Source organism: Notolabrus celidotus, chromosome 22, assembly GCF_009762535.1.
Source record: "Notolabrus celidotus isolate fNotCel1 chromosome 22, fNotCel1.pri, whole genome shotgun sequence".
NCBI classification, from domain to species: domain Eukaryota; kingdom Metazoa; phylum Chordata; class Actinopteri; order Labriformes; family Labridae; genus Notolabrus; species Notolabrus celidotus.
The window spans coordinates 16,670,166-16,808,461 of record NC_048293.1 but is presented as its reverse complement, the minus strand read 5'-3'; the positions used below and the strand labels follow the sequence as shown (position 1 = coordinate 16,808,461).

Below are 138,296 nucleotides of genomic sequence, written 5' to 3'. Positions count from 1 at the left end.
TTGTCAAAAGGGGGCCCCAAAATTGACACAAACAGGAGCTTTAAGTAGTCTCATGGAGATTGAAAGTGACTGTGGTGGTGAACAATGACTTGAAACTGACTTCATTACAGTTAACTGGTTAAAAAAAAATAGATATGTGAATATTTACAATCCCATGTCTGCTGGGGTTACATTTCCATCTCTACCAGACAATATATATGGTTTGAAATCCTGTCCAAGGATCATTTCAGTTCAGTTTTTTTCCAGGAAAACCAAAAAAATGTAATAATATTGATTCATCTTTGAGTAGGTTAAAGAAGCCATCAGTTTGTTTATTTCTGTGATGTGTGAGATGGAAAATGATGAAAATTAAACATCCATTATCATAATGGTGAAAAAAAAAAGATAAATTAAAGTTGTATAAAATGTAAGTGAACTTTTCTTGTCATTTCCTGGAGAGGTTGTCTTCCTTCTTCCCTGATAGCAATATCTCTGAGACTGGATCTCTCTCTGTCTATGTGGTGTTACCAAGGATCAGATGTAGATCCTCTCTAGTTTCATTTGCACAGAAATGGGAAGTAGAGGGGTTTTGTCTTCTCAAGTGAAACAAGTTATGATTTATCTATTGTATATTGCACATATCCTTATCATGACCTTGGAGGTCTGAAAAGTAGACAACTATTATAATAACAGAGGATTATATCCCATAAATTCCCCATTAGATTCAGCTCTAAAATCTCAGCAGTTAAACCCTCATTGAAATGCTTTTACTCTCCATGATAATGGAGTTCTGTTTCTTTATTTTAGCATTCAGGTGACTTCATAAAGAAAAACTCCCATCTGTGTCACTTTAGATCAGGTGACGACACACAGACAGTTGTTTACGTTCTCCTGGAGGACAGATTATCATCAGCCTGCACAGCTACAGGTGAGAATCAGGCAAATGAGTCCTGAAACCTCCAGAAAACATCAGTCGTGTGCAAATACAATGATTGGGGGGGGTGGGGTGGGGGGGCTTTAACGGTCAACATCCTACAGCGTTCTGCAGAAAGCGGCAAAAAAAAAATGGTTTTAATGACTTTGGATAGGTTTGCATAAATGTGGAGTTTCTTCTATGGTACAGGACAAAAATAGTGGCATCAACCTCTCCATCTATCACATATTCCAGCTGCTTTACCACATGGTATTTGCATTGCCGCTACTTTTCATAAACCATCAAGATTAGCTGCGGGTGAATTGTGTGAAAAAGATCAAAATAAAGGTGAGATAAAATCCTCAAAATGCAAGAGAACAATATGAAAAGAAACACTGGGTGAAAACAAACAGCTCAGTAAGAGACAAAGGGGGCTTAAAAGATGCTATCAGCCATATACAAAGTTTCTCCTTCAACACACAGAAACTAACTGTAATCCCCCTCCCCCCCTCACTCACTCCCTCTCACACACATTCACACACACACAACCTCCTGCTCCTGGATCCTGGTTTATTGTTTATTTATCCCAGTGGAAGGACACCTGCTTCTCCTAGAGCTTGTTTGTGTTTGCACTGAGGACATGGGATAATACAGTCAGGGAGGGATACGAGGATGTGTGTGTGTGTGTGGTTTCATGTAACTGTGTGACTGTTTGTGAGGGGAGGCTGGGAATATCTGCCACCGCTGCTGATGGTTGGTCTGACTAGATGCTGACTTGTCTAAAAGAAGAAAGGATAAACCATGGGAGGAAAACAGACAAAATAAAGAGAGTGCAGATCAAAGCATGGGATTAAAAACAAGTGATGTAACAGATATGAGTAAAAATACTTTGACAACAACACAAAATACTTACAAACTTTTAATAGACCTGAATTCAACATTACACCAAGGTCAAAGTTCAAATTTAGAAGGCACATGCTCTGGTTTGAAATGAAAGTACTCATTGTGTATTTAATTTCCTCCGTTAGTAATTTGTTGTAGTAACTTTATGAAGCAAGGCTAGCTTTATTCTACTTTACATAGTCTGACCCCTCCAAAGGGCCACAAGATTAATCTCAGGGGTCATGAGAATATTAAAGGGAGAGGAAAAAAAGCACTGTTTGATTGATTGTGCCTCTTTACTTTTAATCACCGATAGTGTCACTTTCTGTTCTTTATTTAGTTTCCGTCATAAAGTCAGTTGTAGGAACTGTTGCTTAGATGAACCCAATCCGGATGTGAGTTCAAATTAAGTCTCAAATGATTCATTCCCACAGATGATGCAGAAAAGTTTGATTCATCCCTGTATCCCTTGATACTGTAAATCAGTGTTTTACTTCAGGTACTTCAGGGTGGGTCAGTATCTCTGGGTTGGCCCTGGAGTGGTTTCTACTGCTCTGCAGATTTGCATTCTTTATCTCCATCTGTGTGCTGTGGTGTACCCCAAGGATCCGTTCTTGATCCTACCTTACTTAATTTTAGGGTTTTTTTTAAAATATATTTTTGCCTTAAGGAGGTAGGATAGCTGTCGAGAGACATGAAATATGGGAGCAGAGAGTGGGAGGTGGCCAAAAGTCCTGGAAAAAGCTGGAAGACCTTTTAAAAATCCTCGACTTAAAGGAGGTTCTTGATTTCTACTTTTGTTTGGTAGGAAAATAAGAACAAATTTTAAAGCTTTTCCACTTTAATTAATTGAAGTCATTTTCTCCAAAAGGAACCCACACCCAGACTGGGCTTGCTGTTGTTACTGGTGTTAAACAGCCCGAGGCTGAGAGATGATCTCATGACTGTTTGGAGTGACACAATCGTGCAGTGAGAAATTAAGTTGCTGTAAACCACAGACAAATGCAACATCTGCAGTTTCCAATGTGCCCCCTAAAAGGAGGCAATCCCAACAGTTTCCAACGACTCAAACCCTGCAGGACTTTTCATGTCATTTTGATCAGTTTACTCTGAGGGACAACTCTGCTTTCATCTCCTACATCCCTTTTTTTTCCTCCTCCCTCCTCCTAGAAGACAGTTAGTTTTTAACGCCACTCCAGGCACCAAACCGGGATGGAAATAAGATGCAAATCCGTCCCCACTTTTTCTAGCATGCTAGCACTCGTCTGGGCTGAACTGTAACCGTGCTGAGGTCTGTCTGAATCACTCTGTACCGTGGTCAGAATTGGGTACTGAAGATTTTGGAGCTCGTGGTGGAGTTGCTGTTTTTGGGTAAACAGGGGGAGAGTCTGTAGGAACAATGAAACAGTGTTGTTAGGTGTTTGGAGATCATTATCATGTTGTCGCTTGCTGTCTGTCTGAATGTTAACAGACACTGAGGAGGTTTGAATCGATGAGAGCTGTGTTGGATTACCTCTAACATTCACTCAACCCTGCCAGGATGACAGACAAGTCTGATCCACAAATATCATTTTATTGACATTGTGGGATCGTCATCGCTTCTATGTAACTGATTATTTGTGGTTTTCTTTATGTTGTTACAGCTACCATCAGTTGGGGCTTGATTACTTTGTTATTCTTGGAAGAATTCTTGATTTGAACGTTAAGTTTCAGGATATTTCAGTGTTTTGAAGTTGAGTTATAGCAACTGGAACGTCATGATGTTTTCCTCTGTTTTGCTGAGGCTGGGGTTAGATGGTATCACACTGATGACAGTAAAAACAGACACAGACTGAGGGCACGGCAGACCCGCATGCTGCTCCCCAACTCCTTAAACACTTGTGCTAGTGCACAAACACACACACACACACACACACACACACACACACACACACACACACACACACACACACACACACACACACACACACACACACACACACACACACACGTACACACTGAGCAGGAAACAGGTCAGGACTTTCTCCAGGTGTTATGGGATCCTGGGATTCTTGATGGAGTGTTTTGAGTGTGTGTGTGTGTTTTGCTTCACAACACTGCTGATGTTCTAGCCCTGAGCTGTGGATATAACTGACCATCCAGCCTGATTAAAGGGACCGTTATTATAAACAGAAGAGCAGACGGGGCTGAAACACTGAAATGATTTGTGACCAAGACAAAACTTTTCCCTGTGAGGATTTCTTGTTTCTCTTTTTCCCCAAAAACTGTAATATTAATATACAGTTCTCACTTTTTGTTATTTTAACAAAACCCTTACAGGAAAAATGTATCTTGGACCATATGTAGCAGTACTTTAGATATCCAAAAGGATGATTACATGTTAAAAACCCTGATTAGCATCACAGTTTAAAGCTCTGGTGAGGAACTCTTATTTTGCGTTTATCTTGGCTCCCCCCGTGGACAAAGTCTCTCCTAACCCCTTACTGATTTTTTCGTGTATATTGGAAAGCTATGTTTATATCTTATTTCTTTTGAAATTAAAATGTATCACTCATTGAGAATCGTTGGAGTGTGTTTTTGCAGCATACAATGTCACTTCATCATACACCAACTAAGTAGCAGCAGTAACAGACATTAAAACAACTCTATGAATGAGTCAATCTGTATGCTGATGGTTTTGTTTGCATTTGTAGGTCATAAATAAGCATCAGTGTTATTTTCATTTTGTTTCATAGTTAGTAAAAACAAACGCTCACAAGGAAGTAGACAGAACAAAGAGCAAACACTGTAAAGGTGTGGACTTATTACAGTAAAGTACAGGCTGTAGTTCTGTGTTAATTACTGTTAATGAATCATGTTACCATGTCATTGACCTTCTTTTATTTTTGAGCAGCATTTAAGCACATCAAACACGTTCAATCCAAGCTGTCAAGAAGCATTTCAGTTTTGCCAAAGCCAAGCACACTCTGGATCATAGATCACTTCTTATTCTCTACCGTTCACTGATCTTACCATATCTCAGTTACTGTGCTGAGGTGTGGGGAAACACCTATAAAAGCTCCCTGCAACCACTGTCAGTCCTACAGAAAAGAGCTATAAGAATAGTTCACAATGTTGATTTCCGCGAATACACAAATTCATTGTTCCTCAAATCAAAAACACTGAAATTATTTGACCTCAGAGATTGTAAAACTGCACAAATTGTGTACAAGGCTAGCAAAAATCTCCTTCCAGGAAATATTCAAAGATTATTCTTTGAAAGAGAGGGTGTTATAACTTTAGAGGGAAGTTGAGATTAAAGATGATGAGTGTTCGGACCACAAGAAGAAGTTTTTGTATTTCAGTCTGTGGTGTTAAACTATGGAACAGTCTCAGTATGGAACTAAAGCAATGTCTAAACATAATTCAATTCAAGAAGAAGTACAAAGAAATGATTTTAATAAGGTACAAGGAGGAAGACAAGTGTATATAATCACTAGGGGTTTACTTTTGTTTGTTAGCATAAATATGAAGATAATATATGAAGATTTGACATGTGGGACTGCACTCATATAATGGCAGAAAACAGTGAATAGAGGGGGTAGGATTAGATAAGTTTTAAACTTCTTCCTACTCCTTTTCGTACATGTAGAGTAAATTGTTTCACTGCTTGCTAATATTGATTTTGTTTCTTTTGTAAAACTGTTTCTTTTTATTTTATGTTTGTATAACTCTTTCTTCTTTTCTGCTTTTTTTTAATTGTATTTTTTACTTTTACATGTTCGAAATAAAGTCATCAAATCAAATCAAGCAGCAGAAGAATTTTCAAAACTCAGCAGCTCTTTCATATTTTCCTATTTTCTAACCCTCTATCATACACACAGATTTTTAGAATATACATCTATCTTTGTGTGTCAAAGATATAAAATTGTGTAGGATCTTGTATGAAAAACTTAAGGTACAAGAGGCTATGGGAATTATCTAGACTGAAATTATTGAAGCCAGTGATGCTAGTTTGAGGAAATTCTGACAAAGATATGATGTAGTTCAGTAAAGCTCTTGTGAGGAACTTTCTGTGTTGATTTTGGCGCCCCCTGTGGACAAAAGTGATACCTCTCATTTCTTTGTTGATTAAGTTAATGTGGTAAGTGGTGTTTTTTGTTTGTTTGTCTATAAAGTTTTAAAAAGCTGTTCCTTCAGCATACTGTCAATCATCTGGTATGATAGGTACCCCCCTCATAGCAGTTACAGGAATTCAAAATGTCAATAGAGACAAAGTCAATCTTGTTTCTGTTGGTCTGGTTTGCTTTTGTAGGCCATAAAGAGGCACTGATTAGTCCACTCCTTAACCGTTTAAAAAGCACTCACAGGAGCTGTACATAATCGCTGATGTCTGGGTGCTTTCTTGTTTATTAAAAGGATAAAAACCTTAAAAAAACAGACAAGATGTATGAGTTCTATCCTCAGGTTGTTAAAAAAAAAAGAAACTATTGCAAAAAAATATATTTTTCAAAATTTTTCATGTGACATATTTTCTTGACAGTCACTCAGAGGGGGTGGAGGCTGTTAATGTGAGATTCATTTTCCTGATAGATTAAAGCTCAGACAGTAACCTGAGCACTGTATTGTGGTTGAGCACCACAGGCCCGAACATTTCCTTAAGTCCTCATAGAGGGATGTCAACAGGCTGCACGTACCCAACACACACTCAAAACTTTAAAAGAAGACAAATTGTGTCCTATTCTTCCCCCATTTAGTTCCTCTTTACTGTACCTCTTGAGCCAAGTCTCTATTTTATATAACTAAAAAGTGACACCTCACTGACTGTTTTGTATTTACAGTCAGTTACAAGTGTCAGGTTTTTATAAGCTGTTTGGTGCTGGGTGTGTGTCTGGAAGAATGAAGGCGAACTGAACGCACTGCATTCCTGCGAGATCATGGACGATTTAGGGCGCTATTTTAAGACTCACATCTATGGGAAATTTTGTCAACGTTGTTTAAAGTTCATATAGAGATGTGGAATTAATCAGTCATTGGATCTTTGAATTAACGGACTCAAAAGAAACACAAAAGATCAGTTTGGATCATGATTCAGATAAAGTCAATCTCCTCATCAGGCCTCAAAAATTGGATGGTTTGTCTGGATCTGCTTAAAAACTATACTTGAAACATCTCATAATATCAGCAAGTTAACCTATCAAGTGGATAAGGCATCCAACTTCAGAAAAATCAAACACAGAGCATTTCTGGTTTTCCTTTGCAAACAGAAATACAGCATTGTGAATCACCATCTCGTGACAGAGTGGCTCCTTCACAGACACAAAGACGACAAAGCGAACATTATTTCCCCGTCACATGAAGCCCAATAGAGTGTTGCAGGAGATTCATGGATGGGACCGGTGAGGTGACTTGTGACTGAAGGCGGTTATTGTCGAAGAAAGCGTGGGAGACTGACAAACAAGCTCAGCAGCTTGTCACCTGGTCGAGCCACACAGTCTGCCCAGTCCAGTTTGGCTTCTCTCATGATTGATTTTTCAGGACACAATCACAGCCTCCTCATTGTTTAGTGTATGGAGAAGAAGGGCAGCCAGGTTTTTTACCTTGTTAAAAATAGCAATTCAGAGATTTTTTGAAGCAAGAAATAGTCTTACATTATCAGTGCTTGATTACCTTTGAATGTATGTGTGTCTTCAGCAAAATGGAATATAGAGAGGAAAAAGAATCAGTGCTGTAGCAAGTATAAAGCAGGTTGTTGACGTTCAACCACTAGAAAAGCAGTGAGTATGTGATACTGTAAACATTTTAGACTTGCTAACTTTGTTTAAAACTTGGATGCAGTTGCCTCTGAAACATTGTTAATCCAAAAAAGACAGTGGCATAAATTGTAAATGTTCTGGTGAAGTACTAGAACCTTGTGATGAAGTTAAGCACGTTATACTCAACTGTTCTTCACCTCAGAGAGAAGACAGTCCTTTTTTCAGGCATTAAAAAGTGGAGAAAACAACACCAACTGAGGAAAAGGTTGGATTCATGCTCCAATTGAGACTTCACTCTCACTCACACAGAAACACGCTCACATTCACACTAAGCAGAGAGGAATCCTTCCTGAGCAGATTAGCAGTCAAACCTGAAAAGTGTCTTCAAGAAGGAAGCAGGAAACAGACTCAAACGTTTCTGGAATATTATTCAGTTACGTTCACAGTCCGTGGCAACTTTTCTGGATGTTTTCCTGGACATAAATGTCACTTACATAACTTATTTCCTGATTCTCTCCCTCAGCTGTCAGAACGTTTAGGGCCTGTTGTATGACCAGCATCAGGGGTGTTTAGGTTCACTGAGGGGACTTTGAATGGATATGATGTCACTCTTTTGGTCAAGGTGTCATCAGACCTTGATTTTTTTAGAACAGGGAAATACAATTACAATGAAGATACAGCTATATAACCAGGAATTATACTCATTTTAATCTTAAGATTTTAATCTAAGTTGTCTTTTGGTTTTACTCTAAACATGTCGCATTACACCTTTTTCAAATTCAATCCTTTCAGATTTTTTGCTAAGTTTTTGTCAGTATTAAATGATTAGAACGGGAGCATTGTCATCTTTGTCAACTGATTGTCATCAGTTATTTAAACTCTGAAGTCTTTTATTTTGTAATCACTAGAGATCAAATCCTACATAACTGAGATGAGAAAACGTTCGGGAAATGATTTGGGCACGTGAACATCTCAAACATAAAACATGAGAAGTAAATGACTTCTTCGTCAGTGAGAAGATGAGAACGGAGCTGTGAAGACAAAGCCATCGATGACAAGTTTCACTCAGGGATTATCAGTTTGATTTTTTACACTCACATACTTACACACACTCAGACAGATATTCGATTTCTCAGAGGGCATGCAGGAACCTGCAGCAGTTTCTGTTGTCTTCAGTCCAACCGTTGCTGCTCGGTGATCAGTGGGATCACTGCACTGAAACCCGTTTGTCCTCTGCACCTGTTTCACCTGTAACACACAGACAAGACTGAGCTGAAGCACCGCATAGACCCTGTCTAATCCAGGACTTAAAGAGCTGGACTGGAAGGTTTTGGGGAATCCTCATGAAAATCCAGACTAGAGGATTTACAGTAGGCAAGTGACAAGACAAAAAAATGTCAGAGTCAGGCTCTGACTGTGCGCAGGTTTCACTTGAGCCAGAGCCAAACCTCTGAGCCTGAGGGCTTTGACAAACAGGGACGATGTGATGATACAACTGAGAAATATTACTTTAATGTCAAAAACAACATGTACATGGGAACAAGAGAGTTTGGGAATAAAATCAAACTGATCTGTTCCACAGAGGCCGTGTTCTGGGTGTTTTCATGGAAATGTAGTGGTTTAAGTGATCATGAGGGAGGAAATGTTTTCTGTTAAACACAATGTTGTTAAATTTAATTATTAAGTGATTATCTGTGCTTGAGCAATCATCAGCAGCAATCACACTAGAGGAAGTGTTTAAAGGAGTGGTGTTATTCAGCTACTCTATTCAGATTCTCTTTAGAAAAACATGTTGCAGAAAGTTCATTCAAATTAACGAAATATTCAAATTAGTTTACTAAAACATACTTAAGTATTTGGGGTGTGAAGGTGGTGCACTGATTTATGGATCAGTTGTAATTTTATATTCGAAAAATACATTTTAATATGCATTATTAAACCCTGAACAAAAGAGATATATGCAATCTGTGTAGGGGATATATATATACATATATATTGTTTTGCATCAGTTCATCTCTAATTCTTCCTTTTCTGTGTTGTTGCTTCATGTTGAGATTTTAATCTGCGGTCACACTGGAGGATCCAAGTCTGTGTGAAACTGCCACTAAAACAGCTTCCCTGCATCAATCTCTTTTGTTCACTGATCCACAGACTCGTCAAACCAGCAGCACCTCCGTCCTCGGTCCATCCCAGGGTGGAGCAGAGGAATCACTGCAGCTCACAAGATGGGTTTGGTTAACCGTCACCTTTGTTTTTGATGTCGGTCAGGGTTTCACTGTGTGTGTGTGTGTGTGTGTGTGTGTGTTGAGATTTAATGACTCTCATTCAGGTAATTACTCAATATTGGGTGTACTTGTTGAACTTTATTCATAATATTCTTGCTTTTATGTTTTATGAAGATCAGGTTTAACAGTCTCTCAGTATATAAACTGAAATCAAGACAAAATTTTAAAGATGTTTTTCAGCATCTGGGCAGTGCAACAAAGTCAGTGGAACCATAACAACTTTGCTCCATGGGTGGAGGAAGGCCTCTGCCAAATATCTGCAGACTTACGGTGACCACTTTCAGGCTTTTAAGTCAAGCTACCGCATTTAGGAGAAAATGGGACAGTTTGAAACCTTTTAGCTGTACAAAATTAATGACACCGAAACAACATCAGAACGACTGTAGCTCTTGAGGTTCGGCAGCCCGTCCTCTAAGCAGAAGATGTGTTTTTATCCTTCATTCTTCCAGTGTGCTGTTCCAAAAACATGCTCTTAGTGTGTGTTAACCTCTGAATGATCAAAAACCCCTCAAGGCTTCATATGGCTGCAGCTTATTTCCATTTATATGGCCTTACACTTCATAGGCAAATCATGTTTTGCTGAATGCACACGATTACATAAAACTGCAGGATGCATGAAAGTCTGTTGACCTGCAGATGCTTACACATACCAAGCATCCATCAGTATCCTGCACACAAGGGAAGGCTGCTGCAGAAGCCTTGCTATTTGTTCTAAGGTGTTAAGATGAGAGAAGGTGCAATGTTTCCACCTGCAAAATAACAGGCTGAATGCTATTGAAACATTTTCCTTAATAGTCAGAAGTGATCAGTTAATATCTACCCGAGTCTCTCCTTTTATGGGCATTTATTCATTTTGTCCATCTGCATTTTTTTTGTTTTAAACACAAGACTAACCACAAGTCCTATCTCACTGAGCAGGAGGTTAACACAGTGGCTTTAAATTTTTCCTATTAGCACAAGTTATTTTCTCACAGTACTGATGTTTGTACAATAATGTATCATGTGATTACTCTTTCCTTTATCTTGAGCTGCTTTAAAAAACTGAATTTCTTTCATTGGGATTGATTAAGCTCATCTTATCCCTCCTGGAATGTATTAGGGGAAGACAGGACTCTGTTTAAGTGTTTAAAAGGAGAAGAAAAGATCAAAAGAAGCCAAGGGAGATAGAAAAGAGAATAGTTAATAATATGAGGCGAGATTTATACCTCATAACCATTTAACTTACCCTCTGCAGTTGCCTCAAACATCATCATATCTAAGGACTGTGGTTTAAAGCTTGTGTGATGCTTTTGCATTGTGTTGTTTTTGGCCTGTGCACATGTATTTGCTAATTTTGCTGACATCATGTTTAAGTAATTTTTTAAAGGAAAAAATATCTCATCCTGCCTTCTCTGAACAGTCAAATGTGTCACTCATAAAATCTCTGCTGTAGAAAATGTAAAAAAAAGTGTGCAGTTCATCACCCCTTCCCCAATTGATGGTTTCACTTTTTTATTTGCCGCTGCCTTCCTATCTTAGCTTATTTGAACTCGCTTTAAATACAAATTTTAAATTTCCTATTAATATTTTTCTAATTATCCTTTTCTGTTCTGTTTTATTATATTTCTCATTTTAATTGTGCTCTTGTATGCTTGTCTGAATGTTTCAAATGCTTTTAATGTTTTAATGTAAAGCACATTGAGTGGCCCTCGTGTATGAAATGCGCTATACAAATAAAGTTGCCTTGCCTTGCCTAATCAATGACTACAATGTGAAACTAATCAATCATGTCTCCGGATGGTCTTGTTTGCTTTTGTAGGTTGTGCTCAGACATCTGCATTAATTTCAGTCTGATTCATAACCAGCAAAAAACTCCTCACATGAACTTTACTTCATCGACCAGCAGAGGGCGGTGTAAAACAACATTTATCAAACCAACCAACAGGAGTCAGTCCTTCCCCTCTAGCCCCCCTCCTTTCCCGGAAACAGGTTGTATAACATACATCTTTTTGAAGTACGTGTCCTAACATGCCATCTATCCTGAAACTAACACACACATGTGCACTGACAAAATAGCACACACAATTTTCACACAACTAAAGAGGCCCCTATTCTAGGCCCCTCTGCCCGCTCTATTCTTATGCAAATGTCTTCCTGTAGGACAGTGTATGGAAGCTCTTGTGTATGGAAATGAGCGGCGGGCTGTAACTGACGCTGCAGATAGAAGACGAGTGTTAGATATGAGGCCTCTTAGCTGGGAGGAGGATGATACTTCCATGCATGCAGAGCTGCAATGGGTCTCTTCTCCTCTCTGCTCTGCTGTCTCTCTCTCATGAATATTTCACTGTTCCCATTCCCCTGTTGAGTTTTTGCTCTCACTGGCTGCTCTCATCTTCATCTCCTCTTCTTTAATCCTGATGAGTGTGAGGAGGTGGGTTTGGTATCGATCTGTTTGAGTCCCAAAGAGAGAAAAACTGGATTCATTTTCATAGATGTGTAAGACCTGAAACCACTCCATGATTGATGATGTGAATTTTGCAAAAAGTATGGATCTGTTTTTGGGAAGACAACACTCGGCTCTACATGTTTCCAGAGAGGAGGCAGTGGGACACACATGACAAAAAGATCAATTTAAAAAACAGCACACAAAGAGGTGGGGGGGGGGGGACAGATACTCCACTCCACTCAGGAGAGGAAACAGGAAACAGGAAAACAAGACGGGAAGGTCAGCAACTACATCATCCCTCCCCCGCGGTTACCCTCCGCCTCCTCCTCCACCTCCTCCTCCTCCTCCTCCTCCTCACTACACACTCACACACACTGATGTTCTCATGTACTTTCCCCTCCCACCCAATCCTCTGCACTTGTAATAAAAAAAAAAATCGGCGTGCTATTGGTAACCATGGAAATGGCAGCCTGCTTGAAATGTATTCAGAAGAATCGCAGCGTGGAGAAAAAAAAAAAAGAAGAAGGGGGCTATCCCTCCCACCAGAGGAGAGGAGGCTGCATTCATCACCATGACGAGGGCAGAGCTGAGTGCTAATCTGATCGACTGTGCTGCAAACACAAGTGAGTTCAAGTATAACATCTACGCTTCAGTGTGTCGGTCTGACCGCAAAACATGGACGCAAATCAGAGAGAGACAAGAAACATGGCTGACACAGAAGAGACACATCATCAGATTTTAACTATTTAAACGTCATAAAAACGAACAATGGAAGACTTCAAATAAGAAGACCCTTCTTCTATTTTCATCTTTCTTTTCCCTCCTCTGTGAAGTTATCATCAGATTAATTTAATGTTCATTGATGTCACTGTAGTGCAGTCCATCACTTTTTATGATGGCTCATCTTAATTTCTGAATAGTGTATATATTCATTAAATATACATATATATATAGATATATATATATCTATATATATATAGATATATATATATATAGATATCAAGGTGACTTTAAAAAGGTAAGATATCATGATAAAGTCCATATCATGAAGTGAAATATTTAATTTACTTGTTCTGTATTCATAAATAAAAAATCTATCCCACTACCCCAAAACGCATTGGCTCACACACACACACACATCTTCCTGTCTTGGTTCCTGTTCTGTCTGGTTTCTCTTTGTGTGTCTGCTGGATCTCACTGTGTGTAGTTATCAGTCCAGTTATCAGCCCAGTTAACACCCTGGGACAGCTGTCATGCTAGAATGTAAACAGCAGTCACATCCAAACTCGTTCCAAATTCAAGGGAATGAATCTCTTCTTTTAACACCAGAAACCACAATGCAGACACAGACTCATCCTTTCTTCTGTCATTCTTTCTTGGTGTCTGTTTGTAGTACTAGGTGTTGGCTAGATTACTGACATCTCTGTGGTGTGGTGACACACTCCTCTGGCATCCTACCCCCTGTCTGACCCCCCTCCCCCTGTCTGACCCCCCCCCCCCCCCTCCCTCATAGTCCTACTTGTCTCCGTCTGTGTTTGACTCCATCATATGTCTGTCTGTTGTATGCACCACATACCCTCTTTGCCCAGGGATCATGAAGGATGCTGGTGAGCATGTCAATCTGTTTTTATTCTGTCTTTTTTTTTTCACTGCCATGGTCTCCATGGCAACATTCAAATACAGGGCGTGGGAGAGAGGATAAGCAGACAGTGAGACAGGCAGGTTTGCAGACAGGATGCAGACCATTTAAGGCTCTGCAAACTGTGACTGGATTTCAAAAGATATGCAGGGATTGGCATTGTGAGCTTCTATAGCAACTCCATACAAATATGTAAGTTCAAAGACCTCATCAAGCTAATGGAATGGAGTCTGAGACAAACCATGTTACAAAGAGTACCTTTAAAATACTGCCTGAAATGCTCAAATGTGCTTTGAGGTACCACTTGGTCGATGCAGACACACACACACACACACACACACACACACAACAGCAGCACAAAGAATTACACTTCCCTTGTAACAGCTACAGTTTTGGGCACCAAAGAACAGCAGCGCACAGCTAGCTAGCTAGAGTGTGACATCAAAGTTAGCAAAGTGTCTGCATTCAATGTCCTCGAGTCGGACAATTTAAAGCTGTCTTTCAATTTAAAGCAAAGCAGTTAGGACAAGACTTGAAAAACAATAATAATAAGCAATTTTATGTTAAAAATCAATGTTTCTGTGACACTCCTCAGTAGTTACAGGCGAGGACATGAGGAGACTGCAATTCATCGAGAATCCACTTGAGGCTGGCTGCAGAAACACCCAAAACCACATACACACCAACTCAAAAAAGACGATCTTTGCAGCATTAAAAAACATTTACAGCCTGGTTCAAAAAAACGGCTTCGCTCTACATAGCTAACTTCAACTGGCACACACTGTACAGGGGTGATTTTTTTTCTAATGTGACAGTTCAGAAGATATTAAGATTACAAGTTTTTGCCCAAATAAGGACATGACTGACTTGACTGACAGGCGGGAACACATAGCTGTTGGCTAGGAGGCTCAAACCCCGCCTCTTTACGTCACACTATGGCTGTTTTCGAAACGGCCTGCTACATACTACCTACTAATGTAGTAGTCATTAGGTGCTGCCTACTACATAATGCGTTTGAATTTAGCACGTAGTATGACTGTTCTGTTTGATCTGTGTTGCAGTATGCTGAGCCAGATTTCACTGAATTTCTGGTTTCCGAATGCGGAGGTAAACAACGGCCAAGCCAATAGTGAAACTGCTTCTTTAGCATCCACTCATGATTTTAAAAGATAGTAAGTGGTTTATAAGGAATTGAATAATTTTCACAGCTCTGCTAAAAACTGAGTTCCCCCGTCAAAACAAGAAGAGGAAAGTAAAAGCAGAACGAGCGCTGTGCATTATGGGAAACAGTACGCGAGGCAGACTGGTCCGATGCATACTGAGAAATTTGCCCGAATCAGTAGACATCCGTGGAGTTTTGGCATACTGCAGATTTTGCTCTTGTTCACATACTACATACTAGATACTGAATTTTGGCCAAATCAGTACGTGCTGCTAGTATAGTAGGCGGTTTTTAAAACAGCCTATGCTTGGTTGAGTTCCACATTTCCAATATGGCTGACGCCGCCGATTGGCTTCAAAACAGCTCTCAGGAACAGATGGGTGGCGTCACGGATACTACGTTCATTATTTATACAGTCTATGGTGTAGACCCACCAAATCAGCTAGCCAATGAATTCTACTCCAAACAATCAAATTAATTTTTCTGTTGTAGCTTCATAAAGCTATATTTCAGGGAAGTGGTGGTATGAGCTCAAGCTAAATGTAGGCTGCTACAATGCTAACATGCTAATGTTCCACTTGTACATTTTCTATTATGTTTTAATCTTAATTTAGGGGATAAACCCTGCCTATAAGCAGCATTCATTTTTTCATCTTTTCCAGAAAAAAAGATGAAAAAAATGGAAATGAAATGTGACCTGGTTGAGATATCTTCAGTTAACGTGTGATAATATTTCTGCTGTAGTACGTGGGACTCCTTTAAAGGAGCATTTGGGGTATTTGTAATTTTCTTCAGACCATCACGACATCTTTCCGCCACTGCTGAGGAGAGGAAATTAGTGCACATTAGCCATTTTTCAAGAGCCCTCTGCAGCATCATCACAGAGGAGGGTCACCTTGGGAGAGGAGAGGAGAGGAGAGGAGAGGAGAGGAGAGGAGAGGAGAGGAGAGGAGAGGAGAAAATAGAAATGAGAGCACAGAGCTCGTCATCAGAGCAGAACGTGACCTGAGGCTTGGACGCAGATTGAAATCTGTCTCTGTCTCTCTCTGCACTGCTGTCTGTGTTTCTCAGCCTTTTAGCCAGATCACCTTAGTGAAACAAAGCCATCCTGCCGACAGTTTTGTGCCTGTGGAAGAACAATCACTCATCAAAAGTGTGAAACTGGAGACCACGCAAATCTCCATCTGTGTGTTAGTGTTGCGTAATCAGCTCGGTGCAGACAAGAAAAAAATTAATTAACTCCAAAATTCAGGCTGATGAAAAGATTTAGAGCTGATGAAACACATACATTAACAAAGCACCAGCCATCTAATCATATTTTCCACATTTTGGTTATAAAAAACCTCCTGTTGAAAGCTTTGTTAACCAAAGACAGTGTGGCAGGACTTCCTTCAGGGATATCCTTTGTGTGTTTATAGCCACAGGAAATTTGTTCCAAGTGTGGCTCCATGCCTGTTCCAAACATAGCATTTAACATGGTAAGCATTTAGCATGGTAATACTAACATATAAAATGTTAAGGGCTTTTCACATTTTTTATTATTAATATACTATAATGTATTCTGTAATAACAAAAAAGGAAACTCTGTATGTGATTATAGCGTATGAAGTTGATTTGAGATCCCTAAGATATCGTCTCTGTTTTTAATTCTGCCGTATAGCACCATTGTTTTAAATGATAATGGAAAGCGTGAGCAGGATGCTCATGTTGCTATGGTGACAAGATCACAGCAGGAGGTAAGAAAGGATAAGGAGCATGAATCTGTAACGTGAGATGGAAAACTGATCAGGGAGATAGGTGGACGATAATAAACCCTATTAAAATAAAGCCTGGATATGAAGGCTCACAGTAAGGTAAAGCCTCTGATATTATCTTTAATGACAGGGTAATGCTGAACAGGAAATGTCAGCAGCTCAATGGTTTCGACAACAAACACTCAACTTGGAGGACCTTGGTATGGTGGTGTGGCTTTTACATACAACCCTGTACAAACAAACACTTACATGGTGAATTAAGCTCGGGAACCGGGTGATATTTTGAGAATTTATGGGAAGCCTGTACAGACACTGGAAACAGGTGGAAACATTTAGCATTGTTTGGTCAAGAGGTTAAAGAAGCATCTAGCTGCAGCTCTAAACTCCTTTACTAACCCATTATTATTTGCTTGTTTGATTTGTATTCAACCAAAACATAAGGGTTAGACATTATGTTTCAAACAAACATCTCCAGCAGCTGGCTTTATCCGACCAAGTCATGAAGTTGAGCAAGTTGATACAGCTATTGAATACATAGTGTTAGGGCTAAATGTTGTTACACTATGGCTCTGGGAAAAGTATAAATAAACCCGATAAAAATAAAACGTTAATTAGTCAAATGAGCTCAGACAAAGCAGAGTTTGCTGAAGCTAGCTGTTTCCCTCTGCATTCAGTGCCTGTGCTAAGCTAAACAAAACTAACATTCTTTTTTATTTTACACATCTGGCTACATATAGATGTATGTAGAGTTCTTACTTGTAGGCAAAGCAAGGCAAGGCAGCTTTATTTGTATAGCGCATTTCATACACGAGGGCAGCTCAATGTGCTTTACATTAAAACATTAAAAGCATTTGAATCATTCAGACAAGCATAAAAGAGCCATAATTAAAATGACAAATAAAAAAAGAAAAGAAAAGGATAATTAGAAAAATATTAAAAGCAAATTAAAAAATTGTATTTAAAGCGAGTTTAAAAAAAAGCTAAAATTGGAAGGCAGTGGCAAATAAAAAGGTCTTAGTCTTTGATTTCAAAGATTGTAAAAGATTTCAACTCTGTAATTGTCTTAATGTGGCTGCTGAAATTAAGGTTTGAGTCTATGACTACACCAAGGTTTCCATCTGTAATGGACTGCAATTATTTTAAAATATATAAATACTGTATATTAAAGCCAACAGATCTGACTTCACATTCAGTGCTGAAGCTGACCTGTTTTACCTGCTGTGTCTCCTATATTCTGGCACATGCTCAACGCCCCCTCCCCACTCTACCTCATTTTCTCTCTCACTCTCTTTTTCTCTTTATTAGTCTGACCCGGCTAGCTGTTGCTAAGTTTATCTCTGTGCCAATCTGTGCCCCAGAGGCATGCAGAGGCAACCCAGAAAAGACAGAGTGCACTGTCAGTTAGAAGAATTGGGGTCGGGAGGAGGGGATGAAAACTCATGACGCCCTGCTCTTTATTAAATGAGCTACGAGCTGCAATGCGAGGGACTGTGGGCGAGCATGAGCATGAGCATGTGCATGTGTAAGAGTGTGGTTTTGTGAGCGTGTGGGTGTGTAGTGGATAAGCGTGAGAGACCATTTGCATCAGAAAACTGTATCAATAAAAAAATAACTGCAAATGCTAACAAGGTGCTTTTAGATATTAGAAATTATCTCTGTGGAACCCTGTTTATATGAACACCTCTGCTGATGTTCTCCTGCAAATGTAAGCTGTGTAACTGACTCAGCCATTTAATATTTAACACCAAACCCCTCAAACCATTTCACAGAGCCAAGGCTTACTATACCAACACTACGGAAGCACTGTATGTCTGGTTAAAAAGCTAACCAGGTGTCAGTCAGCCATACTACAGTTCTGTAGGTTGTTTTTTTTTAATTGTACATCAAGTTTTGCACACTTGCTTAAGGCAGAGAAATCATATCATCTAATCTAATCTAATTTAATGTAACACCAGGAAACCAGAGTATAGCCATGCAGCATACTGCTTTTACTAGGGCACTGGAATACACTGAAAATCCACTAGTCAATATATTGATCCAAAACGAACTACGCTTGTGAATGATTGCGTTTTTGACCTCTTTGTTGGGAGCTGACATCATCACTCTGGATCTGCAGCCACAAGCTTTGAACACTGGAAAAGCCCCTCTGGCCTGGTCTGGTTGGTCCAAGCACTGCTGGTGGCGTGCTGCATCGATTTGTGCTCCAGGCTTCATTTTGATCTAGTAGATCACAGATTGATGAGGGACCTTTTGCTGAAGCCCTAGATGCTGTTGCACTGCGGCAGGGGGCCTGTGTCTCATTATCTTTAACAAGTCCTGCCTGACAACATGAGGTCTTCTATGTGTTCTTGTGTTGATTTCTTTTGTTGTATTTCTGAAGGTTTTGTGCATTGATATATGGCTGGTTAAAGTATACATCCACAAAGACAGTTCTATGATATGTTTGAATAGATTTATCCAGTCGAGCAGCGTGATGATGCTAAGGGTGCACTACAAACAGCTATCTTTGGTATTGTGTGAGTCATATTATACTTGCCTGTATCCTTGAATGGCTGTATGTATGATTGTACATATTAAAATCCTGTTTATATTAATGTCATCAGGGGGGATTTTGTAGCGCATCACTCATCTTCAGCCACGTTTGTTAAAAGAGGTTTTTGCTGCTCTATTACATTTTTGTAATATAGCAAAAATGAACACACTTGAGAGCATGACTGTGAGATTACAGCAGCATGCCACTCAGCTCACCTTTGAGTAAAACCACAGGGAGTGGCTGATGTATCATAAAACTCGCTTTTGTAACTTTCCATTTCAGGTTCCCTTCACCGCAGAGGAAGCTGGGAGAGGCTTGTGTGAACGTCTGCCCATGCTTGAGAAACAAGTAGTTTTACTCTCTTAAAATAAACATACATATCTCAATATAACATTTAATTACAGCAACATACCAGTGTGTTGGTAGTAATAAAAAAGAGATTAGCTAAGTGTTTTCTGTTTATTTGTTTTATGGGACTTAAATCAATCATTAGGCTCATACTTTTTTTATTATGTAATCTACATTTGCCTTTTTGTCATATTTACCTTATTGTTATGAGGCAATGCAGTGCAGAATGGTTATAGCCATTAGTGCTTTGTACCACTTTGACACTGACAAAAATGAATCCAGGCTTGCAGAAATAAATGTAACACTAAAGAACAGACAAAATGCTTATGGATTTTGAAAAACTGTTATTTGCAATGTAAAATATCCATCATTTGTGTGATTGTGCTCAACATAAAGGCAAAAAGTCATGATTATGTATGTGTAACCATTTTAAAACAGATTCCCTCTTTGAGTAACTCAGAAAATGCAGTAACCTGTCATTCCAGGGTTTGAATGTGTACCGTAAATGCAAAGGCTCTGCTTCCCGCCACTATTACAAAATGCACTCCCACCAGCACACCAATGCTACTCCCCTCAAGAGACACATGTGATTATCATGTGCACTTCCTGGGGGAAAGCACTCACTCAGTTTTAAAGGCTCTTATACTTTCAGTCTTGGCTGCATTCCTGCAAAGAGCTGGCTGTACCTCTCTCATCCCTGCAGGTCGACACAGGAGCCCATCAACCCTCCTGTCTGATCTCCTTACAGCTCGAACAGTGTTGGTATTTGGGTGTGTACCTTAAATCACAGAGAGGCTATGATTACACAGAGAACAGCAGTGTCAGTTGTTATATTACATGTGTATTTATGGAAAGAGAGAGTATACTAAGCCAGAAGCAGCACAAATATGAAATGTTGTGAGAATATTGAGAAGGGAATGAAGATGAAATAATGTGATAGAGACAGATGGCATATGAGGGAGAAACAGGAGCACTGCAGCCTACTCCTATCACTCTTTCATTTGGCTGAGTTTCTGCTACTGTAGCACCATGGGTGGGAGGATTGGAAGCCCACTTGTTGTGTAACACCTTTTCCCTCCTCCACACTTTCGCCAAACTCTGATACAACAAGGTTGAATCACAGCAGCTTTCATCTTAAGGTCTGGGATATTTCAAGTTTTTTATGCTGTCTTTTTGCTTCCAAACCTGGCCCGCACTAACTAAGGTGTATGTTTTTGCACAGATTTAAAACACATTACTTCTTGAGCACTTGATAAATGTTACAAACATATAAAACTGGAATTTGTTGGACGCTTCAGCCGACTGATTTGGTACAATTTTCTGCTATTTCAACAGAATCCTCCTGAGAAAACTGTCGGGGTGCAACAGATTTGTGGCAAACTGGAATAACACTTTGTACATGCTCACATATGCTGAGCTCATTACCATAAAACGATGCTTTAGTGTCTGTTTTTCTCATTTCAGTGTAGGACGTAGTGTAGTGAACGTGTGAAGATGGGAATAAATCCATCAAAATCTAAAAAAAAAACACACCCAATACCTTTTTATGATATGACAGTTATCCAATTCGGATGTGTTGACAATAATAGTGGCATAGATTGTATTTTATGATAAAGAGTTTTAATAAGTTGGCTAAATATGTATTGTCAAAATAAAAACCCTGATCACAGTTTATTATGCAAATTAGTCAGAAGTGTTTTTTCTTGATTTTTTTAAATTGTATTTTTTTTATATAACTTGTTGGAGCCTTTACAACATTTGAATCTTTAAGAAGTCATCATAGCATACCTGCCAAGGCTTTTACAAATGTTAACAAGTCAGGCTTTTTGTATTGAAGAAGGTGGACATCCTCAAGTTCTTAAATGGGCTTCACATGTTAGAACGATTCTTCATTTTTTCCTCTTTTTTGTGAGTTAAAGCTGGGGTTGGTAGTCAGATTTAGATACACTTTTTGTTATACTGGTTAAAATGATCTTTATGTCCCGATGGCAATCAATACATAATGTGTTCTTAAAAAAGAGAGAAAAAAAGCCTCTATCTACAGCCGGAGTAAACCTGGGAAAACACCAATCCCTGCCATCAGGGGCAAAATTATGAAACCAATCAAATCCCGTCCTGCCGTTCTGCCCGCCTCCTGCGCGTACATTTCATGTTTGTTTATGTTTTTAACTTTCACTATGATAATATTTTGGTGTTTTCTTACCGCTGAGTGAGACATGAGCTGACGTAGTTCAAAACACAAACAATGTGCTGAGGACCAGTTTTAAATCAGTCATGATCATATGGTCCCGAATCAGCGGCGCTCATGCATGTGAGCGGAGGCGTCGTTTTGGAGGAGCTCCAAGGGGAGGGGGGGGGGGGTTAGACGGAGTCCTGAAGACATGCTACATTCAAATTCATGCTAGTTTTCCGTGACTACCAACCCTAGCTTTAAAGGATTTGGTCTTGGAAAATCTGACACCATTAAGAACTCACTGGTATACACTGCTGGTGGTGGCAATAGGTAAGGAGCCATGGGAAGAAGGTCTGATGTTGCCCTCCAGGATCTCAGTATGAAATAGATTTAAGAAGAAGATGCAATACAATATCTTATAGGTGCTTACACAATCTGTCATAAATGCAAAACAAATACTGGAACAGGGTACTTTTGGAGAGTGAAAAAAAAAGTAAATTCTTCTGGCGGGAAGCATGTGAAGGAATATGTCTTCTAATAAGGCAACACATGCCTTCCAACCCACTTCCATACATAGCAGGAGGCATACTCAACCTTTTGAAGGGACATGGGGATATAACTTATTGTTTTTATGTTGGCCAGGAAGGCTAAAATGACGAAGACCGGTGAGGATGACTCTCCTGTTCAACTGTAGTAATCTCTGATGTTACTTTAGAGAAGTTAAGATACTGTAATACAGGAAAGTCTCATCTTTTAAAAAGGAAACAATCTCCTCAATATTAAACGGCATTTGGCGTGGAGATAATCGAGTGGGCAAACGCTGTTGTTGATTACGTCTGTACTAAACTACATTGATAACTCCTGGATTTGATTCCTGAACCAACAGTGCAAATACTTTGTAAACATGTAATGAGCTGTTGCTGTTTTGTCTTTGAAGGTTATTAAAAAATGTTCAAAAATATAACTTTTTGGGTTCATCTAAGCAAGGAGGCATCTCTGAATTCATCTGATTTATGTGTCAAACAATTTGGGAGGAGTGTAACTTCTGGATGCGATGTGGTTTAATCATGAGTACTGCTTGCCTTGCTATAGCCTACTAGCTCATCACTTCTCATAACAACCTCTATATTAACATCTTAGTGTAACTATACCATATATTGACTTCTTACTCCACTAGACCTGACCACCACTGCTGTCTTCACCAATGTGTCTGAAAAACTGGCCACAGAAATCCTCAACAGTGGCCAGAAAAACTCTAACGCATTTATAGTATTACATCCTACATTCCCAATCTCACGTCTGCCCCCCTTTTCTGGATGGACAAACCCACCAGAAAGACATAAAATGTTGAAAGAATCTGCCTCGCTCAGGGCTCTACAGCCGCCGACTGCCACTCCGCTCTGCAGCGAGGTGGAAACATGCTTGGCAGCTGCAGCTTTGGGGGCTGGAAGTGCTGCGGCATGCTGAACCTGTGTGCAGGGACACATTGATTTGGGCGCTGCATCTGCACTTGTGAAATGAATAGGATGTAGTAAATGGATTGGGAACAGCTATGGACAGGCAGCATGATTTTGCAAGTGCATATGTGTGCCTCAACATGTTTGACTGACGAGTAAGGCTGAGTCAGTCAGGGAAAGCACAGAGCGAGTGAAAAGATTGTGTGTGTGTGTGTGTGTGGGGGGGGGGGGGTATGAAGCAGAGGGTATACGTTATGAAAGCAGAGTAGGTGTAAAAGGAAAGGACAAACACCATTCACTGCACTATCTTAAGGGTGCTGCTTTTTGAATTACTTTCATAGGCCTTTAGAAAATATTTGCAGAGGAGCATGAGTGAAGGATCCTTCAATTTTCTCAAAAGAACAAAAAAGAATGGAGGACCATGTGTGACGCAATCCTGTCAGCCATCACATTTCCTTTGCTTCAGTGTGTCACTGATTGAGGAGAGCATGTGTTGGAGCACAGAAGACTTCCTGCTATCCTCAGCAAACAATTCAAAAGATATTTCAACGTATTTGTTCACAATAATTGGATTTATCTGCAAAGGTCATTTGTGATTACATGAATAGCGAATAGAAATCTTCTGCTCTCCCTCGTCATCTCCCTCTGCCCAAAGGACAGCAGAACTGAACCTGCTCTGGATAACATCCACAAATCTGGGTTTGTCAAGAAAAATATGCAACTGCCAAATACTCTGAAGGTCCTCCCTACCCTTTGGGCATCCAACAGTGATTACTCATCCATCCCAGGTTTGCCACAAGATGAGCTGCATTTGCTTTTTCTACAAGACTGCATGAACCTGTCCTGATTATCTGACAATCTTTTATTGGGAAAGAAGAGGAGAATCCATGAATCCTGACATGAACACACACCTATGCAAGCCTGTGGAGCAGTGATTCTCTACAGAGATGTGCACTTAGCGCACACAGGTGATGTATTATTCATAAAAGCAGTGGAATTTAAGAGTGAATGCAACCTGCATACCAAGCGGACTATAATGCACACACAAAGAATGCAGCCTGTTTTACCACATAGGCATTAACAAAAGAGCTCAGCACGACACATGCTATACTAAAAAGCAAGAGGAAACTTCAAATCCTGCTTAATAAATCCATGACATTCTCTGTTGGATTTAATTAAAGCCTAAACCCTTTTGAAATCCTGGTGATTGCTTGCATCTGTGTATGTATGACAGTGTGAGGGAGAGTGAAAGAAAGTGTTTTAATTACCTCTAATTAGAGGCGAGAGATGGGCGGTGAACTGGAGCACAGTGGCATAATTGCCATGAGATGAGACCTCCCACCACTACACTGCATGGAGCAGAGACCACCTTCTCCTCTACGCCTCTTGCAGCCAACAATTTAGCAGTCTCAAGCTAAATAAACATATTGAGGTGTACATTAGTGAGGAAAACATGCAATAACACCTACATGTGTCAGTGAATATGTACAAATAGAAAAGCTTACAGACTCAATTGATCAAACAATTCGTCATGCAGCACCTCCATCACACAACCTCTTCACTCAACCACGTAGTTCAGACATGACTGATTGTACGCACTGATATATGACATTAGTTATTTTGGTATGTTTATGTTTATATGTCCATATAGTCACTGAAAATAATTCTAGGTCGATGGCTGAACATTAGAATAAAGGCCAATCCATTTTATGTGTACCATTGAACGTTAAGGTTAAACTGTATTTCATGAGGTCTCCAGTTTGCTGTATATTATTCGAGTGTGTTGTAGCTATGCAAATAATATTCTTCAGACTGTCTCCTTTCATTAAACAGCAGGTGAACGAAGCAGGGAAAAGTCACCATCGCTATCGACGGGACTGGATAGCCTTCTTTTTCATTTTGTCTCAACAAAACACGTACAATTATTGACCTTGAACAGAATGTGGAGAGATGATGTTCAATAATTGAGATCTGATTATGATTGGACTTGTTCTGTGCTAACATTTTACAGACATAACATTTTTTCTCGAAACCCTGATCATCAACAAAATTCACCTAAGCTATATACATAGCAGTTACCTTACTAGGGTGTAAGAAAATGTCTGTCTTGCTCTCACAGCAGCGTTTGATCATCGTTTTTAGGCTGCAGAAGATGCCCTGCTTCTGGCTAATAACCGCACAAGCAGCTCAGATCTAGAGCTGCAGCCATGGGATTTCCCAACCTATTAACCATTACTATTTATAGTCATCTGGCCTACTGTGGACCAGAGACATTTCAGCGCAGAACGCCATGTTTAATGACAGGAGTGGGCGTCTTTTCTGTTTGTCTTTTCATGTAAGTTCCTCTAGTCCATAAAGGCAAGAAAGAGCTTGGTGTGCGGTTAGTTTTCTGTCGTGTACAGGATGTTTAACCTGATGATGTTTCCTGTTGAAAACAGTTGAAGCTCTCATTGCCATCTGTTAAAGAAGGTCTCAAACCACTGTCCGTCAGTCATCAACTCTGATACAGCAAAGGGGCGGAAGATGTTAAATTCTACACCTTAAAGTCGGCAAATCAATAAACATACAAGAGGTTAAATATCAGAAACAAAATAATCACAGTCATCCATTAGAATGAAATATTGTTTTATCAAGCATGTCTTGATTAGAGTGACGACTAAACATAGCAGACTGTTTCTACTGTTGCACTAAGTTATAGTAAATAATCCATGACAACAAGGCCAAGCATTCATTCATAAATAAAACTATATAAAATATTCATATATCTGCTAGACCTGACATTAGATAACCTATGACTTTGGGGGGGAACTGAAAGCAAGTTTAAATGTTGGACTAGAATTTATTTCAAGCAAATATTAACAACTTAGCGTCATTTCATTTTGAGAATATATGATAATAATAATAAAACTAATAATTTTATTTTTAGAGCACTTTTCAAAAACCAAGTTACAAAGTGCTTTTATGGGCAGCAAAATTAAACAGGCAGATAATAATAATAATTTTTAAAAAGCACACGTCAAGATAAAGAAATAAAACATTTTCTAAAAGACATAAAATTCCCCTAAAACAACTCTAAGGGATTACAATTATTTTAAATTATATTTCTTAACACGGTTAAAATAAAATAAAATAAAATTCAGATCAAATCTTGGAAGGCTCTGTGATAAAAGTATGTTTTAAGAAGGGATTTAATAGAGCTCACTGACTCAGCAGACCTGGGGCCTCATGTACAAAGGGCGCGTATGCACAAAATCGTGGCGTGCGCTCTCTTTCACCCCAAAGTTCAGATGTATCAAGACTGAAATGACTGTGGAAATGTGCGATGCCTCACGCCAACTTCATGGCTAGTGTACGCACCATTCTACAGCTGTTAATCCTTGCGCACAGATTCATACATCTGGATATTTTTGTGCATATGACATTTTCTGGATTTGAGCATACGCCATGTTTCAGTAGGAAATCCACCCAAGTCTTTGTACATGAGGCCCCTGATCTCCGCGGGCAGATGTTCCAGAGTGTCGGACCCCTCACTGCAAACACCCTGTCCCCTTTCGTTTTCATTAATAGTACTGCCACTGAAAAGAAATGCAATAAGTGCTGGTCTGTTTTTCTTATTAACTTTTTTAATGAGTTAGTGTTGCATGAAATAATACTTCCTTCCACTCTTTGAAGAGGTAAAATTATATTTAAGCTTGAAAATGTAATATTCATACTTGTGTGTGTATGTGTATCCAAGATTTATAAGTGTGTCATTAGTTTTTTCAATCGAGTGTTGAAAATATGAATAGAATAAAATGACAAATTGGTCCCTGTATGTCTGGTTAGCCTTTGATGGATGTTGGCCTATGCCAATGTGGCTAGCTTTTAGTAACATTTAAAGTAAGTGAAGAATAAATAGTACTCACTTAATTATAGTCTCTAATTTGTGATCTGTGAGAGGCTAATTTTTTTTACCCTGAAATCACTTGTCAGTCTTCACTGCCAACAAGTCCCCAGACTGCATCAGACAGCTGGCTTTATCATCAGGCAGTCAGTGTAAGAGCAGGCATGCAGTCAACCGTGAAGGGGGAAGATGTCAAAAAGTATATGGCTACAAAAAAAACAGCTTTTTAATCACTCTCTCCTCCACGGTCAGTCTTCAACAGCTTATGTCTCTGAGTGACAATCATACAGATAATTTCAACTCAAACATTCAGTCAAAGGAAGAGGAAAAATAAAAATGTATGTACAAAACAACATGAAGAAAGTGTTCACCTTTTTATTTAGATTAATGTGTTATTATGTGTAAAGTGCTATCAAAACAGGAAGAACACTGGACCCCCTTTATACTTTTTGTACCAAATATCATCTTCTATTATATGAAATCATTTGTTATTCTATTATTTTAAACAGCTTTCATAATGTGGTTCCTTGGTTTGATATACAGATCAGAGCAAATAACCAAGAGCTGTTGCTAGGCAGAGCAGTTCTAGCTGTGACAAGCAACGCCCAGGAGTTTCTGCACATTATGTAAGTCCAAAACTAAGAGGTAGCATAAGGTTGGGATCAGGCAAGTACAAAGGTCACAGTGAACAGGTTTGAATCATAAAAAGAGAAGGAAAAGGAGAACAAAAGACCTGAGAGGAAGCTGACTCATGGCAAACAAGACTTGAATAGGAACTATTCTCAATGTCTTCCCAGAAACACATGCTTTCTGATGTTTCAGCCACTATAAGTCTAAACATGTCATACACAAACACTTAAACAGTCTGGTCTAGACCTCCTCTTTCAGCGTCTTTAGATAACATTGTTGTGAAATGGCAATAAAAATTAAGATTGGTAAATTGATTGATTGATAAAGGGCAGTCTGAGTGCAGGAACATTAGCATAAATGTAATGACTGGATATTTATGCTAATATTCTGTGTTCTTATAGTGTATATTCAACATAAACGCCCCTTTATTTAAGATAGATACCGACAATTTAGTTACCCTAACAAGTAAATTATGTGTTGGGAAAATGCTGTTGAAAACCAGACTGCAAGCTATACAGACTTGCAGTGGTTGACATGTTCTTTACTGCAAGAAACAAGGGCCATGTAGTTGTCAAAACAATCTCATGCCAAGGTCCATTTAGCTGCTTATCTGTAGCATTCGATTACATTTATCACAATCATGAGCAGATTGGGTTTCAACAGTCGAGGTAAAATACATTTGAATCTAAGAGCAAAGTTGATTTTCTTTAATATATGTTTGTTGAAATTATCTCAGCAACACCACAGTAACGCCCCAGTGTTGAAACTGCAGAAAAAATGCCCCACTTGGATGGCCCTAGGACAGCTTTATCATTATGAAGTGCTCTATGGGTTCCCTTCCAGCAAGAAAAACCCAGTGACCTCTAAGGTGCCATAAAACAGAGAACAACTTCATGAAGGATCCCTATAGTGGTGAAAACTTAATACAGAGCCAAATGAGCTGTCCTATGCTAGAAAACACTGCATGCTGGTGCTTTTGTACACTATTGCTTCTCAGAAAGCCTTAGTCTTTATATTTGTGAGCAATTTTAAAAGACCTAAGGTCTTATGTAGGAAACAGTGGGCTTTGGGTTGAGCTAAAGATCAGGTAATGACAGCTCTGATGGACAAATATTGCTTACAATGAGAAACCACATCTTAAACAGTACAATAGCCTGCGTAAAAAGCATTTATGTCCTGTCTGCTCACCTTTTGCTGAAGATCTTATGTTGAGTTTCAGGTGACATGCGGTGGAGGGGAAACTGATGCATGCCAAGTTGTAGTAGCACAGCCTATCAATGAAAGACCAGTCATTACAGAACTGAATAAAGAGTGACTCTAGTCCTGTAGCCTATTTGTTGTTAAATCAAACCGTAACTGAATGAACTGAAAGGAGGATAGACACAGTGTCTAGTAGTGAGCTAAGAGTATTTTAGCATCTTAATCACTAATACAATATGCAATTTAACTAAATGTGGCTTACTGTGGTGATATGTTGTAGCTGTAATGGGTACGCTAGTCAAGTTTTACCCATATATTATTATGCTTTAAGATGTTGCACTATAGGGATAGCTAATGGTGAGACCAACCCTCATTTCTCCACACTGCATGGGCAAAGGCCTTAGGGTACACTGGCCCCTTCAGCCCATGGATCTCGAAGGCCTGCTGTGCAAATCCCTTAACAGTACAAAGTCAGGAGGAAAAGAGGCAGAATTTTCATCACTCAAAATAAAAAAAGGGAAAACTGATATTGAATCTGGGCTGTAACATATCACTGTTTCATAAATCTTAAGCATTTCATGCTGTACAACTTGTGACTTATTTTCATGCATTCAGTATTTGGTACTGAAACAAGGTAGACATTTTGTATGGAATTGACTTACAATAGATATTTATCATACAGATAATAATAAGGAGAAGTGCAACTTCCTACTTCCTGGACAATATGGTGTCATTTGTCCAATGCAGAAGTGTTAAAAACTGCAGTTCATCGAGGATCCGCTCGAGGCGGGCTCCGGATCGAGGAATTAGCTATCCAGACCATAGACTGTATAAAATATGGACGTAGTATCCGTGACGTCACCCATCTGTTCCTGAGCGCTGTTTTGAAGCCAATCGACGGCGGCAGCCATATTGGAAATGCGGAACTCAACCAGGCAGAGTGTGACATAGTTTGAGCCTCCTAGCCAACAGCTATGTGTGCCCCACCGGGAGTCAAGTCAGTCATGTCCTTATTTGGGCAAAAACTTGAAATCTTAATATCTTCTGAACCGTCACGTTAGAAAAAAATTCACCCACCGTACAGTGTGTGCCATTAGAGAGATTAGCTTTGTAGGGCCAAGCCGTTTTTTTAACCAGGTTGTATACATGTTTATTAATCCTGCAAAGATCGTTTTTTTCCCAATCATGTGTATGTGGTTTCCGGTGTTTCTGCAGCCAGCCTCAATCGGATTCTCGATGTATTGCACTTTATAACACTTCCGCATGGGCTTCAATGTTTGAGAGCGGAGGTTGCCGCTTGATCCAGACTACACTCGTCTTTTTTTACCAGGCTGTAAACATGTTTATTTCTGCTGTAAAGATCTGCTTTTTGAATTGGTGTGTATGTGGTTTCCGGTACTTCCACAAGCGGATCCTCGTTGAACTGCAGTTTTTAGCACTTCCGCATTGGACTCTTATTTTTAGACCGGAGGTTGCCGCTTGGCTGTAACATATCACTGTTTCATAAATATTAAGTATTTCCTTTTTTTTTTGTACAGCTTGTGACTTATTTTCTTGCATTCAGTATTTGGTACTGAAACAAGGTAGACTTTTGTATGGAATTGACTTACAATAGATATTTACCATACAGATAATGTAATATGTGGTTGATATGTATGTGATGAATATAATATGTAATGAATATGGAGTATGATTAATGTATATGTGATGAGGGTAGTGTGTTACAAATAAATATAATTTGTTGTATGAATTTATGTGCTTTGGCAATAACATCTCTTTGTTCATGCCAATAAAGCAAAATTGAACTGAATTGAAAATAGATAATAATAATAAGGAGACGTGCAACTTCTTCCTGGACAATATGGTGTCATTATTTAAGGGTAACCATATAGGCCTGTAACAGCCTACACCATTACAAGGGTCCTCAGACATTACTTGTAAGAGAGATGAATTCATTGTTGACTTGGTGTTTTTCATGTGAATTGTTAATTTTCATTAAATAATTTAAAGATCCTAAGTTAATCATTTAACACAAACTTAAGACAGATAAATATCTCACCAAAGTGAATGGGTGCCACACCCGCCTACAGTGCTCACAGCTCCTGAACAGGGGGAGGAGTGATTGGACGAGCATCACGGCAGCAAAGCAATGACGTATTCGTTCCGTGCTCTCATTGGAGGAAACCCCGTGGCCCCAACCGCTGCAGTGTTTCGGTCAGTCAAACTATCCCCGTAGCCCCGCCCCTTTCGCAGACGGCACACGCCCATTGGTTAGCATCCTTAAACCTGTCTGCCTGTCAAGCGAGATTCCACTTTCTGATTGGAGGCTTCACAAATAGAGGCCCCGCCCCCGAGTCAGCACGTTACGTTGTATTTTCCCTGCTGGTACTACAGTACTGTTCTTTGCCATTCTGACCAACCTTTCAAATCTCATCAATTTGTGGAGTAAATTTGGGCGTCATTAGGTCAGTACGAATGCGTATTTTATCTCTTCGATGTCTTTATACATATAATAGCTCGTTATATCATATACTGACGAAATCTGGATCGTGTTCTGTTTAATGTGAGCTCGGTAACGTGACATTTTATGGAAAGGAGTGGCCGATGCAGCCAACGCCAAGCTAGCTCGGGCTAAGGCGCTGCTGGCTAGCAGCTCCAGACAGACAGCTTTGTGGCGGGTCGGTGTAACCGTGTGTTTCAGCAGATCTGAGCTCTCGTTGCTCGAAGCCACCTTCAGCTCAGAGGCAGATAATTGAATCAGAGGTTAAATGTCTTGACGTTGTGAGGTATCCGACATTTTGCATGTTGGCGTGGATCGTAATGGATGCGTGTTGTTAATGTGTCGTTAAATGTGTCGTAGCGGTTAATGCGCCAGAAATAGATTTTTTTTATCTCCAATAAGAGATGTTAGATATTTCCTCTTTTCAGCATCTAATAATGTTTGTTTTAAAGTGATCAGCATTTTATTGACTTAAGGATATTTTTGTATTTTTTTTTATCCGCAGCTCATCACAGTACAGTTGGGAGTAACGTCGCCCATCCTTTGCTACACCGACTCCTCGACTTACAGTCTCTGACTGTCACATCCCCCCTCGGATTTCTCATCTCTAAATCCCCCAAAACATTCAAACTATGGAAAGACCGGATCTTATTACCATGGCCAAGCTGGCGGAGCAGGCTGAGCGCTACGACGACATGGCCGAGTCCATGAAGGGAGTTACAGAGATGGGAGTCGAGCTGTCAAACGAGGAGAGGAACCTGCTGTCCGTCGCCTACAAAAACGTGGTTGGGGCGAGGCGATCCGCATGGAGGGTGATGTCCAGCATCGGAATGAAGGCCGAGAATTGTGAGAAGAAGCAGCAGACGGTTAAGGAGTATCGGGAGAAGGTGGAGAAGGAGCTGAAAGAGATTTGTGAAAACGTTTTGGTAAAGTGGACCCTTTTTAACATTCATTTTCCTCTGCAGTAAGGCCCCATGTTATCCTGATAAAGCACACTAAGAGTAGAGCTTTCTTTCATTGTATTATTATAATTTAAAGTCCAATCGATGAGTTCTAGTCATGCAAATGGATTTTTGATGAATACTCTCTTCCTCTTGTGCCATGAAGTGAAGGACTTTCATATATATACATTTTTTTTAGATAAATATTTTATTGAGAAATATGGCAGATTTACAATGACAGATCAAGATTGGGGGTCACAAAAGCAAAGACATGTATAGTGAGTGACTATTGTAACGGAATACTGTGCATCCTAAGTATTGAAGTACAAAAATAATAATATAACAAGCCATACATTTCCCTTTTCAATTTTTCAGTAGAACATAGAGGGAAAAAAAAGAAAAAAAAACATGACATGACATATCTCCCAAAAATAGGGTTGTCATAATTAACCCATGAAGAGAAATCCATCTAGTATGTTCTAGAAATTCTCAGTCTCAGGGAGCGGATCTACTCAACCTAGAGGTTAACATTGAGTCTGCATCTCCAGGCCTCTTTCTTCATGACACATCTGTTCTCAGAAAACTTAACGATGGGTGATTATTTCAGCATAAAAATGTGTGCCAAACAGCATCTGCCCTATTTCCTGTGAGCTCATCTGCTGTGTAGATATGGTCTCTATAACCAGAGAGGGACAAGGAAGTATTATGTAGTCCACCCACTGCTCTTGCCTTTTGGGAATCTGGATTTAGAACAATGGGCTCAAAATCTTGCGAGGGGTGTGAAGTGACAAAAAAGGTCAGAGTCACTACTACACCAGCAAGGTGTGTCTGGATGGGTGGAGAGAGGGGGAGAGAGAGCGAGCATGGGACATGGAGAGGAAACAGGCCGTTTACTCTGTGTTCTTTAAAGCAGTGCTATGCTCTACTTCCATACAGTCCCATCTGTCAGACAGAAGCCTAACATGGTTGGCCAAGTGCAAGAATTCATGTGCATGAACTTTAAAACACTCCCTAAGGCATCGTTTGCATAGATGACCAATAAATAACACCCTACTCCAGAGCTGCTGATTGAATTCATTAAGACAGTGCTTGGTTGTTCATCCAAATGCACTCTTATACAGTATTCTGAGCATTTCTTGAGTTCTGCTTTCAGCCATTGTTAAATCTAATGCAGCATCAGCGGCACAGATTGATGCTTTATGTTATTTCTAGCTGGCCTTTATAATGGATTAGAGGAGATCTGGTTGGAAGCTTAGCTGTGAGTTTGAGATAATTTCCTTTAATTGCTGTCATTAAAAAGGCAGGGGCCATTCACCATCTGTGTTCCTGACAGTGTGCACTTGCACGACTGTGACTCAGCTTTCAGTGTCTTTGCCAATGAGTGTTGACTGAGGATCTGTAAGCAGAGGAGGGCGTAACAGTCCTCGTGCCTTAACATGTCTGCAGAAGCCACGCAGGCTAGTTTTGCACCCACAAAAGCAGAGGTTCAGAAAGGCGTTAGACGAGAAAGCTGCCTGTATGCCCCCCATGTCTTGATTTCCTTCACAGTACATAGTGAAACCAGACTTGCATCACAGCCGAAGGCATATGAAAGACAGCAGAGGCTTGCAGATGTTTGGGTTCTAGTCTTCACACAGGATGTCAATGTAGGGCTTGTAGACAAGAGAGGGTGCCAGCTGAGCAGATTGAGGTTATTCAATCTTCTTCAGATCATGACACGGAAGACTGTACTTTAACGACTGAGGCATCGGGTCTGTTTTCCAGCTGGATTTCAATCAAAGGCTTGTCTTGTATGTGGCAGGGATTAACACATTTTAAATTAATACCTCATCAGAGGTAGAATAAAAAGAAGAAGAACCATTTAACAGCTTATGGCAGTGTCCCTAATTTAATTGATAATGTAGGATTATCAGTTGCTGATATATAAAGGCACTCAGGTGCAGACATACTGTTATCCAGAATTTTATGAACACTGGGGACTGAAATAAGAGTTTAGCATGAACACCAAGACAGGCTGGCTAAAGAAGAAAATTTAGCATTTGAGACATGCGTGTTTTAGCTGAGCCAATCCTGTGTCAGTAGATGATTGGGGAGTGGCTGTATGGGTGTGTCTGAGTCAGACAAGCGTGTCCTCTCTTTTCTTTTAGATGGAAAGAGAACACTTTCCATTCATTTAATATAATATCAAACATATATACACCAAAAGCAGAGACATTACTTATAGATATTCCTAACATCTCATATTACCTCTAAATGAGGACACCGCTAGTGTTGGGTGTTGGCAGATATTGTATTGATTGAATATTTTATCTGCTGTCTAAACTGGTAAATCTGACTATAAACTGCAATTCTCCCGGCACAGATTAGCCAAGGAAATCTGCCCAGAGTGCAATACGTATTAAATAGAATAGTTTTTGCAGTTGGAAATTAGTTTCAGTTTTTGGAGAGAGTATTTATTAAATGAATGAAAATTGTCTTTTTTTATCTTAATTGTATGATTTAAGGTTATATTATTGAAAGGGATGAGGCATTTGCAATAATAAACTCATCATTGAACATATGACCTCAAACTTATATCTAATCGTATGTCTGAATTTAATTTCTACACGTCATAGCATAGACAGAGATAGATCTGGACCTGCAGGCCCATGCACATCCAGTTTGCACAAGCATATCATTTGTTTTAGTTTTTTCTAATAAAAAATTGAGTCTATTACGTAACATGTGCATAATGCCCTCGAATTTCATGATGCAGCTAATTTATGAGTAAATATTTGGTCTGCGTTAAAAGAGTGGTATCACCTTTGATCAAATATAAAATAACAATTCAAACTCTGTCGCACCGTGCTGACAGGAGGACAGGAGAAGGAGGAGAGGGCTTATTGAACAAGGTTGAATCTAGGACGGGAGACAGCTGGGCACACACCAGAGGCCTGGCCTGGTTGCAGACAGTTTTGGACTGACTTTAAACTGACAATGGCGCTGGTGTAGCGCAGGTCCTTGACTCCTGATGGAGCAGAAATGTTCCAATTAATCAGTAACTCAAACAAAGCGAGGGTGCTCTCTGGTGGTTCGAAGCTAATGGTAAACTTAGAATGGGTGTGCCTCACATGTGGTTAGTGGTTAGTGGTGTACTTTGCAATCGCACCTTGGTTTACGGTTAAGGGATAAGAGGACTGTTTTAATGAGTTAGTGCTTTCAAGTCATCTGTCAGATTGGTGTGCTTGTGATCTGAGTCGTATTATTCATTATTAAACTGTCATTTTCTCTCTTTACAGGGTCTGCTGGATAATCATTTAATTGGAAATGCCTCAAATTCTGAGAGCAAAGTCTTCTATCTTAAGATGAAGGGGGATTACTATAGATACCTTGCTGAAGTTGCCAGTGGAGATGAAAAAACAAGTGAGTTTACAGTTCTACCCCATTTTTACTTAAAAATGCATTTATTTCTTTTAAAAGGCTCAACTTCCTTAAAAAGAACCTCTCTTTGTGTCGTGTGTCTTTAAGTCGTGCTGTTATCAAACGGCTAAGTAGCTCTGAATCACAGCTCCTTCACACTCATGATAGGAATGTGTCAGATTTTGTCCTGGGGTTAGGAGCTGGAAATGATGTTGAGTCGACCAATGCGTCATAGTTGTGTGACCACAGGGGCCCGTCACACTGGAGAGTCTAACAGGAATGTGTGGCAGCTAATTGTGAGGGCCTCCAGGTTTTTCCATACGGATAAATGTACTTTGAAGGAACATTAACCCTGCCCTGACTGTTTCCTGATCACCATAGAGTGTTACACGCTGATCGAATTAATGAAAGAGGGAGCAAGTGTGCTGATACAGAAATGTTACTCCAGGAAGATCATTTAAATGTGTCTTAAATTACATAGCTTAAATAATGAGTTGTATAAATTTAGCTGCTCGTATCTCACTTTTATTATTCCTCCTATTCACAGAGATCATTGACGACTCACAGCAAGCATACGAGGAAGCATTGAAAATCAGCCAGTCAGACATGGATCCCACACACCCCATCCGCTTGGGTTTGGCCCTCAACTTCTCTGTCTTCTACTACGAGATCCTCAACTCCCCAGAGAAGGCCTGCGAGTTGGCTAAAAAGGTTGGTCGTACAAAAATCACTTTCAATTCCTCCTCAGCCGGTCTTGTGGCCGGGCGATGTGTCGCTCTCATTTTTACTGCTGAAGAATTCCTTTTTTAAACAAAGATAACTGAAACCAATAGATGAACACTAATTAAAGGATTTTCTAGTGATACAAGTAGTTTCTAGTCTACTCTGACAAACAGAAGAGCCAGTAAGGGTTTAGTTCAGGGCTGCTGCTGAGTTTACCCTTCATTGGACTTTTAACAGGAGCAAAACTTGAAGATTGTGACAGAGAAATGAATATAATCAGTGAGGAAGCAGTAAGCTGGATTTATGTTACACAGAGCATCCTAATCTGCTTTTATTTTAGAGACATCAAAACCACTTTTATAAAATATACATCCCTCTTTTCAGTCAATCTTTTTCTGGCTTTGGGGAATAAAGTGAATACATCTTAAAGATTTGTCTCATGCCCTTTGGTCCCACTCATCTTCCCCTTTTTCTTCTAAAGACATCCACTTCCCTCACTGGTAGCTCAAATAATGCTTTATTGTCGAAAATGAGCGTGCCCTTTAACGTGCAAGCTGAAAACTACAGACCGCCTGTCTGTTGCCATGTTTATTTCAGCTTTGTGAAAGACTGTTTGCGATCTATATCAAATAAACAAAAGTCCAGACATCTATTTGTTCACTAATGTGTTTATTTATTTCTAAGCCACAGTCATGATTTGTTGCAAGCCTTAAACATTATTCTTTTTGCTTTCAGGCATTTGATGAAGCCATTGCCGAGCTGGACCAGCTAAATGAGGAGTCCTACAAAGACAGCACTCTAATCATGCAGCTCCTCAGAGACAACCTGACAGTGAGTTTTCACTCTCCCACACGGCACAGACATGAAGTTTGATGGTCATGTTCAGCTCTCACATGCCTAAAAAATTCAGTAATAGTGAACCAGTGTGGAAATTTTAATATATTCCTCTTCATTTTTAACAAACCTCTTATTTGTCTCCCAGTTATGGACATCGGACAACGCTGCTGAGGAAGGCGATGCTGGAGAAGCAGGAGAGGGCGGCGAGAATGAGAATTAGAAGACAAGTCCTCAACGTTTTGGGTCATCTCAGAAAACAAGAAAAGGAAAAAAAAACTTTTTACACATCCTTCATTCCTTATTGCTCCACTCAAACATTCTACCAATGAAACCCATTGCTGAAAAGAGTTGTGTGAGTAAATATATATTAAAAAAATGATTTTCACACTGTAGATTTGGACAAGTGGTTGAAAAGAGAAGCCTTCCATTCCTATGATTTGTGTTTTATCCTGGCCTTCTCATTTGTGCAGTTTCAGCTGTAGAAAAAAGATTGCTAGCTTGACATGATCTTGGACTCCTGGCTCAGTTTAAAAGGCAGAAAAACGTACGCCCCTATGATTGAACAACTGGAAACTTAACTCCCATCGATTGAGAGGGTTGTCGATATTTTTTCAATGAGAAATGTGATACAAAAACTAGTTGCCCCATCACCTTTTTAGTGTGTCTGTCTCTACACAGTTTTGTGGTACGGTTACAGCAGCTGAAGTTCAAATACAAACAGTAATTCATACTGCAGGGAAAGCTAGTGCACTTTACATGCTGGCAACAAAAACTACAATACAGCCAATAGTGCCAATTGGTAAAATCCTCACTTTCTGCCCTGGTTATGATGCCACTCTTTCACTAAAGCATGCCTGTTTGGGGAATGGGGGAATGGTGGAATGGTGGGATTCATCAGACCAAACGCAGGGATCATTTTAATGGGAGGAAAAAAAATTCTGTCATGCATGTGTTTTGAGATATTACACTGGAATGGGAACAAATGCTGTAACATACACAAGTCCAAGTGTCAAGTTCAGTCATTTCAATGCAGGTTTGTACACACCCAATAAGAGGGTGCTTTGTTAGTCTGTCCAGTGATTTTTTCATTAGAGATTTGGACCACTATTGTTTTACTATTCATTCAATTGTAGTCCCTAAATGCCTTGTGGAACTGTTTGAATCCCTATGTATCAACTATGTTAACATGAATAAACATTTTATAAACCACATCTTTGTTGCTCTTTATTCATTTAATCAAAATTTTACTTTTATGTTTCTTCTTCCTGTAGCTGTTCTTTTAAGGCGCTACACCTGAACATAAGATGAAATTGTTCAGTTGCCTTTGTGTAAGACTAAAGTTTTTCTATTGAACTTTATTGCAATGTAGGGGATCTGATTGGTCAATAAGTATGTCAATTTTGTTTCTGTGTCATGGTATAGCTCTCTTTCCTATTAGTGATCAGGTATTGCAAGGTGAAAGCAAATAAACATGAGTATTTTTTCATTTTCAGGAAAGAAAGAAATTAAAAGAAGTCTCCAAACTCAGGAAAACTATTTCAATCAACGACCAAGACATTCACTTTGGGTTATGAGCAGCTGAATAACATATTTCCTACATACTTATTTGAAAGAAAGTGCACCTTAAGTGCTTTCATTCCACTTCAAATTAAGTATGAATATTGAGATTGACACCAGAGGCAACAAATGTGATTTAACTGAGTTGCTGCACAGCTATGAGTTTTCATTTTGTGGTATGTAATAGGACACTTGTACTCTACAACAGGGGTTCCCGAAGTGTGGGTTGGGACCCCCTGGGGTGTCACGAGACATAAATGGGGGGTCTCGAAATGTCTTCCAGAATGTTTTTAAAAAAAAATTTAATCTAAAAATGTGTATCATTATTATTTATTTACCTTGTTTCCTTATGTTTATCTTCCTTTTGTTTTAACTGTTAATTATTATTTATTTATTCTTATTATTTTTGTATTTATTTATTCTTTTTATTCTCTTTGTTGGATTTGAATTACCTGCATATATAATTTGTTAACTTGTGGTGAACAAAGACATACTAAAAAAATGCAATAAAAAAGTTGAATGTCAAAAGTTATCTAAAAATTAACAAATTTTATCCATTATAATAAAGAATAGTGTCAAAATAGAGCAGCTAACCTTGAGATAAAACCTTTAAAATAGAAATGTAATGAGTTTCCTGCCTTTCTTTGTTGCCAGACAACTCCTAAATTTAGGGTTAGTGAACAGTTAATTATCAAAAGCATCAGTAGCAGCAGGTTAATTCATAACAGCACAGGAAACAGCCACATGCTCACATAGGTACAGTGGGGCAAAAAAGTATTTAGTCAGCCACTGATTTTGCAAGTTCTACACTTAAAAAGATGAGATCTGTAATTTTCATCAGAGCTACACTTCAACTATGAGAGACAAAATGAGAAAAAAAAAAAATCCAGGAAATCACACCGTAGGATTTTTAAAGAATTTATTTGTAAATTATGGTGGAAAATAAGTATTTGGTCAATAACAAAAGTTCAACTCAATACTTTGTAACATAACCTTTGTTGGCAATGACAGAGGTCAAACGCACACACTGTAGCTGGTATTTTGGCCCATTCCTCCACGCAGATCTCCTCTAGAGCAGTGATGTTTTGGGGCTGTTGCTGGGCAACACAGACTTTCAACTCCCTACACAAATTGTGTACTTCTGTGATTTTTGCTCACCGTTCTCATGATCATTTTGACCCCACGGGATGAGATCTTGCGTGGGGCCCCAGATCAAGGGAGATCATCAATGGTCTTGTATGTCTTCCATTTTCTTACAATTGCTCCCACAGTTGATTTATTCACACCAACCTGCTTGCCTATTGTAGATTCACTCTTCCCAGCCTGGTGCAGGTCCACAATTTTCCTCCTGGTGTCCTTCAACAGCTCTTTGGTCTTGGCCATGGTTGAGTTTGGAGTCTGACTGTTTGAGGCTGTGGACAGGAGTCTTTTATACAGATAACCAGTTCAAACAGGTGCCATTAATACAGGTAACGAGTGGAGGACAGAAGAGCTTCTTAAAAAAGAAGTTACAGGTCTGTGAGAGCCAGAAATCTTGCTTGTTTGTGGATGACCAAATACTTATTTTCCACTTTAATTTACAAATACATTTTTTTTAAATCCTACAATGTCATTTCCTGGATTTTTTGTTCTCATTTTGTCTCTCGTAGTTGAAGTGTACCTCTAATGAAAATGACAGACCTCTCTCATCTTTCTAAGTGGGAGAACTTGCAAAATCAGTGGCTGACTAAATACTTTTTTGCCCCACTGTAGGCTCGTTTTCTGCAGACCAGCTGAATGAAGCTACATTAAATCACTTTGAGGGACAGTGGGGGTCTCGAGTTTTTGGCACCTATATTTTGGCACTGAAAGGTTTGGGAACCCCTGCTCTACAATGGAAAATGTTCCCATGAAAACTTTAAAACTATGATGAAAATGTAAGATATAACATGGTGGTGTATTATTGCTCATTTGACTTGACTCTGGCACTGGACACTTTTAAAGGGGCCTAACGGAATACTGAAAATGATCTCTTTTGAAGGGAGGTTTCAAGCTTTATATGTACATCGTGACACTGCTACTTTACACGAGTGGGTACTCTTGACAACTGTTTCTCTCCCCGCATTGTCATAAATCACTGCCCTGTGTGTAAATCAGGGTCAAGACTTTCCAAATATGCAGAAAGCGGATGTTTTCCCCACGACGCACTTCCGGGTAGCTCAGCTAGCTTTCCTGACAAACCTGCTAACGTTAACTTGTAACAATGACAGCGCCAGCATAGCAGACAGAGCTGCCTGAAGATGAGGAGCTTTATGTTGATAGTCCTTCTGGCTCCTTGTTGGGTCCACGGCGGAGTGAAGTCCAGAGTTAGTACGGAGGAAACTCTGGAAGAAAACCCCGAGCGTGGTAAGAAACCTTAACCCGGCGAGCTAACCGTTAGCTAACCGTTAGCTTCATAACTGTCTGTGATAATAAGAGTGATTAATGTGACACTATGTCATTTATGTTATTAACTGTGATGTTTGATACTTAACTGTGTTTATTTTAAAACAAGTTAAGACTTTCAGTCATAGTTAGCTGCTAGATAATCAACCTAGCAGGGCGAGGAAGGGGATGGGATTCTCCATGTTGTAGTGTTTGATAGTTTTTTGTGCATGACACATACAAAAACACAGTTCCTCCTTAACCGTGTGTTAATATTATCTCATCCCCATGCTATTCAGATGCCCTGAACTCCATCCTGTCGGATTATGAGGTGCTGCCAGTGTCAGGCCTACAACTTCACTCTGTTAGGAAGAGGGACGTCCACGCCCAGTCTCACCTGGAGCGCCTGGTGAGCTTCAGAGCCCTGCACAGGTAGAGACAGCATGTCCTATTAAGCTCCTTTTTCTCTGTTCATGAATTTCAGGATTCCATATCTTCATCTGTCTTATGCTCACACAGATGAGCAGCAAAATGTGATAACTGAAAAAGATGTGTAAAAAGTAAAAACTTCATTTACACTGCCTCCAGTTAAGCACATAGATGGACTTGAATTATTACCTATGAGTTTAAACTTTTTAAAGATTTTTTTTTTTTTTTTATTTAACCTTTATTTAACCAGGTAAAACCCATTGAGATCAGGATCTCTTTCACGAGGGTGACCTGGCCAAGAGGTCAGCAGCACATGTCACAAAACAGTCACACGAAAATGACAGCACAAATTAAAACGTACAATTTATAAATACATAGTGTTTTACAGTATGAATAAGAGGAGTGGAAGCTGTAACAAAACAACAAACAATTATTTAAGGTTTAAAACACAGGCACTGTTCAGTGCTCTCACGCTGTCTGTCCCTCAGGATAGAACGGAAGGCTCCAAGAGTCATAAGTTCAGAGAGTTTCAATGAAGTCTGTAGAGCGTTCCATGCCATAGGGGCAGCAAAGCTGAAAGCTCTTTTTCCGAATTCAGTCCTTACCCGAGGAACAGATAAAACGAGTAGTATTGGAACGCAGGGTATAGGAACTGATTTTTCTCTGCACTAAAGCGCACAAATATTGAGGAATCAAGCCTAAAAGAGCCTTATAGATTAGGGTCAGCCAGTGTTTATACCTACGTGCACTCAGAGAAGGCAAATTTGATTTCAAATCAGTCTCGAACATGTAATTTTAAGAGTAGGTCTCCTCATAGTACCATACGATACGATGTCCTTTATTGTCACCGTAGGGAAATTTGTCTTTGACACAAGAACACACAGAAATAAATAAAAAAATACAATAAATAATACACATTCATACAACACACAGCATACTCTTAAAGAGAGAGCATCATAACACTGTCCCAACTGTAATATGCTATTTACTATTTAAAATTCTGATAGAGATTGGTAAAAAGGAATTTTTAAAACGATTCAATTTACACTCGGGGACTCTGTACCTTCTTCCAGACGGTATAGTGGTCCCTGTTTGTAAATCACAGCACCAGCATAAAATCCATGCGACTCCTTTTAGTTGTAAAGGGAGCTATGATGCTCTGTTTGTGTTATTGTTTTCATCATGATTTTGTTTTGCCTTTCTCAACTTCAGAAATTTCAAGCTTTACCTGACCACCAACACAGGCCTGTTCACTGACAACTTCAAAGCTGTCTTTGTTGATAAAAATGGGAAGGAGGAAAACTACGATGTTCACCTTCAGAATTATTTCACAGGACATGTTGTTGGTGAGTGATGGAGTTATGGACTATATGTTTTTCTAAACTCCAAGTTTACTCTTTTGCCCATTTGAACTAAGAGTCTTTTATTGAACAGACAAATAATGTCTTTTTTTTCCTTTTTATGAAAAGGTATGATGTTGGATACTACTTGGTATTCTAGAGATGTTTCGATTTAATATGCATGCTAATCTTTTAATAAAGGTTACCTAATGTTTTTTGGGGGTTGCAGGAGAGGAGAACTCACGTGTGCAGGCACACATTGAAGGAGATGAGTTTTCAGCTCACATTCTTACTGATGACGCAGAGTACAATATAGAGGTAAGAAGGAAGAAGTAACGGTTTCTGAATTCTGTCCAGATAGAGATTGGCATTGACTCTTTAGCATGTCTAACTCTTGACTTCATTGAGCCATTTTAAGATAAGATAAACTTTATTGATCCTCCACTGAGTGGGGGTTAAAATAAAGCAGTTTACAGCAAGAGACAAGGGAATATGACAATGTACTTACAAAGTTAAAACAGAAAAATTCAAGGTACAAATAAGAATAATATAAAATAAAGTAAAAATAATAACAAATATATACATTATACACTATGGAAACGTCCCACTTGTGCATAGTTTAGGTATTGCACAGAGAAAATTGTTCCAGGTTGCTAAACACACACACAGTATGTACCATAATCATATGCTGAATGATGCAGTGAGCATACCCTAAGAAAATACTACAGTTATAGAATTATTGCACGGCAATGATAAGAGATGTTTTGTGATGAGGGCATTTAGACCCTAAATGATTATTTTTCTAGATATATAGCCGTTGTTTTCATTAAACATCAAATCATGTTCACAAAGCTACACAAAGAATATTCCAACTCGAATGCTTTCTGATAATATTGTACACAAATATCAGGTGAACTCGCTTCTCATTCTACGGTTCTCCAGCCTCTGTGGAGGTTCACAGATTCCCCGATCGATGGCAGACTCCTCGTGTATCGCTCTGAAGACATCAAGAACCTGAGCCGTATCGCCTCTCCAAAAGTGTGTGGGTACGTTCACGCAGAGGCCAATGACCTACTGCCACAGTCTGCCAGGAGGGACAGGGATGGGAAGGAGGAGATGGACCAGGAAAGAGGTAAGCTCTGCTGTTTGTTTCAACTAAATCTGTACATTCATAATTGTGCCTGTCTGGTGGAAAACGTGTGGGAGTGTGAAGTATATGGATTTTGAGATAATTTAGGTGCTGCCAAGGATTTGCACTCTTGTTTGCGGATGGTAAAGAGCAGATCGAGAGTAGGAGGATAACAAATGTTGAAGGTGGAGAGAAGGAAGGAGTAGGCTGTAGTAGTGAGACAAAGGAGGTGGGTGTTAGATAGAACAGTCACTTTAATAAAAGCCTTTTTATCTGTAAAACCTAGCCCATGATATGCACATACACACTGCTGACAAGTGGGTATTATGTAACAGCCCAATGCCTTTAGATTCTTTTGTGCTGCTCTGGAAATGTAAAGCATATAGCCGCGATGATATGCCAGAGGAGCTATCTCAAACACCTCTCACTGGCTGCTGCTTGAAAGCACTCATTTGGGATATGAGTCGAGGTGAAGGTTCTTATGGAGGAGGTATTAAAATTCATGGAGGCTCTGCCGCCCAATGAGATGATGCTGACTCGTCACTGGTCTCCCACTGCTTGTTGTGGAAGCCAGGGCAGCGCACACCCACACTTCTGAGCAGCACATAGCCGAGTGTATGATGTAATGCTCATATGGGATGGTTTCCTGTTGTCCTTTTCTGTTTTACCTCAACTTCTGACTCTTAGTAGATTTCGGGAAGTTTGAGGTTATGGGACATCTCTACAGATTTCCTCTGTGCTGTTTCTCAGTGGCAGTGAGACAAAACAGGGTTTTATACCAGATAGTACAAAATGTGATATACATAGACATGGATGTAGACCAGGGGTGTCCAAACTTTTTTCAAAGAGGGCCACATATGATGTTGTCAGAATACCTTAGGGCCAGTGGCGCCTACTGTGACTTAGGAATCATACAAGTTATAGATGAAATCTCTATTAAATAACAATTATTTTATTTTTTTTCTCAATAAAACAGTAACTAGGTAGTCCTCAGTTCTCCACAAGCCACGTAAACATCAGCAAACTTTATCTTCTTCTGGAGGAAAATGTTTTTCATTAGGGTCGGGCAATGTGGGAAAAAATATTGTAACCTTAATTTTCTATGGCAGGATCACTATCTGGATTTCATCATACTTCTTTTTCATGTTGTTTTTAAGACTTTTCTGACCAGCAGACAACATTTTATAACAAAACAATTATTTTCCTGCGTTCTGAACAATTTTTATAAACAATTTTTGCCTTGTCTGTACAATTTCATAATTTTGATCTTGTCTTGTGTCCTCTTTTGAGTCCTCTCAACTTTTAGTGTTAATCAAGAACATGTTCACATCATGATGAAAACATTAATTTGAAAACCTGTCAACTTGCGTTTCTTCTGTATTGCCTTCTTGCAGAATTCCCAGTGCTGTTGCTTTAGACAGGTGGTCCATATGAAGCTTTTTGAGACATTTCTGGATTGACTTTAAGTTTTGTTTGTGCACTTGAAAGAAACTGCAAATGTTTAGATGATTCAGAAGGTGATTAAAGTCTTTCCTATAAATGACACCATTTAAGATGGAAGCTTGGGGCCGTAAACAAATGGACCTTGGGCCGCGATTGGCCGTACTTTGGACATACCTATTGTAGACTTTTCAAACTGTGATGGACATTATCAGACCAATGGTTTACTAACTGGGGGATCTAGAGCCATTCGAGAGGGGCACACATGGCAGGGGAACAAGTCTTGTGGAGTCTCTCAATGAACTTGAAGTCAACATGTATTTTGCTTTACAATCATAGTAGTTGGTGAATTCGTGCTTTATGTGTCAGAAATACTTTAAGTTAAGACCTCTGGAACACATTAATCTTAAACAGTCTGAACCCTAACGCAAAAGAAAAACTACTTTTAAATTCTTGCCTGAAGAACAGCTCCATCAGTTCACAGGCACACAAAAAAAAGTGCAGCTAATTATGAAAATGAGGGCAATTAACAGTGGGATACTGGAGCACGGCCTCATTTCAACCTGATGTCTGTGGAAGCTTCTGTTTGACTATTTTCGTGTGGAAATCCTCAAAAGTCGCACTGCTTGTTGTTTCTTCTCCCCCTCTAATTTATTTGTCTGCCTGTGGCTATTTCTGTTTCTCTGCCCCCTTCTCTCTTCTCTGCATCTGTTCCCCCTCGCTCCTTTCTGCTCAGGACACCACCACAGAGAGAAGAGGCAGGCTCACGATCACAAGAAGAACACCTGCCACCTGCTGCTAGTTGCGGATTACCGTTTCTTTAAACACATGGGCCGCGGACAAGAGAGCGTCACTCTCAACTACCTGGTCCGTCTTTATGCACAAAAAGTTTTTTTTCTAGTGGAAATAATTCAGCATGTAAAGATTGAACAGGCATTCAAACGCTGTTAAGCTGAAAATGTACAGCTTGATTTCCCTCTTTGATTTCCACAGTTTAGTTTAACATGATCAGATGGACAAATCTGTAATCAGTATTCAAATGTAACCTATCTGCATTAAAATTAGCTTTTGCTGTGTAAATATTTGTGTACTTCTTAAAGATTTTTTAATATATATATTTATTTTCTTTCCTCAGATTGAGCTGATCGATCGAGTTGATGACATTTACAGAAACACAACCTGGGACGATGAATTCAAAGGCTATGGGGTCCAGATCCATCAGGTGTGCTGTGTGCTGCTGGCTGTGTTTTCGTAGTAAAATACTTTAAATTCCGATACGAATTTGTGGCTATTAAGCATCAAACATTACAGCTGTCAGCAGCGTGGCAGCTTTGTTTCAAGTTGTTTAGCCCCGGAAGTGAAGCTGTGAACAACACTTTCCCCTCAGCGAGTCTGAGAGCAGCGTTTTTTAAGAGGAACTGAAAGCTTTTGTGTTAGCCTCGTGGGTTAATTTAATTTGTTCCACAGGCTTTGGGAATGAATGGAGACACTGTCTGACATACTGTGAGTCCTGGGTTTTCTCACTGAAAAGATATGCATGTATTTAGCCCCTCAGAGTTGTTTTCTTCATCTTACATGTCAAGAAAAACTTTTCACCCCATAAGATTTTCGTGAATGTAAAGGAGCTTATTGAATCAAATCTCCAAATGTTTTTAAAAAAGACATTCACCCAGGCATTCAAGCTTTCTTAAAACAATCAAACTGAATTAAAGTTTGTAACTGACACAAGGATACTGTTGATAAACCATGCTGAAGTTTTATGTTGGATGATTCCATTTATTTGGTTTTATTCATGATGTTATAATAATTTAAATGTGTGTGTTAAGCAGCTTAAAATCCAGAATACAACATGTTTCACCCAACATTTAGTTTAGCTTTGTTTTCTTTTAATGCATTGAACAACACTGAGTGATTCTGATTACATTTACATAAAGGGTGTCTTAACTTTCTCAGATCATCATCAACAAGGAGCCAACAAAGCCTCCCGCCGGCCATGTTGGTTCTAACTGGGTCCACTATAACATGGAGAACAGCCCTGGGAAGGGGAGGGAGGTCTGGGATGTGAAGAGACTTCTTGAGGTAAGAAAGAGAGACACGGAGAGAAGTTCAAAGGCTAAAAAGAAAGATGAATTGTGTCTAGTTGCAAAAAATTAACTCAGAGCAAGAGTCTATCTTTGTGAGAGGATTAGGGAGGGAGGGAGGGAGAGAGGGAGGGAAAGTGTGGCTCACTGGGAATTTTCCAGTCCCAATCTTGAGGCTGGACATGACTTGAAAGTGAACTTTAATGCAAATCAGCAGAATGCAACATGTTTTCACACAAATACACAACATGCATGTATGTATTATATGTAAGTACACAAGTAACAAGATATCCCTGTAAACAAAAACAAAAGGAGCAAAACTTTGCAGGCTGCACTGAAATAATATTAACTATACCTGTACATTAATTAGGAAAATAGTTGTGTATGTAGTACGTACTGCATACTGCCATTCTATCAGTTATGCTCTGATACTTTAATAATGCACAATTGCAGTGGCTAAGGCTCACTTAATAAAACGTGTCTTGATATTACACTGCAGTTTATCCTCACTGTGTCAGAGTTAAGAGTTCTTTCTCCAAGGATCAGTTTACGCTGGTTGTGAGTCCCGTCAGCCTCAGAGGTGAACTTAAATGCTGCTAGATAACATGTCTGCTTGTTTTCCTTAGCAATTCAGCTCAGACATCGCTGACAACGCCTCCGTTGTGTGTCTGGCCCACCTGTTCACCTACCAGGACTTTGATGAGGGCACACTAGGGCTGGCCTACGTGGCCCCCTCCAAACCTCTGGCCCTGGGTGGTCTCTGTCCAAGAGGTAAGGACACATCCTAAAGCAGCAAAAGGACTTACATTCAGCAACACCTACATTTAGTATATAGTTAATGCAGCGGGACATAGTGAAATACTTTAAAGTATCATTACCCTTAACTTTCTGTGTTGGTCTTTTGGAGACCCTTTAAGATGCAGAATCAGTGAGACTCTGGTACAGTCGTGTTAAGTGAACGTATATGTTTGTAAGGCTGAGCTCACGCTACAGGAAATGTCTGAAAACCAGCGTGCATCATGCTCACATGGAGATATTCGACAGACTTCCTCCTCTCTTATCCTAAACCTGCACACATTTCTTCTTAATCTGATTCCCAGGCTGCTTGTAAATCTCTTCACCCTTCAGACAGAAGCCTATGAATACTGATCAGGGAATTACCAGAAATCATTTTGAAGAAGGGAGAAGATGTCCCTGGGCTGTTGTAAAGTGAAGCAGACTGACTCCTCTCTTTGATTGTGTCATTTTGTAGCGTACTACCCATCCCACTCTACAAAGAAACCCAGTTACCTCAACACGGGCCTGACCAGCACCAAGAACTACGGAAAAACCATCCTCACAAAGGTCTGTGTCACAAACTTAATCTTTGGCGAAACAAATCACCAGGTGCTCTCAGTTATTGTGCGACAGTTCATCCTGCCAAGTTTGGAGCCTAAGTAGGGCAGACACACCTCACTGCGTGGGTGTTACGATGAGTAATGACTGTGTATTTTAACACCTCATGTGTCAGTTTGTGGCTCCTCTGCTCCTCTGCAGTTTACAGTGATGTGCCAGAATGAATGTGAAGATTTGATTGGCTATTTGCTGCTTAACTGATACAGTTTAACTTTAGCCTCTGTGGGTGTTTCCAAACCTTTGTCATGTTTTTAACTGTTAAAGTTAAACTGTCAGCAATCTTGTGAAGGGGGCCTGAACATGGACTTATCTAAACAGCTCTTCTCCTTTTCCACTCTGTTGTATGAAGAAACCCACAGCACACAAGAAGACACAAGAAGCACTTAGCTCCTAGATAGCTAGCTATTACATCCTCTGTGTCGTCTATTAGCTACGTGATTAAACACAGTTTGGAAATTGTGTGAAATTACATTTTTCATGTCAAATAAATCCCAACAGGAAGCTGATTTGGTGACCACTCATGAGCTTGGCCACAACTTTGGAGCCGAGCACGATCCTGACAACATCCAGTACTGTGCTCCCAGCGACGACAACGGGGGGAAGTTTGTCATGTACCCCATCGCCGTGAGTGGAGACCATGTCAACAACAAGGTACCTTCTAAAGAAGTGAATCGTCCATAATCTTCCATATATGCTAAGACACAAGAGAAGGATCACCGCTCAGTATGTGCATCATTTCCTCTGTATATACCAAAGTGTGATATTAAGTGTGAATTCCTCTTTTAAATGTGATGCTTAACCTACAGAGTGTTGGATAAATGTGAGTCACAGTTGTTCCTGTGAAATATGATGACAGACAGTAAATGTACTGTACCTCCTCCGCAACTGGCTTTGTGTCACTGCTGCTGCAGTTCAACGTTAAAACTTCTCTTCTTAATTTGTCGTGACTCATTCTGGACTTCAAGCTTTACACTCTGCAAAAGATATTCATGTCTTTAATCAATTATTTACACTTTGTTGATGCAACTTTTTGAGTACATGATCATCTATTGTCATTATAGTATTTTAGCATCACAGCAGTCTGTCTCTCTTTCTCTGTTGAGTGTAATGTCCAACTCTTTATTTCTTCTTCCCCCCTAAAGCGTTTCTCCAACTGCAGCAAGATCTCAGTGGGAAAGACGTTACGTTTTAAGGCTCCCGATTGCTTCAAAGTGAGGAACAGTAAAGTATGTGGGAACTCCAGAGTGGAGGAGGGGGAGGAGTGTGACCCCGGGCTGCTTCACATCAACGACGACCCCTGCTGCACTTCTGACTGTAAATTTCAATCCGGTGTACAGTGCAGGTATGGGCTACATTGTTAAAACGTGATCAGTGTGTTCTCTACAAAGTCAAACTTTGGATTCATTGATTGAAACCTTGTGGTCATGTGTGTTTCACTCCCTCACTTCTCTCCACAGTGACAGAAACAGCCCTTGCTGTAGAAACTGCAAGTTTGAGCAGGCAGGGACAAGGTGTCAGGAACCAATCAGTGCGACCTGTAAGGGCATATCATCCTGCACAGGTGAGCTCCCCCTGCTGGTGAATTAGAAGGACTGCAGCAGTTACTGCAGAAGCTCTGGGCACTTTTCTTTATGTTGGAAGAATAAATCCCGACCAGCTTCTCCTTTCACTTCCCGTATTAGGCAACAGCAGCCAGTGTCCACCTCCTGAAAATGCTGCAGACGACACGGTGTGTGTCGACAGTGGCCGGTGCCACAATGGAGAATGTAACCCTTTCTGTGAGGCCATGCAGAACCTTCAGTCCTGTGCCTGCAACGGTAAAAATAACACTTTGTTGTGAGATCTGAGGAGAAGTGACTGATGAAAGTCTGAAGTAGATTGTTTGTTTGACTAATGTTGTGAGTCTGAACTGTTAAACAGAAGATTCACAGATGGGCAAAGAATTATGAAGTAAAGCAATGAGCTTTATACCTGCAGAAATAGTTTAATTGATTGGTTCAGGAATTTTATACCAGTTTTATAACAAGATAAACTCACAGGACGAATATCAAAAGTTACATCTTTTGTGACTGATCAAAACATCCAAATGTTTTATCTTTTATTTATTTATTCTTTATTGGTTCTCTATTTTTTCTACCCATAATCTACTACCACTACTTGCTGATGCACTAACCAAATTTACCCCTGGGGATCAATGAAGTATTGCCCTATCTTATCTTATTATATCTTAAAATGCTTCTTTATTTCCATTAAATTTAGGAATGATATGTCTGTATTACTTTTAAAGTAAAGTATCCTATTAACTTTATACACACTGTCCTGAAAAAAAACCTCATATGTGCGCTCTCACTGTAAGTTGAAATGTATTTATCATACCGACCATAGTTTAGTTAAGTGATGTTAAAGTTGATTCCCTCGTCTGTTTGCAGAGACGGAGGACTCGTGCAAAGTGTGCTGCAGGGGAAAAAATGGCACCTGTTCCCCGTTCATCCAGCTCAATGGCAGTTTTCTTTACCTCCGCAAAGGGAAACCCTGCACCGTGGGCTTCTGCGACGAGGCCGTGAGTCACCTAATCTTTCACTCTACGAACTGCCGGCTAATCCTTCAATGTTTACAGAATATTCTTATAAACACTACCAGTCAAAAGTTTGGACACACCTTCTCATTCAAGGGTTTGTATTTATTTTAATTATTTGAACACTGTAGATTAATACTGAAGACATCAAAACTATGAAAGAACATATATGGAATTATTTAATTAACGATAAAGTGTTAAACAAACCAGAGTATGTTTTATATTTTAGATTCTGTTAAGTAGCCCCCTTTTGCCTTCATGACAGCTTTGCACACTCTTGGTATTCTCTCAGTCTGCTTCATGAAGTGGTCTCCTGTAATGGTTTCTAATTAACATGAGCCTTGTCAAGAGTTCATTTGTAGAATGACTTGCCTTCTTAATGTGTTTGAGACCATCAGTTGTGTTGTTCAGAGGTAGGGTTAGTACACAATGGATAGCCCTATTTGACTACTGTTGTAATCCATATTATGGCAAAATCAGATCATTTCATAGTTTTGATGTCTTCAGTATTAATCTACAATGTTGAAAATAATTAAAATAAATAAAAACCATTGCATGAGAGGGTGTGTCCAAACTTTCGAGTGGTAGTGTATGTCTTACATATTATGGTAGTAATCTGTGTTTTCTTTCTGTGGCTGCTTCCCGAAACAGGGAAAGTGCATGAAGCAGGTGCAGGACGTGATCGAGAGGTTGTGGGATTTTATCGACAAGCTGGACATCAACACGTTCGGTGAGTTTACATGAGAATGAGTGAAAAAGTTCCCAAAGAAGACATAACCTCATCTCTGTTTTATTGTCTGACCAACTCCTCTACACCTCCTCCTACAGGGAAGTTCCTGGCTGATAACATCGTGGGCTCTGTGGTGGTGTTTTCCCTTGTTTTCTGGATTCCTCTCAGTATCCTGGTTCACTGTGTGGTAAGGAAATCCCCTTACCCGGTTTCTCAGCGTGCTCTTAACTGTCCTTTTTGTCATGGAGCTGTTTTTGAAGCTAGATCTCTGCTCAACACGCCACAGATAAGACCTTAATTTCCTTTTCTCTTCTTTTCTGCAGGACAAGCGACTTGACCAGCAGTACGAGGAGAACACTAAGTCCTTATTCTACCCTCCAAGTGTAAGTGTCCCATCTCTTCAGTGGCAAATTACAGTACGATCCTGTGCACTAGCCTTGCTGCCACACTAACCAAACTAATACTGATCCCTTTGCTTCTTTTAAACACACTGACATCTTAAAGAAAGGGAGGGAAGGAGGGGGCGAGGAGGCTGAATGTTCAGGTTGTCTTGTGTGATCAGATTTAATTATAGAGGTTACAGGACGGCAGTTTAAAAAAGGGGGGGGGGTGGTAGCTTCAAACTATAAAAGAAAGCCAAATGTATAAAGTTCAAGCTCAACTTTGCAGCCAGATGAAACCACAAAACATTCAGAAAATACATTTATACAAGATATAAATGTTCTTAAAATCAGATCTGATGTTTACAGTTATAACACAATAAGGAGGGTTAGGGTGAGAGTGAACTAGCAGTCAGGTTCTTCGTCGGGCTCTGAATGACCTGTCCATCCCTCTTTGCCTTGGCCCTCTCCGTTCTCGTTGGAACTGCAGCAGATGGTGGAAGTTTGTAGTAGAGCTCCCGCCATAGGTGAGTGCGTGTGCCATGCTTTGGTGTTGCGATGCGTTTGCCATTGAGTCCATGAGGATGCATGGTCATTGGCCCACGTTCTGGATACTCCTCCTGCAGTCACTTACTCCTTGATGTAATCACTGATCTGTTTGCACTTCACCCCGCCCTCTGACTCCACTCTCTGTCATCCATGTTTGATGAAGAGAGAGAAAGGACTCCCAACTTAATGTCGCAATGGGGCGAGTTTGTTCCCCTGCACGTGAGTCACACCGGATCAGAAATTACCTCAAGAAAGCAAGATTGCATTCTGGGAGTATTCAAACAGAGAGAGGACTGAACAGGTTGCACCTTGTTGTCTTCTGTGAGATTTGAGGCAGTGTGTGTCAGCGTTTTTTAAGTTTGCATCTGCTGCTGTTTAAAGCCGCAACATGAAGAGGGTTTTGTCTTTTAGGTGATTGTTTTTATTCACTCTTTTCTTTTGTCTTTTGTACTCGCCGTCTGCTCTGTGTTCCGTCCCATGAAGTTTGATTGGGAACATGAGGAGACTGGGGGAACATTCCTCTGTACGCGTTTCTCATGGCATGACATTCAGACTTTTGATATCAAGGAAGTAAAAGAGAGAAATATCACTTTAATGATGGCTGGAGTCCATTAAGGTGAGAGTAAGCCCAAAAAGTGAGCCAGCATGCACAGTATCAGGGTCCTTGTGCTCCTGGATGGACTACACCCATCATTAATATGAGCTACATCTCGTTTTGACATCGAGGAGGAATGTCCACTGTGAGAAATGTTGGTTTTACTCATTCCCACTTTAAAGGGGGGGTTAGGGGTTATCATAGGATGCAGATAGAAAAGAACTAATTTCATTAAGGTAAAACAGAAAAGGTCTGGGGCTTTTGATTTGTTAAACTTTGAACACCAGTAGAGATATCAGAGTGAGCAGAATGGAGTAAAAGGGAATGGATCCCACCTCAGTCAGTCTTCTTTGATGTGCTTTGGTCTCACATGTTCTCCTCGCTCTTCAGAGTCAAGAAATGCTGAACAACCTCGAGTCAACATCCATGCGCATCGTCAAGCCTCCTCAACCTCCCTCCTCCTCCGGCGGCCGGACCGCGCACTTCTCCCCGCCCCTCCACCAGGCTCAGCAGCTGAACCAGGCTGCCACTCCTCCCGCAACCACCACCAGCAGCAGCAGCAGTACCCAGGACCCCGGTCCGAGCTACGTCCCCACCCCGGACAGCGCAGGGGGGCTCCGGATGGCCACCATCCAGGAGGACACCAGCAGCGACTCTCACCTGGTAGAGGAGGGCCTGCCGGACGATTTCACAACCGCAGGAGCCTCCTCGTCGGCTACGAAATCCTCCTACGAGGATCTGACAGAACAGAACCAGTCAGCAAGGGGGGACCGCCGGCGCCTCAAGAGGCAGGAGTGCGTTGACACTAAAGAGACGGAGTGCTGAGAGCCGTCAGCACTGATCGTGTTTTAGGGAACATGCAAATTCACGCTGCATCATATCTGTTGCTCTTTTTCTCTTGTTGCAAATCACAGACTGTAAGTGTTGAATGGTAAATATACATTAAAATGTAGATCTAACTCTAACAGAACTACAGACGAGAATCAGATGTTAATCTGTCAGCTGGATTAAACCACCATGTGAATAGATCATTAAGACTGCAAACAACGTCGAGGTAATTTGATTTTTCCAAAGTAGATCTACAGAGACAGATCTGCTTAGGAACAGTTGGCCCAAACATTCAGTAAATTGTCATCGTGTCATAACCCAGAGCTTACATTTTCTGTGAATGTGCAGATTCTTTTCAACAACAAAAAGTTGTTCCTTAAGAAGATGAGCTGTGATTCTGACTCATAAGTTACAGAGCTTTTTAACGTAGTAAAGCTGTTTTTGTTTTTCATTAAAGGAAACATTTCAGTGTGAGGCATTAAGCAACAAACACTGACCTTTTAACTTTAAAGAAATGTTGTGTCATATCTGCACTTGAAGTATTTTAAACATCACTGGAAAAGAAAGTTGTATACATGTTGTCAATGTTGAGTGTCATCAGTGGTTTGTTTTCATTCTAAAAACTGACTTGTGTGATATTTTTGACATCTTTCTACTTGAGCTTCGTCATGTTCATACTGAGTTAAAGAATGCTTGTCTGCATCAGTATTACAAACTTATGTATCATACTCAAGGTGCCTTTTCTGAGTTTGTATCTCACTGTTAAGACTTCTAGCGGCACAAAAAAATGTAAAAAATCCCCTCATGTGAAGGTATTCTTGACAATCCTGCATTTAATTTCAAAAGGAACTTATAGAGGTGCTCCATGTTATTTTATCACTTTGTTTTCTGTCTTTGTGCCAACACAAGTGAAAGCCTGTCTTATTTAACAATGTCTCACCGCTGTTGCCTGCTGTGTCACGTTTAGACTGTAAAATATGTAACTGCTGGTCAAGAAAAGGAAGTAGTTGCTAACATTGACTCTGCTGGATAGATGTGAACTGTTACACAATGAGCAGCTGTCCCATGTCCTGATGATAAGTATGTTATTGATGTTTCTATGCTTTTTTTAAACACATCTCAAAATAAAGAATCTTTATTGTGCTTTAAACATGAAATCATACACTTGTTCTTGATAACTGGAGTACAAATCAGGGTTTTTAAAGTTTCATAGCAGGAATGAAGTCCCTCCTTGGCCTTAATACTGGAGGGGGTTTTATTTGTCGCAGAAGATATATCACACAAAAATGTTCCAAAGCTGCAGCCTCACTGGTCGCAGAGGAGGCTGCTCTCTGGGCTCTTGGTGTCGATATCTCCCCAGTACGGCAGAATGAAAGGCAGAGCGGCAACACGTGACTCCAGCAGCCCCCACAGGTGCTGAGCTAGGAACTGGTTTCCCTTGTCTGAGAGGTGCAGCCCATCAGACAGGTAGACTGAGTAGTCCTGTGAGGCAGAGGACAAAACAGGAAGACTGATACTTACAGATTCTCACATTGACATATTTGAAAAGATTTGATATTTCAAGCAGATGGACATTATGACTATATTAAAAACAGCTTCCCAAAAATGGCTAAATAGTGCCCCCTTCAATTTGCACATTGCAAAGGGCCAGCCCCTCAAGACAGTTCAACATACATGCATTAACATTTTTTTGCAATGGAATCATGCCAAGACCTACAAAAAAGCCTCTTGACGTCAAGGTGAAATCCCAACAGGAAGCACAGAAATTTGTAATTCTGACACCTGATTAAGGGTATGTATTTACATTGTAATGTAATTTTTACTATCAGGGAATGAGAGGAGAACACTTAAATCCAAATAAATATTAATGTATCATTAATACATATGCTATTCTCTGTTTATGTTGAATTTGATGCATAGAGAAAGGTCATGTTCTTCTGATCCATTGTACACTGACTTAAAGTATTAATAGGTTTTACTAACATAAACTGGATTTTAATTAAGGGAAAGATTTTTCTACATAGGATACTCACAGTTCCTCCACATTCCTGTTTTCCATCTTGATGTTTAATGTCTAATAAAACTTGTCAGTAAAAGTTACAGCAACCACCCACCTGTCCATCTTTCTGCATCAGCGTCCAGAGGTCCAGGACGTCAGCACCACACTGCCCGGCAGCCTGGACGCACGCCTGAGCATACTGCCCTGCTACAGAGTTGTGACGGTTAAGAGGACTTCCTGGAAAAGACACAAGGACATGAGCTGTAGAAATGTGCTTTTTCACACTACAAGTACATAAAGTGAGACATATCAAGAAAGAGAGTTACCTTTCAAAATGCACTCCTTCTCCCAGGCTGGTTCATGAAGAGGTGGAGGTGTGATGAAGATTACTCTGTCTGCTGACACTCCTGCTGAAGTCAGGAGGCTGGTGATCTCCTTCATGTTCTCTGAGTACTCCTGAAGGGGGACGTGCTGTTGGGGGTTTATATCTGTGGAAAAGTTAAAGACAAAAAGAACAAAAAGAAGAATGCTTAATCGTGAGAGCATTTTTATCTCCAGCTGTTTATTTAAGGCCCAAGCATTTAGGTTTTTCATAGCAGGTTCTGTGAGTGAATCTGTACCTTCCAGTGAGCTGTCATTGGCTCCAAAGAAAACAGTGACAGCAGCTATCTTGTTGCTGTCTGCTGCTGAGTTTTGACAGTCGATGAGGCGAGGAAGAATCATCTTAGCCCATCTGGAGTTGTAGCCAGAGAGTCCTCTGTTAACAACATCACACTTCCTGGAGGGACAACATGCCACAAAGTCAGGTAACATTAAGCTGCACTTGAGTTTGACTTTAATTGAAAGTATAAATTGAAAGAACGTGAACAAACTACCCACCTTGCCAATTTGTTGGCAATTTCCGCCCCCCAGCCATTGACTTGAAAGGAAAACTGAAGGAAGTAACAGAAGGGATTTACTTTAAACTGAAACTCACATGCTGGCAACTAATGCAACATGAAAAACAAAGTGAGGAATGATAGCGTACTTTTCATTTTTATAAAACGTTTTCTTTACGAGCTAACCTGTGTGATGGAGTCTCCAAATAAAACCACTTGAGGCCAAACAACAAATTTGGGCTTTGACATCATGGATCTGTAAAGCGGAACCATTTACTCTGAGCGGACCAGGAAGAGGCTGCACTGAGTTAACCTAACTTCCGGTGAAGGGGTGACTGTTTCTTCAAAATAAAATGTAAGAAAATTACATTTGCTTTTTAATTTTCAAAAACTGCCCCTCATCTTTTTCTTTTTTTTTTTGCTGTCCATTATGATGTAAAAAAAACAATAAATAATATTAATTACTAGGTTATTGTAGGAAAATGGAAAAATACAATTGCTTCTATTTGTCAATGTGGACTGTATACAATGATATTGTGCAATAAAAATATTTTTAAAAATAGATAGATAGATAGATAGATAGATAGATAGATAGATAGATAGATAGATAGATAGATAGATAGATAGATAGATAGATAGATAGATAGATAGATAGATATAATATTATGATTATTATTATTACTGTTATTTTTATTTTTGTTATCATTATTATCTTTATAATTCATATATTTTCTTTCTTCTATACTTCGGTACAGCTCTGTTAGTTTAACATTGAATCTTATTATTCTGTAATTGTTTGTAATTTTGTGTTTATTTCTTTTTAAGCTTTAGCAATGATTACGTATGTTTTCCATGCTAACAACGCCCTTTGAATTGAAATTGAAAAAATAGATAGATAGATAGATAGATAGATAGATAGATAGATAGATAGATAGATAGATAGATAGATAGATAGATAGATAGATAGATAGATAGATAGGTAGAAAAGGAAGGAAGGAAATAAGGAGGTAGGCAGGAAGGAAGGAAGGAGGGTCGGTAGGAAGGAAAGAAGGAAGGTAGGTAGGTAGGAAAGAAAAAGGAGGGTAGGCAGGAAGGAAAGAAGTAATGAGGAAGGAAGGAAGGAAGGAAGGTAGGTAGGTAGGTAGGTAGGTAGGTAGGTAGGTAGGTAGGTAGGAAGGAAAAAAGTAGGGCAGGTAGGAAGGAAAGAAGGAAGGTAGGTAGGTAGGAAGGAAAAAAGGAGGGTGGGAATGAAGGAAAGAAAAAAGGAGGAAGGAATAGATAGATAGATAGATAGATAGATAGATAGATAGATAGATAGATAGATAGATAGATAGATAGATAGATAGATAGATAGATAGATAGATAGATAGAAAGAAAAAGGAAGGAAGGAAGGAAATAAGGAGGTAGGCAGGAAGGAAGGAAGGAGGGTCGGTAGGAAGGAAAGAAGGAAGGTAGGTAGGTAGGAAAGAAAAAGGAGGGTGGGCAGGAAGGAAAGAAGTAATGAGGAAGGAAGGAAGGAAGGAAGGAAGGAAGGAAGGAAGGAAGGAAGGAAGGAAGGAAGGAAGGAAGGAAGGAAGGAAGGAAGGAAGGTAGGTAGGTAGGTAGGTTGGTAGGTAGGTAGGTAGGAAGGAAAAAAGTAGGGCAGGTAGGAAGGAAAGAAGGAAGGTAGGTAGGAAGGAAAAAAGGAGGAAGGAATAGATAGATAGATAGATAGATAGATAGATAGATAGATAGATAGATAGATAGATAGATAGATAGATAGATAGATAGATAGATAGATAGATAGACTGAATGGGCCAGGCGTGTAATGGATGGATGTCTATTTTCCTATGTAGAACCAACCACTAGGGGGCGCTGTGGTGAACAAGCCTCCCTGAGCGACACGGATATAACTTTCTTCTCCTGCCCTCCATAAACATGGCGGAGGTCAGGCTGAGATTTGGAAGAGGTGCATACGACTTTGTACACAAAAATTGCAAACGCTACCTCCTAGAAAGTCAGAAACAACACGGGAAAACTATCTTACGTACTGTGTCTCTCTCGCCGAGTGTTTTATTGGAAAATGGGGACTTGTTTGGAGCCGGAAATGCTGAGAGAGTGAGCATAGTAGTTTCTCAGGACAGTTACAAAAGGGTAACACCGGTGTTTGGTAATGTTGAGCATGTTTGTGGAAAGGAACATGTCACTGAACATCTGTATTGTTTAGAGTCTCCTAAAAAGAGTCGTGTTGATAATTTAAAGAGGAATTCTTCTCAGTACCGGAGTAAAATGGTGTTTCGAAGGTCTGTCTCCACCTTCAGGACTTCCCATCAGAACCTCCTCAATCTGTGTTTGTGTCAGAACCATGGAGGGTCTGTGTTTCTCAGAGCTTACAGCAGCAACGGGACACGCTTCGAGCCCCTCTACAAAACTAAAACCGGCTACTATGAAATCCTGGAGGTGGCGCCCAACGCCACGCAAGCTCAGATCAAGACAGCCTACTACAAGAAGTCCTTCGTGTACCACCCGGACAGGAACGCAGGCAGCGACGAGGCCACAGTCCTCTTCTCTGAGATCAGCGAGGCCTACACCGTACTGGGCAACAAGAGTCTGAGAAAGAAGTACGACCGGGGTCTCCTGAGTCAGTCAGACCTCACAGCCACAACCAGACCCTCCAACACCCGGGACACCTCAGGGAGCTCCACCAAACCGCAATCTGAAAGCAGCCGGTCTGTGATGGGCACAGAGAGCAGAGAAGGTGTCTTCGACTTTGATAAGTTCTTCAAGGAGCACTACGGAGAGCAGCTGCAGAGACAGAAAGAACTCAAAGCCCGCAGGGAGGAGCTGCAGAAGAGGAAGGAGGAGTCCATCACAGAGAAGAAGCTGATCAAGGTGACAGAGGTGGGAGTGTGGGTGATGCTGGGGATGGCTATAGCTTTACTGATCAGCTTGAAACGAGGTTGATGGTCATCTATCATCTCTAACACTACAAGAACACTGCTTACTGGACTGCTGTCAATTCACTCTGATTGCCAAAAGCCCCTCCATGCAGGAAGACACCAACAGTTGAATATCAGATAAAAGCTGGGCACCATGGATGTGTAATCATCATCTGTGGGATCTATAGGACTCTGTGCAATATACCAGGAATACTTGTCCTCTTAGACGCTGCAAATCAAAGACTGAAGTGTTGTGTGCACATGTGAAAGACCCTCAGTCTGTAAACTTCTCATTGAACTGTGTTTGGAGAGGATTTTGCAGCACATAGCCTTCGTTAGTATGAACACTGTCAATACAAACCTCAGCAGTACACACACAGCTATGAAGCTTCTTAATGAGGTCTAAACACAAGCTGACATAAAGGAAGTCAAATTGTTTTTAAAAAGAAAGACCCTTCTTGTGTTTTTAGATGTTTATCACAATCCTGAAGGAGCACATGGAAAGGGAAACACTGACCAAGGGGGACTAGGCTCAACTTCTGTGACTTTTATAAAGTCATCTGTTCTGCAGGTTTCTTTATTTTTAATATTAAAGCAACTTTAAATTATGTTTGAATGTGTTGCTATTTATTAAAAAAAATTTGTAGCAATATAAAAAAAGAATGGGTATGTGGTTGACTTCGATTCGAGAGCCTGCTCTACAGGCGTTTTAGGAATGGTGGCTTTATGATCCAAGTGTTTGAATGTGCCTTTGATGATATTTGAAGTAAAATATCTCTGGTTGTACTGTAAAAAAAAAGATCTAATAAATATACACAAGCAGTGCCTGTCGGAGCACAATAAGAGATGTTGTTTTGGTGTTTGTTAACATGATCGTCAGTCCAGGATTAAAGACACTCAAGGTTTTGTAAAAGTCTTTTTCAAACATCATGAGGAACACAAACGTTAAGTGCATTTTACATCACAATTAAAGTTAACAAGTCTGTTGGATCAGTGCAAATCAGTCACAAAATCAGGTCGTAAACACATACACTGCATTTTAACGAATACTCAAACTTATTATAAATAATTAAAAGTGCTTGTATGACAAAAAAACAACAACAATTTTAAAATATATTAAAAAAGGAATTATCTACACAGCTTATTTCCTTCTCCATTTGAGTGGTCACTTTCCTCAGTCATTTGAAGAGTTAGAATAAAAACAAACTGCTTCTAACCTGGCAGGTGAATTCCCTTATGATTGAACAAATCCTCTGCACTGGTTTAAAAGGTTATTAGGTACATGATATTTATGGATGACACACTGATCTGTCAGATAGAACAGTCCCTTTGATTCAAGCGGATGTGTTTCACTTTTGAACATGTTAATAAAAGCTGCCTGTTGAGATTTAATTAAATTAGTGTTTCGGATTGTGAAGTATGACGTCTGAACTGGACAAAGTTTGTCTCCTGCTTCTTAAAACCTCCTGCCTGCAGTCGTGTATCCGCCCTCAAATGACCGGGTTCAGTGCATCATACAGCCGCTGCACCGCCAGCTCCACCATCTCTCTCAGGGAGTCATCCTCGGTGCTCTCATCCTCGTAACACACCGACTGATGAGAGAGAAGAAGTCAGGGTGAAAGGTTAAAAAAAATGTATCAATCATGCTCCCTATGTTGGTTTGAGAGTCTAAAGGAGTCTTACCCGAGTTTCCAAGCAAATATTCACCGTCTTCCCATCAACTGTCAGAGAGATGTTTTTACCATCGCTGAAATCCACACACTCCTCTCCAAACATGTCCCTAAAGACCGACAGAGAGAGAACCAAGGTGAATTATATTCAACTAAAGATCAACAGTTTTTTTTCAGCTGACATTTTATATTAGCATGCTTGTTTAAATCACTGATCAAGGTGTACACTGTCTAAAGAAGATAGACTCAAGTGTGTCACTCACTGCAACATGACTCCCAACCGGGTCTGGAAAACGTCCATGTCCATGATGGTACTCTGGGTTTCCATGACTGTCCATAAAGCCCATGATAATAACAAGACACAAAACATGAAGCTAGTTAAATGAACTGTAGGTATTTTGTTTAACTAGAGTAAACAATCAATTCAAAGCTTGACGTCATAAACAACAAATTGTGTGACAGACCTTTCTGAGCTTTTGGGTTTGACTGCACCTCCAGCACTACGGTGGTGACAGCATCAGCATACATGTCGTTGAGAGGGTTCGCTACCCACTGAAACAGAAAGAGAAACCATGTTAGAGTGAGGAAGTCTTGCTGTCCTGCGTCATAATGACATCTGAGTGAACCTGCCCTGACTCCTCACCTCTAGCACCACTATGCCAACCTCGTGGATGAGAGTGATGTTCTTAAAGATCTTCAAAGTGTTCTTCTCGGTTCCATCCAGCTCTTCAACATCACCTGAGATCAGAGAGAGGACGACCACCGTTAGTATGATGCACATCCAAATGTTGTTTGAGCTAAATTATAATACATAAGACACAAATGTGGATGTTACCTGTGAGGTTCCTGAGGTGGCAGACGAGCAGAGAGTAAGGTCCAGTGAAGGGGATGGCCTGGGACTGTTTCACCGTGCTCATGGCCAGCTCTGTGTATGCTGCAGAACACACATCAGGTCACTACATGATGCTGTGCTTAAAGAAAATACTTAAAGAAGAGCAGATATACTGTAAATGCCTCATCTATCTAAAGTAAATGTATGACTTCCATCTTCTTCTCAGATCTTAAGAAGTGGATGTGCTGCTGTATCCATTGTGCCAAGGATCAACAGATCAGCTGACTCTTTGGTTGTCCTACACGGCAGCTTGAAGTGAAAGCATATCTAGTAAAAAGCCAGCAATCAGTGTTTTCTGATCACATATTACAGGATGGTTCTAAAGTAAGATTATTGAAACTGGTAAAAATAAAAAAGAAGTATCCCTGTCATGAGCTGATCTTTAGTTTGGGATTTCTCCTTGTGTTTCATGCCTCGTATCCTCACTCTCTGTTTTCTGTATTTGTTATCTTTATGTCTTCCTTGTGTTATTAGTGATTCATGTCTTGTGTGTATTTTCTTGTGTTTCTTCTCTAGTCTATTGTGTTTCCTATTTTATTTTATAGTTCTTGAACCATGTGTTTCCTGTTTAGTTTTACTTCCTGTTTGCCTCCTTTTTGATTAACCTGATTAGTTTCACCTGTGTCCTGTGTCACACCTGTGTTGATTACTCTGTGTATTTAGTTTTTCTGTTTCCCCTGTCCTGTGGTGGATCATTGTACGTCTTCCTTGTGCTCACCTTGTGTTTCTTAAGATTTAGTTTATTAGACATTTTAGTATGTTTTGTTTCTACATTTTGTTCTTTTGTAATCAAATCTTTATTTTTCTGCACATGAGTCCTCCTCCATTTTTCCCCATCATGACAGTTTCAGGATTAATAAAAATAAATTCTTTGTCTGACAATACTCAAGTCTTGATATTGAAATCAATATAAAAGAAAAGGGGTTATGCTTACTTGAAAGGTCAGAGGGATTAAGGATGTGGTAGTTGAAGTTCTTTTTCACCAGAATGCCCGACACCCTCTGACCCTGAGCACACTTCTTATCAGCCAGAGAGCCCATCACCTGAGAGGAGGAGGAGATGCATCAGTCAATACACTCAAGACTCTTATTCAGTGGATTAGTGTGTTTAGAATTTATAAAACAGCACAGTGCCATCAGAGTGAGCCATAAAGATTAGATTTAATAAAAGACAATGAAAAAATGTATTCAGTGACCTTGGCCAGTTTCTCTCCTCTGAAGTTAAGAGTGACCGCTTCTGTGTTCCGAGGGTTGTGGACTTCAATGTGAACCTGGTCGTTATCTTCATACTCTCTGATCAATGCTGCTTTCAGACGAGCCATCTCATTCTGCTCCCCGTGGACCAGGATCTAAAGAGAGTGAAGGATTTTAATTCACAGCTGATAAATGTAGGGTACAGACGAATAAAGACTTCAAATCAATAAATCAATGTTTGTTTCTGTTCTCGTACCACATGTGGTGGCTTAAGAGCCCTGATGAACTCGCTGGTCTGCTGGTAGTCTGTGTGAGCAGAGAAGGAGATGTAGTCCACAGACATCTTCAGCTGCAGCTTCTGCCCGGACATGGTGGTGATCTCCTCTGGCTCTGACATGATGTGCTGTAGTTAAAAGATCAGAGTTTTAATGGAAACAGAATCCTTTTTATCACACTTCTTATTAACCTCAAATAACACTTCACACATGTTTCCTGTCATGGTTTGACCTTGGCCAGCGTCCCCTCCACGCAGTATCCAGCGATGATGACTCCGTTCCTCTTATCTGTGCACCAGCTCTCAAAGAGCTCTCTGGAAAGCCCGCTCTGCATCATACCCGGAGACGCCATCACCACGCTGGGACCGATGTCATCAAAGTGATCCATGCTCTGACAGGAACCAGAAAAGTTATGATCCAATATTTATAAACACAAGACAGGTGTCTGCATCTGAAGAGCTTTTACCTTGAGGTTGCTGATGTGCTTGAAGACAAAAGGGTTGTTGATGTTGATGGCTTTGCGGATCTTGTCGTTCATTGCGTTCACGTAGGTCTGGTACACGGCCATGCACTTCTTGGCCAGGGATGAGGCGTAGTAGATGGGGATGTCATGGAGCTCTGGGTGGTTCTGCCAGTACTCATCTACAGGCAAATACAAAGAACAATCTTACAGACAATAATGATTGATAACACTAATAAAAAAATGATCATTGTTGTACTCGTATGGCCTCTTTCATGCACAGATGTAGCCCAAATGGTTGATAAGACAAGATTAGATACAAACACACAACCGAAACAGTCAAAAACAAGTACAAACTGAGAAATAGACACTGAAGCCAACTGAAGCCAAAGGCCAAGTTAAGTGATAGGTATTTAATTATGATTGCACGTTGATTGATCCTGATGGAGATGCAAAAAACAAACTTTATTTTGCTTGAATGTTGTGAAAAAGAAAATCCAAATCAAGTAGTGCCAGATGAATTCTCACCCAGGATGAGCAGTAGTTCCTGGGCCCGTCCCAAAGCGAACACAGGGATTAAACAGCGGCCTTCTCTGTTAACAATATCATGGACAGTGTTACAGAACCGAGCCTCACGCTCCTCACGCTTTTCATGGATATGTGTGCCATAGGTCGACTCCTGCATGGAACAAAAAAAGGGTTTACATTCTTCTCAACATCAAGATTCTTTCAAAGTACCATGAGATGTAACAATGTTTTAGCCTACTATGATTAAGATGTCAGGTTTGACACTGGGGATCTCAGCTGCCATCAGATGCCTGTCCTCTTGACGGGAGAAGTCTCCGGTGTAGAGCAGCTTCAGAGGGGAAAAACACACCATGATAAATTCAAGAGCATCAAAGCACTTATTTTTGCAACATTAAGAAGTATACATAAAAAACGTCTGAACTTACCTTTACTCCAGCTATCTCTATCATGAACATGGCAGCTCCCAGCACATGACCTGCATGGTAACACCAGAACTTGATCCCAGCCACTTCCTTGACTTCATGGAAGTTGATGGTCTCAATCTTGTCCATGCTCTCCTCCAGGTCGGTCTCAGTGTACAGCATGTCGTCTGCAGAGATGTTGCTGCAAAAATGGCACACACATTAATTTTAGAGACCACAACTTTTACTTTGGGAGATTGTTTGACAGTGAGTTCTGCTCCTGCTCCTACCTGACTTTGACGTAGTCTGACAGTAACCAGCGGTAGATGGCCTTCGTAGCGTGGGTCATGAAGGTCCGGCCTTTAAAGCTGGTCTTCTGGAGGAACCAGGGAAGAGCTCCACAGTGATCCAAGTGGAAGCTGATGAGAGGATACAGTAACATTGAATTAAATATCCTTTATAAATGAGAATATGATCAGAAAAGAGTACAAAGGGATGAACACATGCCTTGGTAAAGAAGAGGACTTACTGGCTGATTAGCAGCAGGTCTATCTCTGCTGGGTCTATCAAGTCTATGTAAGGGAGGGCATCCATTCCTTCCAAGCCAGGGTGGATCCCACAGTCCAGCTATGAACAACAAATATTATTTACACATTTTGCCCAAGTAAAGTCCATTAACTGAATATCCGTATAGCTCTTTTAGGGAATTCTAAGTATATAAAATCAATACAGGACATGTTGAAACAACAACAGAATGATTACAACTTAAATAAATAAATATCACCTACTGTAATAATAAAATAAATAAATATATATATATATATATATATATATATTAGGACTATGTTTACACACATAAAAAGCTATTATGTAACATTAGCTACAGGTGTAGTAGTTTCATATCTTAGTTGAATAGTAATATCTTCAGTGGCGGTTCTAGACCAATTTTACTGGGGGGGCCAGGCTGGGGCCAAGGGTGTTATCAGAGGGACACATTCAACCCTGACAAAACAAACTGGCAAAACATCAGTGCATCCCTATATACTAGACATATATACTACTGTGTACTATTTCAAAATGTAGACTGACAGCAGCTGTTTGGCTGTTTACACTCAACATGAGTCCCTTAGTGCTCTAAGGGACTGGAACCAAGTGCCACACGCATGTGTTCCGCCTGTAACATCGGTGCCATACCAAAGCTTTTTTTATTGTATAATATTTATTTGGTGTGGAGGGGGGGGCCCCAGGGGGTCCAGGTTCAGTTTTACAGGGGCACTGGCCCCTGTTGGCCCCTCCTCAGATCCGCAACTGAATATCTTGTATGTTATAATTAGACATTTTAATTCAGAGTGAGTTACATATGGAATTCCACACAGCAGGATTTAATTATATTTTTTCAAACTTGAGTCAAAATCATTTTTCATGTTGTGGTTGTTTTTCTTTTAGTGTTAATCACTACATATGTTCACTTGTATGTTTGTTTGTTGTTTATGTTTTTCTTCATTTAATTGAAAAGGAGGAAAATATCTGTAACACTGAATGTTCTATTATTGCTACCTCAATAAAAAACATTTAAACCAAGATAATTTTTCATACCATAATTTTCCTTCCTTTGAACTCCAGAATTATACATGACCGTCCAACCTCCTGACCAGCACCCCTGTTGTAATAACAGAACACAGCACATTAGTAAATGTCTTAATGTTTACCTGTAATATTTGACATTATTTTATTATGAATAATAAATTAACTCACAGCGGACGGATAAGAAGCTGGTCGCTCTCCTCTGCGGGGACAATCACCTCTACTTTGCGTTTTGTAGCCATGAGCCTTGTATTTTAGAGGTAAATATCAGAACAGAGACATTAAATCATCCTCTTATAATAAAAACTGTTTTTGTTGAATGAATGAAAAGGGGGCGTTCCCTAGATGAACGTCACACTTCCGGTGTTGTGCCAAAATACCGTCGTAGAAAAACAAACGCGCGGACTAAAGTTCCGGGACAGCCGTTCGTCACGTTTTCCGCTCTGTTTTCGAGTTAATGTGATAAATACGAGTTGAAATGTGACACGTTAAATCGTTTGTGTATTTTAAAAATAGTTTGAACACACTTAATGCGGGGTGTTGTCTACAGTTTTCTCTATATATATTTTTTGGGTTGGCTACGTCGGTGCGTCCCCTTTAAGAGGTGTTGGGTGTAGGCTGTGAAACTCAGAGGGAAGCTACAGAGTCAAACTGGAGGTAAACAGAGATACTTTGAAGAAAACTTAGAGTGAGACGCTCTCTGTATTGAAAGGTAAGGTGTTTTTTTGTGCTAACTCCATTAAATACGCTGCTTTTATTATTTTCACTAACCCTGGAGAAAGTCTGTGGTGTTCAACCTCACTCTGAAAATAAACGCGGCGTGAGACATTTAAGGTGGAGAAGTTTGAGTCATCCAAAAATATAATTTCCATTTAAGGTTGTTTTGTATGCCTTCTTAGTTCACTTCTGGCTCTGTTATTAATTAAGGATATCTTCAACTTTCCTGTAACTTGTTGATTCTTGTGTCTCGATGGAACATTTTTGTGTTTCACTTATCCTGCTCCGGCTCCATGGAGACCTTCAGTAGTATAGATGTGACGTCATGGAGGAAGAAGCTGTGGTTACAGATGACAGGTGTATACTTCCTGTTGACCTCTCCGTGACCCCATCAGTTTTAGCTCATCATATTCACTTTAAAAAAAAACACCTCCATTACAACCAAGATGTCCTCAACGTTTCCATCATTATCACAACAAACAGAACATTTATCATGGTGTTATATTAGCCCACTATTGTTTTACTGTAGCACAGCCTATTGAATGTAGAAGTACAGAGGTGGTTGTATTGATAGAGAGGGCTGAAGTATCTATTTAATATTTTAATATTTCAAAATTTCACCCTACTCTTACAAAATGGCAAATTGAAAGCGAAAGGAAAACCTGACTTCTGTTTAGATTCCTAGTTTTTTCACAACTTTATTTTAGCTACAGAAATAATAATGCAATGATTATTATTAAGCTACACTCTCATCATGTGTATTAAGACTGCAGAAAGCTGTACTGTTGTGCATGTGACTCTGTGGTCTGTGATGTTTCAGGCTGTTGAGGCTGGCAGGCTGGATGTGGTCGTCATGGTGAACGATGTTCCGGAAAGTCAAAAAGCGCCACAGCAGCAGCAGCTCGCAAAGCAGTGAGATCAGCACCAAAAGCAAAGTACGACAACAACACAAACACAGATATGTGTGTGCTCACAGAGTCACACTCTCCCTAATTAAGTTTCATCAATTCACTTCTGTTGTTTCTGACTCTGTTAGTCTGTGGACTCCAGTTTGGGGGGGCTTTCCAGATCCAGCACAGTCGCCAGTCTTGATACAGACTCCACCAAGAGCTCAGGTTGGACCTGTATCTCTTCTCTCCTTCCTCACCCATCTCTTCCTTTCCTTTCCTTTCCCCTCCTAGTTAAACTCTATATTGAATTGCATAGATTCAGATGTTTATTGTTATTATTTTTAAAGTAAAACATCAGAGCTTTCTAAAATAAAATCATCAAACCCCCAAAAAGACCATGGGGTGTTTTCACATCTAAAAGACAAAGAAAGAAAAAGGACATTTCCAGATACACACACGCAGAAGTCTTTTTTATTTACTTACTTCCTGGTCCACAAATTTTATCTGCCCCTTTTTTTTTCTGACTCCCTTTTGAATATATTTTCCCTCCATAGGCAACAGCACATCTGAAGCATGTGCTGAGTTCAAGGTCAAATATGTGGGAGCCATCGAGAAGTTACAGTTCGACATGAGCCGGACCCTGCAGGAGCCTCTGGACCTCATCAACTACATCGATGCTGCTCAGGTGAGAGGCTGGGGAACATCTACTTTTTTTCTTTTTTTTTTACAAATATCCAAGTGTTGAACAAATTCTCCTCTTCTTCTCACAGCAAGATGGAAAGCTGCCCTTCGTGCCCGGAGATGAAGAGATGATTCTGGGTGTGTCGAAGTACGGCGTCAAAGTGGCCTCACTGGACCAGTGTGTGAGTATGAAGACGATAATAAAGGGATAGACTGTACTTCAGATTAAACGGTTATTGATCAGACTGTGCGGTAGTGCTGGGTCATCAAAACAGACAAAACAGCACGGTGTTGAATTCAGCATCAGTTTATGTTTCTGACACTGTTCTTTGCAAAGCTGCTGACTCAGATATTTCAGCTAATCACTGCACGTTGCCTCTACATGACCAGTCTTATCTGAACTGCAGAGTGAGCTGAATCTAGTTCACACAGAGAATGATGAATGTATGCTTTGTGCATTTCAAATATGAAGATAGATGTTTTTATTTCTGAGAGAAAATGAAATACTCATAATTAAGTGCTGTGTTTTGTTCCTCTGCTCAGGACGTGCTGCATCGCCACCCTCTCTACCTGATCGTGCGCATGCTGTGTTACGATGATGGCCTGGGTGCGGGGAAGAACCTCCTTGCTCTGAAAACCACTGACACACAGCAGGAGGAGTGCAGCATCTGGGTGTATCAGTGCAGCAGCTCAGTGAGTGTGAACAGAGCAACAGTAGCTCAGCCTGGATCAACTTTTTCTCGACGTTAATATCCTGATCCTCTGTCTTAACAGGAGCAGGCTCAGTCCATCTGCAAGGTGCTGTCGGCTTCTTTTGACTGCGCTCTGACGTCAGACAAATCCTGAGGGCAACAGCACAAACGAGAGAGATGAGGCTTTTCTAGAGAGAGGGAAGAAGCAACAACCAAGATAACGAAATGTGCAATCATTTCCCCTTTTATTCCAGCTTTGTTTACCTTTGGAAGAGAAACCTGTGGGGTTTCCATCCACTCTGTGGGGAAAAAAAACACTTGAGTCAAACCTTTTTTAAAAAAGGTCAAAGTTAGTTCATCATCATTCTCTAGAGATGCTGTGAATTTGTCTGACTCATTTCCTTTGACTTCCTTGTTTTTAAGTTTTACCTCTCATGTGAAGTCAGAAAAGAAAAAGGGAAATGGTTGCGGTAGAAAAATATAAATAAAGTTAACTTCACAGCTTTCTGCAAAACATAAAAAACGATTTTAAATAACACAAGGGTACTTAATATATAATAGTGGCACTGAACTGTGTTAGCATACAGTCTTAAATGGGAGGCATTCATCAGCAGGAAACAAGTTACTGAAGACGGTTCGTACAAAAACATACCATGACAGTAACGGTACAGTAACGTCACTTTTAACTCAGAGGTACATCAAACAAAGATGATCTGAGCAGAGTCTTACCTTCTACTCATTTTAATGAGTTTTTTTTAATGCATTTTATTCAAATGTCTTTGTGCTGAAAATGACTTGGTACCAAAAGCTTGAAGTATTTTCTGATATACAGTATATATATTTTTGTGTAAGTGTGTGTGTGTGTTGTAGTGTTCAGAGAAATCCAACAGACTTGCTAAAACCACATAAATTGAAGTTTGCTGTTCATGTTGGTACTAACTTGACTTCAGCTTATATAAAATAATAACCCTGCCCCTTTAATTGTTCCCTTTTTGACATAAGGAGTGGAAATGTGTGACAACAGGGAAATAAAGGAGTGATGTGGTACTTTAAAGGAGTGGAAGGATTTTTGGTTTTACACGTTTGACTAATAAAGTGTTTTTAAATATGTTCTTGTATGATACATGTGTTTGTATTTTAAAATGTGTTATAAGAGGGTTTTTTTACATTATTTCCCAAAATATAACATGTTTCCTGTCATGTGAAGTGCAGGGAGTTCAGACCTTCCTCCACCAGAGGGAGCTCCTGATACATCAGACACCTTAAGTCACACCAACAGTTTTTTTTTTCACTATTTTAATATTAAAAGTCATCATGTCTCACTGTTGGTAATATTCTAAATGCTCTTAAGAAACAGACTTGAGCATCTAATTATCTCATAGTTTATTATTCCAGTTTCATTTTCCCATTTGCTTGAACAAGAGTTACAGAGTCAATGCAGTGATCCACAGACACTTCATGAGAATGAATTAAAGTCTTATCCCAGCTGTGTGTGTGAATGTGTTACGAGCACATACACACAAACACACACACACAGGTCCAGCGGAGGTTGTATTTGTAGCTGCTCGTCACCACGGCGCATTAAAACACATTTAATGAGCGGGTTCACTGTCTCTTAGCTCCTTTTTTTAAACATTTAAATTAACAAAACAACAAGACTATTTACACAAATAGATAATTAAATCTTCCTGTTTCCAGTGGGTTCATATGAAACACCATGAAGAGAGCTGATGAGTTACAAACACACGCTTCTCTTGTCATTCACAAATCCATGGAAGGCTCTCGGTTTCAAGTTAAATGCCTAAATATCAACATTATGAACAGAAAGAAAGTTGCTCTGCAACCAAAAATGAAGTTAATTACATTTATATTTCTTTCCTTACACTATCGACACAATCCTCTTTCTACAACAGAGGACCCCAGATAGGAGATGTTTAACCTTTATGAAGGGTGATACTTTCTCTCGCTGTCTGGCGGCACAGAGAGTGTCAAAGATGGAGACTACATTTGTGTGAATTAAAAAAAAAACTACAGCCTGTCACAGTCTGAGCGCTCTAAAAGGCAAGAGGAAGAACAAAAGTCACAGAGCGACCTTCTGCTTTACTTTTTTATGTACTCTTGCTTCACTATTCTGTTATTCTCAGCTTATTCTGTGCAGACAACAAACGCACACACACACACACACACACACACACGCACACACGCCTACTCCTAATAAGGCAGATGACAGGCGAAGAAAGCCTGAGGAGTCAGACTCAGCATGAAGGTAATTACTCGCTCCAGTCAGCTTCATCGTTTCACCTAGAACAGCACAGGAGGAAGAGCGGGGGTGTTGGTGTTCTCTATAACCCTGTATTTGTCGTCTTTGCATCCTTTGAATGGCAGCTCGTGTTTGAAACGGGGACAGCAAAGCAGCTTCTAGCATTAAGCAGAGTTCACTTAGCACCATTAGGACGACCTCCACACAGGAGGTCTGCTACAAGAGTTGAGTCGTGGCACCTAAAAGCAGGCAGGCATTTGAGATTGCTCATGCAGAGGTGGAATGTAAGCATGTTCACATTTACAGTTGTTAGTCAGTTAAATACATTGCTGTAGTCTTGCTGTACAATGCAGCTGAGCAGGAAAACAGATGAAATGAATACTGTACATTTAACCTTCATTATGTCACGTGCCGTCTCATGTTGTAACAGGGATGAAGACAAGAAAGTGCATTTATTACGAGAGGTCGTTTACTACAATCATTGTTTTTTAAATCCTAGAGCTTTTGTCGGAAACACAAACAGCACGCGTTAAACCACACAGTCCCATTGGTCCTCACAACGACTTCCCAGACTTCCTCAAATAAAAGCTGCTTCTGTCGCCACAATGACAACCCACAATAGTTGGTGATGATACAGCAGTGACTCTTGAACAAGCTTGCTGATGATGCCAGTGAGGATGATGATGATGATGATGATGATGATGATGTCAACCACACACACTGGGACGAGGCAGAACGCCGTGATTCTTCCTGAGACCTGGAGAGGAGGCCATTCAGTCGGTGATGAAGTGAACAAAAGTGACGGGGAACGCTCCTCGTCTCATGGGGTCTCCTTCGATGTGGCCCAGCTGTGAGGGAGAGGAAGACAGAGGACACGGTCAGGTTTAATGAAACTGAATATCATAATAGATAGACTGCTGTCAACAAAACAGGTCACCTATAGAACACACACACACAAACACAACACTTACACAGCACCAAGTTCTAAGGCTTGGATCAGAAAATCTGATTTTCTGATTAATTTTTATGGAAGGATTCTATGTGGATTCTTGAAATCAGGATTGATTTGCCGTACCTCGTTGAATGTGTTTAATTGCACTCAATAAGCATCGACTCTCCACACTTTAAGACATTTGTTTAGTAAATATGGAACTAATTTGAAAAAAGAAAGCACTGACACCATACTGGTTCAGGCTATCACAGTATAAAACGATGGATGACTCAACAGCTCTCCAAAAGTGAGGCCAAAATGTTTGAAGCTCCCTATGGAAACTGGCTGCAGTATAGGTGATTACAACTGCCTCTTCCATGTAAAATTAAAATTAACATCAACATTAAAGAACATTTCCTGAACAACTTTCTTTCATTATAGTAAAAAAAAATCTGTGCATAAGACATCAGATTTGAACTGAGTCCTCTGTTTTTTTATTAATTATTTGGTGGGGATATAATGGGACTAAAGGGGACACACGACCATGATTGACAGCTCTGAAGACAAAAGCAGCTCCTGCGGTGCTGTGGGCACGCCACTAGCAGAGTAGAAGAGGACAAGGTCGTCTGTGTTATGCTATGATCTATATGTACGTTAAGTATGAATTGCAGTCTCACTGATGAGCTAAAAATGTGTTTTGGTTAGCAAAAGCGCTAACCAAGGGACGTCAATATTGTGGTTCCACCAGCAGATCCACCTGCCAAGACTCGCTCATAAAAGGTCACCAGTGTGAAATATCAGTGTCTGTCTCAGGGGCATTTTGGCTTCACAGAGACATGTCATCCATCTTTACATACAGACATGGTTCTGTTTTGGTAGTTAGACCAAAATAACTTTCACCTGACATAAGTTTATCACTAACAGTAAATACATTATAACCCAAATCTGGACTTTCTTAATTTAGGAAATCATCTCTGCTAAACACCAGCTAACAGAGCACAGTGGACTATGAGGGGCTAAATCACAAGTGTCTTGGTAAGATCTAAATTCACAATTCACAATGTTTTATTACCTTGTTAGAATAAGGAGACAGAAATTAAAATGTCCGTTTTAGTCATTTTAGAGTCCGCCTACACCTGAAAATAAAAAGCTAGGATATGTTTTGTGCTCCAGTAACGGTAAGAAGAAGCTAACACTAAAACATAACAAGCCACAGAAGAAATAAATACAGTCATGTTGATACAGTCTCAAGTGGAACCAGAGCAGTGGCATATACACGGCAAGTATGAGCAACAAAACATCCGTGCGTGGTTTATTTGACTTTTTGGAGGATAATTTGATATTTGAGGATTTGAAAATACACAAATTAAAGCTTCCATCTAACGCACAGAGACAATCACTCCAGCTGACTTCATGCTGCCTCACAACTTTGTTTACATCTCGATAAGTTCAGACACAAGGAGTGATAACACTCTGTTTGTGGGATATAAAGGAAGCATGGCCTTGTGCTCGGGGGACTTCAAGGTCCACAGAGGGCCACAGAAACAGAGACTGACTAAATACGGTCATATCTGCAGAGGTGGCTCACAGGAAAACAAGCCGCAGCTGGTCGAGGTTCACACAAGAGGCTCCACAGAGGAAGCAGCAGCAGCAGCAACAGGCGGAAAAAGAGGAGGAGGAGAAGGAGGGGGAATATCGGCCGGAGTGAGATCATGGCTTTCTGCTGTGGCCACCATGGTTACAGAGTGCAAAGACATCCACTTGGTGAAAGTGGGATGAGAGTGGGATGGGCCGGGGGGGCGCTTGGTGCTTCCGTATGAGACTACATGAAGGTGTCCAAAATCACAAGAAAAATACAAACAGAGAAAATATGCACGCTGCGTAAAGAGAGTGAGAGTGAGAAGGCGGGACGGGAATACTGACCCACCACTCCTGGTCCTCCTCTCCGTCCACCACGATCACCTCGCCCTCAGAGAACGTCAGCTCGTCAGGGTTGTCAGCGACACAGTTGTAGATGGCTTTTACTCGCTTCGGCCTCTGTTTCTGAGACAGAACACAAATATGAATGAACAAGTTACAAAATATTGTTTCTGACTGATGCAGCGACACATACGAGTTCATCCTCATTTAATCCTTTTCACATATTAGGAAGTTATTTCCATTAAGGGGGAAATACGTATGTAGTGTGTCTGATAAACCAAGACATTTGAGATAAACCAATTAGTTTAAGATAAGATAAGATAAGATAAGATATTACTTTGTTGATCCCCCAGGGGGGAAAATTCAGTTGTTACAGCAACCCAGACATAAGTACAATCAAGAAAGGAGTTTCAATAAGTACAAAATAAGTAAAAATAAGTAAAAAATAAAATAAAATAAAATAAAAAATAAGTAAAAATAAAATAGATAAATAAAGCTAGAATACAATTTGTATATATACAGTGTTACAAATGGAATTTAAATTAAATAGAAGTAATTACAGGCAGTATTCAAAAAATGTTTCAGTAGTGACAGGTTGACTTGGTGCAGTCTCTGGCCTCCATTACTGTTCAACAGTCTGATGGCAGTGGGCACAAAGGAGCGCCTGAAGCGTTCAGTCTTGCACCGTGGTGGGATGATGCGTTGACTGAACGAGCTCCCCATCAGCCACAGCTCATCATGGAGAGGGTGAGTTTGTTTAATTAATTGATTCAAAATTTGGAGTCATAATGGATCTGACTCAGCCCAAACTAGGTGACACGAGGTGTTTGTTTTTGCTTTAAGAAACATTGAAACAAATGTCACTACACCTTTAATCGCTTTATTATTTTTTTGATATATTTTTTGTGGTATTTTTGCTTTTATTTGACAGGACAGCTGAAGAGAGACAGGAAATGTGGAGAGTAGAGAGTGGGGGAAAACACGCAGCAAATAGTCAAGGCCGGGAGTCAAACCTGCATCCGCTGCGACCAGGACTATAGTCTCTGGAAATTGGGGCATGCGCTTAAACCACTAGGCCAACAGCATCCCACCTTTAAATCACCTTTAATCACTGTGTTGTTTTTCATTCTAAAATAAACATATGTGACCGAAACAAGGAAATGAAGTAAAGTATGTTATATAAATGTATATATTCTTTTTGCCTTGTAGTTGTGGAGGACAGAGAGAGTCGTTTTGATATACAATGTAAAGCCTTTGCATAATAACTTTTACTTTTAGGCCATTAAAACTGAAAAGCTGCAAACAGTTCTTCTGTAGTAACTGAGTGAACTTCTTGCCACCGAGTACGACCCTTCAATACTACCATTAGTTTCAAAAACAATGATAAAGCATCACTTTATACATACTCAGAAAAAAACTAACTGCAAGTTTATTTTGCAGCTTTGACCAAATAGATGTATTATGTTGCAGATTTTGTTGCCGATGAAATTCTTTCAAGCACTGATTCATCCAGAGAAAATAAACTGTTGGTGCAGACGGCTCCCACAGAGCATAAAAACAAAGAACGTGCTGTCCTCATACGGTTCTCCATTGACTCACAAACAACTGGGATATTGCTTTTCAGTTCTGGCTGTAAGAATGTGAATGAGTCCCTGTTTTTTTGTTTTGTTTTTAATGCGCACTTTTCCTGTGAGAGTACAGGAAGGAAACTCTGAGTGTTACAACTAGCTGGAAACACTGGGACACAGCGTTGACCTGCAGTAGAGAGTTTAACACTAGAGGCAGAATGAGCTATGACCTAGGAAATACGCTGCTGTCCTTGAAACAAAATGAATGAAATGGCACGTCACAAACGACTTTATGTGATCAGAGGAAGAGTGGGGGACTCACTGGGTAGGCCTTCCTCGCCATGGGTGCCTGAGTCAGAGACTGACCGATGGAGTTCTGAGGGCATCCTGGCACTTCCTTAGCTGGAACAGGAAGAGGAAATTATATCACAATGACAACAAAACTCCTGTGAAGAAACAGGACGGGACAGATAGTGGAATAACTTGCGTCTTTTATCCGTTCACTCACTTGGTCTCTCGATTGATTGCGTCCGAGTAAGAGGCCCTCTGCTGAAGCTTTTATCATTCCTGAAAAGACAGAAAAAAGTCTTTACAATGTACTCCCAAAAGCAGACAGATAAAAGTCATGTTAAGAGAAAAATGTAATCAAAAACTGTCCAGACTCTCAGCAGCTCTGTTATAGATTTATTACAGCGCAGCAGCCCTGTGGGAGATAAAAGAGACTAAAGGGCGACTGTGGAGGAGAGTTATTGCACGTCTGGCTCGATGCAGAGCTTTAGCTTGGAAGCTAATGAAGCGGCTAAACAGAAGCCATGTAGACTCATCTATCTTTGAGGGAAAAAACACCACGTTACAAGACAAGCATTCAAGAGCAGCAAGATACACGGCCCTGGGGGAGTCAGCGAGGGTCCTGTGTGTGGAGAGTTATACGACTCTATTGTTTTCCTGTGTCGCTAATGAAGCTGCAAATCCAGCCATGAGTAATGATTGCAGACTGAAACACTTGGTCCTACTCATTGTTTTTTTTTAAAGCTGCATTGATTTCAGCACTTCTTACCCTGCAGGGGATTTAGGCGGCACCACTCTGGAGCCCAGCAGTCCTTGGCTGGACTTGGACTGGATGCTCAGTGACTCCATCTTTGCTACAGGAGCAGGACCCAGACCTGGAACATACAGTCACACAGATGGGTTATAAAGTTGTTGTTGGGGTTTTTTTGTATGATTTACAATTGTTTCATTTTTTTTTCATCTTTTTGTAACATTTGTATATTTGCTGAATTTTACATACACATAAAACAGAAAAATGGTGTATCTGCTCCAATGAATAAAGGAAAGAAAGAAAGAAAGAAAGAAAGAAAGAAAGAAAGAAAGAAAGAAAGAAAGAAAGAAAGAAAGAAAGAAAGAAAGAAAGAAAGAAAGAAAGAAAGAAAGAAAGAAAGAAAGAAAGAAAGAAAGAAAGAAAGAAAGAAAGAAAAGGAAAAGAAATGGTCAAATAAAAACATAATCTACACTTTTTCATGAGGACGTGAAAAAGGAGGAAGGGGTTCATCCTCACGATGACAGCCTTGATGATGCTAAACACTTAGTAGTATATTTTAAAGGACTAGCACACCAAATACATGTTGAAGATCTCCAATCTTCTTTTTCTAAAATACAAAAATAAAATGCAGCACCTCCTAAAAAGTAACAAAAAGGGTGCTACTCTGTGATTTTTAAACAAAACACACACAGATGTCTTCTTACAGCAACGTATAAACACAAGTCTTCAACTAACAATCCCATCATACTGTATAAATATGCAAAGACTGATGAATACGTCAGTTAGGGTCCATACCTCCAGTTGATGTTAGTCTCAATGGGGGGACAGGAGGATGCATGTTCGGGGGATCTGAGGACGACCTCTGTCGACCGACCAGGTCTAAAGGACCAGGCTTCCAGCTGCTGGGTGCTGACGACTGAATGATCCCTCCCAGACCAGATAACTGGGCTGCGATAGAGAGAGACGAAGAGAGATAGAGAGGGACAGCTTATAAGATTACAAAAGAAAAAGAGTTCAAGCGGGTGCTGCACTTTGACAGAAATAGAATCCACTTTAAAATCAAGCTCTCTCTCCATCTGAGTGTAATTGGGAGTGATGGTTAATGAGGAGATTGAAGGAATGTGCAGAATGTCTGGGCTTGGGGCTGCGGTGAAGCGAGGTGGGCGACACAGCTGGTCGCTTCTCCTTCACTCTGTTGGCAGAACTCCAGACGAACACTAAAGTTATTAAAGAGCGACTGTGGGACACAAGCCACATGTCAGAGAGCCTCTATCGCTCCGATGAAGAATCTTAGCAGCACATAAACACAGATTTATCAGTGAAGGTTCAACTTCAAGAGGATTTTCTGAGCACAGTTTTGTTTAAATATATCTCAAAAACACTTCAGGCATTCGGGGAAATCTGCCCTTTCAATAAGGGATTATCTAAACTTCACAAAGAGGTCAAATAACTTCCCGAAAAAGCTGCCCCTCCATGTGTGTTCAATGTGACTTTTCTCTGCTCCAGTACCCAGAGACATCTGTGGCGTTAAAACAGGTCGAGAAGTCACAAAGACCTGTGTGGTAATTAACATGAAGTCCTTGGAAACCATTGAAACAGGGACAAATCCTCTGGTATGCTTTATAAATACCACTTCCCAGTGTCAGTTTAAAAGGTCAAAGTCAGGTCAGAGAGGTCATCAAGATTGTGATGAGCAACTTCCTCATCTTTTCATCCGCAGAAGCTTGAACAATTTGACAAAATGATAATTAGATTAACTCTTTCTGTGTTCTTACCAAGGTTCCTCGGTGGCAGAGGTGGAGCAGAGGTGGTGGTGGACTGAGACTGGTTGGTGTTGAGGATGGTGCCGTACGTCTCATTGTTGACCAGGTTGGGTATGTAGGCTCGCTGTTTGTCCTTGCCAAGACCGACGGTGTCCCGGCTTGCAGAGCTCAGACCGGACTGGAGGTGGGAGTTGCTGCCCGGTGTGTAGCAGCTGACCGGACGCTCATCTCTGCGGTGAGGGCTGGGCTACAAGAGGTCAAGGGGTCAAGAATCAATTCACCTGAGACAATTCAGCTCATCAGGAGCAGCATTACACATATGGAGGTGCTCAGTACGCGACATAATAGATGCAAACACAAGACCACTCAGACAACTCCAGTTGCCTTTTGCTGAAGTTTAGCCAAATTGTTTCAAAACAAGCCCAGCTTCAGCAAAAAAAGTGGATGTTTTCACCTGCCATCACTGCCAACTAAATACAGACTGTGTTTGGATGAAGTGTGGAAAGGAATGACAGCATTTTGGGTTATGAACTTCCTAAGACGTGTAAAGTGCTGTATCTGGGAGATTTAACACAGGAAAACATACAAAGCAAAGACATGTACCTGGTTGGAATACTACTACTGGCATCAAATAAAGCTATAACAAGTAAGTGGTGTAAGGAGGACCCCCCCCCCCCCACTCAGAGAAAGTGGTTGGACATTGTGGAAAAACTACACGATATGGAGAACTTTACACACAATTTAAGACCTCAACAATCTGCCTGCCTAGGAAAATGGAAAAAATGGACTGAATTTATAACCCATCAAAAAGTCTGAAGAGAATGGAGTATTTTAAAGGAGGCTAAACTGACGTTTGTTAACTGACACCAAAGTTTGTTTAATGTGTTTATTTTGATGTAACCTCATCAAGAAAAGCAAATAAAATATAAGTTAAAAAAACAAAAAAACAGACTGTGTTTGATTTAACCAAAAAGGCGCTTCTCATAGTTCCCTGTTTTGAAATCAGCCTCATTAAACAACAGAAACTACTGTGACACATGCTGTAAATGTCTACCTGAGACCAGTTCATAATTAAAAGATGATGGAGCACGGTGAGGAGACAGATGGTTCATAAGGGGTAACTGTGTGCTAGTTAAGAGGATCTTTTGTCTGCTTTTTCACAAAGAGACCAGTGTGCAGTGCAATTATTATATTTCGCTGATAGTCCATCATTTCTAAGAACATCAGGCTTAATGATCTAAGAAAGATTTTAATATTGTGCAATCACAGGGGTCCATAATGATCCTGTCACATGAGCATAAGTCTCCTCTGATTCCTGCAGCAAAGTTCTTCCCATTGGATATCCAAGGAAAAACATTTTATGGAGAAACTTCCAAAACTAACACAAAAGAAATGCAGTTTTTACTCCGATTGTTCGGCACTTTCAGGGAAAAATGATCCCAAAGATGCTCTGTGAAGCAGTGAGGGTGCTTTAAATGCCACAGCATGGCTTTGACAGATCAAAAGGAATAATAAATTCATCCTTTTGTTTTGGATGAATGGTGTCTTCATAGAAACCAAACAATGCTTGATATTTCAGGTTTCATCACCCCCCCCCCCCCCCCCAAGAGACTCTGAGTTTTTCCCTTTCCTCAAAATATGTCCTCGTTATTTTCTTAACAGCTCTCTTTCTCTCACCCACAGTTTAAACTTTTACATCTGCTGACAAAAACCTGTCTCACCTTCTCATCCAGATCTTCATCACTTTCATCCAAGTCTTCATGCTGCAGGCACCACTCGTATTCAACGTGGACGTGGGCGTTGAATTTCCCAGCCAGCGCTTGGTTTAACTGCAGACACAAACAAATCCACGCTCAAACAAACACACACGACTGACAGCTCTTACAGTCAGGAAGCGAAATGTTTGCAGGCATGAGCCAAAAAGTCTAAACACAGTGCCCTCACCATCTCCTCACACTGGAGGTGTTTGAGCCTGCGAGCGATATCCAGCGGCGTCTCCCCGGCCTCATTAGCTGGAGCGGAAAAAGAACGGAAACATGTAATCACTGCTGGATCCACACGCCACACAAACACAAACACACAGCCCATCTTCATTCCTCCCACTTCACTGTGACATGAGAAATGTGTAATTAGGCCGTTTCCCACAGTGAACAACTCTCTAGTTTCCCTCCGTCCTCCTCCTAACTGTATCTATTATCTGCCTGTTTTGTTGATGTCAGAGCCGAGCAGAAAGATTAGTGTTGTGAGAAAGAGTTGCCATGGTCTATTGGCTCAGTCTGCACCTCTGGGAACCGAACCTGAAAGACTGGAACCAAGCAGTGTAAACAGATGAGGGGAGAGGGGGATGACTGGAAGTAAAAAAACATGTGGAAGATAGTGGTGAATTTGAATTTTGTTATCTTAAATCATTTTTCAACTTTTATTTCTATTTAAATTTGTCCTCAATTGTGTTTTCTATTTATTTATTTATTTGTTTTATTCAATTAATTCCGTTATTATTATTATTATTATTATTATTATTCATTTTGTACTTATTTCATTACATATGTCTGAGCCCTTGTTTGATTGTCTTTGTTTCATCATGTCTTGTTAATATGTTTAAAAAGCCACGACCCCCCCTGACTCCAGACATCTTATCTCTAAATTTGTCAGTCTGTATGACGCTGGTACCCCAGCTCACACTATTAAGATCAGAGATACTTGGAAAGAGGAATTGGGTATTGACATATCTGAAGCCATGTGGGATGACAGTCTATCTATGATACAGTCTTGCTCTATAAGCAGCAGGCATCAGCTCATTCAGTTTAAGGTTGTCCATCGTTTACATTATTCTAAATCAAGGTTGCATAAGTTCTACTCCTCTGTCTCCCCGTTGTGTGACAGATGCAAGATTTCTGAGGATACATTGTCTCATGCCTTTTGGTTTTGTCCTTCACTTACTGATTTTTGGTCCAAGGTATTTGACTGGTACTCTAAGGCCTATAAAAGACTCTTTCAGCCAGAACCTGGACTTGCAATCTTTGGCTGTTCACAGTCCACTAAGGATCTCTCCTCCTCTGTGCGACGATCACTAACACTGGGGATGATAGTTGCCAAGAGACTTATTTTGAAGCAATGGAAGTCCCCATCCCCTCCTTCTTTTCAGGAATGGATTTCTAACATGATGTCAGTCATACAAATGGAGAGACTAAGGTTCCTGAAATCTAGCTCTGTGAAGACATTCTCAGCTATCTGGAGCCCGTTCCTTGCCTTTTTGGATGAGACTGACGTGTGATGAAAGTGGAGTATTTCTTTGTATATGCAGACTTGACGCATAGCACTCCAGAGTACGCATCTTAATTGGCAGCTTTGTATGGTCTTTTATGTTTGTTTATTTTTTTTTGTTTATTTTTGTTTGTTTCTCTCTGCTTTCTCTCTACATTATTTATGTGTGTATGTATGTGTATGCATACGTATGCATGTGTGTGCATATGTGTGTTTATGTGTATATATGTATTTCTATTTATTTTATTACTTATCTTCGTTTATTTTGTTATTTACAATCATCTCTCAACTAACATTTTCTTCACGTGTTTTCTATTAATTTATTTGTCTGTTTTTTATTTTTCATATTATCAATTTTATTTTATTTCATTTCACATGTCTGAGCCCCTGTTTGATTGTATTTGTTTTGTCTTGTTACATTACAAAAGTTACAAATAAAATATTAAAAAATAAATACGAATAAAAAATATGTTTAAAAAGCCACAAATAAAATAAACATTAATAGTAAAAAAAAATAGAAAGTACAACTGAGACAGGAATGAGAAAAGAGAGAGAAAAGAAAAACACAGTGGTAGACATTGAAAGCACCACACTAGCTGCTGGTGTGTTTTCTTACCGATCTCTATGGAGGCCTTCCCCCTCAGCAGCAGCTTCAGACACTCACTGTTGTCTGTCAGGCAGCAGTAGTGCAGCGCTGTGCTGCCTTTGACCGTCTGCTTATCCAGATTCAAGCTGCAGGGGGACACAGACAGTGAGAGGAAACTTTAACCCAAACACTGGAGGGATGAAGTGAAGCATTGTTTTCTTCTGCCTATCCCTACCACTTACACTGTACCCAAACTAAATACAAAAAGAAAGAAAGAAGTTCTAGCCTCTGTCTTCTCTTGTACCAAACATAACCTCATTCTGCTACACAGGAGGAATACATACTAAGAAAATAAAGTTCTGTGTTTAAAGGAGGAGCATTCAATATTTGCTGCACCGCCATGTTTCAAAGTTCACCTTCCATGTAACTTAACAAGAGTGCGACTCTATTTTTGCTCCTCTGTTGTTTTGCTTTACCTGTTCTGAGTGAGGAAGTCGACGATGTGAAGAGACGTCCTATCCACCAGCCTGACTGCGAGATGAAGAGCTGTCTCCCCTTGTTCCTGTAACACAGAGATGAATCATTTGCACAGCACCCGTGGGAACAGGAGCCGTTTGTCTAGCATAATGGAAGAGGCAGGAAGGATGCAACAAAGCTCTATGAGTAACAAGTCCACCTCCTGTTGGAAAAGCTTCTCTAATGAGCTACTTACATGTCCATTGGCCAGAGGAATGGGCTCCATGAGGTCAACTCCCTCGGCGTAGACCTGGATGAGGGAGAAGATGTCCCGGGCTTTTACCGCGTCGCACAGCGTGTGGAGCCTTGACGTCGCGTCAGGACATTTCTTCCTTGCGAATCGTTTCTCCGTGTATTTGGCTGTGATGAAGTCCTTCCTCGCCTGCCTGGAGGAAGACATTAAAATGGTTTCTTGTGGAGGATATGACATCAATTCCAACAGCTTTGCAAAGACTATTCTGCAAATCTGGGATCAACAGATTTATATTTTTTTGTGCAGATATGGAGTAATGAGAAGAGGAGGTGGAGGGTTGACTTACATGTCACTGGATGGGTTGGGTTTAACCACATTTTCAGCATTTAAACAAGCCTCCATGATTTCATTAAAGCCTGCATTCCCCACATTCTTGGCCAGCTGTGAAGCACACACAAACACAGACACAAGAAAACACGCGTAAATTAAAACTAGTTATAGCCGCCATTTCTGCACCACCAAAGTCATTATATCACACCTCCATTAAGATGCGGTACAGCCCCTAAACTGTGTGTGTGGAGCCCTCTAAACGCCTGCATAACGCCCGTCTGATTGTGGCTAGCATGAATGGATGCATTTAATCTCTGATGTCCCACAGGCTGTAAATCTTTGCACCAAACAGTGATTAGAAAGGCCCCAAAAAATCTGAGCTATCCTGAGCGAGGAGACTTCTAGAGGTCTTGGAGAGGAGAGCTAGTCCTTGGAAGATGCTACACTTGATTTACTGTCCTTGTTTGCTTTTTCACTCAATCTACCTCCTCTTTTTGTGTGTCATCCTGCCTGAAACCCTTGTGATTTGTGTCTTAAATCTATACAATGAAGATGATGATTTACCAAGAGCTCTGAGGTGCTGAGTACGTCAAGTGTGAGGGACTGTATCCTGGAGTAGTGGACTCCCAGCTCCCTGTGAATCCCCGAACACTCAATGCAGGTAAGAATGCCCAGGTTGGTGGACAGCCATGTTGGGTCTGAGGGAGCAGAGGAGAAAAGTCAAAGGGATTGAGAGAAAAGAGGGAAAAGAGGGAGAAATGCATTGGGCATCTCATTGTCCTTGGGCAAAAACACACTAATGCAGCAGTGATTTCTGCACATGAGCCAACTTCGATGTGTCCTTGTGCTAAGCTGTGATCTCTGGAAATGTAATAGCTGCCTGGAGGACTCACTATCCACTCACTCTTTCACTATCCACTGACTCTCAATGTCAGACACAGCTCAGCCTGGCTACTTTTCTCTAAATCTGACCTACATACTCAGTGTGTGTACTGTATGTGTATCACATGTACAGTAAGTGAAAATATTCATATGTCTGCAGGGCAGAGTTTCACGGGATTTAAGGAAGCCTCTGCTACAATCCATGTATGGGAGAAAAGGGGATTTCAAAGTCATGTCAGAATTTCTCCATAAATACAGAGAGTCCAGTTTGCAGGATTTTTTTTCCTTGGTTGAGGACATACCGGTGGTTTTGCATGCTTCAGCTCATAAGTATGCATTGACATCACTGCTAACACGCTCCAAAAGCATACCACACATTTTTAGACTGATTTCATACCTTTAAGGCAGCAAATAATTCAGTTAATCTACTCCAGAGTCTGCAAACATGCTCTCAAATGTAGCGTACATATTGTAAGAGTCATCTGTAGAGGAGGTGAAGATGAGGGTTTAAGGATTTTCTCGTGACTTCAAAGTCAGGCGGCTACTTCTTTCACCTTTAATGAAAAATGATTCACACCTCAAAGCGTGGATAATCAGGGTTAGATCCCGACTGATCCTGTCCACATCAGGGGATTTGTATAATCACTGAAATCACAGCTGCTGAGCCATATTGCATCAAGTAGGCACAGAGCATCCCTCAGTGTGTCACTGAACATCTATTTGCAGCTGCTGTGTGACAGAAATATGTGATTGATTAACTCAGAGGACAGAATCTAAGAATCTAGAATCAAGAGACTAAAACACTGATCGGACAAATGCTCACATGCTAAGAGTCAGAGCTTTTGAAGTTTGCTTCTCCTTGTAGAAAATATTACTTTGTTGGACTAAAATTCAACAAGTAAACACGGCTGTTATTAGAAAACCATCTGGATTTGGTTAGATCTTTGCACTATAACAAGTAACTGGTCAGGAGGCGTGTGATGAATGTGGCTCATTTGGCATCCCAAACAGACAATTCAATAATTTAATGTTCACTTGAACTCATAAAAAGTCCACGAATGTTGATTTTAGAACCCCAGGGAGACAAAATAATAATCAAACCTTCTGTAGAAGGTAAAAAAACATCTTACACTGATGGTTTGCTCTTAAAGCACAGCTGCAGTAATGAAAACATTGCCTGAAAAGCTAAATCAGGCAAAACCACGGATGTGATCCTTTTTTTAAGACATGAATTTAAAGATCCTGATGTGAGTGCTGTGAATCATAAATGGGCGTCCATCTTTGCCACTCACTCGGTGCTCCACAGTCACAGCACACATCGTTCCCCGTCATCCTCTTCACCTCTCCCAGAATCGCCTTGGTCAGCTCCTGCACGATGTTGTTCTCGCCGACGTGCTGGTCCCCTTTAAAGGCCTGATTCAACGCCTCCTCCTTACTGTTCTGCAGCACCGAGATCCAGCTGACGGAGAGAGACAAGGCATCAAATGAGAGAGGGGGTAAAGACAAAGCCAGCTGCTGACTGGGTGTGAGGTAGGAAGTGTGTGGAAAGTGGCTGAGGTGGCAAACAGGATGCACTTGGGGGTTAGACTGAAAGGAGGAAAGGAGCAGGGACTTACATCTGACAGTCCTGGTCGTCCTCGGCCTGAAAGTGATACGTTCTGTCATCTGAGAATAGAGAGGGAAGAATGACAATACAAAAAAGAGACGAAAGAGAGGAGTACATTAATAAAACATCTGATGGAGAGAAGAGTCTCTCTACAGAGGGCTTTAAAGTTTCTGCTGAAGGTCAGACTGAGGCTGCACGACTTCACTTAAACAACAGAAAGCTTTTATTTCTGCCTCCAGATGACAAAAAAAAGCACAGGGGGACTACGAATCCTTCAACCAAGTGTATCTGTGTAATGTGTCTGCAGATAGAGAAGTATATCCTCTCAGTGAAGTGTCTCTTATTTGCAGGAATAATTGCCTGTATTTGAATTTGCTTGTAATAGTTAGGCCATATACACTTTTCAGTTTCTATTCGTTATTCCCTTGTGCCTGCTGTGGGTTCTTTCCAGGAGTGAGACTTGCTGCTGGATTGACATGAACTGAAAATGTTATTCTTCATTTCTATAAATATACTTATCTTGCAGCATAGCTCAATAGGAAAGAATTTGAAATTCAAGCTGCTGCAGAACAAATCATGTCGTGCTGTGTCGTGGGAAAAACAGCTAATTAAAGTAATGCAATTGAGCGCAACGTGCAGTCCCCAAAAAAACAGGATACAAGAGCGAGGCTATCCGTGAACAGAGAGGGAGAGAATAGAAGAACTCTATATAAGAAAATAAGAAAGGAGTGAAGTGAAATGCAAACAAGAGAGAGGAGAGGTTTGATCTTACGGGATATGAGGTCAAAGCTTCTCTTCTCCTCTGGGTTGTGTTTCACCTGACAGGTGAGCAGGTTGAGTTTAGCCGGCGGTCGGTTGGCCTGAACAAGAAGAGAGGGACACAAATGAGTGTTACATTTGACTGCTGCTTAGGCCAAGTGAAACAACTGATTAGCTTCTTTGTGATTTGCTGCATTGCTTAAAAGAGATTTATGAGGGTTTAAAAATAGTTTAAGTTTAAAAAGCAATGATGTTATTCTGGATTGGAATCTTTCATTTTCTTTCAAAAGTTCTTGGGGTTGAGAATAAACCTGATCCCATATTGATCATCTCTGGGGTGTCGGAGGGGCTCAGGAATCTCCAAGTCGCTAAACAAGATGGAAATGTAATGTGTAGATGTATTTCATCTAATGGGCTGCTTACTGCTAAGAAACTGATCCTCCTATTTTGGAAGAACAAAGAAGCACCCACTCTCAAATTGTGGTTATTGGAGATGACGGACACATTTAATTTCGAGAGAATTAGATTTATTCTTAAAAACAGACTTGAGAAATTTGAAAAAAATTGGCACCTACTGATCTCCTTTTTGCAGAGCTGAAATAATCAACTTTATGTGTACATTGTCAGGTAGCACTCCTTGGGAGGGTTGAGGGAGGGGTGAGGATGGGATACATTCTTGTTCTACTGTTAACTTGATGCTCTGACGAAGACAGTTTTGCCTGATGATAAGGAATGAATAATCCGACTCATTGATACTCGAGACTGTGAGATCAGACCTTTGAAATGAACTGTTATATGAAAAGCCAGCAGTATCCAAGTACTGAGGCTATAAGACAGCAGAAACTTGGTTTATACTTCTGCTTCAAATCGACACCCTAACGTAGGTCCACATATCCCTTTTACCGCGCAGAAGCGTATGCGTGTAGCCTGACGTGCACCTCCTCCAAAATGGAACTATGCGTCAGAACAACGTGGACAGCAAACCCTGTGATTGGTCCGCTGGATGGCATTGTATTTCCTGCATTTACAGCACTGCAGTATGATAAACAGCAACATGTATCAGCTCTTAATTAACATTATACATTCGGAATAACTACCAAGTAGGGTCAACGCAGAAGTATAACCTGTGTCTTAGATCTGTTCATGTGCATTTCGCTCAATCAGAAATGCATTTATTTGAATTCATGTCTTCATTTTTCACACAGATCAGAGATGTAAAGAATAAAAGATTTGTAGTTCACTGACTGTGCCGTGTGAGATGGTGAGGTATCCGTTCTTGGCTGTGCACTTTCTCTTCTGCCACACTTTCCTCAACCTGCGCAGACGACAGGAGACGGTGTTAGTGTGTCACATACACAGCAGTGAAACACACACTGCTTATTAAATATTTAACAATGATCACATGTTAATATAAAGAACACATGCATTAGTAATGACACAGGGAGAGCTGTCTGTTCATATAGATGCTATAAACTATGCAATATTTATTAAAGAGATGAAGTCGATTGTCAAGGTAATTTAAGAGTAGTCTGTTTGAATTATATGAAAGCTTCAGTGAGGAGCTTTTAGCTAGTTTAAATTTATGATCTACAGAGGCAAATGAGGTCATCATGACAAGAGTTATAATTTCTGATAAGTCATTTTGTAATGCTTGTAGCCTCTGCTGCAGGGTAGGTGTCAGACAAAAGAGCGAAGAGATAAGAAGTACCGCTTTTGTCCAGATGAGGCGCCAAAACTGATGCGTACTGAGAGTTCATCACAGGAGCTGTGCATGAGCACTCAACTTGATCTGTCTTCCAGATTTTTATGGTTGGTCAATTAAAATTAAATTAATTAAAAATATGACAACCTCACCCTAAGCTCTGGAACTATGTGACTGGCTTTTAGACTATTTGATCATTTTTTTATAGAAAATAAAACAATCAAATTGATCAGCATGTTAACTGATAATTCATTAAAAAAAAGGAGGTTTGAATTTCTTCAGAGTTTTTTCCTCTACTCATTTTAAATAAAGAGTTAAGAGCAAATCAAAACTTCCTATAAACTGGTTATAATAAACTAGGTTTCTTTTCACCCATAGTGCCACAACTGATCTTTTGAAGTCATCTTGAAAAGCTCACCCGTCACTCTTCTTGAAAAGAAAGCCGCTGCGCTCTGTGCCGTGCTCCTTGTTACCCTGGGGTTGGTGCAGGCTGTAGGTGGTGCTCTGCCTCACCTGTGATTCCTGAGAATGAAAGAAGAGAAATGACAGATTAGAGCTTTTACACAAACTAAGAGCAGGGTGAAATAAAGGTCCCTTATAATGATGTAAATTCACAGCGCCATCAAGCTGGAGCTGCTGAAATGAAAAATGAGTCTGGGTTTACGCTCCATTTTTATGCTCTCTTCCTCCTCTGAGAATTTAAAGGCAAGCTCTGACAACAACAGGAAGATTGCTGCTGTGAGCCTGAATGATTTTGCACACATGGGGACAAGAAAATGAGCGCTTTTACACCTCATGTGAAACCACAGGTGGACAAAAGATTATTCTCTGAACGATTTGAAAAACATATTGCATCCTTGCAACGAGCCTGGATTCAGTTTGTGTGATTATTTTGGATATTCAGGTTTGACTGCTATTCAACAACGAATACCTGAAACCAATCAAAGGCCACATTTTGTATGATTGGTGTCATTTCCTTTCTGTAAACACGACAGGGACGAGGGGGGAAGACTTCTGAGGGGAGGTGTTTACAGGCTTTAAATGGTTGTATTGGTGTTTGCTGTTATCATCAGACACATACACACACACACACATGCACGACACAGGATAATCTCAGAGGAGCAGGAACGCAGCTCTATCCGGAGCTTTCCTCATTAAGAAAATCATTTAAAGTAAAAAGCACCAGCCGTGGTAAATGGCAAAAGACACATTATCTGCTGCAATGAAAGAACAGAAAACAAACTATTAACCAAAACTGAAACAATGCCACAATGAAAATAAAATGCAAACAGCCGCGTAAAGAAGGTTTGTTAAGAAGTCCACTTACTCTCCTAGACTTGTTTCACAAAAGATGAAGGAGGCAGAGAAGGAAACAAAGAAGACAATCTTCAGGTGACACCAGCTGTATATTTAAAACCTCATTCAGAGCAGGGCTGGGGTCAATTAAAAATCACATCCACTCATTCAGGTGGAGCAGAAAACAGCTATGTGTGCATTATATAAATACATAACACTACATGGTTACATGGACCCCAACCCTGACAGACTCCTTTAATATGTATAATGTCTTTGTGGAGTTTAAGAATGTTCATTTCTGATATAATATCTGATTGAAGGGCAGATTTGTAAGATTAAAATGTGATATCTGACTATTACTTTCTTTCAAACTGACACTAATTTGTGTGTTTACATGTGTGTTTGTGTGTTACCTCCTTCTGCTCCACCTGTAGTGCTGTTTTGAGAACATCTCTCAACTGAGTCAGCTGCTTCCTCTCCTCATCCTGCACCTGCTTTATCTGTCACATAGAAAAAATAGAGAAGAAATAAGAGAAAAGGAGCAGAGGAGAGAGATAAATAATGCATATATGACAGAAATAAAATAAACAAAAAGAGCACAACAGCTGCTATTTTACTCACCGTGTGCAGATCTGTGGCAAGTTTTTCTATTGAAGGTTTCAGGTTGTCCACGGCTTTCAGACCGTCCTGGAAGAAACTGAAGAAGAGGAGTTCTTTTAACACACCAGGAGCGCACTAGCATCACGGAAACACGACATAATGGATCTGCTTTCAGATGTAAAGTGACTTAAAGCTCGGGTGAGGAACTTTCTGCTTTGGACTTTGGCGCCCCCTGTGGACAAAGTGACTCCTCTTATATCTTTGCCTATTTTGACCCGTACACATGTAAATTATGTTTTCTGTCAAAAAAAAACTATCATCCTTCTTTGTCATTAATATTTGCTGTAAAGAAAATAAACCAAGTTTTGGTTCGCCGTGCTGTTAATTGCCTAGTCTGACACCTACCCCCTCGCCAAGGATTTAGCCATTCAAATTTAGAGAATCGAAGAGGTATAAACAGGCACATTTCAGGTCACATTTAAAATTGCATCATCCCAAATCTTCATAAGCTGCTCTAACACATTATAAGCATCAGTAATGTAAAGAAAATATTAACGTTAATGCAACATTCAAACCATCTTGAATAGATGAAGCAGTTCAACAGCATGGTGTGTCTGTCTTACTTGCACTGTGCATGGAAGTATTTGATGAGGTTCTGCAGCAGGTCCACTCCCTTCTTGATTTTGATCTCGTTGACTTTGAGGAGATACTGTAAACACATTGAATATTCAGACAGGGTGAGGCGGGGTGCAGTCGCAGGTAAAGGCAATCTGAGCTCCATCTTGAACACATCCATCTCTTTTATCTCGTACATCCTGACACTTCAAATAAAACTTCTCCTTTTACAGTGAAGCCTCAGAGGGGTAGAGAAAGAACATGCCTGGTTAGTGAAATTACTATTCCAAATTTCTCTTAACGGTTAGTTTTGAGTCAATCACAGCCTTGTCTCACCTCGCACATCTGCAGCTGGAAGAACCTCCTCTCCTTTTCCATCTCTTCAGCAATTTCAGCCCCGCTGATCTCAGTCCTGATCATCCCGTGCTGCCTTGCGTGCTCCTTCTTCTCCTTCTCTATTTTGGTGCTGCCAGGAAGTGATATCACAGAGGTCAATGAGCATGCAGAACATCCATTACAGCATGAAAAATTAACAACAAAGTGTGGTTTTTATGTAAAATCAGCCCTTTTACTGTCCTACATCTACAGGTGTGGCCATGGTTGGGTTTCTATTTGAAGGTTAACTAAAGGTCAAGGATTCTCACTTTACCATATTAGGTTATAAATCACTGGCATTTAAGGTGTTTATGATACAAAGTTATGTAAGTGTGTGAGTGCCATCTCAGCCATTTAGAAAGTAGCAGCCTTTAGACCTTCAAATAAAGGCACATGGTAAGTTAAATTTGTTATACAACCCTGCAAGGTGATTTTGTTCCTTATGATTCGAGACAAGCTTCATTACTTCCTTTGTCTTCCAAAGTTTTCATAACAACAGCTTTGTCACCAGTTAATCATCCCAAATGTAGGAATGAAGCCATCCTGAGAGAAAGCGGTGTTAATGGAGGTGTCCTGATCTGAGTGCTTGTTTCTGCCAAATACAACAGACCGTAAAAAGCCACGAGGATGTACAGCCAGAACAGATGTACACTGTGCTAAGGTAACTACTAAATCTGTGAAGGAGGAACATCTGGCTAATTACACTGACACCACATGGATTCCACTGAAGTAGTTTCAAAACAACAGAAAGTGTTGTTTTAAATTCTTTAATCAGAATAAACGAGAGGGGTTAAACTGTACGAAGCAAATTAGAGATTTTCAGGATTATGTCATCAGCATAACGCTTGTTAAAAAATCCCACGCTTGTTGTTTCTCACTGAGTTTAAGAAATTCCACAGTAGATGTCAGCCAGAGGGATTTTCTGAAGTCAACAACCGTCATTCACTGGCTCAGGCTCAGCTTTTTCTAAATACTGATGGATTTTTAAGCAGTGTGGGGAAAAAAAACAGTTAATTACACATATTTAGGTTCAAAATGAGTCCTTGTTTTTATGGAAACAGGCCAATGGAATCATGCAAACATGAAGTTTTCAGCTGCTTTTGAGTTGGACTTTTGATAAAGGGCGTGGTGAGCATCATTCTGCAGCCTTTACAGTGGGTATTTTGTTACGTGCAGTAATAGCTATGGCTCTGTAAAATGATTCAGGTTAGGCGTATTAATGTTTTAATGCTTCAAAGGTGAGAAGTAGTAAACCTGGGAGGGCATGAGTAAATGGGATTAGTGGTTAAACATTGTGATCGATGTTATGGAGAAACCTTTCACATGCTATAACCTGCCTGACAGTCAGTATTCAAGGCTGATTTTAAACAAAGACCATCATTTCAGCATACAGTATCTCAAACAGGCAATCAGGAAACACACCAAGCACAAAGAGGGGGGAGGGAGCACCAATCCATGCAACAGGGCATTCTTCTCCATATGCTGTTTTTTTTTTATCTGACAGCATATTCCCGACAAAAAGGGATGCAGCACGTTGTTTCCTCTCAGACAGGAGATGTGTTCAGTGGCTGTGCACGCATGGTTCATGTGCATAAAGACAGAACTTACTCCCTCATCTCTCACCTAGAACTAAAACAATCTGAGAAATACACAGCAGCCTTCTTTTGGTTTGTTTATTTTCATCGTCAGACCTTTCAGTCTGGGAACTACACTACCAGTTAAAAGTTTGGACAAACCTTCTCATTCAATGTTTTTTATTTATCTTAATTATTTTCAAAATTGTAGATTAATACTGAAGACATCAAAACTATGAAATAATCTGGTTTTGCTATAATATGGATTACAACAGTCGTCAAATAGGGCTATCCATTGTGTACTAACCCTACCTCTGAACAACACAACTGATGGTCTCAAACACATTAAGAAGGCAAGTCATACTACAAATGAACTCTTGACAAGGCTCATGTTAATTAGAAACCATTCCAGGAGACCACTTCATGAAGCAGACTGAGAGAATACCAAGAGTGTGCAAAGCTGTCATGAAGGTAGAAGGGGGCTACTTTACAGAATCTAAAATATAAAACATATTCTGCTTTGTTTCACACTTTTTTGTAAATTAAATAATTCCATATATGTTCTTTCATAGTTCTGATGTATTTAATATTAATCTACAGTGTTTCAAATAATTAAAATAAATACAAACCCCTGAATGAGAAGGTGTTTCCAAACTTCTGACTGGTAGTGTATATCCACCTCTTTAAGTGCTTCTGATTTAACCCTCTTATATTATATACAACTATTTCAACGGTTGTGTTCATTGTTTGTATAACAATTCAAAGACAGAAATAAATAAAAATGAGGACTGTTTCATATTCCTGCTGTTTCACAATTAATATTTAGTGCCCTTAAAGCGACGTTGTCTGTTTTTACAAATCTATAATGACTTCAAACCCTGCCTGAGTTTCATATTCTCGAGTGGTTCTAACTCTAACAGAATTAGAGTTGTTAATATTTAGTGTCCTGCAGTCATGACAACAATAGTTTAAGTAAATCTGGCATGTCAACATCACCTCTGTCTGTGATGTATTTTCTGTAGTAAACAAACCTTTTTGAATAAACCAGGTTAAACGTAAGTGAGAACACACTGTTGGCCTTTGTCAGCACATGAATCTTCAGCCCTGACAGCATTACAGCATCATCAGGGCTGTGTCTAATAGAGAGACACATGTTAGCCAGGCTGTTTGGCCGACAGCCAAACTGACAGTTGTTCATCTGATGATCAGGCTGTGAATTCATTCACTTTCACTCCCGTCAGTTCAGGAAGTGAATCACAATCAGAGAGCTCAGACAAAGGCAATCCACTTTGATTGACGATAACTTGTCTGTTTTATCACATTTAAGATTAAACACTTCCTGAATTAACAGATTTGAAAGTGAAACCAACCTAAAGACTAAAACATGGGTCAGTTTTGGGGGTTTCAAATGCAGAGAGGTAGCAAACCAAATCAAGACATCAGAGACAAACAGATTAAAAGAACTAATCTTTCTGCGTCTCTCAGGCTTATTATCTTCTGACAGCAGAGAGATCAGAGACGACCAAAGATGGACAAGACATGTGGTGTTTTGGTGGTTTTCCCAATCAGGCAGAAAACTGAACTCTATTGATGGCAAACAAGAAGCCATCAATAGAGTCAATCATAAAAAAAAAGCTTGGACAGTCATAATCAGTCGCATAACATCCGGCTGAAATCCTGAGGTCAGTACAAAGCCCGTACTGTCAGATGGAAACGGTTTGGAGAGGAGAAGATTTACCCTTTCAGTAAAGAATGTCCTTTGCAGCTTGTAAAATATACGGAAGTGATATAAAAAGTCATGTGTTCACACATGCACAGTCACAATGTGTCAGTGTGGAGGTGTGAAGGTGATGCTGAGTGAGGGTTATTCACATTATCAAGGATGTGGTGACAGATAATCACAGGAAGGAGGTTAGTGGGGGAGAAGGGTTAGTGGAGACAGACAGAGACACAAACTGCACATTTACATTTCACGTTATCAAGTCAAGAATTTTAAAGAAGTACCAAACAGATCTATAAATGTCTGCTTTTATTTCTGGAGGAAGCTGTTCAGAGTACATATTAGATGTCTTACACTTTTGTTTCGTAGTCCTTCCAGGCTTTGTCAAAAGGCTTCTTCAGATCCTGTGAAAAACAAAACAAATCACAATCAATAGTTAGACACATACTGCTTCAATCTCTACTTCCATTCCAGCATGTAAATTGGTTCTTAATACTATCAAAAGGAGTAAGGGGCGCTGGTGGCCTAGCGGTCTAAGCGCCCCACATACAGAGGCTACAGTCCTCGTCGCAGGGGTCGCCGGTTCGATTCCCGGCCGGTCAACCATTTCCTGCATGTCTTCCCCCACTCTCTACTCCCCACATTTCCTGTCTCTCTTCAGCTGTCGTATGGAATAAAGGCCAAAAAATATAACTTTAAATAAAAAAAAAGGAGTATGTTTCCACTGTGAATATTGTCTTTACTGTAAATACGAGGCTCGCTTAAAGCTCCTGTGAGGAACGTTTGGAGCGTTTGGTTAACATGGATTTTGTCGCCCCCTGTGGACAAAGCGGTCCCTCTTATCTCTTTGCTAAATTTTGTCATGTGCATGTGTAAGTATTGACTTTTATTGACTTTAAAGCACAACATGGACTCGCCCCTCTCTATATATCTGAGCTTTTATCCCCCTACAATCCTGGTCGCAGTCTGAGATCCTCTGGCAGTGCTCTGTTAGTTGTTCGAAGGGCCCGACTGAAAATGAAAGGGGACAGGGCTTTTTCCGTCAGAGCTACTACACTCTGGAACAGCCTCAGATTCAGATTCAGAGAACTTTATTAATCCCAGAGGGCAATTTGGTTTGCAGTGTACCAGCTTGTTGATAAACAACACAAACACTAACAAACAAACGATACTCAACCTGCCAGAGGAGATCAGACCTGCAGACTCAGCCCCTTGTTTTATGTCATTACTAAAGACATATTTTTACAGGAAAGCTTTTATTGTGTGATTTTATTTAATTTTAGCTCTGATTTTAAGAGTCTGTTTTATAAGTTTGTATATTTTTAAGCTTTTATTTAATTTTATTTTCATCGCTTCATTTTGCTTTGCATTTCTTCTTGTTTTTATTACCCACTGTGAAGTACTTTGTTACCTGTATTGAAAAGTGCTATATAAATAAAGTATTATTATTATCAAGTAGTGCTTTCTAGTAAAAAAATATCATCCTGCCGTCAGAGTCTGTTTCAGCAGCATACTGTGATTGACTTTCTCTGACACCTACCCGGCAGACGGCAGCTGTTTGAAGCATTAAAAATAACTGAGTAGAAATATTCAGTCTTATCAGTGATGGTCTGGTTTGCTATTGTGGATCGTAGAGTCGTAGAGGAGCACCTGTATTAATCCACTCTGTATCACAACCAGTTAAAATCTTCTCACAGCAGCTTTAAACAACAGAAAAGCTTTACTCATAAAGAGCAGAAGTAGTTGGTCTCTACTATTTGCCAATGATAGCACCTCTCTAGTGAACCACTCATCATGGTATATCTTCATTGATTCAGCTGTTTAAAAACTCTGAATGGTTGTTTGATGAGAGATGTCATGTTGGACTAGGCACTACATGAGCTTTAAAGCTGCTGTTTGCTCGATTTTTTTCCCTATAATGGACAGATGAGCAAATGAGTGCTGTTTTTCTTTGTTACAAGACCTCTTGCTGACCTAAGCTAACTCGCTGCTGGCTGTTACCCTCATGTTGTTTTTGTAATTACATGCACACACAAGAACTGTACAAATCCTCTTCTGCTTTTTGCAAGAAAGCGAAAACAAAGTCATTCCTGTACTCTGGAATGAAAAGACGTATTTATGAAATACAGGAACATCATTAATTAAACCCCTATGTGAACAAAAGTCAAGTCCATAAAGGGAAAGGAAAGAGAACTTTAAAAGACATGTTGCTTGAGGCTGAGTGCAGGAGTTCATACAGGCAAACTATTAAGAGGAGCGATGAATCACAAAGATGTCACATGTTAAGATATTTCTCAACAGCAAAGCTACTTTATATGAATGTGAATGTGAGTGTGTGTGTGTGTGTTTTATCACACTGCAAATCATTCAGTTGAATCATCCTCCTCACAGATGCAGAGGAGTCCTGCGAGAGGTTACTGTGGAGGGTTTTTGTGGAAGTAAAATCCCTTTGTGGTTGTTTTTGGCGTTCATGAGGAGATTTCTCCACCTGCAAACATACTAACTCTGATTTCTACATGTCATCAAACCGCTTTCAGCAGCTGCTCGAGCAGAGGCGCTTGATTAAACAGCATCCCTAACGCTGCTGTGGTAATCAGAGAGTGATTAGAACAAACAAAGGCTGGCTTTAGTGGGTGCAATTGGCCATGTCATTCCCACAAAACGGGATTCAACAACGCTTCCTGAGCCTGAAAGTGAAGCCACTATGTCAGGAAAATCAATTTAATCATGCAGAGATTTCATCTAGAGAATGGTGTCACATTTGATTCAAGTTTTCTCTTTCTTATGAGATCCAAAAACCACAGTGAGCACCTGCTGAATCAAGTTTTCAGCCAATAAAACATGCATTGGCACTTAAAATGTAAGAAACCGTTATAGAAAGCGGTTTCTGTTAACACATCTTTCTGTTGAGCTGGATAGAGAGTTTGTCTTCAGTGTACTTTTCAAGCTCGGTGATCCCACTATTGACCTCCACTTCAGCAGCAGAAGAGTGGCAGCCTCGACCTGTCAGCCCAGAGGACTACAGTCTGGTTCACTGGGCCGCGCCAAAGAGCACTCAGACATGCACCCGACCAGCTTGAGGGCAGAAACCACCAGAGGAAAAGGGACATAAAAGGCTGTAAAACTACAAAAGACGCCGAAAACTCGAGTGAAAGAACGAGCGTGTAGAGAAAATGAAGCCAATGAAAAAGAAGGAAGTGAACGGCAGGGTCAAGAGAGAGCCAAAGAGAAAAGAGCGGGTAAGCGGAAGGAAATGTCAGAGCCAGAGAAAGAGGAGAAAAATGGTAACAATGGCTAAAAATACCAGACACAGGCATCGCCGGGCAGGGACAGGCAGGGCAGAATAGGCCAAAGAACAGGGCAAACACTCCCTGAGAGAGCAGCGCCAGAGATCTCAGCGCCCTGATTCCTCGTCCGACTGGATCCAAAGGACAGAGGAGGAATGTCACAACCTTGAAAGGGCCTCCTTTTCAAACTTACAACCACCTACTACCTGCGACCGCACAGGTCCAGGAATAGAGCTCCCTGCTTCACATTCCTCACACCTTTTTCCACCTCAGTAATGAATGTATGAGCTGGTCAGCTGCAGCAAAGGCAGAGTTTAGACTGTGTAGTAATGGTGCACCTAACGTTTCTACTCTTGAGGTATGAAGTCCAGCTGACTTTGAATGGCTGGTTTTGAATCTTTATTTGGTTCTCAGATCCTTCTGTCTCCATCTGTCTGGAAAATTACATTTAACAGAGTAAACAAAAAGCCTTGGTCCAGGAGAAAGTGTCTCTGTTACGAGGGGAATTAGTCCCTGGTAAGGTCTCCCAGGGTAGAAGAGGTCTCAAGGAAGTATCCAGACCAAGAGTGACTCAAAAGATCTCTATGGAGCAGACATTTAGGAATGGAGCTACCTCCCACATAATCAGAGGGCTACCCCCTGGAGCCAGACCTGTGGGGATGCTTGCTGGTGAGTGTCTGGAGTTTGGCCTTGTATCCATGGGGTTGCTTAGCCTGGAAAATGCCACCTTGTGGGCTCATCCCCACAGGGACAGGCTTAGTTGTTGGGTAGAGTGCAGAATAGGTGGCAGGTGAAAGCAAAGGGCTTGGTGTGCAGATTCTTCAGCAGGGTAGAGCAGCTTTCATTGTGCAATTTGCAATGATTCATCATTCCCAGCATGCCAGCTCCTTACTTTATTGATCAAGCACATATCTGGTCTTGGAATGGTGAAGAATGTTTGTGAAGATTGCCACAAACTAAAAATGAATTAAGTTTCTGGAGTTTCTGGAGTCAAATCAGTTGAGGTAGTCAACCAAAAAAAGCCATCTGCAACGGTTTGATGAATGCAAACACATGAGGAAAAGCCTCAATTTGTAGTCCGCTCTTATCTCAAATCTTAAACATCGAGCATGCATGGGTGGCTCAGTTGTTCATGACTCAATGAATCACAATGCGAGCCAGTGCAGCTGGACCGCAGACCTCTCTGCTTGAACTCCTCGCTTACAAAAACACTGGCGATTCTGCAGCGACTGTCCGGACACTGTAGCAGAATAGTGATGAGCTGATATGACTCACACGGTGGGTTAAAAAAACAGAGCAGTCGATAAACAGAGGATAAGAGGGTCGGCTGCAGGCATGACATCATGCTGCCGTCCACTCAGAAAGCTGCCTGTTTGCAGAACATGTTGTTGTCTCAGCACTTTCCTTTTTCCACTGGACAGAGAGCGTCTGTGTGTTTATCTTCAGTAATAACACTCGTGGGTCCTCTGGGGATCTCACCCCAGACTGTTTTTCACTTGTACTGCACTGACAGTGACAGAGCTGCATCCTGAGTTAAGATTATTCCAGGAGTTTGTTTGTCCTAACTTTCTTTTCCTTACAACACAAAAATGATAGCATCATTTATTTTTCTTCTTCTAAAGCATGAAATCATAATTACCGTCTTAATGGAAATGTCTGTGGAGGTACATGAGGTGGAAAATGTTGGTTTTGAAAAGAGCAACAGCAGTGACAGGTTGCTAGGTTGTAGCCCTCTAATCACAGAGCCATTAGAGGCAGCCTCCCTTGGGGTAGGTTCATCCACAAGCTCATTGCCAAAGACAGCACCAGCTGAATATTAACAAACTCTAAAAGGGAACGATCGCCACCAGAAAGCCATTAAGTCTCGAGTTAAATCAAACAACATAACTGCTGGCTATTATAGCTGACATGCTGCAGCATTAACACTGGAACACAAGGTAGAAAAATCATATCCTTCATATATTTAACATAAATAAAGCATCAAATGTTAGAGTGATGCATTTCTAGGAGGCGTCTTCATATTTCACGGCCATTTTTATCTATCACATCTCTAAATTTGTTTCGTAGCAGCTTCATGCCCTCTAAATATTTCTGTTACACTCTACTATGACGAAGGATTAGACGTGTTTTTATGATATTACAGCGTCTTTGACGAACGTGCATGTTTCATTTAAAATGTAAAGATGTTGTTGAGAGTTCTGGGTCCCAGAAATATATGATGCATGTAGAGTATTCGTGGAAAACTCTTGAACTTCTCAGCATGTTGAGATGCAATTTCAACTCCAAATCTAGCATTTTCTCGTCAAATCAGTTGGTGCATAAATCCTGTATCATTTACTCTGTCTTCTTATTATCTTTTGTGACTCATTACACACACTTTTGTCAACAATACTGGGTTTATTTCCTGTCCATAGAGCTCTCCGCTCTTTTAGCAACATCTCTTCCTCTTTTTTTTTTGACGCCCCCACATCCATCAGTCTCTGGATGTTAGTTTCATTTCTTCTCCCTCTGGGGTCGAAGCAGCCTGTTATGCAGCCTGCTTCTTTCCCCTGTCCTAACTAACAGCTACTTCCCCTAGGAAAGGAGAAGCAGCATAATGACAGAGGAGGAAGAAGGTGATGAAGAAGGGAGGGATGAGGGAACTGCCTAAGGCTCAGAAGGTGAGCAACAGGTCACCTCATAGGTGTAACCGTGGACAAAGATATTTTTGGATGACTCCTGCAAGCACTTTTTTCTTCCTTTCTTCATGAGTCTTAATTTTTGAGGTTCGCTGACATTACAACAGTGGTGACATTTATGCAAGTGTGTGTGTGTGAAAATGTGTGTGTGTCCTGGGGTATAAAACATCCAGCAGCTCATTAGCCCCGTGTCATTCGGGTAATGAGAATCATCGGAAAGCTAATGAGCAATAAGTGGGTAAGCACTACAGATGAGACTGGCAGTAAAAGCCAGACTGGGGAGTGAGGGGGTGGAGTGACAGGGACAGGAGGGCTGGAGGGAGAAAGGGGGGAAGTGAATGATAATAAGAGATAATAAGTGGAGTTTAAAAAGGACAAAGAGAAGGAATCAAGGAGGAGAAACGCAGACAGGCTGAAAAGAAAACACTTCAATTAGAGACACCCAAAAGAGGGAGAGGTCAAACCGGTCAAAGGTTGAGACTGAGCCAAGGGGGCTGAGGGTCATGGGGACAACCAGCCTTCCTATGGCAACCAGCACTGCCTTAATCGCATCATACCTCGATGGAAACATCAGCCAATCATGTGTCTGAAGAGTGAAAGGTCACAGAGTGTTGCGGACAGTGCTGATTTCATTACGGAGCTGCAGGGCCTGCTAACGAGAGTCTGTCTGGGTTCAGTCCGTTCCGTAGAACCACATGATCGGCCGGCTGACTCACTAATGGGCTGCATTAGTGTACAGGATCGGTCTGTTTATTGAACTTCAATACTTTTTAGGTGCGGGTGGAAATGTGTCTGCAGCAGCACGTATTGAAAATTATTCAGCGTCCACATCAAGTCGAATTTGTTGTTTTGTTTACTTCTGTAATCTTAAGGTCCTGAGACAAATCTGATCTGAGTCTGTTTACTCTCTGGCTCTTCAATTCCTTAAACGTAGGCTGAAATAAAGGTGTAAAATACTCTGATACATAATAAGCCGCCAGTGCATTTAGGATAGGTCAATGCAGCTTTACTTTTGCTAGTGAAATGCATTATCAAGCAGCAAAGTAAGTTGCATAGACTGTTGGACAGAGTATCCGTGATGTCACCCATCTGTTTCTGGAGCCGATTTTTGGCTGGTGCCATATTGGAAATGTCAAACTAAACCTAACCTATGTGGAGCTAGAGTGAGGTAAAGAGCGTCTATGCTGAAAGCTATAGTGTTCCTGCCTGTCAATCAAGTCAGCTGTGCCTCTAATAATGCAAAACTCATAATCTTAATATCTTCAAAACTGCTGAGTCATGAAAAAATTCAGACTACACTCATTTTTTGTACCAGATTGTAAACATGTTTATTTCTGCTGTAAAGATCAGCTTTTTTGAATTGTATGTGGTTTCCGGTACTTCCAGACCTAGCCTCAAGTGGGCACTCGAGGAACTGCAGTTGTAACACTTCTACATTGACTTAATTTCTCTCAGTCTGAGGTTGCAGCTTGAGTGACGGGCAGATGAAGCCTAAATATAAAGGTACTAACAGTAAAATAACCAGTCGGTGCTCGGGCCCTAATAAGAATTAAGGAGTGTAATGTATATAAACTGTTTTTTGTCACTTTCTTTCTGGTACTGCTGATGTTTTGGGGTAATCATATGGATTGTACAAGAGAGGCGAAAAAATAAGCCTGGGGCTTCAGCTTACTCCTTCTTTGGTCTTTGTTGTTGTTTTTTTGTTGTTGTGAATTTTATTGTGTGAAACAAATCAGTGTCAACATGTAAAAATGGTGTTATTATCTCTCCATATATTTACAGTAAGTTTACAGCAGGAGTCTCCCCAATCTGTCCCTTGTCCAAAACAAATACTGAAACTAGAATACACTGCCTCTGGGGGTGTGATAAGATTCAACTATTCTGGAGGGCAGTATGTGGAGAAATCAGTAAGGTGATAGGGCAAAATTTGCCTCCTAGACCACTTTTGTGTCTACTTGGAAGTATACCAGACTCTTTGAGGGTACAAAATGAAATGATTCAATTTCTTTTAATGTTGACAAGGAAGGCTATAATGGCAAAGTGGGTGGGAGATGAATCTCCATCTATCATATTGTCGAAATCTCTGATATCTGATGTTGTCACTTTTGAGAAGTTGAGATACTGTATAAGAGGAAGAGCTCATCTTTTTAAAAGAATGAGAGAAACCTCTGAATCTTTTAAATATTAAGTGCAATTTATAATAAAGATACTTAAGGGCTTAAGGATTGTTCTGCTAATGTACAATACAACTGTCTATTACAACTGTACTATGCTAAAAAAAGTGGTGTTATGTTTTTTGTTAGATGACTCTTCACACAAACTTTAGACTTTTGTTCTTTTTAAATTAATGACCAAAATAAATACGTTCATTCATTTGTGTCATTCTGTGTCTCTGGTGTAAAATATCGTCTCATCAGCATGCTAATCCATCAATTGGACCATGAACCCACAAATAATCCACTTGACTGGAAGCCCGTGGATGATACAGCAGAGCGTTTAACTCTTGTTATCTCCTTGTGTTACACTTCCTGTTCGGTTGCAGAGTAACGTGAGCTCATACTGATTGGATGTCTTACCCCTTTGACTCCCTTCAGGTCTCCTTTCAGCAGGCTGTCCAGAGGAAACGTGATGATGTTGTTCATGTTTTGGAACTGGAGGAGGATGAGGAGAGAGAGAGAGAAAGATAAGAGTGGAAAGGTTACATCAGAGGATTTGAACCAGCCCGACGCCACTGAGGTATAATCCGTTTGGAGTTTTGTGTGATTTTTAGGTGTATGCATGTCCAATCTGAGAAGAGTGGCATTTAGGGAAAAAGGATCTGTGTTGTCTCTGTTTACAGTCAGTGACAGCTGAAGAAAGGTGGCTGGATGAGATAAATGAACCAAGAGATAACTACACTTTGCTTAGAGTCGCTTAAATCTATTAGTTTCCATCTTCAGAATCATATCTACCACCTTTTATCACAACTTTTTAAGTCAAAAACATAAAATGGTCCACTATGAGACGAGTAGCTCCCCTGTTAAAGGAGGCCAGGTTGGGTTTATACTGCTGCACTTTATCCAGGAAGCTTTGAGAGATTACATCTTCACATCCAGCTCAGGCAGCAGCTCATATTACTTTAATAAAAGGTGTGGAGATAACACTAATACCAAATCTCCAGCTCCTGGTCTCAGCGTGAGTCCATACAGTGTCCAGGCGCAGTCACGGACCACACATGATGGTGTCGGATTTTTCCAATAAAGCTCTGGCCTGGTTACAAAACCTGAGCGGGACGAGCTTGAATGAGATCCAGGAGATATTTGGTGTTTCAGTGGAAAACTAGAGCTACCTCCTCAAGAGCTTAGAGAACACACACACACACACACACACACACACACACACACACACACACACACAGACTGGAGGGGGTTGAGACGATTAGGGACAGGATGGAAATCTACGTTTATCCCTGAGTTTATCCCTTTGTTTTTACCTCTCCTTCCACTCCTCTGTATTTACAAACACACACTTTAACGCACATTAGATGGACTCACCAGGTTTTTGAAGAGCGCAGTGAGCTCCTTGGTGAAGACGGAGAACTTGAGGAAGGCTGAACCCAGATCTGGATCGTCTCTGTACACACAGTTCTCACCGAATTTCTCCAGGGCTTGGGTGTACTGCTCCTCGTTCTCCACGTGAGCTGCAAACACAAACACACACACACTGAGGTCAGCTTTGACAGGTGAAGAAATCAAAACTCTATGATTGTTTCCATCTAAGATCAATCCTGCTGTATGAATAATATATGACTATTTCTGTGCACGCAGGTCGATCATTTCATTCCACTTAAAGGATTTCCCCTGAGAGTTCGTTTCCTCCTGACGCTGCCACCCGTTGCTTTGATTATTGTGCGCAATGAGAACATACAGAAGTCATCATCCAATCATCACCAGCTGATCTGACTCTGACTGATCGACTCAGATTCTATTATTGGTAACATGGGTAATAAAGGTAATGGTTGAAGCAGCAGATGCATAAATCCCCAGGCATTTTTCTGTAGCTGTGTACTGTAACACTTCTTGTTTGGAGTTTTTACAAGCAGTGCTATCTGTCATAAAAGTGCTAAACCTCTGTTGACATTTTCAGGGCAGAGTTGCTCTCATTTCACAGGAGGTAGAAACTGCTGCAGCTTTCAACAACAGCAGGAAACTTTTTGTTTCCGTGCTCTGAATCAACAATTATATCTGACGAGTGCTAAAATAATTTGTCATTTAATTAGTTATGAAGCCAAAGGAAAGTTATCAGTGGAGATAAGATTTATGACTGAGTTTTTATCTTGAGAAGTGTGATAAATAATCTCTGGTTCCATCAGTCAGGTCTTTGGGCTTTGACTTATTAAAACAGCTTTTCATGCCTGTTATCTTGGACTCTTTTTGACCCATTTTTACAAAAGAAAAGACAGATTCTTTGATAAATATAAAATTTAAATGTCATCTAACTTCCTAAATGAGAACAGAGAGGAGATTTTTAAGAAGTTCAGGTTTTTCATCCTATGTTAAGGACACACACTTGCAAACATGCAAACCTCCTTCATTAACACATCAGCTGAAAGCCAGACACCTGTCAGGATGAATCCCATAAAAAGCACTTCCTATCTTATCATTTTTGTCATGCTGCAAACACTTGTGTTTCATGTGTTTTGTGTCCTTAATTGTTTTAGCCTGTTTGCAGTGTGTCTTCTTAACATACAAACAGTATTTCCTTTCACTGTGTATGCAAATATTAGAGGAAATGACAATCCAAAAATGATTGATCTTGAATCTTGAAGGATAAGAGTTGATAAGATATCACTCATTGATTCCTCAGTGGAGAAATAATAGGTGTAAAAAATACTCAAAAAGTTGGATAAAAGGAAAAAACATAAATTAAGTGAGATAATAAAAGTAAATATTGTAAAAATAATATTTTTATTTCATCTTACTTTATTTATTATCTAGATCAAATTTTAGTCATTTTTTGTTTTATTTTATTTTATTTATTTATTATTATTATTTAAGTAAGTATAGTGTAGCATCTTAACTTCTTTTAATGGTTTAATTTTAAGTGTTTTATTATCTGAGAAATGTATTTTATTTTAGTGAGTTTACTTTCGTGTGTTGAGTTTTAAGTTCTTATTTTACCTCCAGTGTTTCCTCATTAATATATCATGACGGCATTTCCTCAGTTTGTTCAGCAACTTCTTTTTTATTTGTATTTTCTTATTATTATGTTTATTTTTTTATTGTTCTAATTATTATTGTTGCATATATTGTGTTCTTAACCGTAGGATTGTGGGGGTGGGATTGGGGTCAGGTCTGGGGTTGGGATAAGGATGGGGGGGTCTTTTTATTTTTATTTTTATATCTATATTTTTTTGTTAATTATTCTATTTTAAGTTTTTTATGTACAGCACTTTGTGTTACAATGTCATTGTATGAAAAGTGCTTCGTAAATAAAGTCTGATTGATTGATTAATTGATGATGATGATAACATTAACATTTATTCAGCAGCTAAGCTCTTTAAATCAGAGATTAGACACACTCTTTGACCTTTTTCAACCCTTAAGTGTATTTAGTTTTCATGTTTTCTTGTCTTTGAAGACAACACAGAGACACGTCAGGGGGAAAAGTGATACTTCATAAAAAAATGTACTTAAAGCGACGATCACACCACACAAAGAGAGATAGACAGAAATGAAAAAAGAGCAGCAGAAAATAAATTGTGACGTTTAAGATGGGCCGAAAGAAGCAGAGAGGAAATCCAGCGTGTCGGCCCCTGAACTAAACAAACCCTCCGTCAGTGAGCAGCCTTAAACCAGCCATGACCAACGTCTCCCTGCATGTCTAAAGTTGACCTAATCTACCTCCAGGTTGGGCCTGGATGATTCCTCTTAATACATGTCACGGTAGACTGGGCAGCTGAAAACAGCTAATGCCACTGGGATGGAGCACTGCTGGTGACTGTTGCTATGACAACACTCGTTAAGCAGGGTAATGGAGACAGCGGTGAGGTTTAGGGAAGGACTCCGGAAAAAATGAAAAGGAAGGAAGAGTGTAAAAATATAAGGATGTACTCCTCAAGACACCTGCTGCCACATCCTGTCATCTTTTCATTCCCCTCACACACACACACACACACACACACACACACACATATATATATATAGACACAGACACACAGACAGACACAGAGACACACAGAGACACACAGACACAGACACACATATAGACACAGACACACAGACAGACACACACAGACACAGACACAGACACACATATAGACACAGACACACACAGACACAGACACAGACACACAGAGACACACAGACACAGACACACAGACACACAGAGACACACAGACACAGACACAGACACACAGAGACAGACACAGACACAGACACAGACACACAGAGACACACAGACACAGACACAGACACAGACACACAGAGACACACAGACACAGACACAGACACAGACACACAGAGACACAAAGACACAGACACAGACACACAGAGACACACAGACACAGACACAGACACACAGAGACACACAGACACAGACACACACACAGACACACAGACACAGACACACACACAGACACACAGAGACACACAGACACAGACACAGACACAGATTTGGCAGGTTTATAGAGGAGGATGGATCAGCTCATGTCCCTGCTGCAGAGATATCCATCAGGTTATTAATAGAGGAAAGCCTCTGAGTCACTACCTGCTGACCTCACATCAGAAGAAAATCTAATCCTCTGAACATCCACTGATACTGATCCAGATGATAAAACTCCTGATCCTGGAGCAGGTGGAGGAAAACACTGATACACTGACACACCTCACAGGCTAGATGTTGTATTCTTAATGCTGTTTTCACTGTGTAAATTGTCACCTCTGCAACGTGGTAAGTAATGCAACGCCAAATTCTCTTCATTAAGCATCGCCTTCGTAACTGAGATAGTGAAAATCAACAGAGATCTATCATACACTTAAATGCTCAAAGTTGAAATAGTCCTCAGAAAGTACTCAGAAATCTGATTGTTTAATCTGATCAATAATCAAAAATTGTCAATAGTATAAAAACAAAGAGAAAACATATTTCCTCAGACTATGTAAAGTGTGACTGCTTAGGGTGGAAGTTTCAATTTTGATAGATATTGACACCTATATGAAGTCTTCTAAATGATACAAGTCTTTGTTGAATCTTCTGTTTCTATTATTTGGTGGAATGATGAGGTGATAATACGTTTTTAGCAGACCTGATGATGTTTTAATGCATGATGTTTTGGTTACCTTTGCTTAGTACTAATTTTACAGACCCTACCTTGAACACAATTTAATTTACCCTCATGTCGCCTTGTTCAGTTAACTAGCTAACGTTTATCCTGCCGAGATCAACACAGATTTCAGGACTGGATTGCTTGATTTCACTAATGGGTTTTGCAACAAAGTTTGGGTGCATCCTACATGGCTGCTTTGAGTCAAAGGTACTGCATTTAGGTCTAATTAGATGCACAATGCTGATGTGTTGGCCATGAAGGATATGTCCCTGAACTTGCAAGTAATTCTTCTGAAAAATAAATTGAATTTTGCATCCTTCTCAACTTTGTATGTAGTCCAACTAAAGACCTCTTCGCAAGTTTCACCATCCTTGCAAGCAACTGACCACCAGACTTCTTCCTCTTGTATTTTTAATCCTGGCAGCTCGCAATTCAGTTTTATTCAGAATCTTTGTTGGACCATCGATGTATGTTTGCAAACCGTTACTTTGACTTAGACTTGACTCAAGACACAAGGTTTCGTCACAAGACTCAAGACAAGACTTGAAAGCAGAATCAATAAGCTCAAAAAGGTATAGAAAATGTGTTTTTTGAAGTTTGGGGTACCAGGTTCTTAAAAGAATCAGGTTTTTATCCACAACCCTTTTGACTGATGCAACAACTGACAGTCCTGTTGATTGACTAAATGCTGATTTTTTTAACGCTTTCAAAATGTGTACTATATAAAATTTCTTCCTCACACAAAGAAAAGCATGACTCAACTTCTGTTTTTTTCTAAGGATACACATCCGAAGATGATGGAACCCACTTTATATCGTTGTTGTTGTTGTTTAAAGGATATAGTGACATTTTATATTACACAGGAAATGTTTTGAACCAAAAATAAAAAATAAAAATAGTTTAAATTACACTCAAATTCTTTTGTAATGTGGGCCAAAAAGGGAAAAACTTGCAAATGAACAAACACGACACAATCAGCTGTTATTTGGAGCTAATGATTTAAAGTTTTTGAAGCAGGGTGAACAACCTCCAGCCTCTAAAGATGTTAATAAGGTGTCTGGGATTCGAGTTAATTTTAGGTGCTGAGGGTCTGTCAGACAAAACAAACAATCTGAACACATCAGCGTGAGCTCTGGAAACCTCTGGCTCTATTTTCTGACACCAGTAACCGATGAGAAACACAACAAGACAGTGAAAGCAGTCAAATGTGCCACATGAAGATAAACTTCAAATCCCTGTGATGTGTCAGACACTAACCCTCACCCTCACCGCACGCCCACAGTCTACTGTTTACACATCAGCTCCAGCTGTGTGGCAGCGTCTCTGCCAGGCTCGCAGCAGACAGGGCGGTGTCCTGCGGATGTTTTTCAAAGTGGCACATGAGAACACCAAAAGCAGACCAAACCCCCACCCCCCACCCCCCCACCCCTCTGGGCTGCACAGAGTATACATGTGTATTTGTTGCAACTTGACCCGAATACATGACACATCCAGGGAACCACAAGAAGCTGCATGACAAGAAGAACCAGTTTATGAGTAACATGAAAACGGAGAACAGAGATGGCGTCTTCTATATTTACACTGTCAACAAAGCCTGCTAATTCACTGTGGACTGAGCACTTACAACATATTTAGGTGGTGTTGATGGGAATTCCTGGAGAATTATGGGCATGTTATGCTTTAAACCTTAAATATAAGTTAAGGATGGTGTATAGGGAGCGGGTTGTTACGGCAGATTGGAACCCTGACAAAGTGAGCAGGATCCCGACAGGAAGCAAGAAAACAGATGTGGATGAAGAAGAATATCACGACAAGTGCTAGATAATAAGAAAATCTGTTGATTCAATTTTGAGACATACATTTACAGACATTAAGCTGCAACAGGACAGAATTTTACAACAAAAATTATAATCCTGGTAATTTCCTCTTTCCTCTGAAACATATCGACACAGAAAAAACACCAGTGTCCAGCTTCCAGGCGCCTGCTGAAGATTATCCAACATCCCATAGGCCTGTTTTGCAGCTTCTTCCTTACTATCTCACACACACATGCAGTAACACTCACGCACTCACATGGTTTAATCAGCAGATACCAGACCAGCCTCTGCTTCCTCCCTCCGTCTCTCCCACTCTCATTCCCTCACACTCAGCTCCATCAGGCTGCTCCGTCGACGCTCACTGACACAATGTGCGGCCGACCTCAGATCAATCCCACAATTCTCTACGGACTGCGTGAAAACACCACTGGGCTCCACGGCTACTTTACAACGCGTGGCCACCGAGGGGAGGGAGAGTGTGATACTTTTATCCACCACAGATTTAAAGATAGGGTGTGACGAAGCAAAAGAGGAGAAGACTGAAGGGATATTTTGACATTTTGGGGAATGCTTTTATTTCTCTTTCTGCTTGGAAATAGAGATGAGAAGATTGATAGAGCTGTCATCCAGTGTGTGTTATTCAAACATGGAGTAAAAGAGAGCACAGCTGAATCCTTGTGGGCTTTCTAATCTGGATCCAAAGCTGTAAAATATCAAACTTTGGCAGACAAAAAGATCATAAACACAAAAATGCTGTTGTTTTTTCCTTTTCCTTTCGCCTTCACTAAAGTCATTTCCAAATAAAAACAAACAAAGATGTGGGATGGACATCAAGAACCAAACCCTTTTGGTACGAGTATGCGCTTAGTCAGAACCGAAAGTACTGAAAAGCAAACAAACAGTGCTCCTATTGGTATTTAACGTATCATACATAACTGTCTTCTTGCATATACAGCTAAAAAAGGCGGCAGAGTGTTTGGAGGTTTTGGCTCATTTCACAAAACTTGAATCTTGTGCCTCTTTGTGCAGCTTAGATGAAAAGGCGGTTGCATCTACAAAGGGTAACATTAGCAAACTAACTAAAAAATGTTCACTGTTTTATAAATCTGAAGCGGTGCAGCATGTTTGATTGCTCCAGCATGGCGGCTCATGCTACCTCTGTTGCTGGTGTTAGGTCCTCAGTCCAGCCTGAGTCCTGGTGTCAGTGACAGCAATGCTGCAGATGGGATTACTGAACTACAACTGCATGTAAAACACATTCTATAGAACACAGCCACCTGTACGTCTAGCTTGTCACCATCAGATCAAACTCAAGTGATTTCTTTATCATAATTAGAGGAGCTGGAGTTTTGTTTCTGTAATACTTCAGGCAAAGCTCTCAAACCTTCCCGCTGATAGCCATCATATGGGTCCCCTTCATATCGTCCAGATGTTGCAGCTTTCCCTTCGTTCATACTCTGTGTCAGTGTTCAATTACAGAGTAAGAGCCCAGAGCACCCAGGATAAATGAACGTCTTCAGCAGAGATGAAACACTCCTTAAGCGGAAGAGAATCTCTGCAGCTGTGGTGTCACAAACACTTTTTACAGCAGAGCCATCCTGCTGGCTCTGGTGTTTACACAGACGCTGGTTTGCCTCTGTGCAGCTTCTGCTACCACCTCTGCTGCCAGGATGGAGATGGAATGAGCTCACCTCGCCAATCCACCACAAACCTTTTCTTCCTCTTGAACAGGCTGTGTACAAAAGGCTGTCGTGACACTGCCACTTTAGAATTAATAGAACATTTTACAGATAAAGTCTCACAGGTTGATTCAGTTTAGCTTAGCATGGATATTGGAGACAAGGGGCTATAGCTGGCCTGGCTGTATCCCAAACTAAGGAGCACTAGGAGCCCAGAAATGCTCTTTTAAATCCACCCACAGTCATCATTAGAGGACTCCCTCTTCTCCATTCTGCTCACTCTAACCATGAACCTCTCCTCCCTCACCCAAATCAAAGTATTTCGAGAAGAGTGAATCAAACACTGACGGTCTCCCGTTGTGAGGTGTGTGTTTGAAAGGCAACCCTAAAAAAAGTCAGGATCTGCGTGACATCAATCTCCTTATCTCTGGAAAAAATACAAAAAAGCGTCTTTATATTTTTGATAATATCAAACCTTAGTGTGCAGACTGAGGTGACGCTGTCTGACTTTGTCATCACACTTTCTCTTGCGTCCTTTCCTTCTTTTATTCTATTCTCCCCTCCGTTCTTTTCCAAACACATCCATCCAGATTAATCATGCTAGAGCTTGTGGGAGTCACATTTTCTCGATTTCATGGCAGCTACAAAAAAATATGCAGTGAAAGATGAATGTGTGTGTGCAGGACCCAAAGGACCTAACCAAACAAGATGCCATCGAAATTCACCCAATAAAAATTCTGATGCAATGCAGGTCAAGTGCTGCAATATTCAGCAGCAACATGCAGCTCATACAGTAAAGGTAGAACAGCTGGAACACAGCATTCACTCGTCTGCGGTGAGTAGTTTTTTTGTTCAGCGGCTCTGGCAGGTCTGTCCTCACAGCTCTGCTTCATCAGCTCCAGGTTCTTCAGGGGGGAGTTTGAGATGCTGCTGCTGGTTTATTCATCAAAACCCTCCAGCTGACAACCTGTCAGGTGCCTGAAGCAACACGGGGCTCTCTCTCTCTCTCCATCTCCCTCTCTCTTGTTGGTACAGCTCCCTCAGCAGTTTTCTCTCTCTCTCATTTCCTCATCTTTTTCCTTCCAGCTTACGATGCCTTCTTAGCCCCGTTGTCTCTTCATGGCATGATAACACTTGAAATCTTGCTTATTTTTCTTCACCTTTGTTTACCAAACCTTCCTCTCCCCCCATGCATCTCCTCATCATCAGTATTCCTAAAGTCATAGCCTGAAATATCTTTGTACTCCACTGTCAGTGGTTGCAGGAGGATCCTCTTGAGGCAGTCAGTGTTTGGCCCCCCTGCTGCGTGGCTCATTATTCAGTATGAATAAAACGGTCTGCTTTGACTGTTTATCTGTACGATGGTGGATTTGGATTTGGATTCTGCAACAAAACTGCCTCCCTGAGTGTCAGCATTTACACTTGAGCTATGTTTCAACTTAGTTCAGTTCATTATCAAATCTTAAGTGCATTACTTTGCATCATTAAACATCTGAAGATATTTTCTCTAGTGCTACTATTCTAGTGTATTCAAGAATTCAGGCCCCAACACAAACTACTGATTCAAGCAAGTTGCACAGGTGTAAACCGTAGAGCTCATTTTTGCATAATGAATCTACAATAACCAGTATGTTAATGAAATGCCTTACTACAGTTTGATTTCAAGATATTGACTGATATAGCTCATGTTGTTTGTTGTGTAACCTTTGGACTTTGCATAGAAATTGCCTGCCAGAAAATATACTGGTATTTTTATGTGTTGTGATGTGGATTATCTTGCTATCATGTTTATTACTATAGTTCAATGTAAACAGGATTATGCAAACAACAGTCTTGCTGCAGATGATCTCAGGATTTAGTTTAAGTTGTGACCTCTACATGGCGACACAGACTACAGAAGTCTTCCCTTTCTGCTGCAGAAAGAATGAAGGGTAAAGCTAGATTGCTAAACATGATCATGTGGAAAAAAAAGGATTCATGCACATGATGTACAGACAGCATGGCTTACAGAGATGAATGGACACCAGAGGATTCTAAAAATATATACTATATACACTCCAAGATTCACAATACACAGCAGCTTGGTTGTCATCATGGCAAGTTGTGATGTTCAAACTGCTTAATTTGACCTAATTGAGGACTGTACAGACAACACAGAAGTTATCTTGCTGAGAAAACAACTGTTTTCAGATCTAGCCGATATGACACAACTCAAGATACTTCTTCGAATTGTTTTTCTGGCCATAAGTAAAAAAAAAAAATCTCTCTTTCTAGCCTTGTTATATGTTGAAAAGCTCCATACGAAGAATAAAGGAGTTATTTCATCTTCATGTGGTTTCTTACAAAATGAAAGGATCCGTCTGCTTAGTCAACCAACAATTAAACATCACCCAGGCAAGTCAGCACCAGAATTACAAGTCTGCTTGACAAATGATTCATAATTTATAACTGTAGGCCTGAAATGTCTTAGCTGTATAATGAAGACACCTTCCACTCACCTGTTAATGGCTTCTGCCATTCTGCTAGAGTGCTCTACTACCCAGATGTAAACAAGCACAGATGACACATGGCATCTCATAGCATGGCAAGGTTAGGCAGTATTTTGATGGATTAATGAAGATAGTTGTTTGTAGGCAGTCTGCTTAAACTAGCATATAACCACTCGACCGGATCAAGGCTTAACTCGGCAAACCAATGTGACAGTGCATTCAGACTCTGTGGTCCCATGTTTAGCCATGCTAAATGTTAACTGTTTCCTGAGGGTTTTCTTGCCTTTTGACAGAATTCAATTTTCTGTTTTAACGACTAGAAAATGAATTGCCTCAGAACAACCCCAAGACCATCAAAGACCTTCTCTTCTTATATTTCAAATGCTTATTTCATCAATTTTTAATAACAAAAAACTTGATTTGCAGCCTTAAGTGTTTAGTATTTTTAGATATAGTAATAAAAGGTATAACACAGCAGACTCTACAATGTGCTCTAACATATTGTACGTAATCAGCATTGTTCTCTCAGAATCACATTTCTCTGTCTAATATTCAGGAGAAGCAATGCTAAAACAGGCATGAGCCTCTTGGAGTAATCGTTGCTGTGTTCAAAGCAGATCAAGGTCTGGTGAATCATTGAGGTCAAGGTGAACTTGGTTAATACTGAGGAACTGTAAATAACAGCATTCCCAGCAGCATTTCCACAGACAAAACACTGTTTCTGTTGTAAACACAGATAGAAATCTGAACAAGCTTCACGCCTCCGGGCGAAAAAACAGTCTTGTTTGCCTTCTCAGAATTTTTCAAACGGCAGGTAATCCTCTTCACAATGAAAACAAATCTCAACTGCCTGAAACACCTGCAAATCTCAAACCCATGCTGAGCTCACCACACAGACTCAAATGAAGGTGATTAATCAACAACTGCCGCGTTCACTTAGGCCGCTCAGCATAGCAAGAGTAATCTTCTAAATGTGCACCTGAACACACAAACTCACACAATGTCAGAGTTTCACGGATGACTTAATGAAAGATCTGAGTCGAGCGGTAACAGAGAGGCAACATGTTTACGTGTGCACGCATGTTTCCCAGAGAGGTGAACTGGGAACATTAGTGTTTCCATGCCTCAGCACCCACACACAAACACAGGGTGCACCCCTCCCCAGCTGTTCCTCTGGGGTCTGGATCAGACAGCTGTCCCTGTGGTCTGAACAGAGCCCACTCTGTTTGGAAAAAAAGACCCGCTCAGCACATTGTTCAGAGGTCTCTCTCTCTCTGTCTCTCTCTCTCTCTGTGTGTGTGTGTCTCCCTCTCCCTCTCCCTCTCACAGCGGGGTTCTGTCAGGCAGGCCAAACAAAAGACACTGGAAACACCCAACACTGGCACACACAGCCTCAGTGAGCATGGTAATAACCCACACACAAAGACAGTGGCAAATAAAGACCTTTCTATTTCTACCTCCAAGGAAGTGAAATATAATTCATACCTCATTGTGTATTTTCTAATTAATCCAATTATCCTATCAATAAAAATGTAAGAGGATGAGGATTAAAAACACAATAAGATTAAGTGAAATGACTCCCTTATCCTGTTAACCCACAACATCAACACAAACATTTCATATAAGATGTCCAATAACAATCCTCCGTGAATGTTTTAAATCCTCAACAGTGAGCACTGGCGGTAAAGTGTCATGTTAAGCATATCTAATTCAAAGATTGTTGTCTTATACGAGTGTGGAAAGAAAGGACAAAAAAATCCTGCTGTGAAGGATGGAGACGAGAACTCACCAAGACCGGATGTGTAGATGGCCTTCACAGACTTCTTCATCTTGTACAGAACACTGCGATCCACATCCAGAGCCTGCACACACACACAAAGAGGCAGACAGTGAGACATCATAACATCCCAGGGTTGACTTTGATTATATATATATACTAATGTTTTGGGGTGCATTGTGCAGACGATGAGTTTTTATTTAGCCTTCATGAGGTTTGTTGTAGTTGTCCATTAAAACAGGACGTAACAGAATACTCTGAGGACACATATGCAGCTGGGTGTCTTATATAGAAACAATTTAAAGTATAAAAGATACACAGTTCCATTTCAATAAATGTCATATTTTGAGTCTGATATCATGTACCACACTGACGGCTTTCTTGTTGCGAGGGGAGGATGCAGTTGGTCACAAATGTGGACCACCAACATCACTTTTGTGAGGTTTTCTGGCCAATATTAATACTAATGAATTACTATTTATAAATTATTATCTATAGTGCCAACACACATTCTGATGCAGCCAGGATAACATTATTTCTAAATCAGCCCCAACATTGTTTTCAGCATTTTATGTTTCCATCAGGCGCATACATACTGTATGCACCTGCCATAACATCGGCCTCGCATCATCAGCAGATAAATGTCTGGTTGGCTTTATTTTCAAATTGAAATGAAAGCTGGGATAAGTTTGCTTGACCGACTACGTTGTTATCAGTGATTCAAATGCACTTGTATTTATCAGAGTTACTTCCATAAACTGCACTGACAGTTTAGAAAGATGGATGACACACCTCCATCTCCTCCCATTGTAAAAAAGTGAAGCCAAAATACCATTTTGCCAAACACTAACATATTGCGCTGGTGTAGACAGGGCATGCACAGGAGCAACCGGGCTGACAGAGCAGTGCTGGCCAAACCCACATTTAACTTACTGATAAAACAACAAAGATCTGTTTTGGAAAGTTCAATGACTCTTGTATTAGTGTTTGTTTCATTTTCTCTTGCCATTCCTTTTAACTATAAATAACAAATTTAAAGTAAAGTTCCACAGAAATGAACACTTGCATATAAATCAGCATGATAAGAACTAAGTGCTTTGATGGAAAGCATGATTGCGATATAATTATTTATTTGTTTATATTAATTTTCTAGTTTGACCCATGTTACATCTGTTTTAATGGAGGAGGCAGGAACCTATACTGCTGGCGGTCAACAGGGGGAGCCCTGAAAGTCTTAGCTTCACTTGTTAACGTCAGAGGGATGTCCAATAAACTCAGCTGTTGATTTATTGTTTGGTATCCTGCTCATTTTGTCCACACCCTGAATGCATGCCTGCATGTGGTGGGTACAGTTTGTGAGTGTGTGTGTGTGTGTGTGTGTGTGTGTGTGTGTGTGTGTGTGTGTGTGTGTGTGTGTGTGTGTGTGTGTGTGTGTGTGTGTGTGAGTGTGAGTGTCTTCTCGTATGTGTGTGTATATGCCATCTCCACTCTGGCTGCAAGTAATGAATTATTCAAGCAAAAGCTAAGAATAGACCTGCACTCTCATTGGTTATTATGTTAGTATGGCTGTGTGTGTGTGTGTGTGTGTGTGTGTGTGTGTGTGTGTGTGTGTGTGTGTGTGTGTGTGTGTGTGTGTGTGTGTGTGTGTGTGTATTTATCAGTGTATTAGCTTCTAGACAATGGCAGTGAGCACTTGAGGTCTCTTACTTGAATGACAGTCCTCCTGAGATGCACACACACACCATACACACACACTTTCACATGAGCCCTGACTTCCCACAGACCAAACAGTGAAAGTCCATTGGAGACAATGCAGCACTGTAGCAGTGATGAGTGAGGGAGTCTCTCGGGATGAGGGGGATTTGGGGGAAATTAGTTTTTAGGGGATTTATTAAGTACGTCCGCCCAACCGGGCCAAAGCCGGCGCCACTTTTCCCCACACTACTCCCTGTCTGATTGACACGTATCAGATCCCTTGGACCCTCTGGAGACAAAAACACACAATGGCATCCATTCAACTGCAACACATACACACACACACATGGACCTCTTTGCAGCGCCACTCGATGCGGGGAAAAAATGTATTAAATCCATAAATCAGTGTTGTGTTAATAGCCAAGTTATGAACACTTTGATGTTGCAAAATGGAAGAACTGCTCTGCATTTTGTTCCTCTCTCTTTCTCCATGAGTGTGTGTTTAAGTCAGTGAAATACGACCCTGGGGAAAGCAAAGAGTCAGAAAGACTGGAGGGACTTTGAAGGGAAAATGACAGATAAATTGAGTGGTGGGGAGATGAGGAGAACAAAAGGAAAACTAAGAACACTGACGCTGTGCTTTTCTACTCCTCTTTCAGTGGCTCCAGTTTCCTATTCGCTCTTCAAGGCCACCTAGGATGTGTGGCTGATCGGCCTGTTTAACAACATATGTAATTTCCTTATCTCTTATCTTTTTAAAGGTTAAGCTGATAAACTTTCTTCCCTGTGAGGTTTCATGCAAACATTTATGACAACATGCCATCTAGACTAGAAGGTTCTCCACAGTGAGCAGTGTGGGTTGATTTCTCTTCTTTGAGATGACATGAGCTTAGATGCCCCGGTGCATATATTAGTATGAGCTCAGCAGTTTAGTTTAGTTACAACAAGTTGGTCTAGGAAACAAACACTCTTATCAGTCACAATCAGATGCTAACATTTGACACATGTAGCAGGTATATTGTTAACATTCAACCCTGCGCTCACTCTTTAAAATATCCGGTGTGATAAAGATCTATTGGTTGTATCATTGATGCTTGAGAGCTTAAGAGTGTAAACCCTGATCTGCTCAACAAGCTGTGTCAAAATACTTTAAAAACATATAATGAAAAAGAGAGGTCAAACTTGTGGAGCTATGATCTACCACTGCTTTTAGAGGCTGGCATTACGGCTGTGTTATTCCATTGTTCTCCAGATGAGAGTCTTTGCAATAAACACATAGCGGAAGTCAGACTTCATCACAATAAATGTGACATTTTATGAAAACAGTCAATGTTTGGGACCATGTTTTTACACCATTCTGTCGTAGTCTGATAAAGCTGAAGCTAACTACCATCAGATTAGTTGGTGGCAGTTTAGTGGTGAAAAAATGGAGTTGGATTTATTTTGGCATCAGAAGGGGAATGTTGCAAACACACTAAACACACAGCAACTGAAACACTACGAAGAATGGATGGATGTGAGTTAAGCTAATATGATCCCTTACATTCCTCTTTTTAGCTGCTTACACTGCTCAATAATGGATGCAAATGCAAACCCATTTCTAAACCTTCATTTTTATTTTTTCAACTACAAACTTTTAATTTCTTTTAACAAACTGAGTTTTAATGACATTTTGTAACTAAATTTACTTTCTTTATTTCTTGATCTAAGATTTTAAAATATTTTATGTTTTCATGCTTATGTTTGTTTAATGTCGTATTTTAAATTGGGTATTTTCTGACAAGGTATGGCGTTATGGAATTAACCTGATATTGGATCTCCAATTAAATGCTGGGCATACGGGCATCCTCCAGGGGGTGTCAAGAGGTCTGAGCTCGCTTCGGGCTGCGACTCGACACAGAAAAGATTCAATGTGTGAGTCTTAATCCTTGGGAAGAATCTCTGAGATTAATCGAATAATTAAAGGGTTCATTTCGTTTAAGACAAGATCAGTTGTGATTCTGTGTCCGGCGGGACAGCAAGACTCTACAAGTTACGGACTTCAGAGCAGTGAAGGGGGGCTGATTATTTGTAATAATCCCTCCTAATTTAAATAAATAACAAGACCCAACACTATTTACTATGTACGTTAAGTTACATGAGTACACAGAGAGAGAGAGTAGATCAAACATAACTGGCCGCATATACATTTTAATGTTTGAAGTGTTTGCTGTGTGTGTTTTGTTGATTGTTACTGTTCTGATTTTTGTTTTTTAACTCTGTAAAGCACTTTGAATTGCTCTTTGTATGAGTGCTTTATAAATAAATAAATAAACTTGCCTTGCCTTGCCTTGCCCTGTTTCATTTATCCCCCTTCATATCACGGTAATATTGAGTTTATGTTATCATACATTGCACATTTTTCTTGTATCATGCAGGCATAGCTGGGGACTCATTTTGGGGTATAAGACTTCAGTTTACTGTTAATTACATGTATGCACATTCTCTTACAACTTACTGTGTGTGAATGAGGTAACCGCTTATTTTTCAAAGCTGATTTAAGCTCGAGCTCAAGGAGATCTGAAATGGATCATAAAGGTAACCATGAAGTAAATACCAAAAACAAAGAGAGACAAAACAACTCTGACTCAGTAAGAGTCTGCAAGCAAAGTGCTAAATATAAAATGTGATGACTTTTACGAGGCAAATTCAAAGAAACCAGAAGCTACTTGTTACTCTGAGCAAAAGTACAACTTAAAGCGCTCTGGTTTAAGCTCCGACAAATCCTGTTAAATGACTCATCAGCTACATATGTCATCATCCAATCAGCTCTGTCTGGCTCAGACAGACTGAGGCTCAGACCCCACAGAGCAGCACGCATCTGCATATAGACAGGTTCTTTCAAAACTGAAATGTAGACAAAGGGTCAGGATAATACAGAAGCTGCACAGAGTGCTATCTCTGACTACACCACAAAACCTATCAATGACGTGAAAATGTGAACTTAGATCATCATGCAGGCTGTGTTTTCACTGTAAAGCTTAAAGCCTGTTACAGTGTGTTGTGCATGATCAGACTACTGTGCCCTTATTGGCTGCTGTGTGGACAGAAACCTTTTAATTCAGGTGATATTCTTGCAGTAAAGCATGATGTAACAGCTTTATATCAGCATAAAAAAAGAAGAGGAAAGTATAAACTCAGCACTCTAGCTTCACTGACCGTAGCATGAATTATCTGTGAGAGAAGACAAGCAAAATGAGCTTGAGATTTATAGCAATCTGTTGACTCTGTGACTACAGCTTTTAATGCAAATGCTGCATCGACACAGTCAGATAAAATCCACGTGTGCTGCTCTAGTGTAATGAAAATGCTTTGATATATTACGCTCTTTTAAAGCTTCACTATGCGACTCTTCTTTGTAGCACATTATTTCCTGTAAGTTTCCCATCCTTGGCGAGACCGAAACCCCCTGGTTGACCTCCACATAATGTCAGTATTCAGCTCCTTAATCAAGCTGACCAGCCACAGCCTCACACACTCATTGACAGAGACATCACAGCTCCAAACGACCCAAGGTCTGCATCCCTCACACACATGTACACACACAATAACACACACACACACACACCAATCAGGCGGTATCACGCTCCAGCAGACCCTTTCAATATACAGAGAGGGGTCTGACGGGGGAAAGGGGGCGAGACAAGTGGGGAACGGACAGGCGGGGTAATAAACCAATCCCAGCTGAGCACAACAAAAACACTGCTCTAAATCACACACACACACACACACACACACACACATGCACACGCACACGCACACACACACGCACACGCACACGCACACACACAGGACTCTTCAATCACTTTCACACATTTCGACTCTGATGAGCTCTTCACGCTCAAATAAAGTGACTCTCCTCAGAGCACCAGGCTGACCTACTGTATGTGTGAGTCCTCTTGTTCATGGAAGAGGCCGCTCTTAAACTGGACATGTTTCACCTGAAAACTATTCACAGTGAGAGAGCGGGGGGAATTCCACTACTGTTAGCGTTTTGAGCAGCACAGGATCACAGCTGCACCATCACACAATAGACGGAGCCTCTGCGCCTGGAGCTGCTACTCAAGCACACTTAATATGACGTTACTGCAATGTCAGCATTTTCCCTCTCCTGATAGCAGCTCACGGTAAACTAACCAGAGTGGCTCATATTTTCCCCTCCTGGCGATGACAGAGGATCAGGAGGGGAGGAGGAACCCATCAGAAGAAATCAATTAATCCTCTTATTAATGCATGACATCATCATCATCAGCAGCACCATCATCATCATTGTGATTATAATCGGGCACCATCTGCTGCCAGCCGATCTACAGAAGGGTCATGGGGGTTGTTGCAACGCTGATCCATTTACTTGTGGTTGTGCATTTCCTGGATGGTAGAGTAACATGTGTAAGGTTACCTCTGTCTGTGAGCTCAGTGTGGACAGATAGCATCTAAAGTGTGTGCATGGACGGAGGGAAAGAGGACACCACCAACCTAATTAATGCTAAGGATCCACATACAGGGGACGAAGGGAATTCATAAACAAGTGTAACATGTCAGGCTGGATAGTTTAGATGCACTTCTATGATGTGAATTATTGTAAAAAGAAGGAAATCCAAGATGTTACCGCGGCTTCATAACCACGCTCTGTTGGTATAGCGGTCACCACAACCACCTTTAGGGGGAAAAACCTGTGTAAGCACACACCAGCCCCAAAATAGGTGACTCATTTCTGCTTAAACTGGCAATTTTGACTACTGGGAGGCACAGAATTTGAGTGCAATGTCCCAAACTAGAGCGAATGAGTCCAGCATGCACGGCCAAGCATGTAAGAGAGGTCTTCAGAAGCAAAATAAGACAAGGACATCTGCAAAGTGGCCTGATAGTGCAGCCACTGTCCACTTCCTGAGCTGTTCACATCAAACATTGAAGAGGCAATTATGCCCAGTCCTACCTCAATTCAACTTTGTACCTCACCACAAAGTAACCACAGACTGAGCTCAACCACTGCACTGGTAGGTAGCAGGACCGCAAGCTCCACGTGGTGAAAGCAGGTGGTATTAGGAAGCTACACCGCTGCACGGAAACTGCACATTGCTGACTTTGCTGACAGTAAGGGGAGATTGTTGGGAAGGAACCTTAAACTTATTTTTTGGGGGGCATATTTGCCTTTCTTTGACACATAATGTCCGTATTCAGTTGAAGAGAGACAGGAAACGTGGAAAGCAGAGAGTGGGGGAAGACTTCACAGCAAACGGTCAATGCAGGGAGTCGAACCTCGTGACGAGGACTATAGCCTCTGTATATGCGGTGCATTCTTCAACTCTAATCTGTCTCTTTGAGACTGGAATGACTTCCCCTCCCCTTTCATTTTTCTAGTATTGTATCTTTATTCCAATATATTTATTTACTGTTGAGTGTTTTTTATTATTATTGCTATGTTGTAAGGTTACCTTGGGTGTCCAAAAAGATGTCTATAAATAAAATTAATTATTATTATTGTTAGTGTCAAACCACTAGGCCAATGGCCCCCCAGAGAAGACACTTTTAACCTTTTTTCCTTCAGGGTGACCCCCCAAACGTCTATATCTGTGCCACTTATGTTCCAGATTTCCCAGTATTTGTCTGTAGAGGTTGCTGTCATGAATTTTGGGCTCCGTGAAAAATAAAAATCACACAATGTTGAAAAATTTAACCAATGTTCTAGTATTTTTTAGGGTCCCTGTCAATCATGTGCCCTTGGAATAGCACTGACTTTCCTGCCCCATACAGCGCCACTGTCTGTTTTTCCAATGAGAAAAGGGGGGAATGCATGTAAAAGGTTCACAGATCCTAAGACGAGGTTTTCAAGAGTTAGCTAATCTAATGATCATTTAGCTTTAGTATAACAGAGAAGCTTTAGCTTTGGTATAACAGAGAAAAAAGAAGAATGAAGGAAAGTGTTTGTGTAAAGAGGGGATCAGTTTACAGCGGGAAGATTTACTTGGGGAATTCATTTTTTCCCTCAATGACAAAAGGCTTTTTTTTGGCACTTAAATAATAATAAGACTAATGTGTTCCTAGAAGCTTCTTGGAACAAAAGTTCACTTCTTATGAACTCATGAAAGACAGGGAGGATGGCTCACTACATGACACATAATTCCAGCTAACAGGCCTGCTGTATGTTTGTACTTTCAGCTTCTTCCTCTCCCGTCTGAAGAAGAAAACATTCCTGGATGATTGCCTGCTGGAGTGACTGACAGACAAGACAAAGACCTGGCCCCATTGTTCCTGCCGACTAACTATCTGCTGATGACAGCATGTCTGCCTGGAAAGACGCTGTCCTGCTTTTTTTCAGTGGTCTCATCACTACACAAGAACACATACATGCTCAATTATAACAAAACACAACCCAAGCAATCCCCTTAGCCTGGAGTATTGCTATTGTCATCACTACACACTTTTTCAATGCTCACACACACAAACACACACACACACACACACACACACTCACACACCCACACACACACTCACATCTGGGGTTCTGGCTGTGATCTCTTTATAGCTTGTCTGCTAACCTCGCCTAACACTAAATCCTCCGCCCTACGACGGTCATGCGAGGAAACTGTCTGCATTACTCTGTGGAAGCCGGCCAATAAGTAGGCAGCAGTCTGGGATTATCCAATTTAATTAGTGCGTGTGTGGGGAAAGTATCTGAGATTGCTTTGGTTGGTTGTAAACTACGTTTCATGAAGCTAACAGATGTTACACAATAAAAAAAAAGACTCCTAAAACATCTGAGAGTGTGTAAAACAGGCGAGCTAAGTAACCCAAACAGCAGGAACATAAACAAAGGTCCTGGTTTTAGTGTTAAAATCAGGGGCAGAACTGACATCATGGAACTTGTTAGTGCCATATCTGTTGTGAGGTTGATCTATGCTGTCTAGGGAAGCAAAAAAAATACAGTGACACCGGATCTGTTAGTGAGAACGGATGTAATCCATTTTTCTGTACAATCAATTTCTAAATCAATAACTGACAATGGCGCATTCCCAATTTCCGTCCCTTTGACACAAAGCCACAGTGTTAGAGATGAGTTGTGATGTGTTAACAGGTCAGACCACCGCTGCTACAACATGGTATCAGTAGTTAAGAGTATATGGGTTCAGCTTTTTGTACATTGGATTTGTAATGCAGTTCTCTTCAAACTATGTGCTTGTGCAAACCCAATCAACCCCATATCTGTAACACATATTCACCCATCAGCCACAACATTACAACCTTCAGGGCCAAAAGACGGCCTGAGAAGACATGGGCTCAACTAGACCTCTAAAAGGTGTGCTGTGGTATCTGGCACCAAGATGTTGGCAGCGAGATTGGGCCTTGTGATTTGGTTATCTAGCACAACTCACAGATGCTTGACTTGATTGACATCTGGGGAATTTGGAGACCAAGTCAACACCTTGAACTGGTTTTGTTCCTCTAGGCCACTATCTTCATTGCTCCATGGTCCAGTTCTGAAGCTCACGTGTCAATTATAAGTGCTTCCAGTGGTAGACAGCTGCCAGCACCCTGTTCAGTCTGCAGTTATCCAGCTTCATGCACAACAAACAGCAATGCACTATGTTCCAACGCCTTTCCCCCTCAGATTGGGAATTCGCTCCCTGAGATCATCAGTGAGTTTTGGCTTCCCATGACCTTGTCGCCGGCTCAGCAGTTATTCTTTTGATTTGTGTACTGATGTCTGTGGACCAAAACTCCCAACAAGGGCTTGGAGATGCCCTGACCCAGTCATCTAGCCATCACATTTGACCTTTGTCAAATTGGCCCATGTCCTTACGCTTGTCCATTTTTGTCCAACCTACAACCCATATGTTAACTTGCTGCCAAAGACTTCCCACCCCTTGACAGGTCTCATTGTAAAGAGATCCACTTCACCTATCAGTGGTCATAGTGTTAGAGTTGATCAATGTACCTTTGAGGGTAGAATGTCCCAAACCTCTCACCTTTATAACCTTTGTCTTTATCACATCTTACATCCTTCATGACTAAAGTTGTTCAGATACAAGTATCAGTATCAGTATCAGCCACGAGTACCCATTCAAAAATGTGGTATTTGTTATCAACCAGTCAATGCACTAATCTGGCACCATTCTTTAACCGTTCAAGACTAGATTAGGATATAAACCTGCACGTTGTCTGTCCCTGGACTTTTAGGCACAGTACATCACTAGGACAATTAGGATGGGTGCCCTGCCCTCCTACCTCTGCCTGCTTTCTCTTTCAATGCAGAAAAAACACGTATCATTAGTGTTGGGTGTCAATGGGGAAAACAAATCACACACCAACATAAAACACAGATATTTTGTTCCCTTTTATGGACCCCATTCTATTTGGTCACCTGACAGCAATCTATGGAGAATGATGCATCTTAAATTTAGTAAGCAGTCTTGTCCGCCACATTAAAGAATGAGACGTGTCAGCTTTTTTGCAGGTGTGGCGTCAAAGTGGCTGCCTAACTGGTGCTCTATATGTGCTGCTGGACAATTTTCAGCCAGACACAGATCTGCTGTCTTAAGCTCTACATGTGGTTCAGTCAGCGTAAACACAGGAAGGGCACCTTTCTCTTTACCTCAACATCCACAAAGGAAAAGCTGTGACTCATTTAAAACATATGTCAAATACACTGTACAGTTTAGCCCTGTAAGCTTCAAAGTGAAGGCCGATCCCTGAGGAAGAGGTGCTGGAGTGAGGCTGTTCACTGCAGTGCACAGTTCTTCTGTTACAACCCAGACTCTAAACTTGGGTCCAAATCTATTTAATGGATTCAGAAACACAAATCCACCGAAAAAAAAAAAAGTGTAACACTCTTTCAAGTGTTTCATTCACAACTTTTCTCCATGCTGAGTAAGTAAAGTCAATATTTGGATAGAAGTAGGTTCCATAGAGCCGGCTGCTAACAGGCCATGGTTGCAGAGTCTCTCTGTTCTCTCAGGCAGCTGAGATGTGTGTAGTCAAGCTTCCCCCAGGGGAGGCATGGAAAACTCCAGCATGCAAGTTCAGTAGGAGTGTGGGACAGAATGAAATGAAGGGGGAGGGGGACTTTTTTACTATGTCATAAGACCGTCCGACACGAGCTCATTAACACACAAACAAACACGCTAAGGTAAACGCCGCACTGGGAAGATGAGAAAGCTGCAAGAGTCATGAAAGTTTAAACTGTGAGTCGATATCAGCTGGACGTAAGAGACCAAAATTAGCTTCCAAATGTTCAAACTTACTTTACGAGACCTGTGAACACAGAACAGCAAACGTTCTGTAGGATATAGTTCTGTTACTGTGCAGTGTTTTTCCACTTGACTGCAAGTTATTCAAACATCCCATCTACCTAAAAGCCCTCTGCTATTCTAACAGTGGGACACTTGGTGCTTTACAGCTCCTCAGTGAGCACTACAAAGACCGCTTTTGGAACAGAGACTCGGTCGCAAGCTGCCAGAAATCACACTAGGATGACAACATGGACCAAAGTACTTAAAGTGTCAGAGAAAACAAACTTTATTTTAACGGCTGATTTGTTGTTTGGGTGGTTACACTTTTTGCAAGGTTAGAGACCCAAATAGAGCTTTTCCCAGACTGCTGTGCTGTGTCAGGGTGAGGAAACGTAATGTGTTACTCAGTGTTTTTGCATCTTTTATCTAGATTATCTGGCCTCCAAAAAATTAGGAAGGTAAAGAAAAAGCCAAGCAGATATCAGCAAAGACACAATGGTTAAAAGTCGCAGCAGAGACCTGAAGGCGCCGTGTTTAAAACCTGTTTAAGTAGTCTCCCTGACTTTGAGGGTAGTCTTTAATGAAGTCCATAAACTGGCAGGAGACTGATAAAAACCAAGTTGGAAGGAGGGGCTAGGAAATAAGGGCCAAATGTTCTGCACTTTGAGGGGTAGACTTCATCTTGGAGTCTCTCTTTGGCTCTTTTCATGTAGACGTATGTGTCAGCTCTGTGGTGTCAAAGTAAAAGTTCCAAGCAACAACACACAGTGGTATTGGTGTGATGATGTCTGAGAGAGAAAGATGGGAAATTACCTGCTTACTCCTGAAAAAGCTGCAGTAAAAACCTATGGAAATCATGACTGTGTTAAGCTAAGCGCTGTAGAGGAGGGTTCAGTCAAACAGAATAAGACCTGTATTTCAAAATGGTTTCAAACTCAATAGAGAACTGAAGAGTTTCATTTGATCTGAACCCATTTCATCAAGTTAATCAAGACATTCAGAGGGGTCTAAGGTTGCAGAGGAACTTCCCCATCAGTCTCTTCACATACAATTTGCACAAGGAATAAATAAGCATGTTCTATTTGAAGTATTTTCATGGCTACAAGTCTTGCAAACTTCAAACACGCTTCTGTTTTGCAAAAGGCAAAGGGGTTTCGGGATAACCAGAGTATTTAGAGGACCTAAGGTGGCAAAAAAGAAGTACAAACAATGACAATGCAAATGTCTTCATTCAAAAGAGCAATGAGAAACAGTACAGCTGATCTAGTTTGATACCAATGTAGTCAAAGAGTACAAAAGCTTCTTTGAGAACCTCCAAGGGGTTCATGTTAAAACATCTCCCCAAAAGAGGCAATGTCTTCATCTGTTCCATGAGTGAAAGTGACAGCAGGACAACACAACTGTGAGGATTCACCCCTCCTAACCCCAACCCTGGCCCCAAGCAGAGCCGAGTGGCCACAACTACAAATCAATGGTGGAGTTCATTAATGGAGAGGCAAGGCCTGTCGGGGAACAAAAGCCGTCAACAGGAGCCTTCTCAGACAATCTGGGCCGGGACACTATGATGGATGAGGTGAGCTTTAAGTTCCCATTTATCCACAGTGCCCCTCGTGTCTAACTCTTATCCTCTGTGTGGGACAGAGAGCAGAGACTCTCAAGTCGATCTCCTATGAAATGCCAGATAAGGACTTTGATAACTTTTCGCCAGCAACCTTCCCCCCAGACAAAATAGACCGACCAGAGCTGACAAAGACCAATTACATCTATCCAATACCCCGCATCCACCTTCAATAAAGACAGGCAGAGTGCAAGGAGGGCTAAAATCTTATCACATCCAAACAGTCAAATCTCATCAGGGAATAAGAGGGACTGTGGTATTGAATCAATGGGACAGGACTCTGACCTCTGGCCCTGGCTGATCCATGGGGAGGGCTGCTGCATCATAATGAGGGCCGAGTCAGAGCCTGTCTGCAGATAATAGCACAGACTGTGCTGTCCCTAACACTGGAGGATGGAAGGATACCTCTATTTAGAACAAAGATCTGAAAGCAAACACTGAGGTACCACAATGACATCAAAGTTAAGGGTGACATAAACCGGACAGTGGATGTTTGGAGGCATGTTTTTAGTACATTTGTTCTAAAACAGTCAAGGTCGAAACTTTGTGGTGTTGTACGTTTTTTGTTTTTTTTGCTATATGCATTTACTCTAACCTGGAACAATAAGGCTATTATCTGATGATGGCATAGCATGCTACAAATCTCCATAAATCTGCACATCAGCGATTGGAAGCAATAAGAAGCCATCTCAGGTTTGTAGCCTTTGGAACGTGAAGTCTTGATTGGCTGTCCCTTTTGGCAAACACTGGCTACAACACTCTGGTATATCGTAGATAGCCAATGGGTCCAGGGATTATCCAAGAAACTTCTTAGAAATGTTCTCCTAAAGTCATGACACTCTCCCCAAGGATTGGGAAGAATGGATTTACTCGGATGTGTGGAATTGGCCTACTCTCATGTATTAACTAAAGTAAGGCGAAGTTAAGGGACAGTGGGGACAGCTGATGAAGAGTAGGCTGAAGGGAGGAGACAGGACTGCTGTGAGCCTGCCAGAAATCCCATTTCATTTAAAGGAAGCATAAAGCTTCTTAGGTGGTACTCTGAATACTGGACACAGTGTCAGGGGGTTCACAATACTCACTTGGACTAGTCTGCACTTTAAGGCCATGTGTGTGTGAGCTTGTAGATCCATCAGTGTGTCTATAAAGCTATTAAATGTGGATTGTCTCTGCATTGGTAATCCTTCTGTCTGAAGCCTTGTTAAAACTTTCCTCCTGGCCACCTGTTGTGGGGGGCAGCTGTTGCCCCCTGCCAAGGCGCAGCCATTCCCCCCCATCCTGCCTTGTCCAGGATGGGGGGAAGAATCAAAGCAAGAGGCGGCCAGGTCTTCCCTTGGCCTGGGAAATACTACAGCATCAACACAAGCTTGCAGAGTGAGTTGAGAGTTATGAGCGAATACTCTCCATCACCCAGATTGCACATTAAAATGAGAAGTTTTTAGCACAGAGCATCAGTGGAATCCAAGTGTTTGGTTCTGCAACATCCCGGTGTGCAAAGAAAGAGCCGTGTAGCCACAGAGTCAGCTTGAAATTAAAAAAGATCATATGTTGACAGAAGATAAGGGTTCATGCCCGGGTAAAGCATGAACACAAACAAGTGGGGGCTCAAGATTAAGCTTAGAGGTGCTATAAAGAGATGAAGTACTTAGGTGCTCACAGCAGGCGCTCTTCAACTGCTTTCTTAACACTCAAGAGTTCATTGAAAATCCACTTAGTATTTTACAAGCCCCATTACCTAGTTATACACCGCATCGAGGAACGCTACAAACAGTCTGTGAGAACCAAACTCAAGTGGCCTGAACAGCCAGTGCCAACAAGTGCCCGTAGATGCTGTGAATACCATCGCCATTCCCAGAGGAACTCCCCTCATAATCTTTCAGTAAAATCAAGCAGCAAGGCAGCACGCCATATGACTGCATAACTGGCATGCCAGTGTGATGGGCCTCTGTTGGATGAAATAATAGCAAGACTGAAGACTAATGATGCAAGCCTTTAGGGGGGCCTGTCTCCAAACCAGTATGAGCTCCTGAAAAGCTGACTGGGCTATAAATAACCATTCTTCATAACAGAAAAATGAACAAACTAGACAAAAGGAAAAGGGAGAGAGAGAGGCCGTGTGGATGGGTGGTTTTCTGGCAGTTTATAATCGAGAGCATAGAGCATCTGCAGCTTTGTTTTCTCTTAAGGGGGATACTTGGCTTCTGATTTGTAGAGATATTGGTCTCTTTGACTCAAGCGAGGAAAGACTGTGCTCTGCCCCTGCCCCTATACAGCTCTCACTTTAACTGTCTGGCATGCTGGGTATGTGGCACCATTGGATAAGGGCAACCTTGCAATGTGGCATTGGGTTTGATGCCATGCACTTATCTCGGTGAAAACTAACATTAGGTACATACACAAGGTTAGTGCAGAGCTTTAGTAATGGGCCAGGAGGTTCTACATAAACTTGAGGATATAGGTATGTATGCAACAATAGCAGTGGGTGTCAAAGTCTGCATAAAAATCTTGCACTCAACCTGTCAAGCAACAGTAAATTACAAAGCAGCTGCAGAGTCATGAAAAATCATTGTGTCTCTGTCTGAGTAACTCTGTGCAGCTGACAGAGCGATCAAAGGGCTGCCTGGCTGACAACACAGGCGAATGTCTTGAATGTCAGGTAGTGACAGTTGTTTAAAGACAAAAGTGCTAATGCTTAACAACCTTAAACAGTCTCTCTGTAGCAAGTGTCGCATTTGTTACATACCCATTGTTTGGACTAGGAGACAACTCTATTGATTGCAGCATTTTAGGAATCACTCTCCGTGTCCTGCAGGAATCAGGAACTGGGGCATAAAACCAGTCCAAGATACAAAAATAGAGTTAAAGACAACTACAGACATCCTGCAGACATCCTCATGAGGGTTTTCTGAGTGAGACAAAAGCACTGAGGCATTTTCTACAAGATCAATACTTAGCACCGAGGTCAGCTCGGCCCTCGGGGCTGACGCTTCCTTTACATGGAAGTTGTGAGGCCATGTTTTTAACCCAGGCAGATGAGACTACAAGTGTGCTAAAGTGGTTCACCTCATAGATGCTGTTATTGTTAAGAAGAAGGGACTGCAGATGTAGAATAGCTAATATGGAAAATTATTTTATGTGACAAGATTCAGCTTTTACAACCCAACATATCACAACTTTTAAACTAAGGGCAATCAGAAAGTCTCGATAAAGAACGTCCTAAATCAAATCCTAGTATTTCTGGCGTACTAGACTGTTCATAACTTCTGATTTGACAAAATTTGGTACAACAAACTAAATCTTGGAGGCTCTTTTTATGAGTCTAGACTTGCCAGAGGAAAGTCAAAACAAGTGTTTAGCAAGAAGATCTGTTTTACAAGTGCACAGAGGGGGGCCATGACACAAATCCCAACATCCTCTTACTGGATAAACAGGTTTTATTTTACCAACAAACTCACAAGCATGCAGACACACACACACACACACACACACACACAAACACAAAGGTCTTTTAATGTCCTCTTAATAGCAAGCAGTTTAAAACTACTATCCTAATTAAGGCTGTGTCAGATGCTATTAAGTTTAGACAGAAGTAATTCTGCAACATTTGTGCAGGCATTTGAGTGAAACGTCTGTGAGTCTACTCCTCTCCAGTTAATGTGTTTAAAAGCTCCCTATAAACAACCAGATCTAAAGGTGGGGTTTAAAGGTCTTTTAAGAAGATGAGGCAGTAAGTGCATCGGCTATTTCAGAGAAGAGGAGGCTCACTAGCTGTGCCCTATTACATCAATTTTAGGTGAGACAGTCTGATTAAAGGAAAGAATCTGACAAAGACAGAAAAACATATCTGCAAAACAGACTGTTGGCTTTTGACAGAGCAGACTGCACTGTGGGGTGAAAATGCTGTATTTGTGTTTATGTCTACAACATAATTAGCATACCCCCGAGTTACTGTTTTTAGAATCTGGCGTATCTGCCAGAAATGTTGTCGTTGTTGTTTTACAGAGGATAACCAAATCCTTCATAATAACAGTGTGTATTCTAACGGTGTATGTGTGCAGTGTGTATTAGCTCAGTCATCAGTCCCTCAGAGCAGTTGCAATCTGGCAGTCAGGGATGCTCTAAAGCAACACATGGTTATTAAAATGAAAATTTAGAATCCAACTAACTGATTAGTCCAACACTCACAAAAGAGTCGAAATTAAACACAATATATTAAACACTTCTTCTTAGACTGCCCTCAGTGTTACAGCAGATGGCAAACGGCATAAAGAACCACAAACGATCTCAACATTTCATGGTTTTAAAAGACGTCAATACCTGTTATGGCAAAAACCCTAGTCCTTATCATCAAGGTTGGACCATTGGCTGTAAATGTTTTATTTCATGGCAATTTCCTGCCATCTGACTAATTTTTTTGGCATCTTGACCATAGACTGTATAAAATATGGACATAGTATCCATGACGTCACCCATCTATTCCTGAACTCTGTTTTGAAGCCAATCGACGGCGGCAGCCATATTGGAAATGGGGAACTCAACCAGGCACAGTTTGACGTAAAGGGGCGGGGTTTGAGCCTCCTAGCCAACAGCTATGTGTTCCCGCCTGTCAGTCAAGTCAGTCATGTCCTTACTTGGGCAAAAACTCGTAATCTTAATATCTTCTGAACCGTAACGTTAGAAAAAAATTCACTCCCCATACAGTGTGTGCCGATAGTGAAATTAGCTACAAAGAGCCAAGCCGTTTTTTGAACCGGGCCGTAAACATGTTTATTAATGCTGCAAAGATCGTCTTTTTTGAATGGGTGTGTATGTGTTTTCCGATGTTTCTGCAACCAGCCTCAAGCGGATTCTCAATGAATTGCAGTTTATAACACTTCCGCATGGGCTTCATAGTTTGAGACCGGAGGTTGCCGCTTGATCTTGACACAAAAACAGACAGGAAGTGATGTCAGAAGAAAAAGCATGCTCAGCCAGTAGATGCTTTAGTGAAGCATTTGTCCCAGTGGCTCACACTTGATTTGAAATTTGTTAAACAGAAAAATCTCCAAAACAACTTGCATCAAACTTTTTAAAAAGAAGCCACTAAATCAGACATTTCTGGCAGCAACTATAAAGAAGGGGCGGTTAAAGCCTGGAGGGGCTGTGTTATATTCTCATTAGTAAAAGACTCAGGAGCAGCTAAACTTCCATGTAATTATATGACAATGGAAAGGAGAACTAAAGCCATCTGGAACTAGAGATTTACACATTAATCACAACACTCAACTAACAAATTAATCTTCTCCTCTTGTCAACAAGTTACAACAACATGAAAGTAAACTTGTGGGGAAAACAGAAGTAATAAGCCGAACAGGAGGTGTTAGTGATTTAGAGAGTGCCAAATGTTAGGCTTTGATTCAACACATCAAAGTCTGTTATAGCTCTAAGGAAGAACTTATGCAAGAACTGTATGACGTTTGATGAACCATTTCAAAGGGTGTCATTTGTCATGTTTTCAACTTTGATTTGGGAGTGTTTCAAAGTTCTACAAGTGGAATATTACACTCATGTGAAGATTGAAATAATTTACCAACTCACTGCACTTGTAATACTTTCAAACTAGGCTGCTTAATGCATATTCTCCAGCAAAATATGACAGCCCTTCATAAAAACCCAGAGGAGTCCATTCGAGAAACAAAGCAGCCTGTGAAATGAGATACACCAGTCCACTGTGGCATTACAGAGCTGCTCCAATCAGCCTGTCCTCAGCTGTCAGTTTAAGGTTAAAAGCTGAAGAGTGAGTGTTCATTCAACAAACTGCTGGTCTAGAAGAAAGCTCAGAATCAGCACAATGTTTGAAACTCTGCACAGTGCTGAAAACAGCAGTCTGATCATGTCTGTGTATTATTTTCTCAAGGGTAAAAGAGTCATCCCTGGTGCTTCGACAGATATTCAGACACTCCAGGAGTATAAAAAACACCAGTCACTTTTGGATCCTTGTGTATATGTACATATGTAAATGCATTCCTGTTTGCGTGTGTGTTTGAGATTCCAAGCACGCCAGCAGACAATAAGTGGAAGTGTTCTCCGTCCACTGCCATGTTTAATTGGCCAAACAGACCAAAGTGAGCAAGGTCTTGTTGGCCCAACAATAAAGGCCTTGTGAGTCCTGAGCCTGAGCGTGGGGAGGTCAATGTGGAACAACAGCGCACTACTCCAAGTCTCTGTAAAAACTATTCAGCAGCTTGTGTTTGAAAAGAAAGTGCTTAGTTTGATTCTAAAGCAAACACTGCAAACGTAATGTCGCTGATTACCTGCAGACTTATGCTAAAGTACTATTTCAAATGACTCAAATCCTCATGCTTATTTGCTTACTCCAACAGAAAAGCATTGACAGCTCTTTGCTTTCAAACCAGCAGACTGGTTGCTGTTTTCTAAACCAGCAGCAGCAGCAGAGGTGCATGCAACGGAGCGCAGCAAGGTGTCTGATGTTTAGAGTGCAGCACCTGTCAGCCTGAGCAGGTGTATGTCTGTCCGCCCTGGCTGAGTCCTCCACAAACACAGGTTGAAAATAAAGCAGGTGTAAATCTCATGTAAGACACAAACTATCTGTCTCAGCTCTACAGACCCAGACTATAATGAAAAGGTGCAGAACTGCTTCACATTGTGCCTTTTTTTCTAATTTAAGATAACAACTTCCAAATACCCATTGTTCATGTCACCCCACATCATCCAACATCTGCAAGAGTGCCCAAACTCACAGGGCAGAGACACACTAACACACATAATACACCAAGCTGCCCATGTGGGAAATTCTATTTTTACCATCAGGCAGGGCGAGGCTCTGCCATTCAGCACACAAAGTAGGGAAACTATAACAAGAGAGGGAGGGAGGCAGTGTGGGGCTGTCAGGGAACAAAGCGGAAGTGTCCTTCCTTCTGATGACCTGCAAAGGAAGAACACAAAGTGCTCTCTGTGCACAGGCAGGAGATGCAAACAAGTCTACCTCTACCACGAAATGATCACACTGCTCACACTTTTCACTGTAATGTCTGGAAACAGAAAATTGAAGTGTCCTTTTTCTCTTTATTCTGAAGTGCTTGGACTCTTAACTTTGGAGTCTTTCTGTTTCATAGTCACTCTTTCTGCTTGCATGTTTGTAGTGGATTAAGGATTCCTAATCTGCTGTGCCTCCTAGGAATATCCTCTTGTATTTCCCATTAAGTTGTCTCTTTTTGAAGTTTTTCCTGATCCAAATTAAAAGACACATGTGTTATCTTGAGCAATTTGAAATAGCTGACTTGATCTAACCCTTCTAGTATTGTATGCTTATGGTTAGGCTGAAAAAGCAATACAGCTTCTGCATTAACACCACTGAATGGTGGTTTAGTACAGGCCTGGGTAGTTCTTAAAGCCTCATTGAACAATGGCAGATCTTGTTGGAAATTAATAGGGCATTAGGGAAAAGAAGAGCTGCAATAAAGGACAGTTTAAAGGAGTACTTCTAATTTCAGCTTGCAGACTTTGTGACAAAGTTTTCACCTGCTACAAGGAGATATCAGGGGGAAATGTATAGTTCTCATTTTGCTCTTATCAGTGTTTATTGGGACTAAAATTCCAGTCCCAGCAGAGTCACTCACCTCCTCCAGAGCAGTCACTGTGTTCCTGCAGTGGGACATCCTGGTGGTGAAGTTGGAGGCTGTGGGAGATTTATAATCTTCATTTGTCTCTGCCACAAACTCTGAAACTGTGATTTGGTCCGGCATGATTAATCCCGTTGCTATAATTAAGAAGAAGAAGAAGAAGAAGAAGAAACACTTTCTGTTATCCCACTTCTAGGCTGATTGGTTCAAGCACAGAAAAGTTCACAGCAGCAGGAGGAGTAGTTGTAAACCATCTCTGAGTGTTTAAGTCATTCCCTTGTTCCACATACAGAGGTGGGACACGCGGTGCTACAACAAGGTGATGGGGAGGTTAAATCCTTCCTGGCTTTCAGCCCACGACTCCAGGTCCCATGTATGTCCACAGGTCTTCCTCTGGTAATAACAGAAAGTGAAGCCTCCACGCTTTGAGCCTGCTTATTCTGCCTCGGTGCTCCCAATACTCCGACCGAGAGGCTGCACAACTTCTTCCTCCTCCTCGCCCGGGGAAACAACAAGCAGGCGTTTCAACGGGAGCGCAAGAAATCGACAAAGGTAGAGGAGGGGATTCAATGGACGCACAGCAGCCAATGAGGGACACCAGCTGGTAATTGGGAGCCAATCAGGATTCATGGAAGGCGTGAACTCATGCTGCCTTCAGGGACTGCTCGGACACTCCAAACGTTGAACCACATTAGAGTCCTATTCTGCCAAAAGCCTTACAAATGAATAGCCAACCAATGGGGATACATAATCAATCCATCAATCAATCAAGCTTTATTTATAAAGCACCTTTCATACAAATCAAATGCAACCCAAAGTGCTTTACAGTGATTGAAAAACAAGAAAGAAGCAGAAATAAAACAAAGGCAAGACATATTAGGGGATAATAATAATAATAAGAAGAAAAATAGTAATAATAAATGGTAAATGGACTTGTATAGCGCTTTTCTAGT

At 40.7% G+C, this 138,296-nt stretch overlaps 7 protein-coding genes across 10 annotated transcripts; 4 read left to right on the top strand and 3 right to left on the bottom strand.

The window, feature by feature from the left end:
• Positions 1-31,335: 31,335 nt before the first annotated feature.
• Positions 31,336-38,607, top strand: LOC117806035 (14-3-3 protein zeta/delta-like). 2 transcript variants are annotated; one of them, XM_034674699.1, is made up of 6 exons: positions 31,336-31,463; positions 32,004-32,424; positions 35,718-35,841; positions 36,386-36,549; positions 37,297-37,392; positions 37,544-38,607. In XM_034674699.1, exons 2-6 carry the CDS (start codon positions 32,131-32,133, stop codon positions 37,616-37,618), a joined length of 753 nt encoding a protein of 250 aa, XP_034530590.1. In that variant the 5' UTR covers positions 31,336-31,463; positions 32,004-32,130; the 3' UTR covers positions 37,619-38,607. The 2 variants fall into 2 exon arrangements, with proteins under 2 accessions (XP_034530590.1, XP_034530591.1); XM_034674700.1 differs by lacking the exon at positions 31,336-31,463 and adding an exon at positions 31,663-31,784 and having other exon boundaries at positions 37,544-38,570.
• A 1,459-nt stretch (positions 38,608-40,066) lies between these two features.
• On the top strand, positions 40,067-55,986 carry adam17a (ADAM metallopeptidase domain 17a). 3 transcript variants are annotated; one of them, XM_034674521.1, is made up of 21 exons: positions 40,067-40,191; positions 40,278-40,424; positions 41,205-41,340; positions 41,658-41,790; positions 43,000-43,133; positions 43,357-43,445; positions 44,070-44,259; positions 46,433-46,563; positions 46,832-46,918; positions 47,650-47,775; positions 48,404-48,548; positions 49,030-49,121; positions 49,671-49,823; positions 50,315-50,514; positions 50,630-50,733; positions 50,855-50,989; positions 51,602-51,732; positions 52,399-52,477; positions 52,576-52,664; positions 52,801-52,860; positions 54,392-55,986. In XM_034674521.1, exons 3-21 carry the CDS (start codon positions 41,235-41,237, stop codon positions 54,824-54,826), a joined length of 2,619 nt encoding a protein of 872 aa, XP_034530412.1. In that variant the 5' UTR covers positions 40,067-40,191; positions 40,278-40,424; positions 41,205-41,234; the 3' UTR covers positions 54,827-55,986. The 3 variants fall into 3 exon arrangements, with proteins under 3 accessions (XP_034530412.1, XP_034530413.1, XP_034530411.1); XM_034674520.1 differs by having other exon boundaries at positions 40,098-40,191; positions 40,321-40,424; XM_034674522.1 differs by lacking the exon at positions 40,278-40,424.
• Positions 55,949-58,022, bottom strand: iah1 (isoamyl acetate hydrolyzing esterase 1 (putative)). Its single transcript, XM_034674525.1, has 6 exons — positions 57,893-58,022; positions 57,708-57,760; positions 57,449-57,606; positions 57,155-57,316; positions 56,944-57,065; positions 55,949-56,311 (listed from the first exon to the last, which is right to left on the bottom strand). The coding sequence occupies exons 1-6, from the start codon at positions 57,977-57,979 to the stop codon at positions 56,135-56,137; spliced, it is 759 nt and encodes a 252-aa protein (XP_034530416.1). The 5' UTR covers positions 57,980-58,022; the 3' UTR covers positions 55,949-56,134.
• Positions 58,023-59,578: 1,556 nt separating this feature from the next.
• Positions 59,579-61,469, top strand: LOC117805920. The gene has a single exon (XM_034674524.1). It carries the CDS (start codon positions 59,624-59,626, stop codon positions 60,647-60,649), a length of 1,026 nt encoding a protein of 341 aa, XP_034530415.1. The 5' UTR covers positions 59,579-59,623; the 3' UTR covers positions 60,650-61,469.
• A 52-nt stretch (positions 61,470-61,521) lies between these two features.
• On the bottom strand, positions 61,522-68,020 carry LOC117805919 (cleavage and polyadenylation specificity factor subunit 3). The gene is made up of 18 exons (XM_034674523.1): positions 67,799-68,020; positions 67,640-67,703; positions 66,573-66,670; positions 66,334-66,462; positions 66,068-66,245; positions 65,881-65,970; positions 65,643-65,793; positions 65,121-65,296; positions 64,887-65,045; positions 64,636-64,782; positions 64,382-64,534; positions 64,121-64,229; positions 63,130-63,228; positions 62,938-63,032; positions 62,759-62,846; positions 62,558-62,624; positions 62,308-62,404; positions 61,522-62,216 (listed from the first exon to the last, which is right to left on the bottom strand). The coding sequence occupies exons 1-18, from the start codon at positions 67,867-67,869 to the stop codon at positions 62,115-62,117; spliced, it is 2,073 nt and encodes a 690-aa protein (XP_034530414.1). The 5' UTR covers positions 67,870-68,020; the 3' UTR covers positions 61,522-62,114.
• A 5-nt stretch (positions 68,021-68,025) lies between these two features.
• itgb1bp1 (integrin beta 1 binding protein 1) lies at positions 68,026-71,717 on the top strand. The gene is made up of 7 exons (XM_034674526.1): positions 68,026-68,339; positions 69,165-69,279; positions 69,381-69,459; positions 69,789-69,919; positions 70,005-70,097; positions 70,459-70,608; positions 70,690-71,717. Exons 2-7 carry the CDS (start codon positions 69,208-69,210, stop codon positions 70,759-70,761), a joined length of 597 nt encoding a protein of 198 aa, XP_034530417.1. The 5' UTR covers positions 68,026-68,339; positions 69,165-69,207; the 3' UTR covers positions 70,762-71,717.
• Positions 71,718-71,973: 256 nt separating this feature from the next.
• On the bottom strand, positions 71,974-137,899 carry asap2a (ArfGAP with SH3 domain, ankyrin repeat and PH domain 2a). The gene is made up of 29 exons (XM_034674519.1): positions 137,634-137,899; positions 137,341-137,480; positions 117,152-117,224; positions 105,605-105,750; positions 104,648-104,722; positions 96,461-96,510; positions 92,774-92,903; positions 92,446-92,531; positions 91,844-91,919; positions 91,636-91,722; positions 90,345-90,448; positions 89,470-89,539; positions 88,238-88,325; positions 87,476-87,524; positions 87,152-87,318; positions 85,542-85,675; positions 84,994-85,088; positions 84,651-84,840; positions 84,415-84,500; positions 83,969-84,084; positions 82,033-82,100; positions 81,810-81,917; positions 80,101-80,335; positions 79,121-79,273; positions 78,344-78,449; positions 77,795-77,853; positions 77,609-77,688; positions 75,722-75,841; positions 71,974-73,715 (listed from the first exon to the last, which is right to left on the bottom strand). Exons 2-29 carry the CDS (start codon positions 137,464-137,466, stop codon positions 73,641-73,643), a joined length of 2,952 nt encoding a protein of 983 aa, XP_034530410.1. The 5' UTR covers positions 137,467-137,480; positions 137,634-137,899; the 3' UTR covers positions 71,974-73,640.
• Positions 137,900-138,296: the final 397 nt, after the last annotated feature.

What these genes read in the sequence shown, in the direction of transcription:
- LOC117806035 (XM_034674699.1), top strand. Translation starts at nt 32,131, where the DNA reads ATGGAAAGACCGGATCTTATTACCATGGCCAAGCTGGCGGAGCAGGCT. An exon ending in AGATTTGTGAAAACGTTTTG is followed by an intron (nt 32,425 to 35,717) that starts GTAAAGTGGACC and finishes CTCTCTTTACAG; the next exon opens with GGTCTGCTGGATAATCATTT. An exon ending in TCCTCAGAGACAACCTGACA is followed by an intron (nt 37,393 to 37,543) that starts GTGAGTTTTCAC and finishes TTTGTCTCCCAG; the next exon opens with TTATGGACATCGGACAACGC.
- adam17a (XM_034674520.1), top strand. Translation starts at nt 40,143, where the DNA reads ATGAGATCTTGCGTGGGGCCCCAGATCAAGGGAGATCATCAATGGTCT. An exon ending in AACAGGTGCCATTAATACAG is followed by an intron (nt 40,425 to 41,204) that starts GTAACGAGTGGA and finishes TAACAATGACAG; the next exon opens with CGCCAGCATAGCAGACAGAG. An exon ending in AGCTTCAGAGCCCTGCACAG is followed by an intron (nt 41,791 to 42,999) that starts GTAGAGACAGCA and finishes TCTCAACTTCAG; the next exon opens with AAATTTCAAGCTTTACCTGA.
- iah1 (XM_034674525.1), bottom strand. Translation starts at nt 57,979, where the DNA reads ATGGTTCCGCTTTACAGATCCATGATGTCAAAGCCCAAATTTGTTGTT. An exon ending in ATTGCCAACAAATTGGCAAG is followed by an intron (nt 57,607 to 57,707) that starts GTGGGTAGTTTG and finishes TTGTCCCTCCAG; the next exon opens with GAAGTGTGATGTTGTTAACA. An exon ending in GAAGGAGTGCATTTTGAAAG is followed by an intron (nt 57,066 to 57,154) that starts GTAACTCTCTTT and finishes TGTCTTTTCCAG; the next exon opens with GAAGTCCTCTTAACCGTCAC.
- LOC117805920 (XM_034674524.1), top strand. Translation starts at nt 59,624, where the DNA reads ATGGCGGAGGTCAGGCTGAGATTTGGAAGAGGTGCATACGACTTTGTA.
- LOC117805919 (XM_034674523.1), bottom strand. Translation starts at nt 67,869, where the DNA reads ATGGCTACAAAACGCAAAGTAGAGGTGATTGTCCCCGCAGAGGAGAGC. An exon ending in TAGAGATAGCTGGAGTAAAG is followed by an intron (nt 65,971 to 66,067) that starts GTAAGTTCAGAC and finishes TCCCCTCTGAAG; the next exon opens with CTGCTCTACACCGGAGACTT. An exon ending in CGGTTGGGAGTCATGTTGCA is followed by an intron (nt 62,405 to 62,557) that starts GTGAGTGACACA and finishes GTCGGTCTTTAG; the next exon opens with GGACATGTTTGGAGAGGAGT.
- itgb1bp1 (XM_034674526.1), top strand. Translation starts at nt 69,208, where the DNA reads ATGTTCCGGAAAGTCAAAAAGCGCCACAGCAGCAGCAGCTCGCAAAGC. An exon ending in AGATCAGCACCAAAAGCAAA is followed by an intron (nt 69,280 to 69,380) that starts GTACGACAACAA and finishes TGACTCTGTTAG; the next exon opens with TCTGTGGACTCCAGTTTGGG. An exon ending in TGGCCTCACTGGACCAGTGT is followed by an intron (nt 70,098 to 70,458) that starts GTGAGTATGAAG and finishes TCCTCTGCTCAG; the next exon opens with GACGTGCTGCATCGCCACCC.
- asap2a (XM_034674519.1), bottom strand. Translation starts at nt 137,466, where the DNA reads ATGCCGGACCAAATCACAGTTTCAGAGTTTGTGGCAGAGACAAATGAA. An exon ending in TTGCCACAGATCTGCACACG is followed by an intron (nt 91,723 to 91,843) that starts GTGAGTAAAATA and finishes TCTATGTGACAG; the next exon opens with ATAAAGCAGGTGCAGGATGA. An exon ending in CTTTTCAAGAAGAGTGACGG is followed by an intron (nt 89,540 to 90,344) that starts GTGAGCTTTTCA and finishes TCGTCTGCGCAG; the next exon opens with GTTGAGGAAAGTGTGGCAGA.